The sequence below is a fragment of the Macrotis lagotis genome, chromosome X, assembly GCF_037893015.1.
Source record: "Macrotis lagotis isolate mMagLag1 chromosome X, bilby.v1.9.chrom.fasta, whole genome shotgun sequence".
Lineage (NCBI taxonomy): Eukaryota > Metazoa > Chordata > Mammalia > Peramelemorphia > Peramelidae > Macrotis > Macrotis lagotis.
The window spans coordinates 532,312,901-532,457,079 of record NC_133666.1 but is presented as its reverse complement, the minus strand read 5'-3'; the positions used below and the strand labels follow the sequence as shown (position 1 = coordinate 532,457,079).

Genomic DNA, 144,179 nt, shown 5'->3' with positions numbered 1-144,179 from the left:
ATACTAGGATGATATGATAAGGGCAGACTTCTTGTTACAGTCCATTCTTCCTGATCTATGGGTGATGAGCTAGCCACAAAGAGTAGCATTCAGATTTCCCTTCCAGTGACAAACAAGAATCATAAAAGTATTAGATACTAAGTCCATGCCCTTGTTCTGAAGAACTGAGATGTTGGGTGCAGGATTTCTGATTCTTCATCTAAAGATTGGGCCTACTGGATGTGATGAGTTGAGCATCAATTGTGAACTATTTTTTTTAATCTCCTTTATTTCTTTATTTGATCATTGGAGTGACTTTATATGCTTAGCAAACTGAAGAGTGAATTTCTTAGAGCTCCTAGAGTTAGGTTTATGTACTATGGAGGGTACTGTCTGGGTATACAAACATCTGGTGTTTTATTATGTATTTTGATGCTTTTATTGGCCTTATGCCAAGAGTAAAAATGCTATTTACAAATAAGCATGTTTTGCATCTTCTTGTGAGGATGCAATTTTAATATTCCAAGGCCATGTAACTTGGGGTTTAGGGAATTATAAGTTCTGGGAAGAAGTGGAGATTTTCAATAGCAAAGTGGCCCTGAGATGATTATTATTGAGATCCATACTACACACACTAGCTAGATAGATAGACAGAGCCTAGGGATAGAAATCTTTTTATGATACCACACTGGTCCTCAAGAGAAACAATGTCGCACTATGACCGAGATGCTACACTGTAGGAAACATCTTTGATATTAGTGTGACCCCCCCCCTTCCTTTATAAAGGAAGTAACTTTACACTTCTGGTAAGTAGTGAACATTATAGCTTCCAGAATGAGCATGAGATTTGCCCAACTATGATTTTTCTTGAATATTGATCAGATCAGGGGCTAGTAGTCGCAACACTTGATAGTTAAATGAATCAACAAATGCAATTTGTCTTTGTATCCCTCAACACCTGAGAGAATGTTTTGTATACAGAATTCTCTTAGCAAATGGTTTTTTAATTGAATTGAGCCCCATTTTAACTGAATCATTTCTTTGAACTAGAAAAGGGGATGAAAGAGAAAGCACTGAAATTTATCTGGAATCCAACAATCCCTTAAGTGATTTTTTTTTCCTTTACTGTGATTTTTACATTTTTTTCCACTCTGCATTTATGGTAGCCGAACAAGTAGATTTTGAGGGTTTTTTAACAGAATTATCGAAGCACTGTCAGAAGAGCACTTTTATGTCTGCCTTAATATAATAAAGTCTCATTCTACCTAAATTACTGTAGCTGCCAGGAATGACCATTATCTTGTAGGTCCTTCAAAGCAAAGCAACTATACCTCTCTAGGACTTAGCTCTGTCTGACTATAGAGAAATGCTTCGGAAACATGAACACTAAATGATCAAATGAACCAGTCATGCACTGTTTAAGAAAGAATATAGATGCCACCTTATTGAGATTGACTCCCATTAGGAAAGAGAGAAGACAAATGTAGGAAGTCTCCCTCCCCTCCTTGGCCACTTGCAAGGAAGGACTATAAATATCTGCAGTTCTATGGGGGATGAATACAGGCATTATAACTAGTCAAAGGTTTGTGTCTGTGGTATTGGGATAGTTGAAAGACATTCTCAATCTTGTGACTATCAGTACAGAAGGATAATACTAATAGAAGGTTGTATTGAGTACAGATTTATGGTGTCTTTTTTTTTAACTATGAGAACAAAGTATTAGTAGAAGACCTTGGGATTTAGGTAAGTGTATGTTTTTGTGTGAGAACAAAGAATATGGAACCTGATAGCTCTCTGAGAGGCATGATTAAAGGGATGAAAGTGATTTCAACAGGAGCCCTAAACTGCTGGCCTTGCCAGCAGTGTTCTTTCCCCTAATGGTCAACACAGTCGGAATGCAGGGGTCAGAATGTGCATGACAGTAGAATATGTGATCTGCCTGCTACCACCCTCCATACAAAATATATGAGCAACTAAGGAAATGGGAAGGTAGAGTATTTACCTCATATAACTCAAGAGCATTTTTGAGTCATTTCCAAAGGACAGGTCCAAAGGGTAGAAAAGGAGACTGGATGACCTAACAATACTCTGTATACTCAGTCTCTGCTACCTTTGTCATTTGTTTGCTGTGTAGTGACAGCTAATATATATATATATATATGTATATATATACATATATATATATATTATGAATCATCAAAAGAAGATGAAGTTCAAAGTGTATGTATATATTTATATGTATACATAAAATATATGCATATGTATGGATACATATAATTATTTTTTCATTCTTTATAAGTTATCATAAATAGTATAAATATTTTTTAACTGTCTTCTAATTAACCAGAACAAACCATTCTCTAGTCATTCTAGTTAAGTAAAAATATGCTATCTTTCAAATTTTATAATAAGGATATATATTATACAGCTTTAAAAACAGAGTGATGTGGGAGCCAAGAAAAGCTGGATTGAAGTCCCACATCTGTCATGCTGGCTGTGTTATCTTGGGCAAGTCACTTAACCTCAAAGTGCCCTAGATAGCTCTCTCAAGACTACTGCCTCCAAAATTCTAAAAGCATTGGTGAAGAAAGTTTCTTTAATAGTGTATCATTACGCTATTAAACATATCACTATGGTTATGGTGGCTTACTATTAAATGATGTTCTATACATTGTGGTCATATATTTTTTACACCCCAATTTGTTTATTTATTTGGAATGGATCTGTTTAACCACTCAGCCAGTTTCTGGTTACCATGGCAACTGCTCAGTGCTAAATTTCATGCAAGTACAAGTGCCACAAAAGGAAACAAAATTTAAGATTTAGAACAAAGACTATAAAGACCATCTTCACTTAGCAAAAAAAATGGACTTGTCATCATTTCATAATTATGCTACAGAGGCAGAACAGCTTCAAATAGCAACTTAAAATTAAAATGCATAAGTCAAACCAATATTGAGGAAATCATGTTTCATTTTATGTCTAGGTGAAAAGTGTTCTCATTTATCTGGTCTTATTAGCTGAAGAATATTCTTACTTCATCCAAATTCTAAATAACCCTGAATTTTATGAGAAGGAAATTAGGTGGCCCAGATGCAAAAAAATCAGTCAGTTAGAAGGTAACTTGAGTTTGGTTCCATGCCTCCTTATTGATTTGTGGCTTTGGGCAGGTCAGTCTCTGTCACATCTTGGAGGAGATAAGACCTGACAGCAAGTCTTTTATGAGCAAGATGTTGGACTTTAATGGACTGGAAGTTTTCAACAGGAGTCAAGAAAATGACATGGCAACCAAAGAAATTAGTGGAATCTCAACCTGCATCAATATTTGCACAGTTCAAAGCAAAAGTACACTGTGCCCTGGTCAGCCCACACCTGACTATTGATTTCAAGTTCCTTCCTGGGATCAGTTCCTGAAGGGACATGGACAAACTTGTACATGTTCAGATTAAAGTGATCATTTGGGGAGGGGACTTGATCATTTAATAGAAAAAACTTCAAGTCTCTATTTCACCAATGGTCAAAAGCTGGGAAGGGAGAATTATAAGAAGAAAAAAAAGAAAAGGGACTAGGAGTGTTTAGTCTGGAGAAAATACTAAAAACACATAATAACAGCTAGCTTAAAACTATCCAAAAAGCAGAAAAAGATGCCTCTCTAGGTATTTAATTTTTCATCACTGTAGGTGTTCCGCCTAGCAGGGGTGGTTCAGATGAAATTTAATCATTTACTAAACAAAACTCCTCCTCTCCCCTCCCCCAGGTTCCTTTCAGTTCTAAGGTTCTGCCAGGATGGTCCATAAAAACACACTTGTAATCCTAGTTACAGAGAGGCTGAAATTGTTGGATCACTTGAGTGTGGGAGTTTTGACTTATAATGGGTCAGAATTGATCAGGTGTTCATAATAAGTCCATACCCAACATGCCAAGCTCTCAGGAGAACAAATTATTCCAGTTGTTTAAGGGAAAGGCAAAAAGGCCCAGGATGGAAATAAAAGAGGTTAAAATTTCCCTTAGGAATGGGTCCACTAGTCAGTGTCTGTTACAATTCCAGCCTAGGTGAGATAGGTAGATCTAAACTAAACAAAAACAAACAAAAATTCTATTTGTTAAATATCATAGAAAGAGGATTTTTGCCTCTTCATTGGTTTAACAATGTTTTGTACTATGGAAAATGTCACATGTAATTATGTTTGTGTAGCCAAAATTCAGTGATGATACTGATTGATATATAGCTCCAAGTATTCTTATTTATTGTATAACCTCTTTCCTAGAAACCCACTTGACAGATCCTGGAACCACAGACATCAAGAACCAGATACACACACACACACACACACACACAAGCTCAGAGACATGGACGTTACAATTTCCTTGATGTCATTCCGAAAGGGATAAAAATCATGGAGGAAAAATGGAGAGATATGCAGAGGGATGAAGATCCTTGACTGCTAGGTCTTTGCTCCCAAGTCAGACCTGAAAAATTCTACCTGCATCTTCTCTAATTCTATTTTCACCTTCATACAAACTCACTGGAAAAGCAAAAGGTCAATTCTCCAAAAATAAATGCCCCCTGTTTCCGTGCCTATTTCCCTTATCTATCTGGATGATGGCCATCCAAGGAAGAAAGGTGGTCAGCCAAACTGACAGATTTTATCTGTAGTGAAGACTCCATGACAGCCTCTTCTGGCAGCCGCCTGTTGAGGATGTCTCACCTGATCGCTCTACAGCATGCTAATAAATGTTTAACAATTGGATCTCCAGGAAAACACATATAAACACAGAAACATATGCAAACAAACATCACATTTTTAAGTTTAATTTGCATTATTAACATTTTTTCCATCACTTTCTTAAGTCTAGACAATTAACAAAACAATAGCTCAAACCCTGGTTTGATGGTTTCCAAAATGTGCACACTTAGACTGAAAATTTAGCAATAGAGTTCTCGCATTCTAACTGACTGTGGCACATTCCAGTCTCTCTTCCACCTCTGAGTCCCATTATACTTTTCATTTGCCACTATACTGACATTTCAGGATTCTATAAATATTTTTGTTTACTCTCCCCTCTGCTCGGAGCTGCTCTGAATATTAAATGAGTCTTTTCAGATCCTCAAGTGAAAGATGTTATGCCAGGAGAGGACACTATTATTTCAAGACAAAGCTGAAAGTAGTCTTTCTGTGCCTATCTAATTCATATTAGAAAGAACAGAATGTATAACTATGCTATATATAAAACCAATTCATTTGTAAATATTCTCTTCATCTATAAAAGATCTAAGAACACAGAAGGTTCCTAAAATTCAAGAAATTCTCTCTAAAATCTCTCAAAAGGCCCATCTGCAGCTATTTAAAATCATTTCTCAGTCTTTAGAAATTATTTTGCTAGACTTAGTCCTGGTGACCTCTCAAAGTTCTCTTCAGTTCTAGAATTTCAGAAACTAATGTTCTCCTTCTAGATTTCACATCAGTGTGAAGATATAATTAAAAGTTTAAAAAATCCAAAATTATACAAAAAAGATGTCTAGAATGACAATTGGCTTCAGATATTTTGAAACACAAATTGCCTCTTCTCTGGTCATTTTCTATGCCTCATTACAAATCTACAATTTAGAAACATTAGTACTTAAGGGAAGACTTTCTCCAGAAATGCACCATTGAAGATGAGGACAAAAAACATCCATTACCATCTGGTGTTGCCAAAGTGTCTTTCATTCCAACTGGCCTGAATATCTGAATTTATTTAAATTAAGGACTTAAGCTCTAAGGACTTCTTAACATGTGCCTAATTTTATTCTATCACTTCCATGGAGGTAAAAGCTATTCTGAATCCCCTAGGGTTTGCTTCTTCCTTTCTTGTTGGGAAGAAAGTGGGCTAAAAGAAGAAGGAAGAGAAAAGAGAAAGGGATCAGCATTTTCTTTCATATCATTGAGGCATGCTCTAAAACTGTGACACTAGGATCAAAAAATCTCTAAGAAACCTAGGAAGAGACCATTTCATGCTTATTTTAAAATCTTGTTGTGTCTTTAAAAATGTTTCAAAGATTAAATTCTAATATAGCTTGGTTTCATAACTCTAAACTGGCAAAGAAAGCAGGTGTATGAGTGCAGAGGTATCAATCTTACTGGTGATAGTTGCTAAGTATGTGATTGAATGTAAAATTAATTCCTACATAGCTCACCTAAGCTACTGATCCAGATGAAGAAAAAAGCTTAAGATAAATCTATCTCAAAAAAAAAAAAAAGGAAAATTGGAAAGGTGTTTGCCAGGTTAGAAACCTGGTTCAATTCAATTCAAGAAGCATTCATTAGGCACCTAGTGTATGCAAGATATTGTGTTCTAGTACAAATCTCTGTGGGAAAGGAAAAGGAAGACCAGTTGCTGTTCTTAAGAAGAGATGAGATAAAAAAAAAAGATAATCTGAAAATAGAAAAAATACTAATATTAGGAATCTGGAAAGACTTCAAGAGGAGGAGGCCTCTGAGGCTTGTGTGAAAAGATAATACAGGAAGTTTAGTTGATTAATCTTTTTCTTTAGAGATCCATGGGAATAAGAAAGGCAGTTTCTTCCTTAAATTATGAAAAGAAAGTGTTGCCTGCCTGCCACAGACTAGGGGGGAAAGTCTGAAATTTCTATACTTCTGTTACTCTTTCTCTAGATAAAATCTATTTCAGAATAAAAGTTACTGGGGTTCTGGCAATCACTTAAGTTGCTGAAAGTTCTTCAGACAAGCCTGGGAAAATCTAATTATGGAAAACCAATGCTAGAGTAGGAAGGATTGATTGTACTTAACACTAGCCAGTAAGGTATTTAATTGGGTTAAATGGTCTTTTTAAAAAAAATTTCTTTAGCTCTTACATTTAATTATATATCATCTTTTGAAATCATTTGTTTCATACTATTATTAATCAATAAGTAATTATTAAACACTTACTAAGTGCCAGACCCTGTGATAAATGTTGGCAATAGAAAGACAAAAGTGAAACAATTCTTTATCCATATAGAGACCTCTGGTCCCTTGATCCCTCAATTCTCTCCCAGTCTGTCCCATTTAGATTCACCCTTCTTTCCTCTTTTCCCCATCCTGATCCCTTGATGAAGCAATTCAACTTTACACTATCTTCCTCTACTGAATCCTTGGCTCCCTTATATCACCAATTACATTCAACCATTTTGCCACTTTCACTCTTACTCATGTGCCACTGAACAAAGGAGAAGAAAATCATGCAACCATTCTGACTAGATCCACTAGAAATTTATGTTATATAGTTTCAACCAGTCCTCACTGTTGGTAGGCAATCCCACTATCCTATATGAACTAATCAACTTATCAACTAATCCCTTATCATCTCACTATTATACTCCCCACAGGGGCTCTTCTGAATCTTTTCAGCCTAATTCAAACTTCATTTGGCTCCTTCTCCTCCCACTTTCTTAGAGAACTTTGTCTCCTCTTGAGGCAAATATTGAAGCCATTCATCATGAGCTCCCTTCATCTCATCCTTCATCTCTGTCTCATATGATGAAATGAATTTACTCCTTACCGAGGCTAACCCTTCTACTTGTTCAAGTGATCCCATTTCATCCTCTCCTCCAGCAGATTGTCCCCGTGTCATTCCCACTCCAGCACTTATTTTCTCTATTTCCCTATCTATATGAATTTCCCTACAGTCTACAATGTCTCCCATGTCTCCAATCTCAAAAAACTCTCATATCCCTTCTATAGTACCATATCTCTTTTCTCCTTTGTACCTAAACTCAAAATATTATTGTATTCTCTACAATAAAAACCTCTACTTTCTCTCCTCTCACTCTCTTCTTCACCTCTTATAATTTGACTTCCAACCTGCTTTCTCCAAAATTTCTGTCCAGTTCAATGTCCTTTTCTCAATTCTTACCCTACTTAACCTCTCTACAATCTTTTATATTGTTGATTACCCTCTTCTCCTAATTCTTCTCATATCTCATCAGTCTCCTTTACTGGATCCTTATCCAGATCTCTAACCACTGGACTCTTAACAAGTCCAATCATGTCACTACCCTTCTCAGTAAATTCTAGTGGCTCCCTGTTGAGGCCTAAGATCAGATACAAAATCCAAAGACCTTTATAACCTAGTCCCCTTTTACTTTTGTAGTTTTCTTATACCTTATACCTTACTCACCACCATATTCTTTCTCATCTAGTGACACTGGCTCCCTTGCTGTTCCATAAAGAAAATATTTTATCTTTTGACTCTGGGCATTTTCTCTGACTATCCTCCATGCCTAGAATTCTTTCTTTCCTCATCTCCATCCATTGCCTTCTCTGACTTCCTTTAAGTCCCACCAAAAATCCATCATCCATAGCAGAAGTGTCAAAATTCAAGGCCCTCCAACAGAAAGAAATAAAAATACTATATAACATAGATAAGGTTATTGGTGATCTTCAAAGTCAAAATGCAGTCCATAGGGATTCTTTTTCCTTTGAGTTTGATGTCACTCTTCAACAGGAAACCTTTTCAACTCCTCTTAAGTTTAGTGTCTCTCCTAGTTATTTTTTATTTATCCTGTATCTAGCTTGTTTGTACATATTTGTTTGCTTGTTGTCACCCTCAGTCTACTGAGGACTTTTTGTGGAAAAGTTTTTGAACTTTTTTAGGGAAAGGACTGACTTTTGCTCTTTTTTGGATCCTGCCCCCCCCACAAATTGTAGGTGCTTAATAAATGTTTGTTAACTATTATGTGTGTCTGTATACCCAAACAATTTCTATTGTGTGTGTACATATATATGTGCCTAAAAGATTCCTATGCCTATATGGAGGTATTCTATACCTATATGGAGGTAAAAGATTATCTATATGGAGATAAACAAGTTTGTCAGCTGAATGAAAGTGAACAATTGAAAATGACATTAACATTGTAAAATCCTAGTGATTGAAAGGGGGCTGTTCTCTTTAATATTAGGAAAGTTTAAGAGAGGGGTTGGTTTGGGGAAAGATAATGGATTTTGTTGTGGACATACTGAGTTTTGAGAGGAAATTTGAAATATCTAATAAGAAATTCATAATGTTATATAAAGAAGCTCAGATAGAGTTTAGGGCTAAATACATGTCACAGAAGTCATCTGCATAAAGATGATCAATGACCCTATGATAGTTGATGAGATCTGCTAGAGAATGTGGAAAGATAAGAAAAGAGGGTCCAGGCTCCAGTCTTTGGCACAATCATAGTTAGTAGGTATAGTTTGGGTGATGATCCAGCAAAGGAGAGTGAGAAAGAGTTGGCAGACAAGTAAGAGAGCCAGTAGAGAAAAGAGTCACAGAAAAGCAGAGGTGAGAGAAAATATTCAGAAGCAAAGGAAGTCAACAATGTTAAATGCTACAGAGAAGTCAAGAAGAAAAGCAACTGAGGGCAAGTTTGTTAGATTTGACAATTAAGAGATTCTTGAATGGTGTGACTGGAAACCAGATTGGTGAGGATTATAAGGGACTGAGAGGAGGTGGAGGCACCAAGTAGGTACCATTCTCAAGGAGTGTGAGAAAGTCAAGTATCACAGAACCTTAGAATTTATCAAATCCAACCCCCATCATTGCACAGATAAGGAAACTGAGATACCAAAGTTAGGTAACTTGCCTGGTTACTGTAGCTAGTAAGTATCCAAGATAACACTTGAAATCAGATCTTCCTAACATTGAGTACTGCATTCCACCATCAGTTGCCTAGATGGTCTGATTTTAAAAGGATTTTTGAAGAACTTGGGGGAGAGATCAAAGTAGGTCTATAACTAGGAGGGAAAGAATCAGTATGCTCAAAGAGACTAAAGATAAGTGGGAGTGAAATACAGAAAAAAAATGAGACTAATCCACTTTAAAAGATAAGATGGGATGAGATCAGGGGTACAAGGGTTCGGCTTTGGAAAGAGAAAGAGTCAGCTCTTCATTAGATACTAGAGTAAAGGAAGGAATAGGGTGGTAGGGGATGAAATCAAGGGGTTTTGAGATAAGAGAGAAAAGAGAAGAAGAAGCTCAGAGGAAAAGGCCTCTATTTTTAAAAATAAAGTATGAGACCAGGTCCTTAGCTGAGAGGGTAAGGAAAGGATACTGTAGGAGACTTAAGGAAAAGAGTACTTAGATATTTTTAAGAGTTCTATTTTTATTTGGGGAGCCATAATTGAGTGATGGAGCATGCCACTCTTTCTCAGTTAACCATACCAAGGGGAAACCTAGCAATTGGAATTATGTGGTCATAACCAAAGCAATTTTGTAAGAGGGATCAAAATTAGTAGCTTTCTAGTTGGTTGACCTTACAAAGTCAAATATATAAAATGACAGTAGAAGACAGCCCCAAAACACAACAATTAAAATAAATGCTTAGCCAAAGTATGAAAAATGTCCCATTTTATAATCAACTTTTATTTACAGTTATGGTTGGGGTGATAATAGTAATATAGATAATACAAAATATTTCAAAATTCATTAGTGTGAATATGTCAGACAAGGTGGAGCTTCACCTAGAACTTTCCTGAGCAGAGAACACCCTTTTTTTTATCCAGGGCTCCTGGAAACTAACTCTCCAACTTCCCTGACTTTCTGTTTATGACTTATCCTGTTAAAAAAAAAAAGCTTAGGATAACCTTCTACCTATCCTTTGTGGAAAAGTCATTTCAACTTTCTACATCTTAGTTAAACTCTTAACATGCTATATAATTGTAGATTGTTTTGGTGAGAAATATCCATTTTCCCTGGAGATTTGGGAAGAATGAAAAGCATGCAGTCAGTTATTCAAGTAATCAATGTTTATGTAATGCCTGTTAGGTGCATGCTACTGTTGGAAGGTAGCATGTCTGGTCAGATTAGATAACAGATTAGACAGATTAGAAAACTTCAAAGCTAAATCCCCCTCCAGCTCTAATATTTTATGAGTCTTCAATTCTATGATTCCAATAGAGATATACAAACACCAAGGGGAAATTTAAGAAAATTACCTGATGAATTTCATCCCACCTTCTTCCCTACAAGGAAGCCTTGAATTCCAGTTGGAAAAGAGCTTTTTTTTATTTTGAAGACCCAAATTATCTAAAGCCAAAATTCTTAACCTGGAATCTGTGAATAAATTTCATGGTGTCTTTGAATGTGAAAGGGGAAAAAGGCTGAATCTTTATTTTCAATAATTTAACCAAAATGTACATTTCCTTCAACTAGGAATATAGACAACAAACATCATTTTGAGAAGAGAGCCATAAGCTTCAACAGACTGCCAAAAGGGCCCATTAAAAACACACAAAAAGGTTAAGAACCTTTGATCTAAATGGTCTGTCTATTCAGTATGAATTTTCTTAAGTGTTTTCCACCTCTTCTTGCCCTGAGTAAATAATTGGGTCTATAATTTACTTTGTTGTTGCTCCCTCAAATCCATTAGCTAGGGGCAGTGAAAAGACTGAAAGGGGCCCTAGATCCTACCAAGAGGTCTGAGTTACTCAACTGCTACAACATTTACCCTATTACAAGTCTTTGGAAAATAATCTCATGTCCATTTTATTGAATTGCTCTTTTCCTCCGAAGTTTCCTGTATAGCTTCACCTGGTAACTTTGATTCACTAAATCCTCTCTGACCTGATGGAAAAGTAAAATACATTTTCTGAGTTGGGTCTACCAGTCCAAATCTCAAAGTCTTCATTATGCTCTCCTGGTGTACCATCCTCTAGCATTTATATTGCTTTCTTCCTCCTACATCTGTTTACATTTATTAGAGACGAGTTCTTTTCTTTTTTCACTTAAATATCTAATAGCCCACATCTCTCATCTTTTAACATTTCCCAGACTGTTAAGCATAAGGGAGCCAAAGCTTATTACACATTCTATTTTTGTACCCTTTCCCCTTCAAAGGAAAGATGAGTTCACACTCTTTAAATATAATTGTCAAGTCATCACTCTGCCCCTCTAACCCCCATCCTCTCTGACTAGATTGGGTTGAAGTTGCAATGGTGCTTTTATTGAGGCAATGACCTGAACCCCAGAGGATTTTTAACAGCCTTTCCATAAACCATTTGAATGGCCATTAAAATAATATCCATAAAGTCCTTTAGAGATTTTTTATGGGCATTTACAACTTCCACAGTCTTATTCCAATATACTTTTCCAGATTTCTTTCCCAAGACCACCTTTCAGAGAAGTATCCCTATTCTCCCACTAAATGGGTCTACTTATTTAGTCATAATAATTGCCAACACAGTGGTGTTATATATAGTATAGCCAGACACTAACTAAATAGGTCTACTCCTTTAATAATATTTGCAAAGCACTTATTATGTGCCAGAGATTTAGAGATTTATATACTAAGTGATTTAGAAGTATCTCATTTGATCCACATAACAACACTAAGAGGAAGATAGATGCTACTGTTTTCCCCATCTTACAGTTGTGTAAGTGGTGGTATGGGAGACAGTGTCTGAAGCCAGATTTAAACTAAGGTTTTCCTGGCCTCAAATCCAAAGTTCTATCCACTGGGCTACCGAGTTGTCATTCATCCCTAAAAATTTCTTTGCTCAGGCTTTCTTCTCCATGTAATGCTGTCCTACCTCTTTTCTCCCTGCCTCCCAGTTCAAAATTCATCTGTTCTATGAAGCCTTCCCAACCCTCTTAGACTACTTAGCTTAGTTTCTCTGTCTCTCTCTGTCTCTGTCTCTGTCTCTATCTCTTTCCCATTCTCTCCCTCCTTTTTTAATTCCTACTGTACAATCATTTGACACTTAGCATAGACCAACTTGTTTTGATAGCTATCTTTTCATGACTACTAACCTTGCCTTTATATTGTTAAGAGTTGGAGGGGACAGGGGAATTCATTCTATACAACAGAATGCTTTGGACATGGAGACACCAGAGTCATAACTAAGACAACAACTGTTGAAGATGGAGAAGGAACTTAGTCAAGGTAGTAAGTGGCAAAGCTAGAATTTGAATCTAAATCCTCTGAGTAAAAATCTATCCATTTTCCCACATTGCCTTATTTTACAGATGCAGAGTAACTGGCAGAGTTCAAGATGTCCTCAAGCATTGAAGGACTCTCTTATAAGGAAGAGGGGCTAGATTTACTTGTCCCAAAGAACAATGGAAGGAATATTCAAAGCAGCAGATTCTTTATTTGAGGTAAAGAAAATCTTCTTCACAATTACTACCACTAGTTCTTCAGAATCAGAGGACCATAGTAACCAATCAAGTGATTGGGGACATGAGTTGTGCAATTATGTTTATTATGGTGAGGGGTATGCTGTACAAAGCAACCTTGCCATTTGCCTTTACCAGAATTGTTCCACTCCTTGACCTGATCTATAGGATACCGGATTACAGAGATCGACTGACTGCTTCCAGAATCTCCTGGTCTTAAATTGGTATAGTTGCAAAGCTGTTGTCCACAGCCTAAGGAAAAAGAGTCAGATTCAGATCCCCAAATCCATAGTGATTCAAGGTATCCAGTATAATAATGCCACTGATCCCAGAGAAGCTGGTGGGAGCCCCAAGGAGAGTTCACTTTGTAAATAGTCTGATGAATGGTAAGCTGGCTTTTCCTAGAGTAAAGGAAGGAATAGGGTGGTAAGTGGCTCCAATTGTATCTGAGAAGGTTTGAGAGGAAAGGCCATCCTTGAAGATTAGTCTATCAAAAGACAGGTAGTCGCCTTTTATTGTCAAGTATCACATGCTGGTGATTGCCCAGCATTGAAGAAGTGCTGTTGGTGTCTCACTGATACAGGAGAAAGCAAAACCAATTTTCCTCCCAAAGAGAGTTATTTGGAAGGGTAGTGGACCCATCTCACTAAAAGTCTTCAAGAAAAGGCTGGATGATCAGTTATGGTTAAACAAGTTGTAATATATGATTGTGATGGAATACTACTGTGCTAGAAGAAATGATGAGCAAGACATTTGATTTCAGAAAAACCTGGAAAGTTTTCATGAACTGATGCTCAGTGAAGTAAGCAAAATCAGGAGAACATTGTATACATTAAGGGGGTGGCTAGGTGGTGCAGTGTATAGAGCACCAGCCCTGGAGTCAGGATTACCTGGGTTCAAATCCGATCTCAGACACTTGATAATTACTTAGCTGTGTGACCTTGGGCAAGTCACTTAACCCCATTGCCTTGCAAAAACCTTTTTAAAAAAGAGTAATAGTGTGTGATAAACAACTGTGAGTGGAGTGACTTAACTATTCTCAGCAATACAATGATCTAAGATAATTCAGAAGGACTTGTAATGAAAAAAACTATCTACCTCTAGAGAAAAAACTTAAAGAATCTGAAAGCATATCAAAGCATACTTTTTAAAAATTTATTTTTCTTTTCCCCCCTTGGTCTGTATTTTCTTTTGTAATATGACTTATATGGAAATGTTTTACATGATTACACATGTACGATTTATATCTAATTGCTTGCCATCTTGGGGAGATGAAGGAGAGAGGGAAAGAACTTGGATGTCACAATTTTAAAAAACAAAAGTTTAAAATTATTTTTACAGGTAATTTGAAAAAATAAAATATAAAAATTTTCTCATTAAAAAAAGTTAAATGACTACTATGAGTGATCTCTATTGTAGAAGATCCATTGAGACATTTACAATGATTCTAACACAGAGCTAGGTAAATGCTTATTCTCTTCCCTTTCCTTTCCTTATTAATAGATAGAATCCACATTTTAAAAAAAGCTATTAATGTCGGTGAGAGGGATCCTCTATCATTTTTTAAGAGTTTCAGAACCACTGTTGTAGAAGAATTCTTGTTCAGATATGGATTGAACTAAATGATCTCTGAAATGTCTGCTAAATTCTTTGAGAATTTACACATCACAGTAGGGAATCAGAGTAGGATTTTAATTTTAAAAAGCAAGGCAGCTTAGATAAATGAGGCCAGTTACAAAGTCCAAGTAAGATGGTAACAATGAAGGGACAAGGCAGCAGAGCCAGTCAGACCATGGATGCAATTGCTCCAAGAGAGAAAACAATCTGGTCCTTTTTCCTGTGAGTGTTTTATGGGAAGGTGGTCACACAGAGGAAATGTGACAAAAGGATGCCTGGGAATAGCAATTGTGTCATGAGCTGGGTGGGGGTGATAAGGAAGGTTTCTTCTGAGGAGCAATAACCCCTCAGATATTGGCACTATGGGATTAAAGTCCTTCAAGCCCCTTTCTAGTTATGTCTCTAGGAAGCACTCCAAAAATATTGATAAGTGACTGAAAAGCACAATGTGCTTTACAAATGTAAATATTATAGTTGTTCCTGGTATTCTCATTCTCTGATACTGAAAGGCTCCTGACTAAAGGAAATCCTTGAAAACTCAGAACACTTCCTCTCTCTCTCTCTCTCTCTCTCTCTCTCTCTCTCTCTCTCGTTAAGGAACCAAGATGTCAATTAGCCTGTATATTTGATATATCAGCAGTGCTATAAAGTATAAGAATTCAGGTCAGATGATCCCAAATGCTTTTGAGTGTTGAAGGGATGGTATGTGGATTGGCCTGGGTTTTTTCCACAGGGCCATAGACATGGGAATCAGCAACTAACTACTGAAACCTGCTTCCAATGATATCATTTGGGATACCACCAATCTCTGAAATTACTCTCTCTAGAATCTGATCCCTCAGAAGTTCCCTTCAGTGGCATATATCCAGTCTGTTGGCAGAAAAAAATAGGCCAAATCAGTGGTGGTGGTGGTGGTGGGGTGGATGGTTGATGATGGCGGTAGTATGAAGGACAACCTCCACCCCCTGTATTCAGGTGTCTCTGGTTGCGAAGAATAAAAAAGAAATTGAATCTCTCCACTTTTCCTTGGAGCAAAAGGACTATCACAGTGCAAATGGCCCAGTCTCTTCTGATGACATTGTCATGGATTGAAGTAAGTCCCTTTTGTAAAGTAACATTTGAAGTAAGCCTCTCTGTATCCTGTAAAGATGCTGAGCTTTCAGTCCAAGGATTTTATTCCTGAGAATGTGAGTTTGAGCCTAAATGAGCAGAAGGCCCAGGAAAATCAGACAGGAAAAACCCATACCCTTTAAGTGTCTGTTTCATGAATCTGTGAAATAACAAACACAACCTTCAAATCACCAATTCCTTTTTCTGCCTTTTGGTTTTGTTTTGTTTGTTTTTTTTTTAAATTATGAGAGAGATTAGACATGGTATCTCTTTTAAACCATATTGCTGAGGAAAGAGAGAGAGACAGACAGACAGACAGACAGAGACAGAAGCAGAGGGACAGAGAGACAGACAGACAGACGACAGAGACAGAGTCAGAGAAACAGAGAAGAGTCAGAGGCAAAGAGAAAAAAACAGACAGAAAGACAAAATAGAGAAATAGAAACAGAGAAAAGCACAGACACAGAGAAGGAGATACAGAAACAGAGAGAAATATATGCAAAGGGAGAGAGAGAGAGACAGAGAGAGACAGAGACAGAGACAGAGACAGATATAAATAGAGACCAAGATAGAGAGTAGAAACAGAAACAGAGACAGAGACAAAGACACAGAAAGAGAGACAGAGTTGGGATGGAGATGAAGTGAGATTTGTTTCTTTAAACAGGCATATTTTTCTGCAACTCTTCAAAGGGTTAAGATTTCTAAGGGCTGACAACTTAACAGGAATAAATGGTGTGATAGCATCAGCTCTGTGTGGAAAGAAGGTAAGTTTAGATGGAAATAAATGATTCACTGAAACTCAGTAAAATACAGGGACCATATTACTTTCACCAAAGCTTTCAGATTTTGGATCTTTTCCATTTCCAGTGTTTCTGACTCTTTTTTATCCCAATTTCATTGTTACATAGAGTAAAGCCAATTGGCTTCTCCCATTCAGTGTCACTAATTCATTCTGTAAGGAGAAACCAGAATGAAAACCCTCAAATGATATGAATTGGTTAATTGCCTCAACTTTTCTAGAAATGGAAAGAAAGGTAGTCTAACTATTCTGTACAAGCCATTCATCTAGTCTGCTGTTTTGATTTGGATTTGCAATTATTCCTTTCACCTAGCAATTTTCCCCATCTCAGTTTCAGTGCACCTCAGGTCAGCATAAAAAATTAAATAGGAATTTTGGGAGTAATTTGTGAATGCCATAGATGACACAAGAAGACCAACAGACGACAGAGAGCCTACCAACAAATATTTAACCCAAATGTTACAATAAGTAAGCACCCCATAAAAAAACAAACAATTCAAATTTGTTCTCCAGTAGGAAGGTGGATTTTCCAGATCACAGGTGTGCAGTGCCCCTAACCACCTGATATGGAAGAGATAATTGTAATATATTTTAGTACTTCAAGGACCCATGGCTTCATTGGCATAATAATAAAAAATAGTTAACTTTTGTATAGCACTTACTATATGCCAATCACTGTTCTAAATGCCTTCTTTGATCCTCAGGACAACTCTGAGAGGTAGGTAATATTATTAATCCCATTTTACAGATGAGGAAACTGAGGCAGCTTGCAGTTAAGTGACTCATCAAGGGTTATACAGCTAGTGACTGAGGCAGAGTTTGAACTCAAGTCTTCCTGCCTGAAAACCTGGTGCTCTCTATCCCTTATTCCACCTAGCTGCATGGGTATTTTTTTCAGTTGGTTTTTTTTTTGGGCAAGGCAAATGGGGTTAAGTGGCTTGCCCAAGGCCACACAGCTAGGTAATTATTAAGTGTCTGAGACCAGATTTGAACCCAGGTACTCCTGACTCCAGGGCAGGTGCTTTATCCACTATACCACCTAGCCACTCCTGCATGGGTATTTTCATGTGTAGACTTTAACCCTTCTATTAACTTGGAGTTCATAGACACCAAAAGATCCAGGTATGAATTTCAGAGTATATGAACTGGAATTTTTAAAATAGTTCTTAACAAACTGACCTGAAACCTGACAGGGCTTCTCTCTCAATGACATTTCACAGATCCCTCAGGAATATACGCAGTGAACCATGTCAGTGGTGGAACAAAAAGGATAGGTTCCATCTTTTAAGATAGACTTCACTGTTCTGTTTACTTTGTTGGTTGAATGAAAAAAAGTAAAGGCAAACAGACCTTTTGGTAGTGTTCATATCAAGATGTATCCGCGCCAGAAATTATTATATTTTTAAATTAAATTTTCTTTTCTTTTCACAAAGATACGCCTTCTTCCCTCCCACTTCATTGAGAAAGCTGTTTCATATTTATTCCTGAACTCCATTAACCATAAACTATTCGCATGGATGAAGGAAATAGAAAATCTTGGCAGAGCAACAACAGATTGGAGGCCAAAATAATGTGTCCCCAGAAAGCCAAACCAAGGGTGGCAGAAAATAGCAAGATGTCCACTCTCCTTTCTGCATTTTCAGAACTGACAAATAAACACACCAGCACAAAGCTTCAGGACGCTGGAGACAAGCGCAGGCCATTACCAAATAAACAACCTGTGCCAATATACAAATTAAATCATTAAGGAAACAGCAGCTCTGAGGCAAAGGACCAAGCCTTGTTCACACAAGTCTACATTCCACACCCCTTCTCCCATGCGACTTTATCATCTTAAATAATTAATTCAAGTCACATAAATAATTAAGTCCCAATTATAGTCTAGTAATCCTACAGTTGGCTAAAACTTTCAGCTTCATCTGATAGAAGAAAAAATTATTTCACACAGTGCAACAGGATAACCAAAAGGATAACACCAGGACATTTCAAAATCACTAGAAGCAAGGTATAGCAACAGGATACCTGTTAACTTCTCCATTAAGGAAATAAAAAGGATTTCAAATTCTAATCATCTCACAAACCAGTGCTTCTGAAACTATTTCTAGTTGAGGAGATGTAAAAGATCAGAGATTTATTCTCATTCTTCATATACTTCTCAGAACATAGCTGCCTATGTGAACTGTCTATGAATACAAATATGGGGTATGTGAAACAAATGGGCAAATGGAATTTTAAGATCAACTGTTCCACAGACAACTTCATAGACTTCATTTTCATCTAAAATGGACAAAAGTGTTCTGAATACACACACACACATACACACACATACACACAGAAACTGGCATAGAAATAAATCAAATTCAGATGTTGAAATTATTACGAATGGGGTTTGTAGAAAGAGGAAGGAAATACAGATAAGGGAATGAAGTAGGGAAGAGACTAAAAGAAAATAAGGCAAAGCAACCCCTCCCAAAAAAACTACTAGACCTTAATTTGGTGGGGAATGATTATATAAATTTGTAATATTGGTCTTGACCCATTCTTACAAATGCAATGCAATAATGGTGGGCTATAAGAAATGAATAAAGAGATGATTTCAATGAATCCTGGATAATATGAAATTTATTATGAAATAATAGTGAACTGAACAGAACTAGAACAATTTACATAAGGACCATAGCATTTTAAAGAAAACTTCTTATGTTTGAAAGATAAGTATTCTTATTGATGTAATGCCCAACTGGCAGGATCAGGATTGATTTCTAGCTTTGGAGTCTCTCTTGTGAATTTGATTCACAAGATTCTCTTCTACCCTAGGCAGCTAGGTTGTGCAGTGTATAGGATGCCAAGCCTGGATCCAAGAAGACTCATCTTTTAGCCTCAGACACTTAATAGTTGTGTGACTTTGGTCAAATCACTTACACTGGTTGTCTCAATTTTAGCATCTGTAAAATTAGCTGGTAAAGGAAATGGCAAACCATTTCTGGATCTTTGCCAAGAAAATCCCAAATGGGGTGTTGGACACATCTGAAAAGCAACTGAATAACAACAAAAAGACAGAAGAGAGATGATGTAGTTAAGAAGAACATGGGTTTACATTTGAAAATGTGTACTTGGGGCAGCTAGGTGGCGAAGTAAATAGAGCATTGGCCCTGGAGTCAGGAGTACCTGACTTCAAATCTGACCTCAGACACAATAATTACCTAGCTGTGTGGCCTTGGGCAAGCCACTTAACCCCATTTGCCTTACAAAAAAAAAAAAACCAAAAAATTTAAAAAATTTAAAAAAATGTGTACTCAAGTATTGTACCAGGGTAAATATTATAGAAACTATGATAAACAATTATGTTCAGGTAGAAGATTCTGCTTTTATTCCTTCTATTCCCCCTTCAGAAGTCAATAAATTCTTCAATGTTCTGCTCAACTCTTCCCACAAAAACTCAGTCTGGAGCCTTCCCCTCCTTCAGAAAATGGCACATTGCTTTATTTAAATTGTTTTTGTTCTTTTTTAAAAGAAATTCACTTCTTCTACCCCCGGCCTACAGCATTTTGTCCTACTTGGACAATTTGGGTAAATATATTTGTCTTTCTTAAAAAAAGACTGTCTCATCAACTCATATCCTGATTATTCCACCCTTAAGTGCAGCCAATGTTGCTACTTTGGTTCTCAAGAGTATGGCTCAGGATCATTAAGTAGGTAAAAACAGGCCTCTTGTAGCATCCATTCATCACATGTCCAAGACCATGCTCTTGTTTCTGACATAAATGAATCATTTATATCTGATTTTTCCTCCATTTACCCAAAGCAGTGATGGGCTTTTGACAGTGAAATGCTAGAAGAAAGGAGTAAGTAGCCTAGATGTTATATAGCATATGATCTGCCCCTTAGCATATATTGAGAATCACCATTTGGAGGACCTTTGAATAAGCTGAGAAATTTTCCCCAAAGGAACTATATTTGGAAGCAAAATAGTATGTAAGTTGATATAGTATGGTAGAAAGAATGGTAGACCTGGGGGGAATTTAAGATGTTGGGTTATCTTGAGCAAGTACTTTTATCTTTCTGTGTTTCAGGTTTGTTTGTTTTTGTTGGGTTTTTTTAATCTATAATATAGGGAGAATGACACTTACCTATCTGACAAATTATTTGTAGAAAAAAAAAGTTTTGTAAACCTGAAAGTGCTACATAAAATGTTTGTTATTATTGAGAGCTCCAAAAAGGAACTCTCCCATCAATGATCAATCCTCTAATGCATCGTGCATTGCTCCAGCATAGAGGACCATGGCTTTAGTGCTGAAAGGAAACTGGTTGGCATTTATAAAAAGTTTTAAGGTTTTTAAAGCACTTTACAAACATTATTTCCTTTGATCCTCACAAAAATCCTGGGAGGTTAGTTCCATTATTATTTCCATTTTATATGTGATGAATCTGAGGAAGACATTTAGGTCTTCCTGACTCCAGGTCCAGTACTCTATTTCCTGCCCCATCTAAGTTAGCTCATTCTAGTCCAATGAATCTTTTGGATTTTATCTTGTCCAGCAGTCCATGGATGATAGATTTGGGAAGTCTGTGAACCTGGAAAGGGGAAAAATTACATCTTTATTTCAATATAGTTTCTTTTGTGATTCAATCAATTTTATTTTATGCATTTAAGTATATTATTTATAGATTTCATCAGACTGCCAAAGGGATCAGTGACCCAAAAACAATTAAGAGCCATTGAGCTAATCTAACCCCTTTGTTCTACCACTGAGGAATTGGTATGAACCTTGCCCAAGGCCACTTGGGTAGCCAAAGATTGATCTATGATACAAAACTAGGTCTAATTCCCATTAGAAATTTTTTCAATATACCAAACTATGCTTCTGTAGGTCAGATCAGTTAGAACCCTGGACAAACAAAAACAATGCACATCCTTCATCATTCCTTTTTCTTGTTTTCTTTCTGGTTAACCTGGATGGTTTAACTTCAGTCCCCTTCCTCACTTAGGAAGTATCAAAAGGCTCGATGAACCACACAGAACCTGAGTATTGCTCTGGGAGAGAAGGCGTAATCTGAGGGTGAACCAAGAGGTTTGGAAAACTGTGCTAACTCTTCCAGGCTACAATTATTGTGCTGAAATAGTAAGTGAATATTGTACCCAAGTTACCTTAAAGCAAAAATTCTTATCTTTTTGGTGATGTAGCCCCCTTAGCAGACTATTGAAACCCTAGTCCCCTTCTCAAATTGTTTTTTATTTTATTTTATTTTTAAATTTTATTTATTGAAGGCAATAGGGTTAAGTGACTTGCCCAAGGTCACACAGCTAGGCAATTATTAAGTGTCTCAGTTCCTCCTGACTCCAGGGCTGGTGCTCCATCCACTGTGCCACCTAGCTGCCCCTCAAATTGTTTTTAATGCACAACTAAATGCACAGAATTAAAAAGAAAGCTAATTATATTGAAATATATTAAAATATTTGTAAATCAAATTCATGGACTTCAGCTTAAAAACTCTTATAAGAGCTTAAGGAGCTGATATGTTACAGAACGCCTAGTTTATTACCTGGATCTAGATTGAATGGAAGAGGATTTTGGTTCTGACGAAAGATGATGAGCATATTGACCCTAACCTTCAAAGAACAGCCAACAGGACACCTTCGGAACAGAAATGAGCAATAACAAATGTACATTCTTGCCCATTTTAAGCTAAAATCTAAAGTCTAATGTTTCAAAATGTTGATCACAAGATGTCTAATAGAATTAATGGAGCATACAACAAAGTTAACAACTTGCCTCAGATTAGGGGGTTCAAAATGCAAAGGTCACCTCTCCCTTTAGGAAAATACAGTATATTAATAAGACCTTTTATTTCTGCTCTCCTTCCAACTTACTCCATGCTGAATCTGCTCCCTAGAGGAACTGAGTACCAGGAAGCAGATGCAACCTGAAGGGAATTAGATTATTCTAGACTAAATTCTGACCCATAAGAAGGAACAGGAGGGTGAATTAGAAGTGACAGGAACTTTGGGAGCCAGTGACCATGCTGACGTGAATTAGAGTTAATGATAGCTAAGAAGGGGGATTCTGGAATTGTCTGACATGTATCCTAGGCTTTAAAAGAGCTACTTTCAAATAGCTAAAAGAAAGGATAATGAGATTCCCTTGGTCTGAGATTCTAAAAGAAAAATGGGCACAAGAGAAACAGTAGGACAAAATTCTGAAGGTACAGTAGGAAATGATTCTAGTGAGGATAAAATGAGGGAGTGTTTGAAGATGGTGGTTCTGGAATCTCACCTCACTGATGTTGGGACATTCACTGCTATTCTTCCTCACTCCAGGGTATTCTGCTATAGAAGTAGGAGACAGAAGGTGGAATCAGTTGTCCAGAATTCAAATAGCTGATCTTAGAATTTTCATCACTCATTTTAAGATGTTTTGCAGGAGACTAGCAACCAGACCATAAACCCCATCACTATGCTCACACTCCCATGAGCCCTGGTAAACAACATACAGAGAAAGGAGTTCTCTGACAAACTGTGATGAAAAGCACCACTGGATCCCACAATCTAGTGAATTCACTCTCTTCTTTCACAAGGAAAGACATTTTTATTGTTGAGTGGTTTCATTTGTGTTCAGTTGTGACTGAAGGAGTCAAAGATTTCTAGCCTAGAGAATTTCTATACTGACGACTGAGTAATGATATCAAAAGTTGACATTTATATAGCACTTTAAGACTTACCAAGTGCTTAATACACTATATTCAATTTGATCCTCAAAACATTCCTATGAAGCAGTACTGTTACCATCCTCATATGAGGACACTGGCTAGAAGCTAAATGAATTATTTAGGGTCACACAGTCTGTAAATGTCTGCAGTTTAGATAAGAGTATGATTTGTTGTTATTCAGCTGTTTTTCAGTCCTATCCAACTCTTTGTGACCCCATTAGGAGTTTTCATGGCAGAGATACTGGTATAGCTTGCCATTTCCTTCTCCAGTCATTTTATAGATGAGGAAATTGAGACAAACAGGGTTAAGTAACTTGACCTCACAGCTAGTAAAAGCCTGAGGCTGGATTTGAACTCACAAAATTAAGTCTTCCTGAATTCAGACCTGGCACTCTATTCACTATTGACCCAGCTGTCCTAAATAAAAGGCATACCAGCAACAAATACTTGAACAATAGCCAGACAAAACAAAAGCAAGAGTTTAGTGTTGGGAGTTTAAATCTCCTCTCAGATGCTTACTACCAATGAGTTAAGTGGTTTAACCTCTCTGACACTCAGTTTTCCCATCTGTAAAACAGGAATCCTAATATCACCTTCTTCACTATGATACTATGAGAATAAAATAATAGAACATGTATAGAGTGCTTTGCATATCTTCAAAGAGCTATATAATTATGAACTATATATTGATGGTACTTATCAACACTGCCTCTTTCCACATTCCAGCACTCACCATAACTGGAATGGCTTCACATCACCCTTTATCACATACTCCATCCCTTTGTCTTGATGCCCCTAACAACTTCCCATGGGATTGTCAACACTAGCTTTCTTTTATATCCACTTTTGTAATAGAGAAAAGTAAAATGGGAATTGTCCCACTTAAGAGACAACATCTGGGACTATTTTCCCTTTTCTCATTACCATGACAACACAATCTCTTGATTGTTGCAAAATTGAGACAGAATGACCAATCCAGGACAGAAACTTGAATGTGTCATTTGCTCACCAGAGCCAAAACTAGTTTTGGAGTGACTGGGATTTTACATCAGGATCCTAACACCTTGGGGGGTACATGTTCCTCTAGAAAAACCATACTTCTTCCTCAGGGATGGGAGGTTCATTTCCTCTACCAACCCGACATAGGACAACAATCCCCCCTGACCAGGCTGCTATCCCCAAGATTTCATCCCTGGGGTACATGGAGCAGACTATGGAGCAAAAGAGGTTGCTTCATCTCTCATTACAACTGAAAGCACATTCATACTGTACTGTACCACCATCTGTCTCCCTCAAGCTGAAGTTTGTCATAGGCAAAATAAGTCCTAGTTATGGTTCTGTTGACAGCATACTTCGGTTACAAAAGCTTCTCAGAGCATAGTCTATTCATATAGTCTGTTCTTTGAACATTTCCACCAGCCATTGTTGTAACAGTAATATTGATTGAAAGAGCTGGAGATTACTAGCCTAGAGAATTTCTAGTCTGAAATAATACCAATAGTTAACATTTATATGGTACCTTAAGACTTACAAAGTGCTTTACATACAATATTCAATTTGATCCTCAAAGCAGGTACTGCAATCATCCCCATTTTAAATATGAGGAAAGTACCTTAAGGTTAAGTGACTTGTTTATAATCATATAGCCAGTAAATGTCTGCAGCTTAGATAAGGGATGTTTTGTTGTTGTTTAGTCATTTTCAGTCATATCCAGCTCTATGACCTATTTGGGGAATTCTGTGGAAGAGATACTAGAGTGGTTTGCCATTTCCTTCACCAACTCATTTTACAAATGAGGAAACTGAGGCAAACAGGATTAAGTGACTTATCCAGTGTCATACAGCTGATGAGTATCTGGGCTGGATTTGAATTCAGGAAGATGAGTCTTCCTGGATACAGGGACCATGTGTTTCGACCACTGTGCTACCTAGAGTATGACAGCTGCTTCCTAATTGCCATATGGAAGAGAGATAAGAAGAATTCAGCTTGGCTCCAGATAGCAGAGCTAAAAGAAATGGGTGAAAGTTTAGAAAGATAAGTTTAAGCCCATTTTCTATGAGAATGATTTTGAACAATTAACTCTTTTAGGGGATAATTAAGAACTGTGAGTCAGAAGACTTAAGCTTAAATTCTGGTTCTATTGTATATCTACTTGTATGCAGCAAGTTTCTTAACCTCTCTGGGCCTCAGTAAATGAGGGAGTTGTAATAAATGGCCTCTGAGGTACCTTTTGACTCTAAATCTATGATTCTCTGATTGAAAGAATAATCCTATTTAATAAGCACCTACTCTGTGTCAAGCATATCCTGGGAATACAAACCACAAACAAAAACATCCCTGAGGTGAAAGAGCTTACCTTCTATCAGAGAAAATGGCATGTACACAAATCAATTAATATACAATCTATACAGAGTAGTTTGGGGTGTGTGTATGTGAGGAATTTAGGGATTGCCACTAGTAGCTGAGGAAGCAGGAAAGGCCTCATGCAGAAGGTGGTATTTGAACTGATCTCTGAAGGAAGTTAACAATTCTAGAAGGGAAAGAGGAGAAAAAGCATTCCAGATGTAGTGATGCTTGGAGAGAGGAAGTGAAATGTGTATATGGCAAAGCAAATAAGTCAGTTTGTCTGGAAAGTAGACTTGAGTGGTACATAAAAAATCCAGAAAAATAAGATAAGATGCATCTAGGTGACTCAGTGGAAAGAGCACCAGCCCTGAAATCAGGAGTATCTAAGTTCAACTTTGCAGAGCAATTTCGAACTAGATCTAAAGGGCAAGAGTGTGTGACCATGGGCAAAAGACTCAGATCTTATTGCCTCCAAAAAAAAAAGAAAAGTGAGGTAGGACCAAATTGTGAAGTTCTTTTCATGTCAAGCAGATTTATATTTGATCCCAGAGGGAGCCACTAGAACTTCTTGAACTGGGGAGTAATATGGACAGATCTATGCTTTAGAAATATAAATATTTTTTCTTAATTAAAGATTTTATTTATTTTGAGTTTTACAATTTTCCCCCAATCTTACTTCTCTCCCCCCCACCCCCCCCAGAAAGCAATTTGTCAGTCTTTACATTGTTTCCATGTTGTATATTGATCCAAATTGAGTATGATGAGAGAGAAATCATATCCTTAAAGAAGAAACATAAAGTATAAGAGATAACAAGATCAGACAATAAGATATCAGGTTTTTTCCCTAAATTAAAGGGAATAGTCCTTGAACTTTGTTCAAACTCCAGGGTTCTATATCTGGATACAGATGGTATTCTCCATTGCAGACAGCCCAAAATTGTCCCTGATTGCTGCACTGATGGAATAAGCATGTCCATCAAGGTTAATCATCACCCCCATGTTACTATTAGGGTGTACCATGTTTTTCTGGTTCATCTCACTCAGCATCAGTTCATGCAAATCCCTCCAGGCTTCCCTGAATTCCTATCCCTCCTGGTTTCTAATAGAACAATAGTGTTCCATGACATACATATACCACAGTTTGCTAAGCCATTCCCCAATTGAAGGACATTTACTTGATTTCCAGTTCTTTGCCACCACAAACAGGGCTGCTATGAATATTTTTGTAAAGTGATGTTTTTACCCTTTTTCATCATCTCTTCAGGGTATAGACACAGTAGTGGTATTGCTGGATCAAAGAGTATGCACATTTTTGTTGCCCTTTGGTAGCAATTACAAACTCCTCTCCAGAAAGGTTGGATAAGTTCAGAACTCCACCAACAATGTAATAGTGTCCCAGATTTCCTACAACCCTTCCAATAATGATCATTATCCTTTTTTGGTCATATTGGTCAGTCTGAGAGGTGTGAGGTGGTACTTCAGAGAAGCTTTAATTTGCAAGAAATATCAGTTTTTAAAGAAATATCTGTTGGTGGATGAATTAGAGAGGTCAGAGATTAGAGGCATAGAGACCAATGAGGAGACCATTTGTAACTGTTTAGATAAAAGGTGATGAGGGCTTGGACTAGGGTGGCTATGTAAGTAAAGAGAAATTATGGATATAAAAGGTTTTGTGATGGTACAAAGTTTTGTGATTAATTAACTATAAAGGGTCAGCAAGAATGAGGAGTTATTCAATTCTAAGATTGCAAAACTGACAAGAATATGATGATGCCTTCAGCAGAAATAGTTAGGGAAAGGGGATGGGTTTAGAGAGAAAAGATAATAAATTCTGTCTTGATCATGTTGAGTTTGGATTGTCTATAGGACATAGAGTTGGAAGCATCCAACAGGTACTAGGGATCAGGAGAGAGACCAGAGCTGTCAGTCATCTGCAAAGAGATGATAATTGAGCTTGTGAGAAGTAGAGAACAGAAGAGAGGAGAAGAGAGAAGGGAAAAGATGATCATAGATCTGACTCTTGGTTTCTTCCATATTAGAGAACCTCAAGTAAAGACTGAATGATCACATGCTGAGAATGTCATAGATGGGATTCTTATTTGCATACATGTTTTAGACTCAAAAAGTCTCTGAAATTCCCTTCTAACACCAAAATACTGGGATTTTGGATGAGGTAGAGGGGTTGTGATTTAAGGAGGACAAAGAATATATTCTACTTTTGATAATACACCAGCTGCTATCATGAAGTGGTTGCTTTTGGTGACTCATGTCCCAGAAAACTTTTGGGGTTCAGAAGGGTATGTTTTTATGTATAGTTGGGAGCTCCAAGAGTCTTCCCTAATGTGAACACTCTATGTTTTTCTGATATACCAGTCCTTGGGAAGTTGGCCAGAGAAACAGTTGTCTGCTCTTTGGGTGGGGTCCTGTGCCTGCTTTAGGTATTTCCCAACTAGCTAAGAACTAGTATTTTTGGTGGGAAAGAGTCTGTAATGAGATAGTCTATACTGTCCTGAGGCAGTCCAGGCTATACCCATGGTCTAAGATTCTGCCTCAACAAGCATGAAGTATGTTTGAAAGCCTGAGATATACTAAGGGCATCATGAAACCCACTCCTTTTCTTATCTTGCTGAGTGTTGGCACAAATGATTCATAAACTGAGGTAACAGCTGTATGAACTGGAGAAAATGGGAGGGTAGCCAGGGCAGACTTGTTGCAAAATCAGTCCATTTTAGTCCTCATATCCATCCCTGCAACTCTACCTTTGCTGTTACTTGGTAATGTCAGATACTTTCTATTAAGATTAAGCAACAGTGAGAAGTAGCATTTAAGACACAGTTTCCCACTTTTATGGCAGAAAAATTATTGGATTTGTCAAAGCTCTGCCCCAATCAGGAGATTTGGGAATGAAGGTTGTCTCTGCCACCTACTAACTAGGTGATCCCGGATATTTCATTTAACTTCTGAGCACTCATATGTCAAATGCTTTAACTCTGCATTTAATCCTTAACTAAATGCTTCACTCTTTCAGCTCTAACTCTATAAATGTTTTATGACTGTCTTCCCCTTCTTGGGATCAGTGACCATTTTCATTTTTTCTTTGTATACTCAGTACTAAATAAAATGTCTACAACCCAATAAGCCATTTAATAAATGTTTACTGATTAATTGATTGATGATGGTTCAGATCGTGGAAGCTTTTTTCTTTTTTTCCTTTTTTCTTTTTCTTTATTATTTTTCTCTAATTTTTTTTTGGAATCTTTTTCAGTAAGAAAATTAGGTCAAGCTTCTGTTGAACAAGCAGTTCCTCACAGCAGAGAGGTAACCCCTGAGAAGTGCTTGAAAGACAAACTCTCCCCAATTAGAAATGTGATTTAGGAAAAACAATTCTAAAAGACTTGTGATGGAAAATGCCATCCTTATCCAGAGAAGGAACTGGGGAGTTTAAATGAAACCAAAGATTACTATCTTCAATTTTTTAAATTGTCTTATACATTATATTTTTCTCCCTAATATTTTTTCCTTCCATTTGGATTAGATTCTTCTTTCATAACATGATTAATAGAGATCAATTTTAGCATGGTTATACATGTAGAGCCTATAATAGATGGTTTTCTGTCAGAGGGAGGGGGAAGAAAGGGAGGGAGGAAGAAAAGTGTAAAACTCAAAACTTTGCAAAAAATGACTGGTGAAAACTACTGTTGCATGTAGTTGGAAAATCAAATAAAATAAATTTTTTTAAAAAGAAAGAAATGTGATTTAGAGGTCACAGTGGTTGATTAGAACAAAATTCTAGTCAGTAGTTTCCTATCTTAATGAATTTTAACAATGACAAGCAATTCTGGATTGAAGAAAGTTAGAGTTCAAGGAAACATTTAGTTAAGGATTAAATGCAGAGTTAAAAGATTGATTAAAGGGCCATTTGGTTTCTTAAGACCTGGCCAGAGTAATATATTTTATCATTCATTCATTTCTGTGATGGGCTTGGGTGAGAGGAGTGCATAGCCTTTAATTTAAGAGGAGGGTCAGTTCAAAATGATTAGTTAGCATAGAGAAAAGGTACCTGGGACATCCTGAAGAAAGGGAGTAGAAGGAGGGATCAACAGGGCAACACTGTGGTACCTCCAAACTTCTGGCCTGTAGTGTAGACAAAACCTCCCATCTGAAGCTTTCCCACCAAAGCTTTAGGAAACTAAGCTATTCTGAATGAATATAGAGTATATATATATAGAGAGAGAAGCATAGATAGGAGCAAGAGAAGGATGAGGGTGGGAAGGCCATGTGATGACCCTTTGAATATAAACTGTATGGGAAGTACATAAGAAGAACGTGTCTGGGAGAGTAGAATGGAAGATGACATTTCAGGGGAACTAGGAGCTAGAGTACACAATAAAAAGAGCTCTGGGTTTGGATTCTGATGACCTGCCTCTGCCACTTATTGCCTGTGTGACCTTTGGTAAGTCATGTGCTTTCAGATTCAGTTTTCATCTATAAAGTGAGGGGTCAGGTTAGATAGCTCCTAAAACCCCTCTGACTCTAAATCTATGGCCCAAGTAATCAAAACTATCTGGTCCTAAGAAATAGAAAACTAGATCAGTGAACTAGCTTAGTTACAAAAGGAACAGTATTAAATGACCATGGTGATCTACTGTTGATAAGTCCAAAGACTCCATCTTCTTGGATGGAGTTTGATTTTTTTTTAAAAAAAACTGCTGAGAAAATTGGAAAATAGCATGACAGAAACTGGGCATAGTCCAACATTTCACATCCAATACCAAGATAAAGTTTAAAGGTGTACAGGATTTAGACACAAAGGGTGATACAATAAACCAATTAGGAGAATAAAGAATAGTCTGTCTATGGAATGGGAACTAAAGGAAGAGATAAATTAATAGATTTCAAAATGGATAATTTTGACTACATTAAATTAAAAAATCTTTGCACAAATTAAAACAACTCAACCAAGATAAAAAGGAATGCAGAAAGATGAGAAACTATTTTTCACAGATAGCTGATAAAGGACTCATTTCTAAAATACAGAGAGAGAATGGAGTCAAATTAATAAGAATACAAGTCATTCTCCAATTGATAAATGATCAAGGGATATGAAAAGGCAATTTTCAGGTGAAAAAATTAAAACTACTCTGAGATGCCACCTTACACCTATCAGATTTGTTAAAATGACAAAAAAAAAAGGAAAATGATCAATGTTGGAGAGGATGTGGGAAAACTGGAACACGAATGGGACTGCTGGTGAAATTGTGAACTGATCTAACCATTCTGGGGAGCAATTTGGAACTATATCCAAAGGGCAAGAAAACTACATCCTCTTTAATCCCACAATATCCTATTAGGTCTATATCCCAAAGAGATCGTTAAAAAAAGGGGGAGGAAGAGCCCACATGTACAAAAATATTTATAGCAACTCTTTGTAGTGGCAAAGAGCTGGAAATTGGAGGAATGACCGTCAATTGGGTAATGGTTAAACAAATTATGGTAAATGAATGTTATGGTGTATTATTGTTCTAGAAGAAATCATATGGAACAGGACTTCAGAAAAGCCTTAAAAGACTTGCATGAACTGATGTCAAGTGAAGTGAGCAGAAGCAGGAGAACATTGTACATACTCTCAGCAACATAGTGAGATGATGTTTGTCCTTCATTCTCAAAGAAGACCATGACATCAGGGAGGAAATGTCATGACAAGCACATTAATTAGAGGGGTTGTATGCTAAGTCACCAGCCTCACTTTCTCCTTCAGAACTATCTGGGTTCAGTGACCAGATATGAATCAAGACAACTGGAGATGGCCCTGGATGTGAGACAATTAAGTGACTTGCCCAAAGTCACACAGCTAGTAAAAGTCAAGTGTCTAGGGCAGATTCTAACTTCCATCCTCTCCTCAAAGCAGTTCAATGACAAAGGACAATACTGAGAAATCTGTTAAGTAAAATGCCATCCACATCCAGAGGAAAAAACTATAAATTTTGAATGCAGAGCAAGCATACTATCTTCATTTTTTAAAAACTTCTTTTATGTTTTTACTTTCTCATTTTTCCCCTTAATTCTAATTCTCCTTTCGCATTATGACTAACATGGAAATATGTTAAATACAATTGAACGTGTACAACCTATATCAGATTGTTTACTGCCACAGAGAGGAGGTTTAGAAGGGAGAGTGGTAGAAAATATGGAACTCAAATGCTTGCAAAAGGATAAATGTTGACAACTGTCTAAGCATGTAATTGAGAAAAAATGTTTGGAGTAATTAAAAAATAAATTTAAAAAAGATAAATCTATGACCCAAAGAGCTCTGACACTGCTGAGGTGATAATCAAAAATATGCATTATTGATCAGGCATGGAACATTTGGCATCATATTCAAGGTTCCACTGATTTTATAATTAGTGGACCCCATTGGGAAATGTTATCTTTTGTTTCCAGAGAGATGGTGACTTGAATGACATGGATGGTATAAAAGAGAACATCGAAGTTATATATGACTGGGGTAAGTGAATGACTCTCATAGCAAGCTTCAGTTCATGAAGAAACTCAAATGGAAGCCATTAGTAGGACATCTTCTATAAAGGTTGTCAAATGAAAACTGATTTTAGAACAGAACAGATTTAATGATCTAAATTGGCCACAGTCATATTTTAAAAAGTCACTACCAATTAGGGAAATAGAAATTAAAGCAACCCTGAAGTTCTACCTCACAACCCATTAGATTTGCAAAGTGGTCTAAAAACAAAAAAATGACAAATGTTGGAGTGACTAGGGTGGGGTGAAGGAAGAAACATAAATATATAATAGTTGGTGGTTCGAAATGTCTCAGACATTTCAAAAAGTTACTAAAATTTCTAAAAAAAGTTACTAAAGTAATGTTACTAAATGTTACTAAAGTTACTAAAGTAAAGTTACTAAAGTAAAACTAAAGTTACTAAAGTAAAAAATTATTAAACTTTAAATAAGCTTTGATCCAGGTATACCCCTATTAGGTCTAGCTGAATTCCAAGAAGATCAAAGAGGAAAAGAACCCATGTGTAATTGTAGAAGCTTTTTGGGGATTGGTTGTAAAATAATGGCTTATGAATGTAATTTAATACTATTCTTCTATAAGAAACAATGCAAATAATGGTAACAAAAAACCTGAGAAAGTTTGATCTGATGAAGAATGAAGTGAGTACAAATTAGAGAACAATTTATCCAATAACACCAATATTGTAAAGACAAACAACTTTGAAAGATTTAGCACTGATCAATGCAGTGACCAACCATGGTTCCAGAAGACTAGTGATTAAATCCCAAGAGTCTCAGGATACAACTTAAGATGAATATTTTGGCTATGGCTAATGTTTTGCTTAACTGTACATATTTGTTACAAGGATTTTGCTAATCTTCCTTCAAGGATGGGGGGGAGGCTTTTAATTCATTGAAGAAATTATTCCAAAAAAATTGTCCCAGGATATTGCTGTCATCTTGGTTTATGATCATGTCTCAGGAATGTGACATTTGATCCCATGTTGTCATCTGACCCAAAAAGAATGAGCTATTTTCTAAAAATGTTTTAGCATACTTGGACTTCTGATACAGATTATTTTCAAGGAGTCCCATTCACTGCTAGGTTCTGAAAAAGGTTAACGGTCATTTTACTGCTTACAACTCTATGCTGCCAATAAGCCTTTGCATGCAAAGAGTAATCGACAGTTTGTTACATGCTTTAGAGCACAACTGATTTAATTCCTGCTAATGGGAGAGGGGGTTTTTCCAAGAGCTGGAAACTGGGTTGTGATTTGTTTATTCAAAGAAAAATCCCTCTTATAATTGGAGTTCACCAATACTAAGATGAATATAAAATAAGATTCCAGGAAACAAAATATCTTAATTAGTTTAAAAATAGCTAAGGCTCAGAAATCCCCACATAGAAGGGTTTCAATTGGTGGAATCCATGCTCTTCTCCTGTTTAGAGAATTTCATCAGAGATACCCAGAAACATATCAAAGGTTTTTTTTCCTGGAGCAAGACAAGAAAAAGACCATAGGAAGAAGGTACTGTCAGCACTATGGCTTGGAATAATTACAAAATTTGGAGCAGCAAACTAGGTCAACCCCAGGCAAGGAAGAATCTGAATTCTGAGCTCTATTATGCCACTGGTATATACTCATTGCCTTAATGAACCACAAATTAATTTTTTGAGGCTTTCACTTGGACAAACGAAGTGTAGAATTTATATTGACAGAATATACTAAATAGAAAATAGCATAAAAGCTGTGCTGGTAGTCATAAAACATTGAAAGAGCAAGGGAAAATCAGCTTTTAGGAAAATACTGCCCTCTATTATAAGGTCTTATGACTGAGCTGCTTACAGAGAGCAGCTCAGACCCAAGTGTGACTCTAGGGTTTGGAATGGGTATGGTTATATTTCTAAAATCCATGACAAAGGGATTTCTCTGCTTTTCCCATCCCAGTAATTCTCAGGAAGATTACCAGGCACTGACAATGAGATTTGTCTCTTGTCTCTTGGCTAAAAGATGGAGCACTATGTTAGATATTAAGCCTTCCATGTTCCAGTCAACTTGAAACTATATCTCTCAAGTTGAATTTCTTAGGCCATCCCCCCCTCCTAAAGGATCTCCTAGAGCTTTATAGGATTAGTCTTTATGGGGATGATACTGATGCAAAAGTTTGATCGGCATAATTATTTTTTTTATAATTCCCATTGGGAAATGTCATCTTTTGTTTCCAGAGAGATGGTGACCTGAATGACATGAATGGTATGAAAGAGAATATTGAGACGATATATGACTGGGGAAAATGGACTACTCTTGTAGCAAGAGTGAGAGAGAACAGATGTTCAACTTGAGGGCTGAGCTGGTAGCCATGAAATATTGAAGGAACCACAGAAAAGCCTCCAGTTCAATGGGCAGCTCTTCTGATTTTCAGAAACACATGTACAGAAGCATATAGAATGAGAAACCATGGGTGGGTTACAACCTGCATCTATTGAAGGAGTGTTCATTTTAAGAAGATCATGTATACATCAAATTTTTCAGTAACTCAACTGACCTATAAACTATATCAACAAAAATCCCATAGTGGCATAGATCAATGAAAAAGTGATTGGCATTCATTCATATGCCCCCCCAAATTTTCAGGATAGTCAAAAACCAATTGACAAACCTTGATGCCTGCCTTCAAGCTGAGTAGGATTGCTTGTTTTAATCTTTCCACCCAGTTCCACAAAATTGCATTCTCAAATGGAATTAGCCATTTGTACTTGTAAGAATGTATATCTTGGAGTTTGATTGGTTTACCTTGTTATGTTCCTGCTAGACTAGCTGCTCAAGAAGTGTTAGGTTCCTGTCAGCTAGCCTATCCTTACCCAGGTGAATATTGAAGGGGCGTGAGACAAGGGTGGCAAGTTCTCCAAGTTCTCCTAGTTCTCCAAGTTCTCCATTTATTAAATCAAATACAAGTGCTTAAATATCCTCCCCAGTCCCTGGTCCACTCCCACTCCCAAGGTACTCGCCAATCAGTAAATAATGCTCTGGTGCTAGAGGACACCAGGTGATGAAATTTTACAGTATTCCCACACACAACAGTTCCTTACAATTTTATACTTAAAAGAGTGTCTCTCAGATTTACTTTGTCAGTTTACCTTGGAGGACCACTTTGATCCCAAAGAGACAAAGAAAGAGGGAAAGAATGGGCTTGTACAAAAATATTTATAGCTGTTCATTTTGTTGTGGCAAAGTCCTAGCAGCTAATAAGGGGGTGCCTATCAACTGCTATATGGATGAATGAGCTATGGTCTATGAATGTAACAGAATAATATTGTTTTGTAATGTAATGTTGAAGGGGATGGTTTCAATGAAACTGAGAAGGCTTTCTAAAACTGATATAGAGAGAAGTAAGCAGAACTAAGAGAACAACTGATTACAACAACAATAATGCTAAAGAGAACCCTTAGAGACTTAGGATTTCTGATGAACAAAATGACCAATTGAGACAGACTGAGACATTTTGTGGGGAGAGATTAGGATAATTCTGGCATTTATTTCCTTTAATTATACATATTTGTAAAAGGGGATTTGATTCTCTTACTTTCTCTATGTGGGAGAAGTGGGAAGGAGAGTGGAATCTTCATGAAAATAAAGTACAATCCTATTTTTCAAAAATTATTGAATTAAATTAAATTTGAATTCCATTGAATTGAATTAAATTATTGAATTAAATGATACTGACAAAAGCAAAATGCTTGTTTTGAAGTGAAAACATACTTTGCCCTTCCAATTTTCTTAAAAACTCAATACTGTTGGCAAATTTAATACTTACCTTTTTACCTTCCCTTTCTTCAACACCATTCATACAAGTGCTAACATTCAAACAAGGCCTTTGTTTTCTTAATTGGAAAATCTATCTCAGGATTTTAGGGGTAGAAAGAAAGGCAAGATTAACCTAAGCAAAAATTGTGAAAATAGTAAAGTTTATCTTTGCAGTCTTTAACTTCCCCTTTCGTCTCCTGCCCATTTACCCCAGATCTAGTTACAGTCCCCTAACATTAGTTTATGCTTTACACAAAGGAGATCTTGAAAATCCATTCAGGAGGGAAGTGTTTGTGTCTTAATGTATCATTTACATTTTGGAATGACTCTCTAAAGGTGGAATTTCAGGCAAAGGACACTGGGTAGAGAAGATATTTTCAGACTAGCAGCCTCTCCAAATAGCTGTACATCATAGAAATGGACAACAGAGGTACTTTATTCCATGTAAAACTGATGGGGAGGTCCAAGGAAAATAACCACAAAGATTTGGAGCTAGAGAACCCAAATTTTTATCAAATTCTCTTCTCTGCTGTAGTGAAATCTTTGTGACCTGAACAAGTCACTGGGCCTCAGTTTCCTCATCTGTAAAATGGGAGTGAACTACATAGCCTCTAAGAATCCTTTTAGTTCTCAATCTGTGGCCAGTTCTGAGATTGTTTTTGTCATATATTCTCAAGATAATTGTCATTTAATTTATACAAATCCTTACTCCAGATTTAAATTTTGGATTACAGAATTCCTAGAGCTGGAATGGATTTAGGGATTTATCTATTCCAATCCTTCATTTTAAGGATGAGTAAACAAACTCAAGGAAAATAAATCCAATGTCACACAGTTATTAAATGACAAACTGAAGATCTAACCCAAGAGTCTGATTCTTGCCTTTGGTCTGAAGAGGAAATAATAAAAATCATTTATATAGCACTTTCAAGATTCACAAAAATAAATCCTTTGTTATTTCATTTAGTCTTCACACAGTCCTGTGAGATAAGGTGCCATTATTTTCTCCATTTTACAAATGGAGTGATTGAGACAGAGTAAGGAATTTGCCCAGGATGACATAAGTAGTAAGTGAATAGGTCAGGATTTGAACTTGGGTTTTCTTGATTTTGATTCTAACATTCTATCCAGGACCCCCCACCCCCCAGTTGCCTCTCTGGTATATAGATGGCAATATGTAGATGACAGATCACCTCCCAATGGGGCAAAATATAAACTGTACCCTCAAGTCCCTCCAACAACTCTCTACAATGTTCAGAAAAAGCAGTTTTGCTTCTAGGAGCTCCGAGTCATGTCCATCCCCAATGCTTTCCCTACATTGCCCCCTGCTGTCCTACTCTAGAACTCCCTTCCTGAATGAGGGTAAAAAGTCAAAAAAAAGGACTAGCTTGGGATGCCCAGCAGAGACTCTTGATACTACTTTTTTATAAATGTACATATTGTGAATTCTAGAAAATGTATCCCTTCATTGTTTATAGGTATTTATTTTGTGATGTCAAATTACTTGTATTTCAGTGACAATTCAAAGTCTCTGTTGAATAATATAGATATACAAGGGGCATAATTTTTAAACCTAGCCCAAGTTAAAAGCACTCATCACACTTTGTACCAATGTATACTGAGAAGTGATATAGGATCAGTACATGTCAGACCAACATTGATTCACCCCAACTGGATGGGGAAGAAATGGGAAAGAATGACTTTCAAAGTCTGGTCTGCCCAGTGAGGTGAACCTTGGGAGGAAGTGCTACTCAACATAGCTGTTATTTAAGAAACCTAAATTTAAAGGGAGAGAAATATAAGTTTTAAAATGAGCCAGGATGACAACACCCTTGAGTATAATCACTGCTGAGTGGTTTTTAAGGATGATCAAATCATCTAGTCTTTCATTAAGGATGTTTCAGGAAGCTTTGATTTCAAGGTCTACGATTTCCATTTCTATTTAAATTCAACTGAAATTTTTTTTAAAAAATCAAACCCATCCTGCCAGGATGAGAGTTATCTCATCTATGGGAATGCCTAATCAGGAAGTTCTCTTTCAACTGAAAGAAGATATTATAGTGCAAGGTGTTTGATAGTAAAAAAAAAAAAAAACAAAGCAAAACAAAACAAGGAAAAATAACAAGAAACCCTTTTAGATTGGTCTTCGAGAACTAAAAAGACCAGGAATCTTGGTCCATTAAAAAAAAATCTATATCTTGTTCATCCACAGACCTCCCATCATCAATTTTGTGTCTTCTCAGCAAAAATAAACTTCCTAGGAAGGAGGTGAGATCAACAAGTCACAACACCAAGTTGAGGATCTGGTTAAAACTTGCTATGTTCATAATACACTTATTGACAAAAGTTGAGAATCCACCAATAGGCATGACTTATTAGGGTACTTAGAGGTCCATTGTATAGCTAAGGAACTAGAGTCTTGGAGAACTTGCCCAAGGTCACATAGTTAAGAAGTAAGAGACAGGACTTACCACATGTAGTCCTTTTCCCTCTGCACCACATAGTCTTTCTTAGAATCCTAAGTCTCCCTTCCAGGACCATTCATTCACTTGAAGAGTCAAATCCTCAAATAGCACACTGTCTTGACAGAGATACTTACTAGTAATGTCATCCTGTGGATAGCAAAAGGCATCACATCTATGCTCTATCTGTAGGAACAGGTTAATTGGTTTTCATTTACTCTCTGAGTTGGAAATGAGTTAGGGGTGATACTGACCTTATAGAAAAATCAGAGTGACTCAGTGTTTTGGCTTCATCTCATTAAGTCGCACTATAATAATAATAATAATAATAGTAATAATAACAATAATGTTTGTCCTTCATTTTTAGGGGGTTTTTGCAAGGTAAATGGGGTTAAATGGCTTGCCCAAGGCCACACAGCTAGGTAATTATTAAGTGTCTGAGGCCAGATTTGAACCCAGGTACCCTGACTCCAAGGCCAGTGCTTTATCCACTATGCCACCTAGCCTCCCCCTAACCTTCATTTTTAAAGAAGACAATGACATCAGGGGAGATGCCATGACAAGCACATGAATTGGATTTGAGAGAGGGGGGTGCTGTGTCAAGTCACCAGCCACACTTCCTTCTCCAGAGCCATCTGGGTCCAGTGGCCAGATATGATCAGGATGACTGGAGATGGTCTTGGCAATCAGGGCTAAGTGACTTGCCCAAGATCACACAACTTAGAGAGAGTCAAGTGTCTGAGACTGGATTCAAACTCCTGTCCTCCTGACTCCAAGGCCAGTGCTCTATATACTGCACCACCTAATAAAATGTTCATGATGCAGATAGAAGTATCCTGGTACAATTTGGGGGTATAGGAGATAGTTATTTCTTTGACATCACAACTTTCCCCTTTGTGGTTTCAATATATTATTAAGAAATTAATGAGAATTTGAGGGGAGTTTTGCAGAAGATGCAGAACACACAAAGGCACAGAAAGTTTAGAAACTCAAAAATGCATGAAATACATGTATAGTATTATATAACATCCATGTATTTTAACTTTTAATACCATAAGTATACCCAAATTTTACAGTAAGGTAAACACCCCCTAAAAGAAAAAAAAAATTCAGGCTTCTTCTCTGGTACAAAGGGAGGGCCAAAAAATTTTACATGGATTTTCCAGATCACAGTGTAACTGTGCCTGCTAACCCACTCAATACGAAAGGGATAATTATAATGTTCAACCTATAACCCCAGAGTCTACCAACGAGGAGTCAGGAATAGGACTCAGCAAGAGAGAAAGAAAAGGGACCACTAGGTAAGAAGAGAACCAGGAGAGCCCCAAGTCACTAAAAGTCAAAAGTGCTATCAATAACCAAAGGGAGGGAGAGGTCATTTGGATCAAATGCTGAAGAAAGTCGAAGAGGATGTGGAATGGAAAAAAAATACTGTGTATTTAGTGATCAGTGAGTCACTAGTGACTTTTGAAAGGGCAGTTTCAATAGAATGGTAAGGATGAAAGCCAGATTATAAGGGGCTGAGAGAGGGGATGATAAAGTATTGAATTTAAACAGCTATTCTTTCTGTGCTGATTATTCCCAAAGGCCATACATTTTCTTATCCATCCTGGCTTCCAAGGTTCTACTTCATTTTTCCGAACTTTTTTTCACCTCTGAGGATTTTCACCTCATGAGGATTCTAGGACTGTCTCCTTTGTTATTGTTAAGCCATTTCCATCTTGTCTGATTCTTTGTGACCCTATTTGGGTTTTTTTTTGGCAAAGACACTGGAGTGGCTGTCCATTTCCCTCTTTAGCTCATTTTACAGATGAGGCAACTGAGGCAAATGAGATTAAGTGACTTGCTCAGGGTCACACTGCTAGTAGATGTCTGAGGCCAGATTTGAACTCAGAAAAAGTTTTCCTGATTCCAGGATCAGTGTTTTGTTCATAATGGATCCAACTAACCACCCCTTACTGTCTCTTTATTATCCCTGAAACCTATATCCATTCTACCTCCATCATACCTTTAAACATGCTCTTCTCCAGGTGTGGGATGCTCTTAACTCTTTCTCATGCCCAGCAAATTCTTTAGGCTCAGAAGAAAACAGTCTCCTACTTTTTAGACTACTTATGGCAATCATTATTTTACTTCATTATTAAGCACCAACTGGGACAGCTAGGTGGCACAGTGGATAGAGCACAAGCCCTGAAGTCAGGAGGACTTGAGTTCAAATCCAGCCCCAGATACTTATTAGCTGTGTGACCCTGGTCAAGTCACTTAACCCTGATTGTCTCCAGGGCTGTCTTTCTGATATCATGAGAATGAAGAACAAACATCACATCATCACAAGCACCGACTACATGAAACACTATTAGGAGTGCTACATAGATAAGTAAGAAATTGCCTCCACCTCAAAGCTGTCTTTACATCTATATGTGTGCATATATAACATTTATGTACAGATAATAGTACCTATAAATACACATACAAGTGTGCATACACATACACACACATATGTATATGGAGAGAGAGAGAGAGAGAGAGAGAGAGAGAGAAACAAAGAGTGCTGAGCCTAGAGTTAGAACCTCATCTTCCTGATTTCAAATGGGATCACTAAGAATTGGATAATGATGTTTGTCCTTCGTTCTCAAAGAAGACCATGACATCAGGGAGGAGATGCTATGACAAGCACATGAATTGGATTGGGGGGGGGGGGTGCTGTTACTAAGTCACCAGCCTCACTTTCTCCTCCAGAGCTATCTGGGTCCAGTAGTCACATATGAATCAGAAAAAACTGGAGATAGATGATAGATGATAGATAGATAGATAGATAGATAGATAGATAGATAGATAGATAGATAGATGATAGTAGATGGATGATAGATAATTGATAGATGATAGATACATACATAAATACAGACACACAAATGAAAATGACTTAAATATCTAACTCAAATACAAGGACAGATAACAGATATTACTTTCTAACCAGGAGACCAAGAAAGTTTTCACAGAGGAAATACTTTGAGAATTCAAAATGATGTGTACCACAAAACCTAGCACTTACTTATCTAAAACTTTCATTGATTTTTTGGCTCTTAGGTCCAGATTTAAGTCATCTGAGAAGCCATCTAGCATGGTCCCTTCATTTTATGTCTAAGGCAACCAAAACTCGATGGGGTTAAGAGATTTGCATAGGGTCACACATAGTCAATAAGATGTCTGAGATGGGGTTCAAATCTCTTTCTGATGCCAAATCAAAATACTGTAGTTTTATCCATAGCATCATTGCTTCTTGCTACCACAAGAGGTAATGAGGTGGTACAGTGGATAGAGTTCCAGGCCTGGGGTCAGGAAGACCTGATTTAAAATCTAGCTTCTGATACTTGCTAACTGTGTGACCCTGGGCTAGTCACTTAACCTCTCCCTCAGTTTCCTCAACCATGAAAGAGGGATAATAATAAAATTATGTCCCAGGGTTGTTGTGAAGATCAAACAAAATCATATTTGTATAGTGCTTAATACAGGCCCTGACAGGTAGTTTTAATAAATGTTTATTTCCTATCACAACTACAATTTGTAAAATCCTAGATTACAGTAACACTTCTCTTATACCTCACAGCACACCTGGCACACCAGTAGTCAGAATCTTCATATTTGTGGTGGAATCAGTAAATGGTAGCAAAGATTATATATGGACTAGGCTGTATCAGGCATCATTGACATTTTGGGCCACCCCCTTTGTTTAGCTTCCTAGGAGAGGAGACCATAAACTCATCAATAATTTATCTGATTAATTTTGCTCATGATATTCTATTAGTAAAAGAAAAATCCAAGGAGAGTTTCTCAACAAGATTATCAGGTTGACCTTGTTAAATAAGCCTCATCCACCCATACTTAATGTTGCTCAAGCAATACAGACCAGGTGGAAGCTGATGGCCTTATTTGAAAGAATCACACTATTATGTTAATGTTAATATTAAAGTGATGTCTTTTTTGAAAAACTTTTCTGTGTGCAAGGTAGTCATTGGGAGCACAGGACTGGAGAAATGTACTTGATTTTCTTTTAAATGCCCATAGGAGATTAAAAAGTCATACATATTGGATGACCTACTAAACCAGCCAAAATAGATTAAAGGGACCCAATCAATATGGATGGAATAGAATTCTGAGGAACTGGTGGCAGAGCAAAGTAACCTGATCTAGAAAAGTCAGCCAAGATTTATAGTTATTGGCAGATGTATCAGTTTTTGTTAACTAGTTTTTGTAGTTGTTATTATGAGATCATTAGAGTGACAGTGATACCAAAAAAACCACAAAGCATCAATAAAAAACATTTTTTAAAAGATTTATAGACAAGATTTCCTTCTAAAACAAAAGACATAAAAAGATTCTTAAGCTACATTATGAATTCAGAATGAGAAAACGGAGGTCACATTCATGGGTTTAGTTGATAATATTCAATTACTTTTTAGTCAGGTCCAATTCTTAGTGACCCCATTTTTTTTATAATAGTTTCGATAATAGTTATCCCTTCCACACCCATAGTGCTCCTACAATCTGTAAAAATCTATGCAAGTTTTTTGGCCCTCCTTTCTGGGGTTTTTTCCCCTCTTTTATGGAGTATTTACAATACCCTATTTGGTTAAATTTGGGCTGAGTATTTGTCATAGGCTCTGTATTGCCTATTTGCCTTTGAGTGTCACTTTAGGTTTTTGCAAGGCAATAGGGTTAAGTGACTTGCCCAAGGTCACAGAGCTAGGTAATTATTAAGTGTCTGAGGCTGCATTTGAACTCAGATCCTCCTGACTCCAGGGCTAATGTTCTATTCACTGTGCCACCTAACGTGTCAATTTTGGATATATCAAGACTAATGGGAAAAATTAGGTGTGAAAGGGATAACTATCTCTGTGCTATTTAGCAGAGTTGCTGAAAAAGTAGGCACTTAATAAATGCTTGTTTCATGATTAGAGTACATGAGTAGAAACAAATTGAACATAATTTCAAAACTGTATGCTTAGCCCAATAAAAAGGCTAATTATAACAGCTTTCACCTCACTGATTAGCCTCAAAGAGAATAGGGGAGTAGGAGGCTTAGCCAAGGGGCTGGTGGTTACCACGTTATATATTAATTAGAAAAGCTGCCCTAGTTTATAACTCACAAATGGATCCTAATATAGAAAACCTTTTTAAAAAGATAAATAAGCAACAATTATTTAATTCACAAAAAGATTCTTTGTTTTACAAAAGTAAAGGTTCTTTTAAATCAGAGGAGTCAATCATTGACCCAACCAGATAAAAATGTATTATTTAACAAAATAAATTAAAAATGTATATAGAGCATATGTAATGTAAATTTGTGATTTTCTACATCAATATTCAGCCTGCAGGTAACCTTATGTACAATTTAATGGCCCAGTTTCTATTACTAGTTAGTAGTTTGACACTACTACTTTAAATTAGTTTCCTTCAGTGCATTAAAATCATGTAATTTGCCATCTACTGTGTAAAGTGTTATCTAGTGAGGTATTCCTATTCAAAATCAAGTCATCAAGACTCAGCTGTCCTCTTCTGGACTATATGATCCCATCAAACCAGGAACTCATACCACTTACATCTGTTTAGATTTCCTCCCTCCCTCCCTCTGATTGGAGAAGATGGAGGGTGAAAACCAGAATTGCCATTTTAGGCAGGATCTCAGACCATCCATCTCTTATTTCCCTCCTGGCTGTACTCCTCTGGACTGCAGTTCCTCAAGTTCTGGTTCTATCTCATCCCCAATCCTCCCTCTCCAATGTCCCTTCCCTTCCTCTCTTGTGTTATAGTTTGTTTTTAATTGTCATTCTAAGTCAATCTAAGACTACCTTTGAATTCAAAAGCCTGGCAGTAAACAGAGAGGTGCTCGACTATACATATGAAATGAGGGTAGGGAAAGAAGTGACAATCATTAGAGGATTTTCCTATTCTCCAATGAGGAAGGACCTTGTTAAGATGGAGAGGACCCCAGTATGGAAGGGAAATACAGTTCAGGAGGATATAGGGAGGAAGTCCTACTAGAAGATATGACAAGGTCACAGGATGAAAACTATCGGCAATTTTTTCCAGGGGTTCTCCCTTACTGGCTTGATAAATTCAGTAAGATCCTTTTCAGAGGGAAATGTTTCCCCCTTGCTCTGCCTTAGAAAAGATGAGCTGCCCATTGATCTTGATCCAGAAGGTTCTAGTGCTCCTAAGATACAACTTTATCTCAATGCCAAAGTCTTTTTTTTTTTTTCAGAGTTCTGGCCAACTCCAACAGTTGGTAATCTCTGGACTAAAATGTCAAGCCAAAAACCTTTCTAATGCTCATAGTTTGAGTTTTCTTCTTTTAGAGAAGAATAAGGAGCAATCAACTCCCTATAGAATCTAAAATGGGGAAGGGGAACCAAATATCCAAAATACATTCTATTCTGTTTATTGGTTTTGTAAAATTCACAGATCACACACCTGAGGGACATGAATTTCTGAGAACATATAGATTTCCTTCAAAACAAAGAAAGAAGGACACACATTGGGATCCAGAAGGTGTAGGTAGGCCCATCCTCACTCCAGCCACTGATTCTCTCACAAATAAATTCATAAAGGGGGAAAAAAGAAGCATCTTGAAAACCGAGCCATCGTAAATAGACTTAGAGAGTAATATATTTTATTTCATTAAAATAGATTTTAAAACAGACTGTGTAAAAGAATTAGGATTCTCAATAATTTATTATTATTATTATTTATATTAGCAAACGTTTGTGGTTAGTAGACACTTAGCATTGGAAAAGTTCGTCAGGAGAATGTAAGGCAAAGCACCCAGGTGTGCTCCCAGGTGAAGGAAGCCACCACCAGAGAGGTAACCAACTCAGAAATAGCTTTCTTCCTTTTACCCATCCTTTCAGATTAAGCATGGTGATTATTTCATTAAATACTTGACAACAGTTGAGTGAGGTCAAACCTCTGACTGCTGGGTGGTAATAAAGAGACTCATTACTCCTACATTGAAGAGCTGTTAGCCCAGAACAGATTCTTTTCCTTTTGGCCTGATTGCCCAAAGCTTATCTTTAAATCAGCCTGAGCTTATCCAAGGAGAAGCCTGATCCTCAATGTTCTCTCCCTTTGCCCTGCAGACAATATTACCCATTGGTGATTATCCTTCCGTTAAAAACAATGAGAGTAAGCTTTAGCAGAATCCTACTTGTCCAGATGTGAGCTGAAAACATCAACCACAATACATCCTGGTTCCCAAGGAAATCCTGGAGCTACTCAGTCCAGTTTAGCTGACTCACTTTCCCTTCCTGTCCCCAAAACTTGGCAATGATTCACAATCTCATTCCAAGTATTTTCTGACTTGACATTAGTCGTGTGTGTGTGTGTGTGTGTGTGTGTGTGTGTGTGTGTGTGTGTTTGTGTGTGTGTGTGTGTGTGTGTGTGAAAGTGGAGGAGAGCAGGGTGGGAAAGGGGATGCCCAATTCATTTAAAAGAAAGAAGAGAATGTGGGACACTACTCTTAAGGAAACAATATTGACCTGTTAAGAGCTAAATGGAGTTGCTGCCCTCACAGTAAGTCTCCTCTGTAGGCACTGGGTGGTTATCCATCGCACCAGATATGACATTTGGGCTTCACAGAAAATGAAGAAACAGACTGGTTTTACTGAAAGGAAAAAGAATTTCCATGGGGATGCTTTGACTAAAATCAAAGTCATCACATAGGTGGTCCTGAGGCTTTCACCGCTGCTGCAAACTTTGCTCTACCTTTTCCTGATACCGGAATCCACCTGTATGTGAGTTCTCTTCCCCTATTTCCACTGTCTTCCAAAAACTTGTACCTTAGGAAGTATGTGGGGACCCACTAACAACTTGAGCCACAGCACACTGATTTCATTTTTAGGCATCATCTCATATGTGGGTTAGATGACCACCTTTTGATTTAAGTGGTGGAGGGCTATGGAACAGCAGCATAAGTCAGTAATAAAAGGCCAGAGAGTGGATGAACAGGTTCCTGGAAGGTCAATCCAAAATATCCGTCTCAAAAGGGACCAGGTGATAGTAGGAAAGGTTGGTGACATAGGCTGCTGGGTCTTCACTGTCCTCCAGTTCTGAGGTAAACTCACTGCCATTCTCAAACCTGAAACCAAAACACAAAACAAAACAAAACCCCAGACATGAGAACCTATTCATAGAAACCCATGCAGCAAGAAGGAAAGTGACAGATACAAAGTTAAATGGATGAAATCCAAAGAACTCTATGGAAAGACACCCGTAAATGATACTCATCCCCTCAGCTAGAATCCTTGGGCAATAGTCCTTTCAAGGAAATATATTCCAGGAAAACAGTTCTAGTCCGTGCCCATGTTTATAAAAAGTAATAAGAGCTACTTAAATGTACACCTTGGTGAAATGTATCCTTCTAGCCTTAGTAACAGTTCTTAAGGAGTCATAACACCAATTCCTCTTCCAACCTAAAAATGATCTTTTAAACACCAGAAATAACTAGGAGCATAGTTTTAGATCTGGAAGAGACTTTAGAGGTCATGTAGTTTAACTGTCTCATTTTTTATGCTCATAAATAAACTTTGATCCAGATAGGATATAAGGCTTACCCAAAGACACAGAGGAGGTAAGTCCTGAGGCAAGGATATGAACTCAGATTTTCTTACTTCACATAAAGTATTATTTCTATCTACATTGATCTACAACCAATCCAGATTTTTTTAAAAGCCTACAACTTATTCTAAGCCTGGCTAAATAAAAGTTGGCATGGAGAACAAATGAGGGTAATAGATATCAGATACATTGGAAAGAGAGAATTAGAGATCTGATCACAATAATTAGTGTCAAATCTTTTTTTTTTTTGAGTAGGCCCTTGATCAAAATTCTAATAGGCAGGATAAAAGCTATTCATTAGAAGAATTAGAATTAGAATTAAAATTAGAAAATAGCTCTAAAAATGTTTTGAAAGGAAGAAGCAAGACTAAATGAAACACACCATAGCAGACAGGAATAACTGGAAATGCCTGCTGAGCTTCCTTAAACTTGTTGGCAAATGACTTAACTAATGCAATAGAAAAGATTTCAGATGTTTAGGTGGAAAAGATGTATGTCACCATTTCTTAGATTAAGTCAGTGAATCCCCAACTTGTGGGCAGAGACATCCTAGGAGGAGTAGAGTGTTATTGCAAAGGATTCATAAATTCACAGACAGTTCAAATGGTCAGTCTAGAATTTATATAACTTCCACAGGATAAAAAACATGACTCAGTACAGTAATTAAGCAAGCATATCTCCTGTATACTGAATAAACAATACATTAAGCCTAAATATGTTATTATTTTGTCTGTATACATTTGTTAAGCTAAATAAGACTTGAGTTCACAATCCCCACTCATACACTTATCTTAGGCAAGTCACTTAATCTCTGTCTGTCTCAATTTATTTATAAAATGTTAATAAGAAGAATAGCACCTATTTCTCAAGGTTGTGGTCAGAATAAAATGAGATAATATTTATAAAACACTTTCTAAACCTGGTAAGTATTATCATTTATTGAGGAAAAATTAAATAAATCAAAGAACCAGTTTGCTTTTGCCTTTATGAAAACATGTTATGTTCACAGTGACTTGGAACAAACCCGTGAACTTGAAAATGACATAGATAAAGCATCTGCCAAGGTACAAAATCTCCTGCTGAATATTTTCCTATTCATGTGCTGTACCTCCCTCATTCCACAGGATGAATTAATCCTGTCTAGGAGTGATAGAGATGGAAGGAAGGCAGGAAACCCTGGGAAAATGAGTCAGGATGTTAGGGTCTTGACTTTTACTACTGAATTCACATGACCTCCTGCAAAGAACTCTGCTCTTGAAACTTGTTTGAAGAGGCTAGAATGACCTGTTCGGTCTTTGCCCTGAAGTTGGGATATGGTGTCTCTTTCAGCCAAACAAGGCAAAGAGAGGAACAGCCAGGGCTTTTTTTTTTTTCTGTTCTTTCACAAGCTCATGTGTAGACAAAGTAGATATAGTACATTTCCTTCAAAATACAATCATTTCATGTTGGGTTATTGTTAGTTAAAGTCTCAGGCACCCACTCTTTATGCTGTAACACCACAGAAACTACACCGCCAGAAATAAGCTCAGTCTCATGTCCTAGCAATGTGCCTTCTATCATCTGATTCCTAGGCACAAGGCCAAGTGGTTAAACCTTAGTGGAGTTGAGGACAAACTTCAATGTAGAGAGACAGCCTGAGGGGCAAAACCTCCAATAAATCAAAACATCATCTCTCTCCATCTCCACCCTTCGCTCCCTGACTGGCAACTTGTCTGATATTAATAAACAGACTTCCCCAAGGTCAGAACAGCAATTTTTTCCTGGATTCTATATATCAGGGAAATGTTTCTATTGAAAGGGCAGGCAGGAGTTTATAGACAATATTCTCTTTAAATGTTCACTGGAATTATTAATATTCAAACTTTAGGGAGAGGACTATTCAGATAAGAACCATAAAGGCTGACTTTCTACCTCCCTCTCCCCAAGAGGTTTTCTGTAGTTTTTAAAATAAGTCTTATATTAATAGTTTGTTTTTCATATAATCTAAATTTCTCTTAGAATCTCTCAAGCTTTCCCTTTCCAGAAAACCATTCCCAGATATCACTTTTTTAATTAAAAAAAAAGAAAAATTATCAAAACTATCAATATATTTAAAAATTCTGAAAATAAATGACACTTCACCCCAAACACACACATAACCCTGCAAGATAGTAGAGGAAAACGTCTTCTAATCTTTAGGGTCAAGTTTATTCTTTATAATTTTGCAATATTCAGTTTCAATTGATTTGTGGTCAGTGTCCTTTTTATTTACATTGTCAACATCATTGCTTAATTGGCTTGGTATACTTTCTTTGAATTAGTGCATTTAAGTCTTTTCATGCTTTATCAAAATTGTTGTTTCTTTTGGCAAAGTCATATTCCATTATGTTCATGTATCACAATTATCTTAGCCATTCCCTTAACAATAGGTCTCTACTTTTGTCTACTTAAATCTTTGCTGAGACAAAAAAATTCTGCTATAAATATTTGGCACATACAGGGAAATTGTATTTTTAACATCCAGTATTCCCCTTCCCCACAACAAACAAAGACTTGATCTATCACATAATACCAAAGTCTTTGCCTTCTCTTTTTTATAACAAAGTTCTTAAGTTCCTGAATTCACACAATTTTGAACAGTCATATCAAATACTTCTGCTCTCAAATTGTTGAGGAAGAAACTTTAATAAGTTTAAGGTTTGAATGTTGAGAGAAATTTTGGTGCTCAAAACATGGATAGGAAAGGACGTCTTTGATAACTATAGAAGTCCTCATGTGTATGGAAAACCCTGCAGGGCCAATGTTTGAATATTATGAGAGTTTCTAGGACCTCTTAGTTAGTAATTGAAGGTAGAGACAGACAACCATCATGATAAAAAGATTCCAAAATATGCCATTGGATCAACTATAGGCTCCCTAGTATGGAGAAGAGAAAAGTTGGCTGGGGTTAGGAGTGGGGGGAAGTTGGAAAAATGCTTGGGATATGATCTGTTTTCACATATTTGAAGAACCATTCTATGCAAGGAAGATAAGGCTTATTCTACTTGGGTCCAAAGGAAAAACCAGGCTGAATGAGCAAGAGCTAAAGGAAAGCAGATTTGGGCTTAATAGAAAATTTTCCTAATAACAAGCTCTATGCAAAAAATAAAATGGGCTGTTTCAAAGGATGATGAGTTCCCTGTACTGAAGGTTTACAGCAAAGTTCAAATAATTATTTATTAAGGATGCTATCCAAAGATATCAAGCTTTAAGCAAGAATTAGACCACACTATGCTCTTAGATCCTTCCAGATTCTGGAAGTTTTGGTCTTCCTCATCCTCCAGTGTAGTGAATGAACTCAAATTTTCCTGTGGGGACAATGAAAAATCCATCCTTACATATTAATTACTGTTCTGTAAGACACTATAAATACAAATCATGAAAAGACTTACACAAACTGATGCAAAAAGAAGTAAGCAGGGTCAGATAAAGATAAATGTATTGATTGAAAACAATGTAAATGTAAAGAACCAACACAATAAAAAATAAGTGCTACAAAATTATAAAGAACCAGCTTAGTCCCAAAGAAATATGTGAAGATACCTCCCCCTCTTTCTTTGCACAAATAGAATCCATGGATATGGAACACTGTACACAACAAATTTCTTTTTCAATGTTGATTGATTTTGAATTTTTTTCTTTTCTTTAAAGTGGAATACAGGAAGAAATATGATGATGTAAAAACAAAAGACAGCAATAAAAATGTAGCCCCTAAAAGAAAAAAATCATCCTTATAAACTTCTTTAGAGTGTGGATTATGTAATTTTTTTAATCACCTATTAAATTTAACAAACAGAATGAAAATTAAATGCCTACTGTGATCAAATCATTATTCTAGATGTTGGAGGAGATACAGAGTTGATGGTAAATAGTTCCTACCCTTAAGATTATAACTTAGTAGGATAAGAAGATATAAAGAAAGGTAGCTTGATATGACCACATTAAAGAAGTGTATCACAAAAGGAATGTTGTTTGACCACAGGAGAACTTGGAGAAGGGTATGACTATGTTGATGATGACAATAATTACAATTTTTATGATACTTTATCTCATTTGATCCTCAAAACAATTCTGAGAGGTAGATATTACTGTATCCCCCTTTTGCAGGAGGAAATTGAGGTAGGCAGAGGTTAAGTGAGCCCAGGGCCACATTGCTAAAGAGTCTGAGTCTAGATTTGAACTCAAGTCTTCCTGAATCCAGGTTCAGTTCTTTAACCATTGTACCAACCTGGGTAGGTTTTTAAATGATGGGAAGGGATTTAACAGAAGAGAGAGAGAGCATGGAAGAGCACACCCTGCTCTAGGTAACTTACTTTCCAACCCTAGCACTATGATGCCTATGTTTGCTGAACTGAATCACCCTAAAGTCAATCAAGAATTATAATTGCTTCTACACAACCAAAATTCAGAACAAAATACTTACAAATGTTCTGTTGAATCCACATCCAAGTGATTATCTTTTCCGTTTGGTATACTGTGGTCAATAACTATTGTCTCAGTATTTGCTAAACAAAATCCATTAGACCTCATGATTTCTGAAAAGAAAAGACAATAGAGTTAATAACACAGAATTCATTGCAAAATGTATGCCTTGTGGCTGAAATCAAAGCCAAGGAGATGACTTCTCTATGGAGAAATATTGGGGGTATTAAACAGGTTCAGTAACTATTAGACTCAATTTTCTCCTCAAAGCCCAAGAAGACACTAGCAAGATGTAGATGTCCATCAACCTGCCAGCTTCCCCTAATCCAAAGTTTCTTTACTTTGTGTCATGGACTTTGCCTTTAAGTCTGGTAAACCCTTTGGTTTATCCCTCTCAGATAAAAGCACAAAATAAAATATATTGAATCACAAAGGAAACCATTTATATTGAATTATAGGCATCTAGGTGGTGCAGTATCAGGGCCTGAAGTAGAGATGATTCATCATGAGTTCAAATCTGGTTTTAGACAATGACTTGCTGTATGAGCCTGGGCAAGTCATTTAACTGTTGGCCTCAATTTCCTCATTTGAAAAATGAGCATAAGGAAATGATATCACTCAGTATCTCTGCCAAGAAAAACCCCAAATGGGGACACAGTCAGACACAACTGAAAAACAACTGAACAACAATAGTTATAAAAATATTTTTTTTTATAAAAAGGCAGACTTCAAGAACCTTTTCATGTAAGATGTAGAGTCCTAGGCTCATGACTGGTAGAACTTCCCCACAATGAGAGGTGGGAGAGGGGACCAGGGAGAGGGGTGACTGAGAAGGGAGGAGGATACCTAAGGCAAAGACATGCAAAGCATTTGGAAGACCACTGAGAAAATAGTGTCATGGACTATTTTATAGAAGCATCTACTCCTGGAATGGCTAGGCTACCCCCATCTACCCTGCCACCTCCTATATAAACAACCACTTCATTTTTCTCATGGAAAATCATGCTAATTTAACCAGTTCTTCCCAATATCAGGTAAGGACTGAGTTCAAGTATTAGCTAATAGTGTTCTTATTTGCCTCCATGTTTCAGTTTGTAAAAGCAGGTCCCTTAAAGCTTGGTTTTCTAGTCTTTCAAAAGACTATGTGGTCTATGTGGTACAATGAAAGGCTTAACAGGGCCTAAGCATCAGAAGACAGTTTCTAGTTCTAAATCCAGTTATAACTGGCTGTGTTCTCTGAACTGTAGCTTTCTCAATGCAACATGAGAAAATCAGATACAATCTCTAATTCTCTCTAGACTTTGAAATTTTTTTCTGATTCCATGTCATCTATCTATCTAAGGGACAATGGTGGCTTCTTGTGTCACAGTATACTTTCTCAGATCTGGTTCAGTCAAATTTATCTTTTCCAAGTGAAGATGTTTTCCCTCACTTCCCTTGCAAGGTCACACCACAATCTAACAATAGATCTGATGGACATTAATAGCTCTCTCTCCTCCTTGGTGTTTATACACATGATTCAATTATCTGTAAACCTTGGCATATCTCCTAATCCCTAATTGTCCTTTAGCTGAAGCCCCGGCTCCCTCAACAATATTTTTTTTCTCTCTTACCAATCTTAAAAGGATGCTACAAAATAAACTCCAAATTCCTGGCATATTCTTAACAATTCTATACTGGAGAACTCTCACTTCCTTAATCAAGATCTAATCTAAAGCATGAAAGAAGACAGCTTAAAATAACCTTTGTTGGGACGTAGGCAACTCACAGGACAAATGAGAACCTAGTTAGTTGTTCATAATCAAAATGAGTCTCTATAGGCTCTAGCATTAAAAAAGGTTTTTTTTTCCCCTATTGCCTTTCTAAGATTTGTTTTATTTCCCCCAACTCAGCTTTTGCTTTTATAGTCTAGATTGACTTTTTTTTTGGGGGGGGGGGTGGAGGTCAAACAATAAACTATTAGTTAAGCCCTTACTAAGCATGTTCTTACTACAATGCTTAATTCTAAGGATACAAAACAAAGGCAATAACAGTCTGTGCCCTCAGGGATTTCACAATTTAATGGAGTAGATAATATGTGAACAATTGTGTACATATATGTGTGTATGTATAAATACACACAAAAAAATGCATATATGTGTGTTGTACAGGATGGAAGGGGGGATAAAAGGCAGGAGGATCAGTGGAGACCTACTTCAAAGGCATGCAGAACATATATTTGTGTGTGTGTGTGTGTGTGTGTGTGTGTGTGTACATAAACACATGTATAGTATGAATAGAAGGTACTAAGGAAAGGATAAGGATGGAGGACAGGAAAAACCTCTTATAGAAAGTAGGATTTGAGCCAAGGTTTGAAGGAAACCCAGGAAGCTAAGAAGTGGAGGTAAAGAAAGACCTATTCAACCAGTGCAAGAGTGTAGATTCAGAAGATGGGTCGCTGTGTTTGAACAGAAAGAAGGTCAATGTCTCCATAAAACTTCATATTTGTTGATCCAACAATACCACTACTAGATCTGTATCCTAAGAGATTTTTAAAAAGGGAAAAGGACCTATTCGTACAAAAAATATTTATAGTAGTTCTTTTTGTGGTGGCAAAGAATTGAAAGTTAAGGGGATGTCCATCAATTGGGGAATGGCTAAACAAGATATGGTATATGAATACTATGGAATACTATTGTACTATAAGAAATAATGAGCAGATTGATTTCAGAAAAACCTGGAAAGACTTACACAAATTGATTCAAAGTAAAGTGAGCAGAACTAGAACATTGTACACAGTAACACCAATATGGACACTGATGTTTGTCCTTGTTCTCAAAGAAGACCATGACATCAGGGAGGTGACATAACAAGCAAGTAAAGCAGATTTGAGTGAGGAGGTGCTGTACTAAGTCACCAACCTCACTTTCTCCTTGGAAGCCATCTGGGTTTAGTGTCCAGATATGAATCAGGATGACTGGAGATGGCACTGGATGTGAAGCAGTCAGGATTAAGTGACTTGCCCAAAGTCATTCAGCTAGTAGTATCAAGTCTCTGAGGTCAAATTTGAAGCCAGGTCCTCCTGACTCCAAGGGCAACTATGTGGTGCAGTGAATAAAGCACCAGCCCATGGACACAATAACAACAAGGATGACCAAATGTGAATGACTGCTATTTTCAGCAATAAAATGATGCAAGACAATTCCCAGTCTGAATGTAGATCGAAGTATATTATTCTTCACTTTTTTTCATGTTTTTTGGGGGGAAGGGGCATAAATCATCAGCATTTCTAATTATTACTAACAAGGTTTAGCAGTAAGAGATAGAGAAATTCCATTCAAAGTATAGCATAATGTTGGATACAATTATAATTATATATGTTATTTTATATTTTTACATTTTATAATTGTTGAGTTTTTTTTAATTCTAGCTTATCTGCAGTCACATCAAAAGAACAAAGGAAGCAGGATCAAGTTTCAATCCAGAAAGTATCTCTTAATCAACTAAGTGTCAGGCTCCATGCTTCCTTCAGAGGAGACAAAGACAAATCTGAAACAGTTAAGTCATGGAGCTGCACTGGTCTGGATGATATAAGCAGAACCCTCACCCAATCACACTTCCCAGACAACTGCTTAATTCTCTTCTACTACTGTCCTGTGAAGCTACAGGTCGCATTTCCCAGGTCTCTGGCCAGCCAGAAACACTGACACCCTATACTCCTACAAAGCCGGCTCCTCTCCTTCCAGTCACCAGAAACAACACGTCCTGTATTTGATGTTGGAGTTTTTCATGTCATACCAAAGGGCACAGGAGGTAAACTGAAACTTGAGAGTTTTTTTAAAACTCAGGGGTCAATTCCACTCCTGGGTGTAAAAAAAAGGAACCAGTGTGTGGTTTTCCAAGGCCAAAAACAATCAAGGTTTCTGGCCCTCTCCTTTGAACTTGGTTCTATGAAAATGATTAAATCTTAACCTTAATAGTTTAAATTCACTTACTGGCCAAAAAAAGGATTCTATATGAAAACAAAGTTCTTTCCTTTTTTGATAAACACATACTTTTAGCAACCATAATGTGCATATTGACATTTTCTCCCTTTACCCAGGGATTATTTTTAACTGATAAATAACAAAGATCATCACTGCTAAATGTTGAGTAAGCATCTGAAAAGGTTTTTCTTAAAAGGACTCTAGAAAAATGTAATCTTTTCCATAGATGTAGAGGTAAATTTTCTGAATCTTAGCTCTAAAAATAAAAATAATATATGAACAAAAGTATACTAAATAATTCCTAATGCTTCACTGAAATGTCAAATTAAAAAAAAATACTATGCTGCCTAGCTATGTGACCCTGGGGAAGTCACTCTCATTCTCAGTTTCCTCATCTGTAAAATAAGGAAAATGATTACACATCCCTCTCAGGACTGTTGTAAGAATAAAATGAGATAGCATATTAAGCTCTTTGAAAATCTTTGAAGAATTACACCAATTTCAGCTATTTTGATTTAAGGACACGTCTGGAACTATGCCCAAAGAACAATAAAAATGATGACCCAGCAGTACCAATAGTAGACTTACCACCAAAAAAAAAAAAATCATTAAAAATAGGGAAAATCTCACATGTTCAAAAATATTTATAACAGTTCTTTTTTGTAGTGACAAAGAACTGAAACTGACAGAATGCCATCAGTTGGGGAAAATGGATAAACAAGTTATGGATTATTAATGTTATGGAGTAATATTGTTCTATTAGAAACCATGAATGGTTGGACATAAAGAAGCATGGAAACCGATGCTGAGTGAAGGGAGCAGAACCAACAACAATTAACAACAATATTGAGATGATCAATGCAACTCCTCTCAGCAATTGAAAGATCAAGGATAGCCATGAAAGACTAGCTGTGGATGATGCCATCCATCTTCAGGGAAAAAAGCATGGAATCTGAATGCATATTATGTTCACTTTTTTAAAAACTTCTCTTATGTTTTTCCCTCCTTTTTCATGTTTTTTTCTTTCCCCTTTGTTCAAATTCCTCTTTCACAAATGACTAATATATAAATATGTGAAACACAAATGTACATGTATAACTTTTACCAAATTGTTCCTGCCATAGAAAAGAAGGAGGGAAGGGAAGGGTGGTAGAAAAATGTGTTGAATTCAGAAATTTGCAAATGGATGAATGTTGAAAAACTACCATTGCATATAACTAGAAAAAAAAAATAAGGGCGGCTAGGTGGCGTAGTGGATAAAGCACTGGATAGAGCACTGGCCCTGGAGTCAGGAGTACCTGAGTTCAAATCTGGCCTCAGACACTTAATAATTACCTAGCTGTGTGGCCTTGGGCAAGCCACTTAACCCCATTTGCCCTGCAAAATCCTAAAAAATAAAATAAAATAAAAAATAAAACTTTGATTAAAAAAATAAAATAAAGATATAGAAGACTTCACATCTTGTTTTTTTTTTCAGGGATGTCTACATAAGCCTAACTAAAATGAAAATGAGGCCCAGTCAAAGGATGGGGATGTTTTGGAACTCATTAAAATAGGTCCCAAAGAAATTGGGCCAAGCTCTGGTTCATCTTTTCCTTCTTGTCCTCTTAGTGAAGATGTTCCCCAAAGCTCTATCTTCAGCTTTCTTTTCCCTCCAATGATCAAAATAATATGCCAAATGAGTCTCATATTTCTCCCTAGTCCAGATCTCTGCCCCCTCAAATTTCCCTTTCATTTTCCACTTCCTATTTGATCTCTCATCTTAACTCACCCTTTGCCATTGCCACTTCCAACTCAATAGGTCCAAAACTAAGCTGATCATTGTCTTTCCTAAACCTAACTCTCTGGAAAACTTCTTTATTTATGCTGAAGATAGCACAAGCCTCCCAGACATGAAGACACAAAAACTTCAAAGTCATCTTTGATCTTTCCTTCTCTCAGACACATAACTAACTCATCAGTGGCCAAATTCTATTGATTGTCTTCCCTTGCCATCCCTTCCAGTCCACTGCCTTCCCTGCTATCCCTTCCATTTCAACCCAATCTCTAATTCAAGCTCTAATACTTCTCACCAGGACTATTTTAATGGGTTTCTAATTTATCTTGCCTTTAGGCTCTCCCCTCACCAATTCATCCTTCTCATTGGTGCCTAAATTATCTTCTGAGTACATCCCTCCTATCCTCTCACCAGGACCATTTTAATGGACTTCTAATTGGTTCATCCAGCCTGGAGCCTTTCCCCAACTATGCCATCCTTCCCACCGGAGCTACCTAAATTGTCTTCTCAGACCATGCCTTAGATCCTTCAGTCTCCTGCTCTCAAGCCTCCAGGGCTTCCTAACTGTATACACAACAAAATCAAACTCTGAAAACCTGGTGTTCAGGTCTACAATCTTTTTTCAACTTCCTTTTCCAAGCTTATTTCATATTCTTCTTTCATCTAGTCTTCATCCCAACCTCTCTAACCCATGATCTCATCCTTTCCCAATCTGCACACTCACAGGCTGGCCTGGAAAAATGCTCCTTCCACACCCTCACTTTTTGAAATTGTTCTCTCTGATACCCCCAGGGTGAAAGCATTCTCTTCCCTCCTCCAGTTTCTCACAATACTTCATTTAGTCCTCTCCATTGTACCGATTGCATTTTGTCCTGAGGCATTTGTGATTCTGTGTATGTTTTAACCCCATAATTAGATTGTAAATGCTTCAAGAGTCCAGATGGAGACATTTCTCATCTTTGTGCTCCCAACACAGGACCTCACACATAACAGTAACTTAATAAATGTTTGCTAAACTGAACTGAATTAAATTAACCTTATTTTCAAGATTAGCCCTAGACATAAGAGTCAGAAGGCCTGTGTTCATATGCTGGCTCTCAGATGTTTGTTGTGTGATTCTAAGCAGATTCTGATTGTACTTGAGCCTCAGTGTCTTCATCTGTAAAATGGGGATACTTGGACTACTTCCTTGTGAGTCTTTATAGCAAATAAGATTTTAGATTCTCTAGCTTCAGAGGACTCCTGTCCTTCTTTTAAAGACATAGGAGAATGGTCCCTCCATGCTACCTGAATTTGTCCATATTGATATTTGTCTTTCTTGAGTCAGTTTATTTTTTTAAGAAGACATTTTTATTGATAACTAGTCTTTACAGTCATTTTCTACCCCCTTCAAAGTGAAACCTCCTTTGTGACAAAGACAAAAAAAAATGAAGCAAAATCACACAATAAACTTAATTATGCAAACAATATTCTTTTCTATGGTTTTTCAGTTTCTCAGATTCGTCTTTTAGCTTAAAATATGGTTGATTGATTGGGACTAAAAATCAGTCAAATCAAGTTGTTTGCTAAACTGAGAAGTAACCTCAATCAAAGCATTTGCTCTCAAAAACAATCTGAAGAGGAAAAGTACAAACTTCATTTTAAAAAAAATAATAGTTGTGATTTTTCTGAGTCAGAAAAAAAGAATTTTTAGTAATGAGTCATTACATACAAACACGTTAGCACATCAGCCTGGAATGCTATTAGTACTTATCCCACCTGACTTTGATATTGTCCTAAATATCATTAACATACACTTGAATTTTCGAATTTTCAAGCTACTGACACACGTACATTTTTATTTTCTCACAAACACATAGAAAAGTTTTGTTTTGTGATCTACCTTTTCAGACTGCTCCCTACCACATTCCAGGCAAACTGAATTACTTGAACACAGCACTACATCTCTGACTTTTCCTAGGCACCAATCACCTTCATCTCAGTTCACTTGCCACTTCCTTCAGGCAGCCTTTCTGGAACTCTTCAGATATAAGCCCTTCTTTCCCCTCTCAAATTATTTTGTATTTACTTGTCTATTGAATGTTATAACTTTTTTCCCTATTCCCCTAAATGAAGGAGGCAGAGATTATTTTTCTGCTTTTTGTATTTCTATTTCCAGGAATTTGTGAATTGAACTGAAATCATTTTGCTTAAAAATCATCTTTTCCAGATTCTCATTTTACATCTCCAGTCTTACATATGCACTTCAATTTAGAATTACTTTTATAATATAAACCAAGATATAAAATATTTTTAATTTATGATTAAAATATAGGACAAATGAATATGATTATCTGCTTAATTTAACAAAAGTACATATATATGCATATAATATATATATATGGAAAAAACCTCCAATGGGTCCTAAATGATCAGCTTTTGGAGTCTGCCTTGATCAAATTAGCCAGGTAAATGGTTATCTTCTTTCCCTTTGAATTTGCAAGTATAACCACAATGCTAGCAACTGGGCAGTCTTCTGGTTGTTATAGGATCATTTATCTAAAACAGGGAAGGACTTACATGAAATCCATTCCTTTCATTTACAGAAGGGGGACCAGGGGTATAGAGAGATAAGTGATTTAGCCAAAGTCACACAGATTTTTGTCAAAGGGGGAGTTTGAACCCAGGTTCTCTGGCTCCACGACTTTTTCCAAGCTTACATGATGGGTTTTCTTTTCTCAGATTGGATGAACTTTTTTTTTTAGTAATGAGTCACTATATACAAACATGTTAAGACATCAATCTGGGATGCTGTTAGTACTTATCCCATTTGACCTTGATATTGTCCTAAAATGTCCTAAGATTTTATAACAATTTTCCCAGTGTGAGCTATTTTTCACAGGTTAGCACTTAGCACCACCTAGTGGACCTCCTGATCACTCTCAAAAGCCTTTGAAAATAATCCTGAATTACCACATTACACCCATTCAGCTCAGGAGAAAATTCTTTGTGCAGCTATGCTAATCATGGGAAGCCAGAAGATAGATGACAAATCTGGTCAAAGTAAACTTGGCTGCTTAATGTAGAAAAGCCACACAACATAGAACCCTCCCTAAATATTTATCTCAATTCAGTAAAATTAATCAAAACGTAGGTACTATATAAATGATTTTCTTCTCCCCTCATAATAATCATAATTTACTGAATTATCAGATCAATTTCCTGAGATTTATAGGTGAATAATATAATCATTTCTGAAATTCAGAAGCTCTTCATGGTCACATTTCTGACATCATTTCATAACTGCTAATTGTCTCCCACTCCAATATTAACTAATATTTTCTACAACACTTTAAGATTCACAAAGTGAAACTTGAGCAACTTGTTTCTAAAGTCATTGCTCTTGCCTGTACTCACTTCTGAGTCTGAACATTAGTGGAATAAATAATTAAAGAAACCAAGAGGAAGGCAACTAAATGTTTCACGGAATAGTGGAGGACCCAGGGTCAGGAAGAACTGAGTTCAAACCCAATCTTTTACTTACTAGCTTTGTGATCCTAGATACTTAACCTCTGTCTGCCTCAATTCTGTAAAATGTATATTATTAGCAGCACTTATTTCCCAGGGTTGTTGTGAGGCTCAAATGAGATAATATTTGTAAAAAGCTTTGCAAACCTTTAGGCACTAGATTTGTACTGGATTGAACTGGATTATGTAAATAAAGAATGGTGGCCAGAAGGTAGAATTTGTAATAACCTGAAGTGATTATCTGGACACAAAGTATTGTACTATGGAAGATATAAAGGCACAGACAGGGCGATACAAGACTGTATTCCCTAGGCTACAGTAGTTTAAAATCAAGGAAGAAAAAAATGAATACAAATACTTAAATAACAATGAAAAGTAGTAAATCTAAAATAAATTGCGCTGCCATTAAATGCAATAGGGGTTTAAATGAAATAATGTACATAAAATCCCTTTCAAAGAAAAGTAATTCTGGAATCTGAGAATCTGGGTTCAAATACTCTCTATCACTTACCATCTTTGAGACTTTCACACCTAATTTTTCCCATTAGTCTTGATATATCCAAAATTGACACGTTAGGTGGCACAGTGAATAGAACATTAGCCCTGGAGTCAGGAGGATCTGAGTTCAAATGCAGCCTTAGACACTTAATAATTACCTAGCTCTGTGACCTTGGGCAAGTCACTTAACCCTATTGCCTTGCAAAAACCTAAAGTGACACTCAAAGGCAAATAGGCAATACAGAGCCTATGACAAATACTCAACCCAAATTTAACCAAATAGGGTATTGTAAATACTCCATAAAAGGGGAAAAAAAAACCCCAGAAAGGAGGGCCAAAAAACTTGCATAGATTTTTACAGATTGTAGGAGCACTATGGGTATGGAAGGGATAACTATTATCAAAACTATTATAAAAAAAATGGGGTCACTAAGAATTGAACCTGACTAAAAAGTAATTGAATATTATCAACTAAACCCATGAATGTGACCTCCGTTTTCTCATTCTGAGTTCATAATGTAGCTTAAGAATCTTTTTATGTCTTTTGTTTTAGAAGGAAATCTTGTCTATAAATCTTTTAAAAAATGTTTTTTATTGATGCGTTGTGGTTTTTTTGGTATCACTGTCACTCTAATGATCTCATAATAACAACTACAAAAACTAGTTAACAAAAACTGATCACAACTTCACTGAGTCTCAGTTTCCCCAGCTGTAAAATGAAGGGGTTGGACTAGATGAACTTTGTGATCTCTTCTAGCTCTAGATCCATCATTCTACTCATCCAAGGGACATGGAAAGGGATGGGACCTGCTATTTCAATGGTCTAGAAAATTCCCAACTACTCTGAAATTTAGAGTCTTAAGAGCTGCCTAGAGCACTGAGAGGTTATATAACTTGCCCAGGGTCACACAGCCAGTAGGTGTCAGAGGCAGGATTGAACCCAGGTCTTCCTGGCTCCAGCATCATTTCTCCATCCACTTCTTCAGGCTGCTTTTTACCTATTCAATATGCTAAATAAACATTAGGTACCATTATTTTAAAAGAAGGAGAAATAACCATGGGTTAGTTGGTTAGTTGACAAGGGACCTGGCTTTGTCATGCATCACTGAGGATGGATATAACTAGCTAATTAGTTTCCAATTCTAGGCAGCCAACCCAGTCTGAGCAAAGATAAGGAAAAAACAAAATGGAGAGAAAGAAATAAGCCAAGAGTTATCAGACTGCTTGCCTTCTCAAGAGGTGGAAAAGAGAGAAGGAATGTGCAGTCAAAATTTTAAAAACAAATATTAAATTTCTCTTCACTTGGGAGATAGTAAAATAAATAAAAATATTTTTAAAAAATAAAAATAAATAAGACAGAATGGTAAGAAAGGACCTGGAAGTAGAGGTGAATGAGAGAATGTAGAGGGGCTACATAAGCTTGCTGAATAAAGTTTGACAGAGTTCTCTTCTATTTGTTCAAATATTTTACAAATATATAATGTGGTTGTATGGTCAGTCATTTCTAGTAGGTCCACCTTTAAGTTTCCTTGGAATTCTCTTCAGCTGGATCACTTTAGATGCTGCCCTAACTGATCTCTGTGACAACCACCAAGACTAATTATATACATTTCTCTAAACAAGTTATCAATTTTTCCTCTAACTCTAGATTGAAATAGACCTAGACCTATATATACTTAGGTAATACGGAAAGCTGTCTAGGTGTTCTGTAATGGCATTTCTTGTTATCTATTTGTTTCTTAGAGAAGAACCTGGGAGCCATGTTTCCTTTTGAATGAAATGTCTTTGATATAATATCATTACAGTACTGTTCTATTATTCTGGTAGCATTATCAGTTCATTGGTAACCAAGAAGTGGGCAAAGATTGCCCATTTATAAAGCTAAGAATTAAATTAATGTTTGAAGACTAAGACTTGTATGATTTGCAGCCTTCTTCATATCCTTTTCTGCTATAACTATAGCAGTCTAAGTATACAGAGGCCTGAGAGAGATTTTGTATATTTGTCCATTGCATGTTTTCATTCTGGAGAGGATCATGTTATCAGGAAGGTGATATCATGGCTTGCAAGTGAATTGGATTTAAGTGAGAGGGGGCTGTGCAAAGTTGCCAGCATCACTCTCTCCTCTGGAGCCATCTGGGTTCAATGACAACGTAGAGATCAGAACCATTAGATGCCCAGGATGTAGTGGAAGGTTTTTTAAACACTGGAAGGTCAGTGTTTCGGTGAAGAGCCTCTCCATACCTATCTAGACTAGGAGACACTGACAGCTTTATGTTACAATTCTATAACCTTCAAGGCCCCAACAGGAGTGTCACACCCCAAGAAGGCATCAGAATAAGGTTGTTATGGAGGAATTGCAGCCTTAAAAAGTTGTGTCCTAGTTCCCCTTCTTTATAATTAATCATACACATGCCAATAGAGGCCACACTTTCCTCCAAAATCTGGCTTACAGAAAACTTGCATGTGATCAGTACTCAGTTATTTCTTCATCATTTAATTTCTCACAAAGACTTATTATTTTAATGGTGTGGTCTGCATCAGAAACAATATCATTATCTTAAGTCGCACCTTTAAGCAAACTGGATTTATGCAAAAAAGGAAGACAATTCTTCTTAGTGCTGATATCACTGAGTCATGGAGAAGTGGTTGGACATGGAGACTTGATTATTACCAAACCAGCTTAGCATCAATTATATTAGGACTAAAAAAAATGTTGTATTTAGTAGTCATTAAACAGCATTTAAATGATGACTATTCAATGACTCCATCCAAGTCAAATTCATTCAGTGGCTCAGAGAAGTACAATTGGTAGTCAACTCATCCTGGTGAGAGTGAGAGATAGTGTGGTGCATTGGGGAAAATGTTGAATTTAAAGAATGATTTATTTTTAATCCTGGTCTCTTAATTTCTGTGCACAATTGGGCAAGGATCTTAGTTTCCCTGTGCAAAATGGCTGGGGGGGCGGGGGCAGGGTGAGGGCTGGGAAGGATGTCCCAGGTGACCTCATAGGCTTCTTCTAGTGTTAACTATTCTCCTTACGAGAATCTAGGCTTTAAAATGAGATAGAGGAGTACTTAATGGACAAAGTGATCAGTTGGTCATATCTGCCCCTAAACATTTTTCTGGAAAAAATAACCTCTCTGATACTATGAAGCTACAAGAGGTAAAGAGAAGTATTTATTAAGTACCATTTATTAAGAACAGCTAAGTACATGGGGGTGATGATCAACCCTGATGGACTTGCTCATCCCTTCAGTGCAAAAAAACAGGGACAATTTTGAGCTATCTGCAATGGAGAATACCATCTGTATCTAGAGAAAGACTATCAAAGACTATTACCATCAAATTAGGGGGAAAAAGTGTTATATTATTATTATGTAATTTTACTATCTCATACTTTATTTTTCTTCCTTAAGGATATGATTTCTCTGGCATCACATTCAACTGAGATCAATGTATACCATGGAACCAATGTGGGGGGTGGGGGAGAAGAAAGCAAGAATGGGGGGAAAATTGTAAAACTCAAATAAATAGAATCTTTCTTTAAAAGAAGTCACAATTTTAACAAGTGCACTGAATAAAGATAATGACTACAAAAAAAAAGAGTAGCTAAGTAGGGCTGTAGTGTGCAGAATATAGGGCCTGAAAACAGGAAAACTCATCTTTCTGAGTTTAAACTTGGCCTCAGACTAGCTTGTGTGACCCTGGACAAGTCACTTAACCCTGCTTACCTCAGTTTCCTCATCTGTAAAATGAACTGATGGGATCACAAGGAAGTGGATATGACTAAAAAAAAGCACCTATTATGTGTCACTTTTTTTTCTACACATAAGATCTCATTTGACCTTTGAAATTTAGTATCTGAAAAAAATCACTTGCCTAAGTTTAAATTTAAAAATATACAAAACTCTTTTGGGAGAAAAACATTGACTACACCCACCCAAGATCCATGCCCACACAATAGTATGCTGGCCTTCTCTCTGGGCAAAACTGCAATCTGATTCCTAAAACTTCTACTGCAAAAAGAGGCTGATAGTTAAAGTATGTGATCTTCATTTTTACCAGTGACAAAGACTTTATTCATTAATTGACTATGATCCAATTTTTTTCCTAGAGGTTCTTAAATTTAAGATACCTAATAAGTGAAAGCAACTCAGTGGGAAAAAGCTTTCCTCTGTCCTGAATTTTCCAGGTCCTATTCCAAGTTTATTAGAAAGTAAAGCATTAGAACCACATTAACCCAGCCCCTGAAGAAATAGCCTCACTGCCTAACAAGCCAGTATTGTGCCCTTAGGCTTTTAAGAGACTCACTGCAGAAGGAGTTGTCTGACTGTTCCTAGAGCTTCTCCCAAATCATAAGAGCGTGAAGCTTTCCCACTGCCATTTATACACCAACCAGTTCAATAATTAAACTGAAAAGCACTGAATTTTTTTATTTTTTCGGTTTTGATCTCTATAGAGTAAAAATGATCTCTATAGAAACAAATACTTTCTTTGATTAGCTAACATGATTAAAACTATGTGACCCAGTGTAATCTTTCTGAGGCTTCATTTCTGGGCAATTTAAAGGTGAATTAAGAACAGGGAAGATCTCAAGCAGGCACTTAAAAATGGAGCTATCTTCTTGATAGTATCTCCTTTCTGTGCTCCTTTTAAAAGGAACCAGTTCAATCTCCATTGTTTTCTTTTGCATTATGGTCAGATTTATTAGCTGCCTCAAAAACTCTAGAAATAGGGAAAATCCCAAATCCAAAATCAATCTTTAATAAAAATAAGATTTTACTTGTACCATTCTTTCCAATTATTCCAATATTTTTTTCCTCTGGTCTAAGTGAGAGTGACCAGAAAAAGTGACCACCCCAAAATTCTTTCTTTCCTCACTGTAATGATTCACAAACTAAAATGTTTATGAGAACCAAAGAAAGCAACAAGAACATGTTTTTTCTTACCTGATATTTTGACTGGACTCTGAAAACTCGGTTGAATTTTATGTACATTATCATTCTTTAATACTTGATCTAAAGGGGATCTTTCAAAGAAGGTAAGCACCACTTCTGACCTAGAATACTGGAAAAAAAGAATGATTACTTAGAATTCAGGCTTATTTTAATTTTCTTTAATTTCTCCAGTTTTTTAAATTTCAGATCTTCACAGAGTTTTGGACTGGAAAAAGGACCTCAGGATTGCAGAACAGTTAGTACTAAAAGGTACCTTAGAGATTATCAAGTTCAACTTTTAAATTTATAGCAAATTTATAGCAAAGCCCAGAGAGGCTAATCTAGTGTGGAATGATGGAAGTAGGACCTGGATTCAAATCCCAAGCCTAACACTTCATAGTTGCATGATCACAAACAAATCACTTTACATCTGTGCCTTGGGTTTTCTCATCTGCAAAATGAAGATAATAATCCTAATACTATGCACCTCGAAGGGTTGTTTTGTTTTGGGGTTTTTTTGGAGACAATCAGGTTATGACTTGTCCAAGACCAACACAGTGTTTCAATCTGGATTTGAACTTAGATCATTTTGACTCCAGGGTCCTTTATCCACTTACCTCCTAGGTGTCCCCCCCAAAGGCTTATTGTGACAATCTTTGAAAGCTCTCATGATTGTGAGTCATTACTAGGATACTAGTCCAATGTCACACCTAGTTAGCGGCAGGCAGATGGTCCAGAACTCAGATCTCTTCATTAAAAGGAAACAAAGATACGTAGCTAATAGGTTTGTGATATGATTGTAAACTAGTTTAATCCATCAAGGACCTGAGTTCAAATTCTGACTCTTTCTCTTGCTTATCTGTGAGATCTTGGAGAAGTACACTTCATCCAAGTGCCCATTTCCTTCTGGGTCCACATCTATGATTTTTTTTTTAAGTTTTTGCAAGGCAATGGGGTTAAGTGACTTACCCAAGGCCTCACAGCTAGGTAATTAGTAAGTGTCTGAGGCCAGATTTGAACTCAGGTACTCCTGACTCCAGGGCCATTGCTCTATCTGCTGAGCCACCTAGCTGTCCCTCACATCTATGATTCTAAAGGAAGTTATGGATAACTCAAGGAATTAAAAAAAACAAGACTAGCCTCTGACAAATCGTCTTTATTCATCTGAACTAAATCATCTAGGGATTACCCAAAATGAAGGTGTTATTCCACAAAAACTAATTTTTTTGTTTTGGAAAGGCAGTCAGATTTAAATGACTTACCTAGGATCACATAGCTACTGTTAAATGTCTGAGACCAAATTTGAATTCAGGGCCAAGTAAAAAGCTAATTTAACTAATCAATTTTCAGACTCCTTTGACCCCAGGGCACTTTTCACACTGAGAGTTGATGTGACTGTTTTTGTTTAGCTTTATTATTATTATTCCCCAGTCATCCCCCTCAATCTACTTATTATAAAATCCCTCTCTTTCTCTTCCTTCCTCTCTCTTTTCTTCTCCTTCCTTCTCTAGCTCCCAACCATGGTCTCTCCTTTCTTCTCCTCCTTCCCATCAACCATAATTCAAACATGATAATACTTACTTTGCATGGCATGCTAATGATAGTTTTTAGAAGTTTCTCCACTTCATTAAGTCTGGCTTCTATATCATGAGCATCCTTTATTGCAATTAGCCCTAGAAATTAAGATAGAAAATCCCATCAAAATAAAAATCCCCAAAACATGAACTTTTTAAACAAACACAATGATCACCTCATTGAAATTTGTAGCATTGTCCTGACATGGACAGAATGGGTATATTCTAATATTTCTATTGTTTATATTGAATACCCAGTTAATCCTAGAAGGGAGTAGTAATAGCATTCCAGAAACTTCTGATCTCAACTTCCACTATTTCCACAGATGACATAATGAATTACTTTGAGTGGCTTATTTACCTTTGGGAAGAAAAGCTATTAATAATAGGGAAAAGTGAAGTCACATAATGAGAAGACAGGACTAATTGGAAAAGATCCAGATATTGGGAAAGATTGAAGGCAAAAGGAAAGGGGACAACAGAAGATAGGACGTATAGACAGTGTCATGGAAACAAAGTACAGATTTCTAGGGAAGGACAAAAGGACCTAATATGTTATGGTCAATGAAGTCATGAAGAATCAGAAAAAATGAATGACTGAACAACAACAAAAATAAATAAATAAAGCAAGAAGGAGGGTTAATAACTGAAAGCAGGAGAACATCTTCCTTATTTCTAAGAAAGTCTAGATTAGAACATTTAGAAGAAGGGGAAGAAGAAGCCAAAGCCACAAGACTCAACGCTGGAGTATCACAAACTGTGCTTCATTATCCCTCAGCTGAAGTGGACTGCAGGGGAAGATGAGAAGCCCGAAATCTAATTTACCCACAGAATTTTCTTCCTAATTATGGAGTTACAATGACTTGGCACTAGAGGGCCTCAGTGACCATCAATTCACAGAGCCAATGGAAAATTGCTAGCTTACATTATTTAGAGGAGAAAACGATTATCTCTTTGTCATAAGAAAACCAAATTGGCTATGAGTCATAGGTCTTTCCAAGAACCATATGAAGGATCCTACTGTGGCTGTGATGAGAAATTCTAAAATTCCTGTGTAAGGAAATAGAATTACAATGAATTCAACTCAAACTTCTGTTGGTGAATTTGTGTGGAGTAACTTTACTTAAATAATGATTACAGGCACAAAATCTGTGACTTCACTGGTATTATATAAGAAACTTCCAGTGAGTAGCTTCCTTGAACAAAGCAGGGCTCCACAACTTATTAGCATCATCTCTCAATTTAGGCTCCTAAGAGAGCTGCCAAGGGAAGAGGTGACTGTCAAACAAAAAGCAGCCAAATGCAGGTCCACAATACTTCTACCTCTGAACCAGATAAAAATGGAATTGAAAATATTTAAACAAAGTAAAGAAAAATACAATAAAAGAGATGATGTTAATATATGATTTCCTTATCTATGGAGTAGTATTCTTTATATATGAGTTTGACACTACTACTCTATGGCTTCTAGAAGTCAGTTTTCTAGAGTTGGGAAAAGAAGACTGCTAAGTATATTAGAAACTTCCCCACAACTCATTTAACCCAGGAACTATTGTCTGTACTATGAGCAAACCACAGAAACTACATAACAATTTTTTTGCTGTTCAGTCATTTTTCAGTCATGTCCAACTCTTCGTGACCCAGTTGGGGTTTTCTCAGCAAAGAAACTGAAGTGGTTTGCCATTTCCTTCTCCAGCTGAGGAAACAGAGGCAGTGCTAAGTGACTTGCCCGGGGTCACACAGCTAAAGTGCATGAGGCTAGATTAGAACTCAGGAATATGAGTCTTCCTGACTTCAAGCCTGGAACTCTACTGTAACAACAGGCTTGAAAAGGATTACTGTTGTCCAGTCCTGTCAGACTCTAAGTGAGTCCATTTTCTTACGAAGCAAAATTTGTTGTTTTCTTCTTCAGGGTGTCCCCATTGTTCGGATGAGGTTCTGAAGAAAATAAAGGTTAAGAGACTTGCTCAGGGTCACACAGCTAGTGTCTGAGGCTGCATTTGAACTCAGAACTTCCTGGTTCCAGGCCCTGACCTCCATCTACTGTGTCACCTAGATTGTTAGAATGGTAGCATTCACTGATTAGGACAAGTTTGGAAGTTTAAAACACTGGGCCCACAGGCATAGAGAGAACCTCCATAATCCTACAATACTTAGGGGGCATCAAAAAGAAGAGAGGAATTTTGTGTAGTTCAGTGCTTCTGTGGAAAGATTAACTTGCATGGAGGAAGTGAAGAAAAGAAAACTGGATAAAAGGTTTCTAAACTTTTTCAAAATATATAGAGCTGAACCACTGGCTAGGAAAATTGCTTATTAATCCCGTATATTTCTCCTTCCCCTCCTAAATTTCTATGGCATCTATGTACCCTTCCTGGGGTGTGTACACATGCACACACCTTTACCTGTGCCACGTTTATTTGAAGGTTTCAGGAGCCCAGACCTTGAAAGTGGGCAGTGGCTCAAGCTGGCAGCAAGGGAGGGGGGTAGGAAATGGGAGGGGGGGTGATAGGTAACCTTGGAAGGTGTTATTTAAAAGTCCAAAGTCCTCGGCCACACGAGCAGCCCATAAAAACAGCTGTGCCATGATTAGGGAAAGAAAAACAAGCATCCCTCCCACCCAAATCCACCTTCCTTTCTGCCCCCCCCACCTTGTGTTGCCTTAAAGGAAATGCCAAGAGAACAAATAGATGTAACAGAACATCTCTCCAAAGGATCCCCACCAAAAGCCTTGAGCACTGTCCTCTATTATTTAGAGTCTCTAACAACTGCTTTTCAAAATAATCACTCTGACTGTAAGGCCAGTCCCATACAATCCCTTTGAAGACCTTTGCTTAACACAGAAAAAAAGCACAGATTCAGATTTTTTTGACGGGGGGGGGGGGAGGGGACGGGACGGGACGACAGACCTGTGGATTTCTTCTTCCACTAATGGCAGATCAATAACTATCTTACCTTTATAGACTTAGACAGTAAGTAGCCTGGGACACTGAGAGATTAATTGAGCTACCCATGGTCAGAGAAAGCCCTGTGTTGGATTAATGTTTTAATCCAAGTCAATCTCAATCCCTTATACGCACTGCCTTTCTGGCCATCTAAATATGCTCCCTAACCCCCCCCCTCACAAAAATGCCTCTAAATCCAAAGGAGGCAAATAAAATCACTGTATTTAAAATTTAATTGGTTGGTAGAGTTGTGAATTGGGTCAAACAATTCTGAAAGGTAAAGAAAGTGGCCATGTGACTAAAATTTCCATAACCCTTCAGTTCAGAGATCCCACTGGCATTTTTGTCCTTTGCTATAAGGGCTAACTCTGAGATCAGGGAAATATAATTAATGTAGTGTAATTTAATAAATATAATTCAATATAATATATAATTTAACACACTATAATACAATATAATAATTGGAAAATATAGGTGACATAGGGAGAGGGAATAAACTGCCTACTATACCAAGAACTTTACAAATACTTTTACATTTGTAAAATAGGATACCAATAATATGTATTTTTAAAATAATGAATGCATGCTTACTATAGCTGGTATATTAGTTTCAGACAGGCCAATATAGTGTCTACCCCAAGGGTTATTGATTAAAACTCTCAGAACTTTATTTTTATGTATTCTGAGACTGTACTGTTTTACAGAGAGTTCTATAGAGCCTACTTTGTGCCAGACACTGTTGATTCTCTCAGTCATCTTGAGAGGTAGGTGCTATTCTTGTTCCCATTTGCAGATAAAGACTGTGGCAGTCAAGTGACTTGCCCAAGATCATACAGCTTAGTAACTATCTGAGGTGGGATTTGAACTCAGGTCTTCTTGATTCCAGGCCCAGAGCTCTAAAGACTTTGCCACCTGGCTACCTATATTGAGGAATGAGGATGAATAAAGTGAGGCCCAGAGAGAGGCAGAGACTCGCTTCAATCCAGTATAAGTAAGAAGAGCCTTCATCTGGCGTTTGATTTCAACCCCACTGGCTGTTCTTTGCATGCAACATTATCTCTGTAGCATGCAGAGATTTTAAAACGACTAGAAAGCCATGTACTCATTACAGGTAGAGAGATTTAGTTATTTTATCAACTATTTAGTGTACTCTTGGTTCTGTCTATGATTTATTTAATTGTTCCTATGGAGAAACAGAATGTGTTAGAATGACATTTTTTCAATAACAACTGCTTTAGAAGTCAGAAGGCAGTTAGGTGGCTCAGTAGACCCTGGAGTCAGGAGGACCTAAATTCAAATCCAGACTCAAGACACTTAATAATTGCCTAGCTGTGTGACCTTGGGCAAATCACTTAAACCCCATTGAATAAAATAAATTTTGTTTTAAAAAGAAGTCAGTTAAAGTGTTGCTGGATGCAGCTCCTCTCAGCAAATCAAAGAGCTAGGATAATCCTGGGAGACCTGGGAGACCTGGGAGACCTGGGAGACACTATCTATATCCATGAAGAAAACAAAACAAAATCAAAAAACAAACTACAGAATCTGAATGAACTTCTCTTATGTTTTTCCTTCCTATCCCATGATTTTCTTTCTTTTTTCTTAGTCCTAATTCCCCATACAGAAAATGACTAATATGTAATCACGTTAAACAAAAATGTACATGTACAACATTCACTAGAAGAGAAGAATGGTAGAAAAGTGTCTAACTTATAAGTATGCAAGTAGATGAATGCTGAAAAACTTTCATATTATGTAAGTGGAAAAAGAAAATAAAATATCAATAAGAAAAAAAAAAAGAAGTCAGAGTTTACAGCTGGGTGTCTTAGTGGATAGTGGGTCTGGATCTAAGAAGACCTGAGTTTGAATCTGGCTTCAGACACTTACTAATTGTGTGACCCTGAGCAAGTCTTGCCTTGATCCCCTGGAAAAGGAAATGGAAAACCACTCTAGTATCTTTGCAAGAAAAGCCCATGTATGCTCTAAGTAATTACAAAGAGTTAGACACAAATGAATGATAATAACAAAAGCTAGAAGGGTACCTAAGGCAAGTATTTATGATCTCTCTTTTATAGTTTAGGAAAGTAGGGACCAGGGAGGTTGACTTATCCAGGATCATTCAGCTGCAGAATGGGAGAACTGGGAATGGAACCTGGATCTATCCAGAAGTCCTGTGCTCCTTCCACTACACTACACTGTACTGTATTAGAAAAACCACAGCCCTGGGTTTCAATGCTAGGCTATAGCAAATAACTCTTTGCCTTAGCTCCCCCCCCCCATGGAAAATAAGGGAGCTGGACTAGAACAGAGATCCAGAAAATTCTGCTTTGTTTTGTTTGAGGTTTTTCAGGGGCTGCTTAAGATGCAACCATCAAAGAACATTGTTTCTGCTCATCTCATTAACTCAAGGAGACACTCACAGTTCCCAATAAGGTCATAGCCTCAGACACTTAATAATTACCTAGCTGTGTGACCTTGAGCAAGTCACTTAACCCCATTGCCTTAGCAAAACCCCCCCCAAAAAAACATTAAATCTACTCCCCCCCAAATCCCTGATCCTTCCACTGATTTCACAAGTAACTCTATCTTCTCTAGCATCTTCCCATATACACTACTAGGTGGTGGTGGGTTCCTCCTCATTCAATGTCTTCTAACAGAAGACAGAACATCCCAGAATTAAAACTAGTTATTTCTATACCTAGGACAAGTAGCATCCTTAGAAGAAGGGGGATGGGTTCACTGGGGTGAGGTTACTATTGGAAAGAAGAGAGTATTGTTATTATTCTGGGATGAACATTTACTTATCATGTATTTAGGGAAGAAACTTTGGGTTGGCATTGTCCACACCCTAAAGTTGCTTCTTGGCTCCAAGGATTCTGTGATTGAGCTCCACGCCCTCACTTTCCGGATGAGGCCCGGAACCAGAAGGGGTAGAGTGACTCAGGTCAGAACACAGCTGACAAATGTCAGAGCTAGTACTGCCTCCAAGCCTAATGCTGTTTCCTCTTTTCCTCACAATGCTCACAATGTCACCATCATATTTGTTTTTCTTTTTTAATGTGTTTATGTCTTGTCTGAAAACAGTCACCTGTGCTTGCCTTTTGAGCTTCATACTTCATCCCGTTCAGTGTCCGGCTGACCATTGTGAGCACTCCTCAGTAAATATTAGTTGATTGGTTCAGATCACAGGGAGACATCTGGTCTGAGAGTGAACCAGCGTGGAATCCACTGAGTCATTATTATGGTTGATAACAAGAGCTGACAATCTTAATGCACTTCACTATTAGGAAGTGTTGAAGCTCATCACTGTCTCACATGATCCTCAGGATAAATACATAAGCCACTCAGGCACCAAAATTGCTATTATCATCATCACCTTTTAATAGATGGGAAAACAGAAGGTCAGGGTAATGACATAGCCTGTCCAAAATCAGACAGTTAAACATCAAAGCCAGGGGTTTAATCTAGCTTGTCTGCCAACAAGTCCAGAGTTCTATTAATTAATGACACATTTTTCACTTATTGATTCTTGTGTCTTCCTTTTTGTGTTAGGGTCAGTCAGTTGACTAGCATTTATTAAAGATCTACTGGATGCCAGACACTGTTCTACATACTGGGGATTCAAAAGGGGGAAAAGGTCCCTGCCCTCAGGGAGCTTACATTCTACCAGATGAGACAACGTGCAAACAATTAGGTACAAACTAGCTCCGTTACAGGATATACTGAGGCTAGTCTCAGAGCGAAGGCATGAAGATTCAGAAGCACTGGGAGGGACCTCTTGCAGAAGCTGATACTTGAAGGAACTCAGGGAAGCCAGGAAGTAGAGATAAAGGGGGACAACATTACAGGCATGGAGACCACTGGTGAAAATACCAGAACTGAAAGATGAGTGTCATGTGTGGGGAGCATCATCCACTTTCACTGGCTGACTAGGGTATAAGAAAATTGAAAAGGTAGAAGGAGGAGGCCAGATTATAAAAGGATTTAGAATTCAAACAGAGGGTTTTATATTTGATCCTTAGGTTAACTGAGATTTGTGAGAATTTAGTGAAAGAAGGATGACAGCATCAGACCTGCATTTTAGGGAGATAAATTCAATAGCTGAGTAAAGGAGAGAATGGAGAGGGGAAGAGATTTAAGGCAGGGAGCCCAGCCAGTTGGCTAAAAGCTCTGTGTATTGTGTTTATGTGGAAATGTCTAGAATCTCAATCTATTTCTCCATTTTAATGTTTCTAGTTGGCTGAGTAGAAGCCAAGAAACTCATCAAAGACTGTGATGCAATGGGAAAAGCTCTGGAATCAGAAGACCTAGTTTCAAATCCTACCTCTGACACTACCTGTACAAATAAGGCTTTTAATCTCCCTGGTTCCCAGTTTCCTCAACTGTAAAATGAAGGGATTGACCTGGATGACCTTTGAAGTCCCTTCCAACTCTAAACAAATGATCCTGCCAACAAAAGAATGCTTTCTGGACAGTCATTCACTCTATAAGTAAGTAACTGCTATGTTCAAGCCAATGGGCCTCCTTCTTATGTTCTTCACTGTATTCTAAGAAAAAAATAAAGGGAAGTAGGATCAAACTTAACAGAAGAAGAAAGGATCTGTTAAGTCTCTAGCCCTGAAAGAAAAGAAAGGACAGATAATTGTTTCTAATAAAACTCTGTGCTCCAGCCGGGATTGGATATTCCCTGAATGTACTTTCAAACTATTGATGAAAAAAAAAAGTACTGAATATGGAGTGAGAGGATATGACTTTTTTTGGCAAGGCAATGGGGTTAAGTAGCCCAAGGCCACATAGCTAGGTAATTATTAAGTGTCTGAGGCCAAATTTGAATTCAGATCCTCCTGACTCCAGAGCCAGTGCTCTATCCACTTCACCACCTAGCTGCCCCAGAAGATATGACTTCAAAACCTAAACTACCAGAGTAATAGGGGAATCTTTTAGGTCTTTGTTTCTTCATATGTAAAATAAGGAGAATAAAGGGTTAGACTAGATAATCCCTGAGGTCCCTTCCAGCAAGTAGTAGTAATAATAATAATAATAATAATAATAATAATAATAATAATAATATAAAAAATACATAAATATACACATGGATTTTATATATACCTATATATTATATATAATATATATACATATTTACATATAGTGTTATAAGTTTTGCAAAGTATTTTGCATTATCTCATTAGACACTCACCACATGGGAGACTGTTTCACTCTTGCTATTAATCTCATTTTATAATTGAGGATACTGAGGCAGAGGCTGCATGACTACCCAACATCATAGAACTAGTGACTGAGGTCACATTTGAGCTCAGAACTTTCTGATTTCGAATTCAGAATCCTAGGCACTACTAGAACTTAAATGAATGATTCTTTGGCTGCACATTCAGCCTCAGGCTAAGGATTGAGTTTTCTATCATACTGATAACTAAGAAGTTGTACTCTACTGGGGAGATAGATAGCTAAAGGCTCCAGATGTGAATCTCCATTTATCAGCAGAATTCTAGTTACTTACTTTAGAACTTATTTTTAAAATGCCTAGTCCAAGACTTAAGAAGCTTAAGGCTTAGAGACCTGCCCATGTTTCATCTAATTCAATATTCATTACATGTCTAATGGCATTATTTATTATTATTATTATTATTATTATTATTATTATTATTATTATTGGCATCTAGTCTCCTAAATTCAGAAAAAGAATCTTTGCCCTAATTCTATGCTGCCTCTCTTAGATGGAAAAAACAGCATTTTAGATGTACATGGATGTCTTAGGAAATAGAACTTGGGCTCTATTTAATCAATTTGTCACCTCTTTTGATTCTGCCATTACACTTGAGACTATATCCTAAGGTACTTAATTAAATGCAGTAAGAAAAGAATGAAAAAAAGCCAAGCATGGTGAAACATGCCTGTAATCACTGCTCTTAGGAAGTTGAGTTTGGTTACATGAGCTCAGGAGTTCTGAGTTGCAGTGACCCAAAGTGGATCCAGTGTCCCCATTAAAACTGGTACCAATATGGTAAGCCCCCAGGAACAGAGCTCACAAACTACTTTCCTAATACTAAAATATCATTAACTTATTAAAATGTGAATATCCAGCTATTTTGCAAGCCAGATAAGACATTAAAGAGATTTACAAAAATTGCCAAAATCATGTCCTCTCAATAATTTTTTTTGTTTTGGAAAATATTTTTTCTTTTATAAAATGTTATTTCTGTTAACTTTTTTTTTTAGGTTTTATTTCTGTTAACTTATAATGGATTATTGTCATTTTATTGAGCATTTTAAATGTATCCATTTTCCTTTTTAATATGATAACTATTGATAGATATAACCTATATAAAACAAAAGGTCATCAATAACTTTTAGGAATGTCAAGACACTGAAATCACAAAGTTTACTGATCCTTAGAGAAGAGGATTCACAAAAGATGGGCTGCCACTCTAAAGACTGAACAGAAGGGGGCGCATAAATTCCATGTGTTCACCAAGGCTTCTTTTTTTATTAGAAGGCAAAGAGCTCTCTTGGAAAGAAGTCCACTGGCCTCATTAAAGAATTGCTCTCAGGAAACTGATACAGAAAAACGATGTATGTCTTGGAAATTTCCCTGATTTGTGCCAAAATACAATCACTTAACATCTGATTTTCAATTTTAAATTCCAATTATGGACAACAAAGGGGTGGCATTCAGCTTTGCTCCAAGCATCTGGAAGCTGGAAATAGGAACCTGGTGATAATATCCTCTTCACAGCCAGTTGCCAATTCCACACTCATATGGGGAATGAACTGCTATGAGCAGGGGGTGTTCTTGTCTCCCAAACTGGCTCTGTCCCTGAACTCTACTAGCAAGGAATCCGTTTCACCATTCATTTCTTTATGGACATGAAAATACTGGATTTATTTCTGTGCAGCAAAAGAAATCGCTTTAGGAAAACTCAAGAATCAGTGAAGATGAGTTCATTGAAAATGATCTTGAAGATTTAGAGCTGGACTGGACTTTCAGGTCCACCTCTTCCAGCTCCCTCATTTGCCGGGACACCCAATTTCACTGTTTGTGGACTTCGATTCCTGCTGTGGTGGGGGAAAAAACTGTCCTTGGTATGGTATTCAGTTGTGTCTGTTCTTCATGACCCTATTTCAGGTTTTCTTGGCAAGGATACTGAAATGGTTTGCCATTTCCTTCTCCAGCTCACTTTACAGATGAGGAAACTGAGGCAAATGAGATCAAGTGACTTGCCCAAAATCATACAACCTGTTAGTATCAGAAGTCAGATTTGAACCCAGGAAGATAAGTCTTCTTGACTTCAGGCCTGGCACTCTCCTATGAGCTACCTTAACTTTGCCCCTGCACCCTTACTTCCTTTGGGAGATGAGCTTCACTGAAATGAGCCCTACCAGATGATAGATAATCCAGGATTAAAGATACACCTGTACTTGAAGCTTTACTAGTTTCACAGACCAGACAGAACTTGTACATGGGGAATAAAGCCTTTGAAAAATCTAGGCTGTCACCTCTAATCAATGATAAAGCTCCTGAACAGGGATTTAGAAGAGATTTGAGGCATAAAGAAAGCAGATAATTACCTCAACCTCCCATATTCAGAAACCTAACTGTAATTTGTATGACTTAGTTCCAACACTGAAAATATAATGAAATGATATCTTTAGTGAATTGCTAAAGAATTACTTTCAGAGAGCTAACCAGCGATAGCTGAGATGTCAAGCAGGTGGCCTGCATGTGGCTCACAATACTCTTAAATCAGATTAAAATGCAATTGTGAAAATAGTTTACAAAATAAATTTAAAAAAGTAGTATTCCATTATGTCTGTCTCTTCAAGACTCTGTTTAGGACTTCCTTGGCACAGGTACTGAAGAGATTTGCCATCTCCTTCTCCAGCTCACTTTACAGGATGAGGAAACTGAGACAAGGATCACACAACTAATTAGTTAAGTTTATAACTAAATCTATATGCAACCCTCAGAGATCTTTATGTAGGAATTAGTGGTCCACAGACACAAATATCTGAATTTAAGATCAATGAGCTAAAGAATCAGGAAGAACTCCTATCTCTTTGCATTCTGGCTATTGGATCCTATAAGTCACTTCATCAGAGTCAATTCTTTAAAATTATAATTTGTCTGTATTCATAATGGTAGCAGATTAGGTTTCCTCTTAAGATCTGGTAAATAAAAATTCACCAGTTACATTTTCTTTACTCTTCCTACTCTTGTTCCTTTTACACTGTTACATCTCATTCTAACATTCTCTTCAATTAGCTGTTCCCTGTGCCTTGAATGTTGTCCCTCCTTAATTTTGTGTCTGGGCTTCCCAGGTTTCCTTCAAGTCTCAGCTAAAATCTTACCTGGGATAAGAGGCCTCCCCCCCACCCACCCCAAGGGTGGTTTCTCTCTAAGGTTACCTCTACTTTGCTCCAGTTATATCTTGTACATCCAGAGGGGCATGTTGCATAGAGGCAAATGGTCTCCCCTTTAGAATATAATTCCCTTGTGGACAGGGGCTGGGGTTCTTTTTGCCTCTCTTTGAATTCCTAAGTGCTTAGCATGCTATCTAATTTTTGTCTTATTATCTCCGTTTTGAATTTTATATTACAGATATACTTTTCAGTCACAGAAAGGTGAAGGGAGCAATAATAATAGCAAACATTTATACAGAACTTATTATGTACCAGTCACTATGCTAAAATAATTACTATCTCATCTGATCCTCACATCAACCCTGGGAGACAGGTACTATTATTATATACATTTATAGATGAAGAAACTGAGATTGGTGCAGAATCATACAGAAATTAAGGATCAGAGGCTGGATTTGAACTCAGCTTGTCCTGACTCCAGGCCTAGTACTCCATCCACTATGCTACCTAGTTGCATTTGTTCATGACTCTATTTGGGGCTTTCTTGGCAAAGATACCAGAGAGGTTTGCCATTTCCTTCTCCAGTTCATTTTACAGATGAGGAAACTAAGGGAAACAGGTTAAGAAACTTGCCCAGAGTCCCCAGCTAGTATCTGAGGTTGGATTTGAACTTAGGAAGACTTCAGGTCCAGATGCTAAATGCAACAGAATACAGTTAATATTATATTTACACATTGTTATCATGTCCTACTCTTTGTACCATCTTGTGGGAATTTCTTGGCAATGATATTGAAGTCATTCACCCATTCCTTCTCCAGCTCATTTTGCTGATGAGAAAACAGAGGGAAATAGGGTTAAAGTGGCTTGCCTGGAGGCACATAGCTAATAATTTGAATTTAGTCAGATTTGAATTTAGGAAGGTGAGTCTTCTTGACTCTAGGCTCGAACCCAGTGCTCTGTCCACTGCACCAGTTAGCTGCCCATTAATTAAGCACCAAACACTCCAGAGCCAAGAGCTTTACAAATATTATTTCATTTGGTCCTCACAACAAACTTGGGAGGTTGATACAATTATTATTCCCACTTTACAGTTAAGGAAAATAAGGTAAACGGTTAGGGTCAGAGTTAATAAAGTGTCTGAGACAGGATTTCATCTGAGATCTTCTTGGCTCCAGAACCAGTGATACACCTAAATTGAACATAGTAAGTACTTTAAAAATGTTTGTTGATTTGATTTGTATTAATTTGGATATATCAAAGAAAACGTGAAGGCCAGAAAAAGAAGAAAGGGGAAATTATAAGATAAAAGATAATAATTATATTAAATTATCTCATAAGATATAAGGCAATGGATTTATATCCAAAGCAGAGTAATAATAGCAATAAAAAAAACTTATATGTACAAAAATCTCCAAAGAAAGAGTATATCTCATAATAAAAAGTTGGAAGCAAACTTTATACCCAATACTATGGAACTGCTGGACCAAATGTTTGTTGGTGTTGAGTGGTATTGTCTTTGTGATCTCATTTGTTTTTTTGTTTTTGGCAAAGATATCATTTCCTTTTCTAGCTCATTTTATAGATGAGGAAACAGGTAAAGTGACTTGCCCAGGGTCACACAGCTAGTGTGTCTCAGTCTGGACTTGAACTCAAGAAGATGAATCTTTCTGGTTTCGAGCCCATTGTGCTATCTGCTGGACCACCTCACTGCTTTTCCTCTAGTGGTATTGAAGGCAATGAAATGAACCCTAGTTCTACTTTGCTGTTTTTTTGGATCTGGGGGTCATGATTAAGAGGGACTTATAAGGCTATTTGTATTCCACCTTTAAAGGTGAAATTCTTGGACTGAGAGCATAAGCATTTGCCAAGAATGCTTTCATTAATCAAAAACAAAAAGTTGAAGATTCAAAGACAATTAGATACCACCGTAGTTCTAACCCTAAACAATTCCAACTAAACAATCTGGCTGCATTATTTCCAGGACCCACCAGGCTGCTTCCAGAAAATCAAAATCTTTGGGTCGGGGCGGGGGAATGGTTGCAGACCTGAAAGGAAAAAGTCATGCTGATGATTAGACCATCAAGACTCAGACTTGGATCTACCATGTTGTCATTGCTCAGTGTAGCTTCAGTGCTATGATATGGGAGGGAAGCCAAATTCAAAAGGCCAAGAAATCCCACAGCATTCAGTCATTACCAGAATTCCTGTTTCCTATCAAATCAATCCATGGGATGAGACAGTTATGGAAAAGGCAGTAAGAAGGAAGTCTTTTGCCCAACATTCTATTCATTATAAGATGCAGGTCATGCCATCATATATATGATGACATGGTCCTCTTTGATTGCAAAGGACAACTACTACTAACTAACTGAACATAAAGACAATGAAAACCCCAGAGCAACATAGTAGACTGGCATAAAGAGATGTAGGGCAAAGAAAGACCAAAAAAAAAAATAATAATTCTGATAATCTTAATAAAAATATATCATACTCAATGGACAACTCTAATATTAAACTACCAAACAGCCTTCCTTTCTATTAATAATGAGTAAATTATAGAAATATAAAGTGTCATGACCATTCTGTCCCAATTGTTCTTTTAAAGTGTTTTTTTTTCCACAGATATCTGGTAATAGTTGAATGGAATAGGAGGGGGAATTTCTTTGGATAAAATTTACATGGTACGGAATTAATGGGCAAGCATATGATATTTTAAATTCATGATGATTACAGCCTAATTTGTCTGTTTATAAACGCAGGCTACAGCTACTTATATTGTTCGGGTTTTAGGAAGTGAAGGGAATAATTGATGGGTTTGGAGCAAGTAGTATTACAACCTGGAAACTAATGCATTGCAACAAAATCCATCTGAGCTCTTATAGAGCACCTGGGTAACAAATTCCCACAGTCAGGTCCTTTGGCATTGCTTCTGCATCACTTATAGTCAAATTGCCCACTGAAGGTCCGAGCTAACTCCTCAGGGTGGCCGAATCCACGCTGGCACAATTAGGTGGTTTTTTCACAGGGGTGGAAGAAGAACTGGGAACACTCCCCACATGCAAGAGAATAGACATATAATAGCCAAATGAAGAAACTCCTTTCAGCATACATTAACACCTTTTCTCTTGCTTGGAGCAGAGATACTCTGATTTGCCCATGTTCTTGTAGTTAGTATGTGTCAGAGGCAATATTTATAGTAAAATATGTTTATTATTTATTTCCTAAGAAATTGTAAATGCTTTGTAAATAAGATTATAATATCTGCCAGTTATGCCAGTTTCATTCTTGCACGTGAAAGGAAGTGGTCCTCTTCCCTCGAGGAAACAGTTTTAGAGATGAAAAGAACATCTGCATTATATCTCTCTAAAGAATAATTGGATATCTTACCAAAAATTATTTTATTACAACTTCCCCTCCTATTTCTTTTTGATGGATAGATGTAGCCTATGTTTGAGTCTATTGTGTGCTGTTCTCAGTTCAATTCAAGAACACTTATCAATCTTTGTCTCTTGTATATAACCTGTCTCTTCTCCCAAGACTGTTTTCTTTCACCAAATTTTGCCTACTGTGCAAGGCTTATCTTGTTTCCTTGGGTTCCTTAGTAGGACAGACAATACCAATCATGCCTGGAGGGGATAGAACATCAGTCCTGGAAACAAGAGGTCCTGAGTTCACATATGGCCCTGGGCAAGTCACTTAACCCCCACTGCCTCCAAAAAAAGGTAGGAAATAATGCAGTAAGAATGAGGGGGCAGGGGCGACTAAGTGGTGCAGTAGATAAACCACTGGCCCTGGAGTCAGGAGTACCTGGGTTCAAATCCGGTTGCAGACACTTAATAATTACCTAGCTGTGTGGCCTTGGGCAAGCCACTTAACCCCATTTGCCTTGCAAAAATCCTTAAAAAAAAAAAAAAGAATGAGGGGGCAAGTGCTGGTTTTCTCCTCTGGAATTTACACAATAAAGTGATTTAGAAGGTCTCCTCAGAACACTGAGGGAATCCCCTGGGACTTTCTGATTTACAGGAAGACATAGACAAAAGGATAGGCAAGAACAGCAGGTGCTGTGGATAGAGCACCAGCCCTGGAATCAGGAGGACCTGAGTTCAAATCTACCCTCAGTCACTTAATAATTGCCTAGCTGCCTGAACTTGGACAAGTCACATAACTCCATTGCCTTAAACTAAAAAAAAAAAAAGAACAGATAGCTTGCCATCTGCAATTATTATCGATGAAATCGGGGATCTATAAAGTACCCAAAGGTATATTGTGTATTTTTTTTGTTTGAAGATAATTTGAATTTCTTTTCCATGGGGTAGGTAGGTTGCCCAGTTGATAGAGCACCAAGTCTAGAGTCAGGAAGAGCTGAGTTCAATCTGGGCTCAGACAGTAACTAGCCTGGGTGATCTCCGGCAACTCGCTTAACCCCGTATGCTTCAGTTTCCTCATGTGTAAAAGAGCTGGAGAAGGAAATGGCAAACCACTCAAGTATGTTTGCTAAGAAAATCCGAAATGGGGTCATGAAGCATTAAGACACGCTGAAACTAAGGAAATCAAAGCAATCCATAGACATATGAAAAATTGATCCAAATAATTACTTATTAGAAAAATGCAAATTAAAGCATCTCTGAGATACCACCTCACACCTCTCTGACTGGCCAATATGTCCAAAAAGAACAATGATCAATGTTGGAAGGGATGCAGGAAATCTGAGACACTAATACATTGTTGGTGGAGTTGTGAACTCATCCAACCTTTCTGGAGAGCAATTTGAGATTATTGCCCAAAGGGCAACAAAAATGTGCATACCCTTTGACCCAACAATACCACTACTGGGTCTATACCCTGAAGAGATCATGGAAAAGAGTAAAAACATTATTTGTACAAAAATATTTATAGCAACCCTGTTTGTAGTGGCAAAAATTTGGAAATTAAGTAAATGTCCTTCAATTGGAGAATGGCTTAACAAACTGTGATATATGTATGTCATGGAACACTATTGTTCTATTAGAAACCAGGAGGGATGGGAATTCAGGGAATCCTGGAAGGATTTGCATGAACTGATGCTGAGTGAGATGAGAAGAACCAGAAAAACATTGTGCAACCTAACAGCAACATGGGGGCGATGATCAACCTTGATGGACTTGCCCAATTACATCAGTGCAACAATCAGGGACAATTTTGGGCTATCTTCAGTGGAGAATTCCATCTGTATCCAGAGAAAGAATTATGGACTTTAAACAAACACCAAAGACTATTACCATCAAATTAGAAAAAAAAGTTATATTATTAAGTAATTTTACTATCTCATACTTTATTTTTCTTCCTTAAGGATATGATTTCTCTGTCATCACATTCAACTGAGATCAATGTATAACATGAAACCAATGTAAACACTAACAGAATGCCTTCTGTGGGGATGGGGGAAGGGAAGCAAGAATGGGGGAAAATTTGTAAAACTCAAAAATAAATAAAATCTTTCTTAAAAAAAAGACACACTGAAAAAGACTGAACAACAAACCAATAAAAAATCACAGGGCTAGTCCTTCTGTTACATATGAGAAAAGTTTGAAATACGAAAAAGTTAACTTCTCAGGATTCAGGGCTAGAAGATATCTAGTTCAATGCTTTTGTTTTATAGATGAAAAAATAGGCAATCTTAGTGGACTTGAAGTAAAATATTCCCCCTCCAAGTCAAATCTCTTACCCTATTTTCACTTCACTGATTGTTTTCCCTACAGTATCCCCTATTAAATGTCTCATTTCTCATTTTTTAATTCTCTATAAAACAAGAGAACTGAAGTTAAGAGTTAAACACTTGTAAATATCATTAAAATAAGCCAGTCTTCATTTTTAAAATAATGCTAGGTCTTCATTGGGCACTTGACACCCTGTTCTCAGTTCCCCCTTGGATTCTGTCAAAATATTATGAGTCTTTGCTTCTTTCAAAAGATGCCTGATTACTAAAAATATATATCTTACTAAATAGCTTCAATATTTTTATTCAACCTAGAGAAAATTAATTAAACAAAGATAGGTTTAAGCAAAAGTCTTAACTGGAAAGGATTATGCGATAAGTGCTAAGGAAATTAAGAATACTTCTACTATTTATATTCAGTGTCTTCTGCTTCTAAGAAAAATCAAGGAAAATTTGATCTAACAATCTTTGGATAATTTTTAAAAACAGTACAAGATTATTAGCACAAGCAGTAGATAAATATTTATTAAGCATCTATTATGTGGTCATTAGTAACTGTGCTAAGAACTAGGGCTAGAAAAAAGAGGTAAAAGGCAGTCCCTGCCTTTAAGGAACTCACAATGTGATGTTGAAAACAAGAAGCAAATAAATTTGTACAGACAAGTTATATGCAGGAAAAGATAAGAAATAATTAAGAGAAAGAAGGTTACTAGTATTATAAGGGATTGGGAAATGCTTCCTGTAGAAGACAGAGAATTTTAGTTTGGACTTAAAAAAATTAAAGCAGTAAATGTAGATGAGAAGGGAAAACATTCCACATTTGAAGGGTGGTCAGAAAAAATTCCCAGAGTTGAGAAATGGAGAATTTTGTTCATGGAACAGCCAAGAGACTAGTGTCATTGAACTGAAGTAAGGTATCAAAAGAAAGGAAAGGTAGGAAGAAGGTTAGGTTGCAAAAGGCTTTGAATGTCAAACAGAATTTTACACTTGATCCTGAAGGGGGATAGAAGCCACTGGAGTTTATTGAGTCAGAGGGTAACTTGGTCAAGTCTGTGTTTTAGGAAAATCTCTTTAGTAGCTGAATGAAGGGTGGACTGGAGTGGGGAGAGACTTGCAACAGACAGACCCACCAACAGGCTGTGGAAAAATACAGTTATGAGGTGATGAGGGCTTGTGGAGGTAGGAAAAGAAAAGGGTTCTTACTCAAGAGATTCAAGAATCTAAAGAGGGTTTCACTTAAAGATGGAAGACCTAGATTCATTAGATCCAAAGAATCTTGCTGGTGAATATTCCCAGGCCAAAATGGGTTTCCCTATTTTCAATTTCTTGTAGAACTTTATTTTGACATCCAACATTTACACTTTGCCTTATAGTATAGTGTCTAGTCATGTCATTTCACATGGGAAAGATTGAAATATGTTGAAGGATCCTCTTAAAGCATTCAAATCTTGCCTCAGACACCTACTAGTAATGTGGCCCTTGGGAAATTCTCTTAACCCTGTTTCCCTCAGTTTCTTCATCCATTATTTAAATGGATTATTTAAATGGATGAAGAAGAAGAAATGACAAACCATTCCAGTATCTTTGCCAAGAAAACTCCAAAATGGAGTCACAAAGAATCAAACTCAACTCAGACAACCAAATAACACCAGCAACAGAAGTATTAGGGATTCAGAGATACATGCATTCTAGGGTAGACAGACAACTAAAACTATTCTTAAATTATCACCTTCCTCTTGCTCTATACTGCCCACAGCCAAGCTATTTCTTTAGTGATAGGGATCTCTCAGACTACATTTACCATCTCTGTTTCAGAGAATAGGTGTCTATTCTCACAAGTACCTAAGAATCACTTTAGAAAAGGAAGATCTGCTAAAATTATCTGCTAAAGCATCAGTCCTCATTGACTAAGAATTACAGTGAAATAGACTAGGTGCAATAGCAGGAAACAATTATAGTAATGTGCTGTTTGATAAATCCAAAGAGTCCAGCTTTTGGGATAAAAACTCTCTCTCTTCGATAAAAACTATTAGAAATTTGGAAGTTAGTATTGCAAAAACTTGAATTAGACCAACATCTCACATCCTATACCAAGATAAGATCAAAATGGGTACAGGATTAGACATAAAAGACAATATTATAAGCAAACTAGGAGATCAAGGAAAAGTTTACTTGTCAGATCTATGGAAAGAGAAACAGTTTATGACCAAGGAAAAGATGGAGAACATCATTAAAAACAAATTAGATAATTTTGATTACATTAAATTAAAAAGGGTTTGCACAAACAAAACTACTGCAAACAAGATCAAAAGAAATATAGTAATTCAGGAAACAATTTTTACAACTAGTATTTCTGACAAAGGACTCATTTCTAAAATATATAGAGAATTGAGTCAAATTTATAAAAAAAGAAAAAAACCAAGCCATTCCTCAATTGACAAATGGTTAAAGGATATGCAAAGGCAATTTACAGATGAGGAAATCAAAGCTATCCATTGTAATACCAAAAAAACTACTCTAAATCATTACAGCTTAGAGAAATACAAATTAAAGCAGCCCTGAAGTACCACCTCACACCTATCAGATTTGGTCAATATGACCAGAAAGGACAATGTTGAGTGTGAGAAATCTGGGGCACTGATACATTGTTGATGGAGCTGTGAACTCATCCAACCTTTCTGGAGAGCAATCTGGAATTAAGCCCAAAAGGCAATAAAAATGTGCATACCCTTTGATCTAGCAATACCACTACTGGGTCTATACCCTGAAAGATCATGAAAAAGGGTAAACACATCACTTGTACAAAAATATTCATAGCAGCTCTGTTTATGGTGGCAAAGAATTAGAAATCAAGTGAATGTCCATTAATTGGGGAATGGCTGGGCAAATTGTGATGTATGTACATTATGGAACACTATTGTTCTATTAGAAATCAGGAGGGATGGGAATTCAGGGAAGTCTGGAGGGATTTACATGAACTGATGTTGAGCGAGATGAGCAGAACCAGAAAAACACTGTATACCCTAACGGCAACATGGCAGTGATGATCAACCTTGATGGACTTGCTCATTCCATCAGTGCAATAATCAGGGACAATTTTAAGACCTGTGATGGAGAATACCATCTGTATCCAGAGAAAGAACTATGGAGTTTAAACAAAGACCAAAGTCTATTACCTTCTATTTCTTAAAAAAATCTCTTATGTACTACATAATTTTGCTGTCTCTAATATTTTATTTTCTCCTCAAGGAGATGATTTCTCTCCCAATACATCAATTTCGATCAATGTGTAGCATGGAAACAATGTAAAAATTATCAGACTGCCTTCTATGGGAGCATGGGGGAGAAGAAGGGAGGGTGGGGAAAAAATTGTAAAATTAAAAACCTTGCAGAAAATGATAGGTAGAAACTACGATTGCATATAATTGGTAAAGAAATAAAATATTAATAAAATAAAAAAAAGGAAGATGTGTCCCTTGTTATGTTATTCAGTCAAGCCTTCCCTGAGGTTAGAGTCATAGATCTAGAGACCTTAAGGACCTTTAGGAGCCATAATCCAATCCTCTCAGTCTACAGATGAGAAAAGTGAGGCTCAGAGGTAAGAATCCAAAGTCACACAGTTAATGTAGATGAGAGGCTGAATTTCAACCCAGATCTTTCTGACTTTAACACTCTTAACTTCTCTACTATTCTGTCTCTAATTCTAGAATGGGCTCATTTAGAAAGAAATCTTTGTGTCCTTACTACAAGACTTTTTTACTTTTCTGATGCCAGAACCTTAATGTCTTAGGCTGATGTCCTGAATCTAGAAATTATATCACTGATACATAATGAGAATTTACCATTATATTACCATTATATTTTAAAGGACCTTATGGAAGGAGGGGGTAAGGCATATTAAGAGACTATGGGGGAGGCTAGGTGGTGCAGCAGATAGAGTACTGGCCCTGGAGTCAGGAGTATCTGAGTTCAAATCCAGCCTTGCCTAGCTGTGTGACCTTAGGCAAGCCACTTAACCCCATTGCCTTGCAAAAAAAAAAAAAAACTAAAAAAAAGAGAGACTATGGGGGAGAGGCAGAGCCAAGATGGTGGTGTAAAGGCAGCATTTTCCTGCAATTCCTTCCCCCTAAAACTCCAAAAGCCAACAAATTATGACTCTAGCCAAAATTTTGAGGGGCATAACCCACAGAAAGATTGAGTGAGGGGCGGCTAGGTGGCGTAGTGGATAAAGCACCGGCCCTCCGGTCTCAGACACTTAATAATTACCTAGCCGTGTGGCCTTGGGCAAGCCACTTAACCCTGTTTGCCTTGCAAAAACCTAAAAAAAAAACAAATTGAGTGATATATTTTCCCAGTCCAGGATAACTTAGAAGTTGCCCTGGAAAGGTGTGTTTCACCAGGACCTGGAGTTGGAAAAAGCCCCGGAAGCACAGCCCCAGAACAGCTTGAAGGGGCAGGGAAAGAACTCTACTACACCAGAATAAGTGTTAAGTGAGAGAGCACCTGCCACAGAATCTGCAGAGAGAATCTGGAGAAAGCAGCCTGCACCTCCAGAGCACAGCCCACAGACAGTAAGAGGGTCAGGGGAGACTGCAGAAATTTCTCTGCTCTCCCTTGGGGTAGGACTCTGCTGTTTGCCCACACTCAAATCCAGGTTGCAGTTTGGGCTTCCACAGTAAAATAGCCAAGCAGGACCCCTCCTTACAGCTCCAGGGAAGAGGGAAGTGCTGTGGTAATCTTCATATCAAAGCACAAGCAAGAGAGCATAAGACCTTGGAGGAATAAAGTTCCCAGTGGGGTGTCCCCCCCAAAAAAACCCCAAAGTCTTGGAAGTGCTGTAAATTAGTCTTGGGCTGAGGAAATGAGTAAACAACAGAAAAAGAAGAATCTGACCATAGAGAATTACTTTAGTCCCTTGGAAGATCAAAACACATACTCAGATAATGACAAAATCAAAGCTACCATATCCAAAATTTCCAAGAGAAATAGAAAATGAGCTCAGACTATGGATGAGCTCAAAAAAGACTTTGAAAAGCAATTAAGGGAGGTGGAGGAAAAATTGGGAGGAGAAATGAGAGCAATGCAGAAAAATCATGAAAACCAAATCAACAGCTTGGTGAAAGAAATACAAAAAAATACTGAAGAAAATAATATGTTAAAAACCAGTTTAGGCCTAATGGAAAAAAAAGCAAAACAAAAGGCAAATGAGGAGAAGAATGCCTTAAAAAGCAGAATTGGCCAGCTGGAAAAGGAGATAAAAAAGCTCTCTGAAGAAAATAATTCCTTCAAATGCAGAATAAAACCAAAGGAAACTGATGACTTTGCAAGAAATCAGGAAAAGAGGCAGAGCCAAGATGATGACAGGAGAGGACCTTCTCTCAGTTGCTCTGGAGCAAAACTTATAAACTAAGGACTCTACATTTTTGAGAAGAACCCACAGAGGGATCTAGTGAGGCAATTCTCCAACCCAAGGTAACCTAGAAAAAAGTAGAAAGGCTCGGCTCCACAGGATCGGAGGGGTGGCCCACCAGAGGGGTGGCCCACCAGAGCAAAGGAATTTCAGCCTCACAGAGTAAGCCTCAGGATGCTGGGAGCTGACCTACACCCCAGGGAGCACCAAACACAACTTGGGGGAACAGCTGGAGAGCTCTGCCAGAGCAAGCACATGAAGCCCAGCCCTCAGGGCACACAGCAAGCAGCATGGTCACAAAAGCCCAGACCCAGGAACCAGAAGCAGGCTGAGCGGGTAAGCAGGAGCCCCCAGGGAATGAGTGCAGAGCATAGGGAGGGAGCAGAGAAAGAGAGACTGCTGAGCTCTGTCCTCTGCCCCTGGAACAGGACTCAGGGGCTCTGACCACATTCAGATCCTGATCACAGTCTAGGCCCCCCAATAGAACAGCAGCTGTCCTCACCTCAGCCCCGTGGCAGAGGGGGGTGCTTATGGTCATTCACAAACCAGGAGGAAGGACAGAGCCTCACACACTGAGATCCCTGTGGGGGTATCCCAAAAGTTCAGGAAGCACCCCAAAACCAGGCTCAGGCTGGAAAAATGAGTAAGCAGAGAAAAAAGAGGAACACCATTGGGAAATACTTTGCCTGTGACCCCAAGATGAGGAAGTACAAGCTCCTGCATCTAAAGACTCCAAGAAAAACAAAAATTGGGCTCAGTCCATGACAGAGCTCAAAAAAGACTTTTAAAATCAAGTGAGGGAGATATAGGAAAAATTGGGAAAAGAAATGAGAGAGATGCAGGAAAAACATGAAAATGAAGTCAGTAGCTTAGTCAAGGAGATCCAAAAAAATGCTGAAGAAAATAACATGTTAAAACCAGTGTCAAATAAATAAAACAGTTCAAAAAGTTATTGAGGAGAAGAATGCTTTTAAAAAGCAGAATTGCTTGTCCAAATGGAAAAGGAGATAACAAACCTCTCTGAGGAAAACAAATCCTTCAGACAAAGAATAAAACTCAGGGAGAATGCTGATTTTACAAGAAATCAGGACTCAATGCTTCAAAACCAAAAGAATGAAAAATTAAGAGGAAAATGTGAAACATCTCATTGAAAAAAACAACTGATATGGAAAACAGATTTAGGAAAGATAATTTTAAAATTATTGGAATACCTGAAAGTTATGACCAGGAAAAGAGCTTTGACATCATTTTCAAAGAATTATTACAGGAAAATTGCCCTGATATCCTAGAAGCAGAGGGCAAAATAGAAATGGAGAGAATCCACCGATCCCCCTGAGAAAGAGATCCCAAAAAACCAACCCCTAGGCATATTATAGCCAAGTTCCAGAACTCCCAAGTCAAAGAGAAAATATTACAAGCAGCCAGAAGGACACAACTCAAATATCGTGGAGCTGCAGTCAGGATCACACAGGACTTAGCAGCAACTACATTAAAATCTCATAGGCCTTGGAATATAATATTCCAGAAGGTAAAAGAGCTTAGGGGCAGCTAGGTGGAGTAGTGGATAAAGCACCGGCCCTGGAGTCAGGAGTACCTGGGTTCAAATCTGGTCTCAGACACTTAATAATTACCTAGCTGTGTGGACTTGGACAAGCCACTTAACCCCATTTGCCTTGCAAAAACCTAAAAAAAAAAAAAAAGCTTAGAATGTTAGAATGCAACTGAGAATCAACTACCCAGCAAAACTGAACGTCCTCTTCCAGGGAAAAAAGATGGACTTTCAGTGAACCAAGGGAATTTCAAATGTTCCTGTTGGAATGGCCAGAGCTGAACAGAAGGTTTTATCTTCAAATACAGGACTCAGGTGAAGCATGGAGATTGGAGAAGGGGAAAATATGAGGGACTTAATGATGATGAACTACATGTATTCCTGTATAGAAAAATGACATTGATAATACTCATATGAACCTTCTCCTTTAATAGAGCAGGTAGAAGTAGCTTTTATAGGTGAAGCACAGGAGAAAACTGAATTTGAAGATACATTGTGGTATAAAAATGGAGTCAATAGATAAAAGGGAAATGTAATGGGAAAAAGAAAAAGGAGAGGAGGAATAGGCTAAGATATTTCATATAAGATTTTTCTTTATTACAATGAGCTATTGCAATGATATGGAAGGGGGAAAGGTGAGGGGAAATAAGGGGATCTTTGCCCTTATCAGAGGTAGCTGGGAGAGGAAACAGCATATATACTCAATGGGGTATAGACATCTATAGTAAGAAGGAGTGGGGAGCAGGGGGAAGTGGGGTATGTGAGTGATGGAGGAGAGGATGGACCATGAGGGGAGAGTGGTCAGATATAACACATTTTCTTTTTTTAATTCTTTCAAGGGGCTGGGATTGGATGGCCTGTCTGGGACCATAGGGCCAGGTGGATGTTGGATAAGGGGTGGTATGTGGGTTCGGGGCCTCTTGGCCCCAGGGCTCAGGATCTGTCTGCTGCACCACTCAGCTACCCTACACCAGAGACACAGTGAAAAGAGAGAGAAAATATAGTTCATGGTAGTAGAGAAGTATGAATGGAGGAAGTTGCAATCAGCAATGGCAATGGTGCAAAAATATGGAAGTAACTTTTGTGATGGACTTATCCTAAAGAATGAGATCCACCTGCAACAGAGCTGGTGGTGTTGGAGCACAGACTGAAGCACATTTATATTTATTATTATTATTATTATTATTATTATTATTATTATTATTATTATTATTATTATTATTATTATTATTTTCTGGGGGGTGTTGCAGGGCAAATGGGGCTGGGTGGCCTGCCTGGGACCGCATAACTGGGTGATTGTTGGGTGTCTGAGGCCGGATTTGGACCTGGATGCTCCTGGCTCAAGGACCAGTGATCTGTCTGCCACCCAGCCGCCTCTACTATTATTATTATTACTACTATTTGATTTTAATTTGAGTCTTTTTTTTTTTGGTTTTTGTAGGGCAATGGGGTTGGGGTGGCTTGCATGGAGTCACACAGCTGGGTGATTGTTGGGTGTCTGGGGCTGGATTTGGGCTCAGGTGCTCCTAGTTCCAGAGCCAGTGCTGTGTCCACTGCGCCACCTGGCCATACCTACAATTATTATTATTATTATTACTATTATTATTATTATTTAATTTTAATTTTTTCTTTCACCTTTACTTTATCATTTATGTGGGTCTATATTTTCTTGGGAGGAGGGGGTATTATGTTTACGATTAAACAAGAATATTTTAGTAATGTATAAAAAACATTATCTGTACAAAATAAGAATAAATAAATTAATTAAAATTTTAAAAAAAGAAATCAGGAAGAAATAAAACTCTTCCCAAAAAAAGCCAAAAATTAAAAGAAAACATGAAATATCTCATTGGAAAAACAACCGACCTCGAAAACAGATCCAGAAGAAATAATTTAAAAATTAATGGGCTATCTGAAAGCCATGAACAGGAAAAGAGCCTAGACTTCATTTTTCAAGAAATAATACAGCAAAATTTCCCTGAGATCCTAGAAACAGAGGATAAAATATAAATTGAGGGAATTCACTGGTCACCTCCTGAAAGAGATCCCAAAAGAAAAACTTCCAGGAATATTATAACCAAACTCCAAAACTCCCAAATCAAAGAGAAAATTCCAAAAGCTGCCAGAAAAAAACAATTCAACTACCGAGGCTCTATAGTCAGGATTACACAGGATCTGGCAGCATCTACATTAAGGGCTTGTAGGGAATTGGAATATGATATTCCGGAAGGCAAAAGGTCTTGTTTTACAACAGAGAATCAACTACCCAGCAAAACTGAACATCCTCTTTCAGGGAAAAAGATGGATTTTCAGTGAAACGGGACTTTCAAACTTTCCTATTGAAACAACCAGAGCTGAACAGAAAGTTTGATCTCCAAGTACAGGACTCTGGTGAACCATAGAGGAGGTGGATGAGAAGGACTAACTATCAGGAACTTAATGATATCGAACTGTTTGTATTACTGCATGGGAAGAAAATATTGATAACTCATATGAACTTTCTCATTTATAAGAGCTGTTAGGAGCATATATAGACAGGACACAGGAAGGAGCGGAATATAATGGAGTAAAAAGATGGAGTCAATGGGTGATAAAGGAAAGTACTGGGAGGAAGGGAAAGGAGATGAAGAAGCAGCTAAGAAATTTCACATAAGAGTCAAGGAAAAAGCTTTTTCAATGGAGTGGAAAGGGGGAAGGCAAGGAGGAATGAGTGAGCCTTCATTCTCATCAGAAATGGCTCACAGAGGAAATAACAGACACACTTAATAGGGTGAGGAAATCTATCTCACCCTAGAGAAAAATAAGAAAGGGATGGAATAAGGGAGAATGAAGGGAGGGAAGGGGGGAATAGGTGATAGAAGAGAGGGAAAATCGAGGGAGAGGGTACTCAGATACAACACACTTTTGGACAGGGCCAGGGTGAAAGAAGAGAGAGAATAGAATAAATGAGAGTGGGAAGGAATAGAGTGGATGTACAGCTAGTAATAGCAACTGTGGGGAAAATATTGAAGCAACTTCTCTGGTGGACTTATGATAAAGAAAGCAACTCACCCCCAGAGACAGAGCCATTAGAATCTGAACATAGTCAGAAGTACATTTTTTTTCCTCTCTCTCACTATTCTTGAGTTTTCTCATCTTCTTGGGGTGGTTTTGTTTACTATTATAACAAAATTATTGTAATAATAGTAATAATAAATTAAAATAAATTTTTAAAAGAGTAGATTGGTCTCCCAAAGGGAGACAGCCTTGAAGGACTTTTAAGCACCAAACAGAAGATTTCGTATTTGAACTTGGGGGTGATAGAGAGCCAGTGGAGTTCATTGAGTAGATTAGACTTGCCACTTTCGATTATTTTATGAAATTTTACATGTACATACTCTATCAGATTGTTTGCTACCTTGGGGAATGGGGTGGGAAGGGAGGGTGGGGGAGGGGGAAATGTGGACTTCAACAGTTTACAAAAGAATGAATGTTGAAGACTATCTTTACATTTAATTGGAAAATAAATAAATGGGAGAAAAAGACACTATGATAGGGATGCTAGAACTTCAATGTCAGGTAGATCCCCTCAATTTAAGGGAACACATCAATGACATATAATGAGAGCTTAGTATATACAAAAGTAATTTTTAGGCGGGGGGGGAAACAAGACATTAAGACACCATGCTGTCTTCATGCAAATTAATCCAATTATTCCAGAAATCAGTCTGGAAGTAATGTAGGATAAGCTCAGCTATTAAACTATGAAAACATACCAGGTCAAGGATGTCAGAAACAGAAAGTTTCAATAAATAACAGAAATGTCCACAGCACCTCTTTCTGTAGTAGCAAAGAAATGGAAATAAAAGTGGGAACCAAAAGAACAGACTGACAGAATAAACTGCATACAAATGTAATGATATCATGGTACATTAGGAAATGATGAATTTAAGGAATTCAAAGAAACATGAGAAGATTTGTATGAAATGATGCCCAAAATAATAAGTGAAATATACAGAATCTACAACATGAATGAAATGAAAAGATTATCAAAAGGAATCAGCTATTAAAAAAAGCAGTAAGGGTCAGAAGGGCAGGCAAATAATGAAGCCTCTCTGGCCACTGTACCTTGGTTATAAGGGAGAGATTAATGGTTGGGGATGGGGGGGGGGGGTCAATATAGGTAATATATCCAGAAATAACTATTATACCAAAAAAAAAAAAAAGACTTCAAGAGCACTTATTTTGTTAAAGGGAAATCCTAAATTGGAATAGAAATGGGTAGCCCAAACTCAGTATAATTGATATGGAAGTTGTGTCAGCAATCATCTATTTGAAAGGAGGGGGATGAAAAATGAAGGGATGGGAGGGAAGCTGTCTATTCTAGAGAAAATTATAACAGGCACATGGTTCATTTGCTTGGAAGTGACATTTCCGCTCAATCTAAACTGACATTGTGATTAATGCAGCCTCCAGCCAGTAGAGAAAAGAATGGATGGAAGTAAGAATCTCTTTGACTCAGTTTGTTTCACAGACTAGCAATACTTTCCATGAAAGAGCTTGGCTAAAAGGGGCTGATAATTGGGGGAGTGGGAAGAGGGAGAGTGTTATCTTTTCAGCAGTACCAACTCTGAAATGAAAAAGGGGATTCCCTGTAGGAAGTCAAAGATAATACAAAAACAAATAAAAATTGTGATTTCAGTTAGATAACTGGGCTGAATGACTGATAATGAAGAGCTGTGCTCATTGTCTCCCAGATGCACAGGCAAGCTCCCAATAATGAACTGTTGACATTGTCAACAATGAGAAGAGGCACAAAGGAAGCAGTGTATTTATGGGTGTCTTCCCTGCACAGGGACAGCTGCTGCTCCCACAGAATACCCTGAACAAAACCAGCTCCCTTCTGGCTTTAGGAAGAGAATACAGGGATGTGGATTATTGATAATAGCATGCAAGCCAAGAGACTGTAGCCTACCGCCTGCCTCTCTCCATAGATCTCAAGTAATTTTTTTATATTCACTTACTAAGCTCTAAGATGAAATCCACTGAGAAGTTATGAAATCTCTTAAGTTTTATTTGTTTTAATTGCTACCATTAGTTTAAAATCTAGAGTTTTTGATGCTTTGCTATTTTTTAATTAATTTTTATTATTTTTAATATTTTATTTTTAACTACATTTAATAGTAGTTTTTAACAATCTTTTTTTTGCAAGATTTTGAATTTTGTATTACTATTTAGCTAGCAAAGCAAGCCTCCAAAATTTCAAATTATACTCCTATTCAATAAACTCTAAAGGCTCCTATTCTATCACCTCTAGGACCAAATATAAAATCCTGGCTGGCTTTTAAAATTCTTCAAAATTTGGCTTCCCTTTCTATTTATCCAGTCTTTGTACACCTCATTTATCACTTCACTCTTCATCATGTACTCTGATCCAGTGACACTGGCCTCCATCTCCCATGCCTTCCTCCTCTTCATCTCCACTTCCTGGTTTCCTTTTACTTTCTTCAAGTCTTAAGCTTCTGCAAGAAATTTCTCCCTCTAGAACAATAATCAAAGACAATTTTTTTTTTGGTTTTTGCAAGTCAATGGGGAGTTAAGTGACTTGTGCAAGGTCGTGCAACTAGATAATAAGTATCTGAAAACAGGTTTGGTTTTTTTTGTAAGGCAGATAGGGTTAAGTGGCTTGCCCAAGGCCACACAACTAGGTAATTAAGTGTCTGAGGCCAGATTTGAACTCAGGTACTCCTGGCTCCAGGGCCGGTGCTCTGCCCAGTGAGCCACCTAGCCACCCCCTGAGGCCAGATTTTAACTCAAGTCCTGACTCCAGGGCTGGTGCTCTTTCTACTGAGCCAACTAGCTGGCCCTAAAAGACAATTTTAAAAGTCTTTTGAGGAAAATACATCAATATCCAGAGAAAGAACTATGGAGTTTAAATGAAGATCAAAGCTCATTACCTTCGATTTTTAAAAGTTGTCCTCTGTATTGTCATTTTTCTCTCTCTAATATTCTTTTCTTCCATTTGGATTTGATTCTTTTCTCATAATATGATCAATATGGATGTATTGTTTAGCATGATTATAAATGTAGAGCCTATAACAGGTTGCTTTCTGTCAGGGGGAGGGAAGTAGAAAAATGCAAAACTCAAAACCTTACCAAGAAAAAATGATTGGTAAAAGTACCATTGCATGTAGTTGGAAAAACAAATATATAAAATATTAAAAAAATTATAAAAATTTTAAGTAGTAAAACAGCAAAAGTAAAGTCTTTCCCTCTCTCCCTCAGTGCTAAGGTCTTCTCTCTGAGATTATCTCCAACTTATCCTATATGTAAAGCGATTTAAAAGTTGTTTTTTCCCATGAGACTGTGACCTTGAGGGCAGAAATTGTTTTTTTACCTTATATAGATCCAGGACTTAGCAAATTGCCTGGTATACAGATGGTACTTAATAAATGTTTGGTGATTTGACTTTGACTTCCATCTGCTCACAAAGGTGGTTAAATAAAGCATAAACAAAAAAGAAATGAATACCTCTGACTTTAGTCCTAGTTATAGCCAAAGCCCAGTCCGAGTTAATCACATAATAAATAACAGTGGTTATAACAGATGGCATTTATGAGCTTCTTTAAGGTATTCAGAGAACTTTACAAACAACTCATCTGATCCTCATGACAATGTTATGAAGTAAGTAGTATTATTAACTCCGTTTTATAGATATATAATTACTTGTCTAGTCCTGAACCCTTCAGGGCAGCCTTATATAAATTTCTGAATCCACTCCCTCTTTGGACATGAAATTTATCTGAAATGAAAATTTACATTTTTATATAAAAAGTAACCTGGTATATCTGATAGGCCAGTGTTGGTTAATCACAAATGCAGGAACGTGCTTCAGGAATTCAAAAAAGAAAAAATTCACTACTTATTAAATATCTATTATGTGAAAGCTCTCTGCTAGGCCTAGGGGCTACAAAGATTAGGAGGATGGAAAGTCACTGCCCAGTGCCAAGGAGATTACAATCTAATGTGGGGATATGACTGGAAGAAAGATATGATACAATGGAATATATGAAGGGCAATTTAAGAAGAATGCTCTCTGAGAAACAGAGAAAGGACAGATCAGTTCCAGTTGAAGAAAGTATAGGAGAAATAAGAAATAAATTTAATATAGAGGGGAACACAATACAGCAAAGATATATGAGAAATGACAAGAGGAAGATCAAAAGGAAGAGAAAAGAGGACAAAGAAAAAGGGGAAAAAGGAGTTATAGGTAGTTATACTGGTGACAAGGATTCAGAGCAGGTTATTTCTCAAGATATAAAACCTGTTGATTCTGCAAAGGTAATCCTAGACCAAAGGCATCAAACTATTTCATCTGGGGAAAAAGTTTTAGTTGTTGGCTTAGCCACAGGCAAAGAACTTTTGTAGAAATATGGAATAGATTAAACAACCAGAAAAACTATAAAATGAATAGGTAACCACAGTTAAATCATAATAAGCCCTACTCAGAATTGGTGAACTGTTATTAATTGAACTGAATCTGCTTTTCAAGTGTTTACAATCCAAAGAATAGTGGATAGAGTGACTTGGAGTCAGGAAAATATGAGTTCAAATCCCAACTCTGGACACTTACTGACTCTGTGACCCTAGGTGAGTGACCTCAGTTTCTTCACTTGGAAAATGAAGATATTAGTGCTTTACAAGGCTATCTGAGGATTAAATATGTACAATATATTTGCTGTATGTAAAACATCTTGCAAAGTTTTGTAGATGTTGGCTATTGGTTCAGAGTTATAAGGGGGCAGCTAGGTGGCACAATGGATAGAGCACTGGCCCTGGAGTCAGGAGGACTTGAGTTCAAATCCAACCTCAGACATTTAATAATTACCTAGCTGTGTGATCTTGGGCAAGTCACTTAACTCCACTGACTTGCAAAAAGAAAAAAAAAACAAAGAGTTTATATATATATATATATATATATATATATATATATATATATATATATATATATATATATATATATACACACACACACACACCCTAAAAGTTAGGGGCAGGATGGGAAGGGAAGAGAAGAGCAGAAGGCAGCATTACTATGCCCTCAGACTTCCTCTGAATATTAGAACATGAAGCTGCTCTGAGAGACTCTGATATAATGGAACACACTGATTCTGGAGGAAAGTGAGACCTGGATTAAAATCCCATTTCTGATACATATTAACTATATGTCCATAGGCACCAAAGGAACTAGTTATTAACTTCATTGAGTCTCAGTTTTCCTATCTGTAAGACTATACCAGGGATACTGTGAAAAGTCAAGAAAATCCATCTATGTAAAAAAGTTTGTAAATCTTAAAACATTTCACAGTTGTTGATTTTTATTGTAAACTGATGGGGCTGACTAAAGAATGGTTTTGATAAGTCATTTGGACTATAACTGGCAGCTACAAAGAGCAGTTAAATATGACTTTGCCCCCTTTTTACTGTTTGTACTAAGAAGGAACAAACTAATATAGCTAGGAATCTGCTGTCTTGGCCAAGATTTTTTTTTTCCTTTTCAGTGAGGAAGCAGCAAAAAACATTCCATTTCCTCTACAAACACACACACACACACACACACACACACACACACACACACACACACACACACACACCCTCTTTCCCCTCATTAGCATAAATGAGATATAGTCCCATTATTATCTTTGTGTGCTTATTCACAGACACATACACACACTTATCAATGTACATGAGGTATTCTAGACAAATGTAAGACCTTTGAGGTTAGGACTATATCATTTTTGAAATGGTATTCCCTAGTTCATGGCAAAGAGTACATGATTAATAAATTCTTGATTGGCTACCTAGCCTATACTTGTAATCTAACTTTGGGGAATACTTGGTATAGAAACCAATGCAAAATCTGTGACATACTCTCAGAGAATTGCCTCAGGCACCAATGTGTTAAGTAATTTGCCCAATGTCATACAAGTGATGTCATGACATGCACTTGAACTAGTTTTGAGTGAGGGAGTGCTGAATTATACTGTATTAGCCAGGAATTGAGGGTCTCCCCACATGGCAGGTGAGAATTCTACCACTGAACCACCATTACAGACAGAAATAGCTTATTTGGAAAGTGTTAGACTGAAATTCTGAAGGTCCCTGGATCAATTCCAGGTGTCAAAAAAGCTGGTAATACTCACCTTCAAATGCCATAAAACTAGAACCTATCTATATAAAGGAGGGATCTGTATTTCCTGATTACAAGGTTGGGTCTCATGAATTCAGAATAGTGATTTCACTGATTTTGGCAATAGGTTAATTCCTATCAAGTGATAAATGGTATGAGATTGAAGCTATTCTCATCCCCATTTTACAGATAAGGAAACTGAAGCAGAAGGAAATTAATTGACTTCTCTATAAATGGATATGCTTGTCCACATTCTCATAGCCACATGGGTAGTGCTTGGGAGATGACAACTGTCTTTTTGACTCCAAGGACAGGACACTTTCCAATACACAACCTAGCTGTCATGAAAATTGAAAATTGTTGTATTGTCTAAAGAAAAACAATATATGTTCTATAAGTAGGGGCTGGGGAGAAAATGTTCATAGACTGTTAGGAAATCAAGAGCCAAGGCTATTCTATTTAATACAGTTAAATCATAGCCAAGGTCTCAATCCATCAGGCAATGACAAGGATGACTGAGAATATAGAGGAGGTTTATAAGAAAGGGAAAAAATGATCTCTGAAGAGAGACTATTTGAATATTTTATCAAAGTGGAGACTGGGCAAGGGAAAGTTACTACAGAGTCAAATTGTCAAAGTTTCCGAGGTTAAATAACAGAGATGAGTTAGGAGGGATATCTAAAACATCAGAATAAGACACCAGTACAAAAAAGGGAGGAAAAGAGAATACCAATAGTCCTCAGAAAGAGGTCATGAGGTCAGAGAGGCGTCATTTTGTTCAGTAATTACACCCCCCCCCAAAAGAAGTTCCCAAGTCTTCTATCAATGGATGTAGACATCCACGGCCACCCTGGGCCCTGTGAATTGCTATGTCCTCATACTCTACCAGACATAAGGAATAGGATGACAGCCAAGAATAACTCCATAGAGTGTAGACAAGGGGATAGAAGCATTATCTTGAAAACATTCTCTCCCATGGGACTGAATTAGACTCCATAGCTCTTTAATTATATGTAAATTTTAAAATGTGAAGAGGAGCCAAGGTGATCACACTGCTCTGAGGGTGTTCAATCACACATCTCTATGAATTTACAGACTGCTGCCAGTTTCAGTTCTGAAACCAACCAGTATTTTTCTTTTAAAGCTTTGAAGATTTTTCATTATACTAGAGGGCAAATATAACAGAGAACAGAAATTATTTCAATAAATTCAAGCCAGTGCAACCTGATGAAAAACAGTCCTGAAAACAAATAATGTATTTTTTTATTACACATATATCTTTTGTATGTCATAGTTTGGATAGACAATGATATATAGGACAAAGAGCCCTGAAACAGGAATCTTAACTCTCATCAACTAGCTTTGTGACCTAGCATGGCTTCTCTGTGCCTCAGTTTCCTCATTTTTGAAATTGGGGGCCAGTTTCCTTTGAGTTGTCTATATTTAGACAACATTGTTAGATACAAATTAAGTTATATAGAAATGGAGAAAAATTTTTCTTTTCAGATATTATTTTTATTCCCTTACTCTGCTGCCTTGTTTGTAGTGTTGAGGTGATCTTGGGCTTTCTGGAAAAGCACAGCTGAGAAGGATTCTATCAAACTTGAAAAGCTTCCCAGAAATGAATTCAATATATGTATGCTGGGGTGGCTAGGTGGCACAGTGAATAGAGCACCAGCCTTGGAGTCAGGAGTACCTGGGTTCAAATTCAACCTCAGACACTTAATAATTACCTAGCCATGTGGCCTTGGGCAAGCCACTTAACCCCATTGCCTTGAAAAATCTAAAACAAACAAACAAAACAACATATGTATGTTTGTCAGCTAAGGATCAGCCTAGGCAAGGCTGGCAGAGGCTTAACAAAAACCAGATTGTCTGCTAAGTCCCTATGACAGCAAGGGTACCTGTCTGTGCTGATGATATGAAAATTCTTGAAGTATTGAATTAAAGAAAGAAAATAAAATATTTTTCTGATATTTTGATATTATTCCTCATTAATTTAAAGGGTTATGATAGAAGTAAATATCTTTCTCCTTCTTTATGAAGCAGAGTTAAATGACCTGCCCAGGGTCACACAGCTAATCAGGCCAAATTTGATTTCAGGTCTTTCTGACATCCATTATGCATCTAAGTGCTTCTTTTCTTTATTTTACAACTAGGATCAGAATTCTTTCGGGGACATGGAATAAAGATTTATCATTTAATAATAATATTATAATAATAATAATAACAGCTAGTACATATAGAGAGAGATTTTATAAATACATAGGTTATAGAGATTATGTATTTATTATCTCATGTGATCTATATACTGGACAGTATGTTGGGAGTCAGATATATAAGAAGAAATAAAAAAGAGTCTTCCCTCAAGAAGATTATTACTAGTTTGCTTTTCCTTAAGTCTCCATGAAAAGGACTGTGACCATAACCCAGGGAAACATTGGCAGTAGCACTTCTTGAAGGAAGGAGGGTTAAGGGCATATGATGACAAATTTGACATCTTTCCACCATCGCTCATGTTCTGGAAAAGGGCATGCAGCTAGTTGGTGCAGTGATACAGTGTCAGACCTGGAGTCAGGAAGAACTGAATTCAAACCCAACTTTAGATAAAAGTTCCAAGGTATCAGTTTCCTCATCTGTAAAACCTATCTCCAGAAGGTGGTTGTGAAGCTTAAAGGAGATATTATTATAAAGCACCTACCAGGGTTTGGCCTCAGACACTTAATAATTACCTAGCTGTGTGACCTTGGGCAAGTCACTTAACTCCATTGCCTTGCAAATATATATATATATATATATATATATATATATATATATATATATATATATATATATATATATATACATAAAGCACCTAACACATATATAAATGCAAGTTAGGATGAGTAATTTTATCTTTCAGACATGGTTCTTGATCACTGTCCTGAAATAAAAAATCAGAAGTAGGTTCAAAAATTCTATTCTCTTGGAGTTCTTCTCTACTGTGATTTGCTGTAATCTGATTTTTCCTTCATCTGAAATTTCCTCACATTGACATTAATTTATTAAGTTAAAAGAGGAAATAGACCCCAAAAGTAAATCCATGAAAAATTATCAAGATATAATCTTGAAACCATCCTCAGAACTTTCACAAATAGATGGGGGTAGATCAGAGTGCCAGGCTTAGACAATCAAGGCAACTGAAGCTTGCTGGGGTGATTTTGAAGTCCATCCCAAATAATTTCATTTGTCAAAATGTGTCTATAAAGTTGGAGTAAATATCTGAATTAATAATAATAGTTTTGTATAATTTTAGTTGCTTTACAAATATTGTCTCATTTGATCATAACTGTCCTGGGATGTAGATGCTCCTAGTCTTCCCATTTTAGAGATGAAGAAACTGAGGCAGAGGTTAGGTGACGTGCCCAAGGTGGAAAGCTGGTCTGCCATGTTCAATCCATTATACCACTAGACTGCCTCAATTATCTGAAAAACTTTAACCAAGCAAACAAAACCCTTTCATATCAAGAAGAAAAAATTAGAATTTGTTCCGAGACTGACTTTCTGTATCAAATTCACTTTGCCTTGTCACATGCCTGCATCCTCAAATATTAATCAGAATATTGTTTTAAGATAAAAATGTCATAGTATTTGTAAAATGTTTAGGATAATGCCTAGAACATAGTTGGCCTATATAAATGTGGTCTGCTGCACTGTTCTCTCTTGAAGGGAAAGCAGAAAAGTGGGAGTGCCCCCCCAATTCTATTGCTTGCAAGTTAACATGAGCTTCCCATTCCTTAAGCCATAAAAAGCCATGCCCTTTGGCTATCTTAGGGTTGTTTTCTGGTTCTGCTTCACAGCTTTCTCTTTTCTTTCATATCCCTTCTTCATTCTCTCATTGCCTTTTCTCTAGTGTCCCTTCTCTTTCCTTTTTTCTCTTCCTTCCATTCAAGCATTCTCCCCACTCTCTCTTCATTTTTCTGTTTCCTTCCTCCTTTTCCACTCCCAAGATTCCTCCTTTTCTCCTTCCTATCTCTTTCACTTCTTTCTCCTGTCCTTTTATATTCGTCTTCTGTTCCTTCCTTCTCTTCTACTTTCTCTCTCCTAACCTCAATAAATAGTATGGGAAGGGGAGCACAATTAGGTGGGTTAAGAAGAAAAAGAACTATTTTTCTAAGAACAAGAAAGCTTCCTAGGGAGCCAGGATCATCAGTCACGGGTTCAAGAGAAAGAGGTGGCAGTAGTTAATAAAATCCACATGTTTCCTCAAGGAGTTGGGGCCAGGACATATGCAACTAACACAGTACTTGGGAAGAAAGTCCAAGCCAATCCTGCTCCCTCTACCCCCGCTGGGCTGAATGACTAAAGGACAGCGTGGCATCTTGCATCACGAGTTGTCATCGATTGATCCAGAAAAGCCAAAGTCCGCTGCCAATAAACCCGGGCTCTCCGGGGAATTATTCCGAATAAGATAGCAGAAGAAATGACAGATTCCTCCAGACAACTTTACAATATTTATCTTGTCCTCCTTATCTCCGGCGGGAGTCTGGAGCAGCTCCAGGCCACCTCACCTCCATCCCTGCCCAAGGTTGATCCGCTGTTTCTTAAACAATGTACTGTTTTCTACAAGACCGATTCCCTCTTCCTCCTTCCTCTGAGAGAGAGAGAGAGAGAGAGAGAGAGAGAGAATCTATGTTTGTGTGTGTGTGTGTGTGTGTGTGTGTGTGTGGCTCGGGACAGTAAACGGCAGCGTGAATAAACGCATCTACTATGGGTTGGATACTGCTTTTAATACATATCAGTCGAATCTGTGGCTTCTTGCCTTTGGGGTAAGCATGGTGCAAATGTCTTCTGTTGCCCTCATCCTCTTAAAACAAGCCAATCTCCAACCTCTCTCACGAAGTAACCAACAAATGGAATCATATGACAGCTAATCTTTCTGCTCTTTTCTCTTGGACAAATCTCAACTTTTCCTTATCATTTAAAACTGTCAACTTTCTTCTTCTGCCAGGCCTTACCTTAATTCCCTTTCCAGACTCTAATCTTGCTTAACAATCTGAGACCCTTAGGCAAGTCGCTACCTCCGGGGCTCAGTTTCCTTATTTGTAAAATGAAGGGCCTGGATTTCCTGGCTTCTAAGGACTCTTCCAGACTTACATCTATTCTCCTAAAATCCCAGGGGTTAAGACCACGCGAAGCCAAATTCATTTCCAAATTCTAACAAATAACAATAGGTAGCCTTAATTTGTCCCCCTACCCCACCCGCCTCCCCTTATCTGCATAAGGCCAGCCCCTATAGATGCAGGGGAGCAAGAACCAGTTGCTTTTTTTTCTTGACTCCTTAAGGGAGGAAGAGAGGCAATATTTACGACTTCAGTAACTCCCTCAACCACTTCTCTTCCCCCCCGACCCCCTACTTCAGGCAACAGTCAGGAAGCATTTATGAGGTGCTTTCAAGGTTCCGAGCATTTCGATACGTTTTCCAAAATGATCTTCCCTCAACCGTGCCCTTCACTCAATCATCACTCCTTCCACCTCCCTCTTCCTTCTCCTCCCTCCTCCTCCTCCCAAATAGGCCAAGTGGACAAGCCACGGCCGGGCCCAGGAGGGCAGAAATGGGGAGGGAGGGAGGCGGCCCCCACCAACCTTGCAGGAGCGGGGACCGTGCCAGCTCGGGCCGGTCCTCGGGGAAGGAGTCCCGGAGGCGCTGGAAGAGGCGGCCCAGGTCCGAGTAGCTCCTGTGCAAATACAGGACGTTGCGGTCCGACCACTCCGTGCGGATCTCGAAGAACTCCTCCTCGTCGCCCCGTCGGTTGATGATCAGTCTCCGGATGCCGTTCACCCAGCAGCCCCGCACGAACATGTTCACCAGCGACGTGCCCTCAAACACCGCAGATGCCATGCCCGCGGTGCCCGCACATGCCCCGGACGCGGGGGGGGGGCGCCCCGTGTAGCCGCGCCCCGGGAGCAGGAGAAACCGAAGGGGATGAGGAGGGGGCTCGCTTGAGCACTGGCTCCCGGGCTCCCAAAAGGCGGTGCAGCCCGGCTTCCTCCTGCGCTCTCTCAAAGAGGCTGGCTTTTAAGGGAACTTTTCATCACGGGGTTGCCGTGGTGGACGTGGGCGCTGCCGGGTGTGAGGGCAGCCCTTCCCCCTCTTCTGGGCTGGCAGCCCCGGCCCCGGCCCCCGGGCCCCAGAGGAAGTGGCTTTCGGGAGGCTAGACAGCCTGCAAGCCCCCGCAAACCGGCTGCTGGCCCTCGGATGGCCGGGGGTGCCAGGGTCGCCCCTGGTCCCAGACTCGCGGCGGCCGTAGGCGCCCCCTTGCCCAGCCCCCCCAATGCCGAGGGGCACGAGCCGGGGTGCGGGGATTCCCTGTAGCCCCCGCCTCCGCTAAGGGGGAGGAGTTCCCCCAGGTAAATCCCTGGGCTCCGAGAAGCCGCAGCCGCCGCAGTCACCCCCGCCCCTGCGCCCCGCGACTGCTGGGGAGGGTCCGCCCCGCCGCCCACCCCCGCGCCCTCCCAGAGGCGAGTTGGAGCCACAGAACAAGTCCAGTCCAACTCCTCGCTCTGGCTCCCCCCGGCCTGGGGGGTGGGAGGGTGGGGAGGAGGGAGAGAAGCCCATGCAATAGCTGGAGTCCCCCCGTCTGCCTCGACTCCGCGGGAAGTGCCAAACTGGGGGTGCAGCAAGAACACACTCCTCCTTTTCCTTTTCCTCCTCCTCCTCCTCTGGGCTAGTGGGCTGAGGCTGCTACCGCCCTCCCAGCTGATGCACGCACTGGCTCAGCCACAGCCTCCCCCTAAGACCACCTCCCTCCCCCGCCTGTCCGGTGCCTTCCCCTCCGGGCCCGGTCCCTCCTAGCCTACATGGTGATTGGGCCACCAAGCTAGGAAGAAGAGGCCGAGGTCGGAGACACCCCCACCCCTGAATAAACCGCTTCTCTTTTTTTTTTTTTTGAAATCTCGGAAGTAACCCGGGCTTGGGTGGGAGGTGCGCCTGCCACCCGCCCGGCTGCACAAAAAATTACAAATCTTCCCTTTTTTCTTTCTACCCTCTTTAGAGCCCCTAGGAGAGGGCTCCGGGATCAACCCATTCCCTAGGCTCCCGCTGGGACGGGCTTGGCGTCGTTTAGGGGTGGAGTAAGGGTGGGCGGGAGCCCCGGGAGGGAGGGGAACGATATAGTTTTTTTCCCCCCTTTGGAAAAAAACTCTGCTGCTTGGAGTGCCAGGAATTCCTCCCGATCCTCCGGGGGAGGCGGAGTTTGGAACATATTGCAAACGCCCGCAGGGTTTGTTTTGTATTCCTTCGCTTCTCCCTTCCACCCGGCTGCAAGTTTCAAAGCTGAAAGCGCAGCCTTAGACTGATAAGGTGGAGCGCGAAGGAAATAAGACCCGGAGGAAAGGGGGTGCCAGGTAGGGTCAGCCTGGTCCAGCGCCCGGAACGGGGAAGATGAGAAGCGCCAAGGAAGCGAGGGAGCGGCAGCAACCTGTCACCCCTCCCGACCCGCGGAGACGAATGGGCCGCGTGCGTCTTGTCTCTGACCGGGGCCTTGGAAATGATGCCTCCCAGTGTCTCCTGGCTTCTCCTTGTGGCACATTCCGATCATGCTTTACTGGAAGGGAGAAAGCCACCGGGACTGGCAGACTGGGCTACAGGAACCAAAATAATAACAATGACCGGGGCGTGTGGGTGTGACCGAGATAGTTTCTGCATCTGGGACAAGCTTCCCAGTTTATATGATTCAGTAAGTCCAAACAAGTTTTTTGGCAGATCAAGAGAAGTCATATTTCAAGGGCTATAAATTGGGGGAGAGGGAAAAATAAATTGCTCAGTCTACTTTTTTTTTTAAAGCTTTCTACAATCTGGCTCCAAGTAATCTTCCAACCTTCTTCACACTTAGTAATTTCCAAGCTGACCTGGGAATCTGCTCAAGCTCATATAGTACCACTGCCTCCCTGGTAGCACTTGTCTTCCTCTAGGCCCAGGGGACTTCCCCTAGGAATTAGTCCCCTTCACTTTTCACAATCCTGGGCTTAGCTCAAATGTCACTTCTCAAATGAAGTTTACCCTCATTCTGGCAGGCAGATGCCTAACGACTCTTCCTCAAGAGACTTCCTGCCTGCCTCTCTTCTTTCTTTTCCTTCTTTCCTTGCTTTTTTTTTACTTCCTTCATCCCTCGCTTTCATTCTTCTTTCCTCATCTTTTCTTCCTTCTTTTTTCCTTCAACCCTTCCTTTCTCTTCATTTTTCTTCTTTTCTTCCATTTATCTATTTATCTACCTATCTGTCTCTAGACATGTATTCCCTAGCAGTCAAAAATTACTTGGAGGCAAGGGACTATGTTTTTGCCCTTCTGTGCTCAGGATGTAATTAATAAAAGTTTGATTTAAAAATCAATTTTTCTGACTTTAAGTAAATATGTATATACATATAAAAACATGTATATATTCGTATATATAAAACATGTATATATTCACATAAAACATATATATTCATATATACATATGAGTTGGGTAGGAATTGTGGTATTCAATTCAATAAGCAGTTATTAAGGGCTTCATATATATTAGACTGAGGAAGGGGAGAACAAAAATGAAATGATCACTTGCCTTCAAGGAGCTTGGGAAAACAACCTACTCACTTGAAAAAGGCCTTGAGTAATCCAGGCCCAGTGAATAGATTCTTGGGCCTAGAATCCAGAGAACCTGAGTTCTAATCCAAACATATATTAGCAGCTGGGTAAACCTGGGCAAGTCACTTAAATGTCATTTATCTTAGTTTCCTCATCTGTAGGTGTTCAACAATTACTCTTTGGGACTCCATTTAGAGTTTTCTTGGCAAAGATGTTGGAGGGATTTGTCACTTCCTTCTCCAATTCATTTTACAGATGAGAAAACTGTCAAATAAGACTAAGTGATTGTCCAAGGACCCACAGCTAGTAAGAGTCCAAAACCAAAAATTGAACTCAGGTATTCCTGACTCCACTTCAAATCTAGCTTCCCTCAGAATATTATATATAATAAGTACTATCTAAATCTTATTTATAAAAATTTAGCTTTTTAAGGTTTGCAGAGTTTACAGATATTTCCTTCTCATAGCAACTCTGAAAGGTAGGTTTTATTATCACATTTTTAGAGTTGAGGAAACTGAAGTAATTGAATTAAATTAAATGATTTTTCCAGCCTCACAAAACTACTAAATTGATTTGAACTCTTGTTTTCTTGACTCCAGTTCCAGTATGCCAGTCTTCTGTCACTCACCTAGCTGATATGGGTGACAAACTTTCAACAGAGACTGGAAAGAAGAAATCAACTGCGGAGTAAAAGAATCAGGAGATTAGTAATAATGAAGAAAATTGTCCCAACTGATGAATCACAGTAACTTGTGGTATTTGTTTCTCCTTTCCTACTTCTCCCCTCCCTTCAAAACTCCATACTACACCATCTTCATCTTTTTAATTTTGCTTTTTGCTTTTTCCTTCTCACTTTTTATTCTGATTCTTCTTTCACAGTATTACTAATATAGAAATATGTGTAATATGATTGTACAGCATAACTTATATTGGGGTCAGGGGAGGGGGAGAGTGTATGGGAGAAAACTTTACAAAAATGAATGTTGGAAAATAATCACTACATTTAATTGGACAAATTAATTTTTTAAAAACTCAGTTCCATGCTGAAAGCAATTGGAAAATAATCCTAGGTGATTACTTAATAATTTGGGAATTGATCCCAGAAATACCATGATACCCACTTAACATACTTTACAACTTAGTGCTTTACAGAAATGTGGGCAGAAGGAGGAAGAGATGGCAGGAATGAACCATCCATAGTAACCAAAAATGAATAATGGATATCACAATGGTACTGAAATATGGGGATCATGAAGGAATTCTGATGTTTGACTCCATATAAATGTATAACCTAGCCTCTAGCTAAGGATAAAAGTGCTAGGGGTAAGAAAGGGGATGACAGGCAGTCCCTGCCCTTAAAGAGTTTACAGCTTAATGAGGGAAATAGCAAGCAAGTAAATATGAATAAGAAAGTATTTTATAAATATAGATATAGATAAATATAAAGATCTTTCCTTTTTTCATTTCCTACCTCCCTCATTAGTAAGAGTTGAGGGAAGGAGCATGCCTCATATACCCCAGAATTGAAAAAATACTTAGAGATCTGCTGGTGCAATACCCTAATTTTAGACCTAAAGAAATTGAAAAATTCAAGGTCACATAATCTATACTAGTGATGATTTGGAGAAAATTTGTATTTGTTTTCTTTTTGAGAGTATTTTCCTCTTGTAATATCTTATTGAGGGATTAAGCTATAATCAGCATGGGGATAAATATGGATGAATCAATGAAGCTCATGATTATAGTTTAAATTGACAAATTTTCATTAAACAGGAGGCACTATGCTAGACATAATCTGCAAATTAAAAAGTGATTATCTTTTAACCTGTACAGAAGAGTGAATTCAAGGACATTTGAGGCCAAAAGATGGGTCCACTGGGAAAGGGTGGGGTAAGAAACTAGAAAAGGCCTCTTGGTGTGATAGCATTTGAATTGACTTGAAGAAAGCATAAAAGAACAGTTATGTGACTGAAGGAATAACTGTGCTAGGAAAAGAGCTGTGTGACTGTGGGCAAGTCATTTAATCCTGTTTGCCTCATTGTTTTTAAAATGAACTGGAGAAAGAAATGGCAAACCACTCCTATATCTTAGTCAAGAAAACTACAAATGGATCCCCAAGAGTCAGAGTGAAATGACAATGAAAAGTGCATTTTCCCTTTTACTATCACATTCTGATTCTTTTGCACCAAAGCTATTCTGCTTTCAAACTTGAACCAGACAAGACCCATCCCTTTTCCCCTCAAATCCACTCCCCCCCCCAATCTCTTCTGTTTTTGCTGAGGATACCAAGTCACCTAAATTTGTAAACAAAGAGCTACTCTGTGAGATTTCACTTTCTTAAATATCATTTAAATTTTTTTCTTGTGATATTTCAGAGATGAAGGTGTCAGAAGTATAGTTGTGGTAGCTCCATTGTCCCTGCAGAATAGATCTTTGTAGAAACATCGACCTTTGTTTCATCTGATATCTACAGGGGCAACTTGACATGGTTATAAGGATTCTGGGAAGTGAGAAGGGCAGTAAATTTTTACTGGGGACTTGTCAATCTTTGTAAAAGAATTGAAGATATCTCCTGGGCTTTTCAATCCAATCATTCTTCCTCTTATTATAGATTTAAAGATCTAGAATTCAAGCCCAACCTTAGAGTATGGCCAGGGGGTCTCACAGCACTTATTTGAGACAGAATTTAAACCAAGGTCCTTCTGACTTCAAGTCTACTACTACACCATGTTGCTCTAATTATTCAATCATTCACTCATTTCAGTTGTGACCAACTGTTTGTGACTTCATTTGGGATTTTCTTATTAAAGATATTGGAGTGGTTTGCCATATCCTTCCTCAACTCATTTTCAAAATTAGCTGGCTAGGTGGTTTTCTGAGCTCTTTGGGCCTCCTTACTACTTTCTATTGGTGAAATTTCCATGGAATATTATAATAATCAAGTCTCATAGCACAATTCCTAGCACATAATAAATGCTAACTAAATGGTTTTAAATTTATTCAATATCTTTACTTTTTTCCATTGTCATTTTGTGGGATCAGCACCTTGTTTGAATAGATCATATTGATGCTGTCACCATAATAGCCCACTATTTACTCACAAAGTCAGTGATTCCTATTCCTTTTCAGAATTTTCACAAACTCTTCCACCTGACATTTAAGACCATGACAATCTGGCTCCAGTCTACCTTTAGAGCCTTATTTCATGTCTCCTTGATGCACTCCCTATTACAGCTAAGTCTAGCTGGTCAGCAAACTGAACACTCCAAAATGCTACTTCCAAGTCTGAAGCATCTTCCTTACTTGCAACTTTCAAAATCTTATCTTTCCAAAGCTCAAGTAGTTCCTCTTTGGTAAAGCCTCCCCTTAGTTTTTGGGAGAAGGGTAAAGGAGTAGATTAGGAACCAGTATTTTTTAAGTACATACTAATGCTTGATGGGACAGCTAGTTGGCCCAGAAAAGACAGTATCAGTCAGGAGTTAGGAAGATTGATTTTCTTGAGTTCAACTCTGGCCTCAGACACTAGCTGTATGACCCTGGGCAAGTTGCTTAACTCTGTTTTACTCATTTGTAAAATGGGCTGGAGAAGGAAATGGTGAAACATTCCAATATTTTTACTAAAGAAAATCCAAATGGGTTCTTGAAGAGTGAAACTACCAAACATCAACAAATCAATACTAGAGGCTATTTTCTCTCATTTGATCTCTTAGAATTCTTCACATTACCCTGCATTTGCTTATCTGTACCACTCAGAGTTGGAATCTCCCAGTAAAAGGTGAGCAACTTGAGGACAGGCATCATATCCACTTTATCTTCCTTGTGCCATTCCTTGGTGCCTAGTTGGAGTCTTGTTGGTGCTTAAAGCATGCTCATTGATTGAATTGAAATCATATTTCTTTCCTTTCCCATGACCCACCTCCTTTCTTTCTAACACAAGGAACATTTCTGTGCTAGTCAAAGAGGTAAAGCTATAGTTTTATTGACCCAGTTTTCCAGAGAGATGACTCTAAGTTTCCTTTTCTGTGTAAGGTCATCTTGAGAATAGCCAGCTCATTCATTACCTTATTCCTTTCTATATAACACTATGAGATCTTTTCTCCTAGTCAGGCTTTCTCTTCTGTGTAAGACAATGGTCCCCCATGTGTAAGAAGACATTAAACTTTTTCCAAAGTAGCTACAAGGTTGAAATATAACTATCAAATGAAGGAGATGAAAGAAACTCTCAATTAGAAATTAGGAAGCCTAGATGTCTTTTATGGCTCCGCAATTCACTGGCTAGTTAATCTCAGACAAATCCTTTATTCTCTTTGTGCCTCAGTTTTTCTTTTCTGTAGAATAGGGTTAAAAAGAGCTAGGGCTATTAGGATAAATCACATGTTATGTGTGCTAGAGATGGCATAGTAAAGCACTAAGAAGGGAAGCATGCTATATAAACTATTATCATCCTAAACACTATGGATTCAGGATAGGGATGTGTGGACAGGTATATTCATGTAAAATTGGGTTTATTAGTGAAATGCCCAAGGCTGCATAATAGAAAGTGAAAACAGAGAACAAAGGGGAGCTCTCCTGGTCACATGTTTATCATTCAAGCCGTGGTTTAGAATTTCAAAGGTGTACCTAAGGAATAGCTTTTGAAACCTAACCCATCCTGTAAATGAACAAGTAAAGGGCTTAGAAAACCAGGGCCTCTTTGTGGTTTGGTTTTGTTTGGAGGGAAGATCCAATAGAAATAATTTCCTACCCACCTCCCCCAACCCTCAGGAAGTCTGAGGATAAAGGAAAAGAGAATTATTAATAGTTACCCCCCCAGCCATGTTTCCTCTTGTTCACCATTTCCCATATCTGATTCCACATAAGTGGATCAGGATTGGGGGTGGGGGACTAGAGGGAAGGAGTGTCATTCTATATTTTCCAACTCTTCATTGAGGGGAGAGAACACAGGCTTTTAAAAAAAAACAAACATTGTTCATATTGCCCTAGAGGGCATTTGTCATCTTGGTCATGTCCCATTATCTGTGATCCCATTTGGGGATTTCTTGGCAAATGTACTGAAAAGGTTTGCCATTTCCTCCTCCAGCTCATTTTATACATGAGGAAACTGAAGTAAACAGGAGTAAGTGACTTGCCCAGGGTCACATAGCTGATAAGTGTCTGAGGTCATATTTGAACTCACAAAGATGAGTCTTCCTAACTCTGGGGCCAGCATTCTTTCTACTGTGCCATATGGCAGAACTTCTGTAATAGAGGGGAGTAGAAATTGTCCTTCCGTTTACTATACTGCCTTTAGGGGCATCAAAATAAGGGTTTCACTTACCTGGAATTCCAATAAAGGTAATTCTTTAAATATCATTTTTTTCTTTAATAATTTCTTCCATTTAGTTAGAACTCCTTTGGACTGAGAGTCTAGCTCTATGTTTCCACCCTAGAATTTCAAGGTTTTAAAAACTGTATTGAAATCTGAGGACTGGGGACAATATGACCTCAGCCAAAGTTACTTAAAACTCTGGGTTACTGTTTTCTCATCGATGGATCAGATTGATCAGGGTGCCTTGAAGACATTAAAGGGAAACTCTTGTTTTAAGATTTGAGATTCTCTGAATTTTTAAAAAATTTTTTTTAATTTTTGGAAGCAATCAGGGCAATTTTTCTAGGATGGCACAGATAGTAAATAACTGAAGCAGAATTCAAACTCAGGTCCTCCTGACTCCAGGATCAGTGCTCTGTCTAAGTGAGCTTTCAACATAGTGAGCATCCAGGTTCTTAATTTTAATTTTGCAAATGTTATCTTGCAGGGAAACATTAAACATCATAAAGTGTTTTTTTAAACATCTTTTTTTCTTTCTTTTGTATGTTTTTACTTCCTCTCTTAGATTCCAAATAAGTATTTTTTGGATAAAACTGGGTAAAATTGAGAGGTAGCTTGGCAAATAGAAAGTTGACCTGGAGACATGAAAACCTAGAGATCAAGTCCTGTCCCTGTTACATATTGTGATTTGTATGACCCAAAACAAGCTGTTCAACCTCTAGTCTCTAGGCAACTCTGTATAACAATAAATTGCAGTGCTGGTACAATCTTGTATTGGTAGAATGAATTTCCTTCTCTGGGAGTTACTTAGGTTGATTAAAATCAATCCAGTCCTTATTTCTATAGTTAAAGGAATGTATTTATGGAAAGGGCAACTGGGTTGTATAATGGATAGAGTGCCAGTCCTAGAATTAAGAAGACTTCTTGAATTCAAAATTGGCTTCAGACACTTACTAGCTGGGTGTCCCTGGGCAAATTCAGTTTCCTTATCTGTAAAATGAATTGAAGAAGAAAATGATAAACATTCTAGTATCTGCCAAGCAAACCTTGAAAACTGCATCAAAAAGAGACGTGACTGAGCAACAACAACCCTCATGGAAAATCAATCTTGAAATCAGAAGCCCTCATTCTGGGCCTCTGTTTTGAGCTTCTGCTACTAGTTTATACTACTGGACTAGCTAGTACTATGGGAGCAAGTCATTTGTCATTTAACTTTAAGGAGGCTCAGTTTCTTATCAGATAGAGATAATACTACTATTACCATCTGCTTTACCCAGTTATTGTGAGGAAAGCTTTTTACCATTCTTCAAGTGCAATATAAATCTGTATTTTTATTATTAATTTTATTCTTATTGTTCTAGGTCAGGGACAACCTTTGTGTCAGTAAAGGGCAACAAGTAGGCTTGTTCTTCATGTTGAAAGACTATATGAGAAGTGTAGTCAGGGAAACAATGAGAAAGAGTAGAGCAGTGCACAATGTAGTACGGTAGTATATAGTCTAGACAAATGTATCACATATGAAAATATGTAATACTATAAATAGTATAGTTTAGGATAGGATGACATGGCCTAACATGACTTGATATGACATATAGTGTACAGCGCAATATTTTTGTTGTTATTCAGTTGTATCTGATTTTATGGTACCATTTGGAGTTTTTCCAACAAAGATACTAGAGTTGTTTGCCATTTCCTTCTCCAACTCATTTTATAGATGGAAAAGACTGAGGCAATCAGATTAACTATCTGAGGTCAAACTTGGGACTCCTGGCTTCAGATCTGGTCCTCTATCCACTATACTGTCTAACTACCCATAGGATTTATATGAATATATAGAAAAGCCAATAAAATATGACTGAGGTCATATTTGAACTCACAAAGATGAGTCTTATGTGATTTTTTTTCCTCATTCAGATTGAGGTTTTCAAGACCCTAGGTTAAAATAAAACTTGCTGTCTTTGTGTAGACCACAGTATTTCCTGGTATCTCCCCAACCAGAAGAAAATATATTTGGAAAATTTAACAAAATAAATAAAAATGCAACAAAACATAGATGACATTACATTTTAAAGCCAAGGCAATCGTCTCAGGCCTCCTTCTTTATAGATTAGTGGCCCTGTTTCTATTTGAGTTTGTTACCACGGGTCAACAGGATAGAGGGTTGACTCAGAATCAGTAATACCTGGATTCTAAATAAACACTAAATAAACAAAAGTAAAATTGAGATTTCCATAGAAATAGTAGAATAGTTGGAGGATTAGGTATTAAATATTAGATCTGTATGTAAAACTTTCTTTTCTTTTTTTAGGTTTTTTTAGCAAGGCAATGGGGTTAAGTGGCTTGCCCAAGGCCACACAGCTAGGTAATTATTAAGTGTCTGAGGATGGATTTGAACTCAGGTACTCCTGACTCCAGGGCCAGTGCTCTATCCACTGAGCCACCTAGCTGCCCCAACACTGTGCCACCTAGCCTCCCCTTTTCTTTTTAAATACTTAATAAAATCAAGCTGTATCTTTTTTATGACAGCTTCTGTGTTCTTTCTGGTCTTTTATTCTCTTTTCCGCATTTAAAAATAAGTCCCAGAGACCTTTTTTTCTTCCCTTTTTTCTTTCTTTCTCTCTAGCCTTCTCTTTTTCCTTTTTTCTTCCTTGACTTTTTTCCTTCCTTCTTTATTTTCTTTCTTCCTCCCTCCCTCCCTTCCTTCTTTCTTTCCCTCCTTCCTTCCTTTTCTTTCTTTCACCCTCCTTTTTTTCTTTCCCCTTCTTTCTTTCCCTCTTTCCTTCCTTCCTTCCTTCCTTCCTTTCTTTCTTTCTTTCTTTCTTTCTTTCTTTCTTTCTTTCTTTCTTTCTTTCTTTCTTTCTTTCTTTTCCATCTTATTCTTTCCCATTCCTGTTTGGAAAAAAAAGAGAGAAGACTGTAGTAAATATGTTTAGTTAAAACAAAATTTCCAATATGTGTGTTTTAGGGTTCCACTAATTCCAAGACAGGGAATAATATAAATGTGCATTTTAATCATCGCTTTTATTCTCCTTCTAAGTCAAGAGACAATATTTGTATCACAAAAGGGCAAGAAGGGGGAATTAGAGAAGCAATAAAGGACAGAGCCAAAAGGAGTAAAAACCTTGACTTTGACTCCATTACAATTACCTGGAATCCTTCCACTGGTGGGCTATGCCCACATTTAATTCCTTTCCATGGGGAAGTTAAACGACTATAGACCTGCCTAACTAATTTCCTGAGGTAAAGCTAGAGACTCACAGAACATCAGGGTTAGACTGGGAATTGTATCAAATGTTTATGTATATTGTGTCTGTTTTGCATTTTTCTATTTTCTGTGTTGTAAAAAATACAAGTGATCCCAGAACCAATATTGGGAGTTTTTTTCCCCCCACATAGAGATCTAAAGTATATTCTGAAGTTCTTACTAAACTCTAAGTGGGAGATGAACCCAAGAAATATTGAAGCAGAGCACAGGGAAATGACCGTGTTGAACTTGAAGATCACATCCTTTGGGACATAAAGGACTAATATGTAAATCATCATCCAAATGCAATGAGTACTATATTAGCCACTTCTTGGTGGGGCAGCTCCTGCGGCATATGTATAGACTACCTAGAGCCAGGTGCTAAACCACTCCCCAAGAACCACCCTTGTCCAGCCCCCTATAGAAATGTCTTTAAGCAAAGTCCTCTGGAGTGGAGCTCTTTTTCTCTCTTTTCTTCTTTGCAGAATGGCCACTTTCTCTAAGCTAGAACCATGTACTCCCTGCCTGGGTGGTTGTTGAGATAAGCTTTTCTTCTCTTCTGGGCTCCGTACCATTTCTTTCTCTTTTCTTTCCTCTAAGTTCTTTCCTGTATTGCTTCCAAACTTGCTACTAAATTCTTTCATAGGTCTATGTTGTTTCTGTGAACTTTGTAGCTTGTGAAATAAAAATCCTGGACTCTACAACTCCAGAGTTCTTAAGAACTTTCACCTTTATGCCAGCACCACCAATTTCCCCATCATCAATATGATTTGTAGGGTAACCCTCCAAAATTTTCATTGAGAACTTAGGGTTCTGGACCACAAGGTATATTTTGGGCTTTTTTTAAAACAAGTTTTGTTTTTTTAGTTTCTATCATTCATTTTTTTTTTGCAAGGTTTTGAGTTTAACAATTTTTCTCCCTCTCTCCCTTCCCTCCCACCAATAGAAGGTAATCTGATATAGGTTTCACATTTGCATCCATGATAAGCATTTATCAAAATTGAGCATGTTGTGAGATAAGAATCTGATTCAAAAGGAAGAAAGAAAACATTAGAAATAGCAAAATTACATAATATGTAAGACATTTAAAAATTGAAGATAATAAGCTTTGGTCTTTGTTTAAATTCCATAGTTCCTTCTCTGGATACAGATGGTATTCTCCATCACAAATCCTTCTAAAATTGTCCCTGATTACTGTACTGATGGAATGAACAAGTCCATCATGGTTGATTATCACCCCATGTTGTTAGCATGTATAATGTTCTGGTTCTATTCATCTCACTCAGCATCAATTCATGCAAGTCTTTCCAGACTTTTTCTGAAATCCATTCCCACATGATTTCTTATAGAACAATAGTATTTCATCACATACATATACTATAATTTATTCAGTCATTCCTTAATTGATGAGAAATCCCTCAATTTCCAGTTCTTTGCCAATATAAACAGCTGTTATAAATATTTTTGTACATGTGGGATTTTTATCCTTTTCATGATCTCTTTAAGATAAAAATCCAGTAGTGGTATTGATGGATTAAAGGGTATACACATTTTTATTGCCATTTGGACATAATTCCATATTCTCTAGAAAGGCTAGATCAGTTTACAACTCCACCAACAATGCATTAGTGTCCTAGATTTCCCACATTCCCCTCCAACATTGATCATTATTCTTTCTGGCCATATTGTTCGATCTGAGAGGTGTGAAGTGATACTTCAAAGATGCTTTAATTTGCATTTCTCTAATCAATAATGATTTAGAGCAATTTTTCATATGACTATGGATAGCATTGATTTCTTCAGCTGAGAATTGCCTTTGCATATCCTTTGATGATTTGATAATTGGGGAAGGACTAAAACAAGTTTTTATTGATACTTTCTGTTTCTTACATTGCCACAGTATCCCACTTTTTCTTCCCAAGGAATAGTCTTGCATTATTTGGATATCTTTTCTTTTGTAGTTAGGGATCTTTCTCTTGATGTCCTGCAGAATTCATTGAGATTTCATCAGTATAAGAAGTTCTGAGTGAAGAAAGTCCCTCTACCAATGCAAATCATCAACTTTTTTAATAATTTGTAGTGCTAGAGAATCAGTGTGAATCAGAGAAGGGTCTTGAACCTCACTCCAAAGTCAGCTCTCCAACCCTATGCTGCACTGCCTGTCCTGTTACCCTGTCAATAAAATCATCATCATCATTCTCACACTGCTCTAGTTCTGTACACTTTGTAAAGTACTGAAGAAGAATCCTGGGGGGGTAGATAAAACAAAAATTTTATACTCATTTTACAGCCAGGTTACTGAACCTCAGAGAAGTCAAATGACTTATCCTTGGTCAGTTGGATAGTGGCTGTAAATATGTATGTATGTATGTATATATGTATATATGTATATAAGAAGGGTAGCTGGGACTCAGATCTTTTCAGTCCAATACTTATTTGGCTACACACAGCATGGCCTCTTGAATTTTTTCCATATGCTATCACTTCACTTATTTTACCTAGCAGAAAAAGTCAAGAACCTACAGCATTTCTTAGATTAACTACTGAATAAACTGGAACAGAACCAGAACTCAGACATGAAGAGTCTGTGATTTCTTGGTTGAAAGGAAGAATGCCCTTGTGGATGAAATGTTGGAATAAATTAATTGTATGTTCCTATGTACACCTTGCAAATTCCTACTCATACCCTGTACCCCTAAAGTCCCCTCTCCTAATTGGATATTGGGGGTGGGTTCTCCCATAACCTCCATTTAAGGAGGGTGTCCAGGTCACCTATCTCTCTTCCTTTTGCACCAAACTTCATACCTCTACACTTCTCCATCATTTCCCCACTGAGTCCCTCTTCTACTTTCCCTCTTCAACTTTCTTTTAATTTCTTCTCTTTCCCTTAGAATGTAAACTCCTTGAGGGCAAAACCCTTTTCTTATTCCTTGCATTTGTATCATACTTAGCTTTGGACTTGACTCAGAGTAAATATTAAGTAAATATTTGTAGACAGATTATTTTATGTCCCAGAAGGTCAGGACAATGTCTTTTACATTATATGCTTCCAGTGTTTCCTAACTTAGTTGAAAATATATCATAGACCTGTGATGTTTGATTAATAAATTAGACGAATGGATAAACAAATGCATGGAATACTTGATGCACATCTTCCCATGGCTAACAAGTTGGAAGACTTAAACAATTTCTTACATTTTCAAGTATTTTCAGGTAATTTTCTTTTATCTTCCCATCTCATATTAACTGATTTGATCACAAATTTAAATCAAAGAATTAGAAAGTTTTGTTTTCAAATTTGCTGAAAATATGGTATAAATTAATGAGAGGAAACATCATAGTAGAAAAAGACCTAGTTCAGGAATCAGAGGGCCTTCTTTCAAGTCTTGCTTATAACCCTTGCTATATGAAGGTCTATAGGCAAAACACTTAACCTCTTGGTGCCTCAGTTTCTCATCTGTGGGGACTTTAAGACTAAACTGTCCTGGCTGGCTTTGTGGTCTCATGCTACTGAGAATCTAGGATCCCATAAATTCATAAAGGCTTCCTTACTTTCAGAACCTTTTTCTTTCATCCTGGCTAGTCTAAAAATGCATTTCTGCCTAGCAAGATACTAGAATTATTCCAGTTGTTTCCAATTAGTCAAAATTTGAGAGATGTGCAGACAGACAAAAACCTCAGTTTTGCTTTCTGGTTGGGTGGGCCTAACCTGAGAACCTCAAATCTACCCAAACATCATTTGTTTGTTCATCCTAAAGTAAAAAGCTCAGGGCGATATACCAGGTAACTGTCAGAGTCTATACAGATGGCTTTTGTAGTGTGGTAAACACCTTAGCCTTCAGTATCAGGATGAATTGTTCTGAAAGTCTTCCTAAAGGGGAAAGGAATTGGACTTTGGAAGATTGGAAAATGTTTTCTGCCTGGGTCTCAAAAGGATTGGTGAACTAAAGTTTGGCAGGAAGATCATCTTATTTGGAATTCTGAAAAAAATCAGAGAGACAGCATGGATTTCAAACAACCTTCAATTTGGACTATGAATTAAAGAGAAATTGAAGGGTTGTCAAGAGAGTAGATTCACTCCCCCCCCCCAACTAAGGGGAGATTGCTAGCCATTTGGGGCTTTACAGTAGAGAAGAGAGAAGATATTGGACATTATTGATACTTGAATATATTTAGGGAAAGTCTATATCTTTCTGTTTTCACACCAGAATTCCTTACTTCCTTGAGTCCAGCCAACAGTAGCTGTTGCCCATTACCCAGGTGAGGCTAGGAATCTAGATCAGAAGCTAAGAAAAGCAGGCTGCTCTGACAGGTTTTCTTTTTTTTTTTAATCTTTTGTTAATAACTTGTTTTAAATTTCAGTGACCTGCGATAGCCTTTGTACATGATATCGTATTTGGTTTAAGAGTTTGGGACAGGACTCAATCAGCAAAGGCCCTTGCCAGATGGTGAGTTAAAAACCTTCCCTTTGTTCAACGTTCTTCTAGGGACAGCACAGGATCAGAGAGAGGGCTGGTAGTAGAGCTCATTTTAAGCTCCATTTAAAACCACATCACAAAATTCTTCTTTTTACCATTATTCCCTGTGAAATAGAAGGTATGCCAAGGGAGATTATGGGTATGTTTTGGACAACACAGACTTCCGCAAAATTTTATTTGTGTGTGTGTGTGTGTGTGTGTGTGTGTGTGTGTACTGAAAACTATGAATACAATATAACCAGCATCTTATCCATGGGATCATTTTTGCCTTTGTGCCTTCTTTAAAAGTAATTTGAAAAGATTTTTTTTCAAATTGTTTGAAATCTAAAATAGTCTTTTCACTATTCTCCTGCCATTAAAAAAAGGTGATTTTTCTTTAGAGTATGACTTCACACAGTGCATTTTTTAAAAATGACTTGGTTTCTCTATCAAAGTTTGACATATAAAGTAAAAGTAGAAGTAACAAATTGTAATGATGTTAGAGGAATTATCACCTCTCTGAAAATGTCTTTATCTGAACCATAGAGAGCTATACAGGGAAACAGCCTTGAGCATGTTGTCTTAGGCTCAATGCTCTCAAAATTATTCATGATGTGACATCCCAGTGAAAAAAAAAATGGAAAAAACTTGACAAAGTGACATAGTATATTAAAAATTGTATATGCTACAATCCAAGCATGTGCATTTGGTACCCTCCATCCTCATCCTTTCTACCTCTACTACACAAGTGTTATTTTACAGTTGTGTGGCTAGATTTTTCCTCCTTGTTAGTTATTCCCTGTGAGGAATGTTCAATGTGTTTTCAAGAAAAAGGGATTGACAAGAACCTTTGAATCAAAGGAAGAACTTAACAGAGTTCTTTTTGTTCTTAAAAAAAAAAGGAGGGGGGCAGGGCAAAGCTTTTGTAGTTCCAGTACATGGTGGTCTCCCAACTTCTCCAATGTGACAACAAAACCCTAAGAAGATGAGTAGGATGCTTTTTTTATGCCAGTTTCTATGACAACATCCATCCCAAGGAAGTGAAGTCTCAGAATGCCACTGTTAGTTTCATGGTTATTTTTAGGGGGTTGGCATATTTTGTTTTTTATTTAATTGAAGATTATAAATCCAGGTGCCTGAACTTTTATTTTTTCCCAATTAAATGTTTTTATTCCTTCGGTCCTTCCTTTGTGTGCAAATTTATTTTATAATATTTAGCTATCTAGTTCCTATTTTTATTCTTGACCTACCATCCCAAAGAAGGCACAGCAAGTGAGAATAAGATCAGTTATGGGCTAACAAATCTTATATAACTTGGGGGGTTTTTTGTTTTGTTTTTTACTTTTTAAAATTGGGAACAATTAATTATTTTGTACATTCAAGAATGAGTAAGTCATCACTGTTTATTTTTACACTTACCCTTTTCAATTTAGACTCCTTGGCCTAATGGGAATGAATGCTATCCCTGAAGGCTGATAGTCTATAGGGAAAAATGTAAGACTAGAAATCTATTATTTTGGTAGTCTGTATATTAATTTTGAATTGTTTTTTTAAAATAGAAGAGAAATTTAGTGAGTAACATATAGAGGTTTTGGTATTTATAAGTTTCTGTGTCTACAGGTGCCCTGATTGCTGAGTTTTTCTAGGAACCTAACTAAATCTAGCACTGTGTATATATTCAGGTGATCACAAGCTACCTGCTAAAGACAAATCTATGGGATAATTTTTAAAAATACAAAGTTTTCTAAACATGATGACATTTAAGAATGTGTGCAGGTAGATGCAATTGTTGATGGAATGGATAGACCTTTGGGACTAAAGGCAGGAGGATCTCATTTTAAATCTGGCCTCAGATGCTCAGTAGCTGTGTGATCCTGGGCAAGCCACTTAATCTCTCTTTGTCTCAGTTTCTTCAACTATACAAACTTTAAATCTTATTTCTGCCTAAAAAAGAAACAATGATGTGTCAGATTTCCAATTTAGACATTTTTTCTGAAATATATTAATGAAATGCAAAAAAAAATTAAGCTGCTATTACAAAAAGAATATTTTATCTAAAAGAAAGATATCATGGTACAGTCAATTCTGGCAATGAGCTTCAAATAATCCTGTTAATCCTAAAGGATATAGATGGCATAATAGTTTCATCCTTTCTCCCTCAATTTCCCTTGTTGCTACAACTGTATTTTCAAGTGATGGGAAAGGGGATGTTTGTATTTTCTTGGCAACAATTTATATTAAAAGACTAGCCAAAGATTTAGGAAAGAAGTTTTCTCCTCAGTAGCAATCAAAGACCTGCAATTCCTTTTTCTTTTAAAAACAAAAAAGAAGAGAGCAGCTAGGTGGCACAGTGGATAGAGCATGGGCCCTAGAGTCAGGAGTACCTGAGTTCAAATCCTTTCTCAGCCACTTAATAATTACCTAGTTGTGTGGCCTTGGGCAAGCCATTTAACCCCATTTGTCTTGCAAAAACCTAAAAAAAAAAAAGGAAGCCTGTATTAAATACCCTTCCAATTTTTATTTCTTTCCTGAAAAAATATATGTAAAATATATTTATATAAATGAGAACTGGTAAGGCATTCCCCTTTTGAAAATGGGGAAATAGGTTTATTCCCAACACCAGCTCTATAATGGATAAGTGACATTTGAATATGTATTTGATTCTGTATAAAATCTGAAAGTTTCCCAACTTGACAAAAGAAAAAGAACTGCTCTAACAAATATGCAAATGATACATAGAGGTATCATTCCAATGTTAGCTATTATTATTAATCTCATTGATTCGTTCCACAGTCTTTTGGGCTTCCAATATGAAAGGCAGGCTAACAATTACATCTGCATTGCTGTCTGATGTTAAAAGAGTCCTTTGCCACAAGGATTAAATAAAAATTTAAATTTAGGTATAATAGACATGCATCAGTAGGCATTATAGCAGTCCCTTTCCCCTCCCTGTCAGAGATGAGTGGATGTGCACAACAAACCTCCCACAGGAGCCTCGGGGTCCATGACCATGCAGGAGGGAAGCAGCTGGGCAGGCCACACAAGAGAGTTGGGGCACCTGCAAAACAGATGGAAAACTGGGCTGAGAAAGAGTCCAGGAGGGAGACCAGGTGTGTATCAGAGGAAGAGGGTTTTTGTGTGTCAATGTCGTTCTATAAGACTGTGACCCCCAGAGAAGGGACCTCTCCCTGGAGCCTCCTCACCAGCAGAGGTGAAGGAGAGGTACTGAATATGTTCTTAAAACAGGGTCACAAATATATTTTCTTCCTTAAAAAAAAAGATTTTTTTTCATATAACAAGAATTTATTTTATCCCCTTCATACTTCTTCAACTTGTAAAAAGAAAAAGAATTCTTGTAACAAATATGCATGGTTAAAGCAAAGCAAATTCCTGCATTGACCATGTTTAAAAATGTACAATTCTACTTTCAAAGCAGAGAATTCACTATTTGGTGCTAAAAATGTAAGCTTAATATCTGGAGAGGAAATGAAACTCACCAATAGGGACTTTCCTGAGAGCTTTACTAAAGGTCTGATACATAAGACAGTGTTCATTGTCTTTCTTAAAAGAATCTGCTCTATATTAATGCCTTTGTTAACTGGGTTCAGATCCTGACTCTGTGCTTCTGTGGAAGTTAAGGACCTTTTGAGATACAAATCAAATGCTCATGCTCCTATTACTAAAGCTCCTTTTGTCACAGGACTTGATATTCATGATGAAACACTACCAAGAATCTAAAACCTGATCATGCTATAATTTAACGCATGCCTGCTCAACGGTGACATGGGTTGCAACTTCTTTTTTTATCCTCATTCTGTTTGGTTCCTTTCCATGTCCTTTTGTAAACCTTTCACAGAGAGCCCACTGGTTCTTTTAATATTTCATAAATACCATTTAGAACTATGCATTGATCATTCCTCAGTTTTGCTATAGCATTGGACCATTTACTTTTCTAGTCATACATGTCTTTGATGATATCACATTCTACTTTTCTTGTGCAAGACAGTCTATTTACACATGCCCCATGTCTTTTTTTTTAAGGTTTTTGCAAGGCAAATGGGGTTAAGTGGCTTGCCCAAGGCCACACTGCTAGGTAATTATTAAGTGTCTGAGACTGGATTTGAACCCAGGTACTCCTGACTCCAGGGCTGGTGCTTTATCCACTACACCACCTAGCCACCCCTCCCCATGTCTTTCAACTAACATTTTGATCCCTTAAGTAGCAGAGTAGATAAGTGGCCTTGGAGTCAGGAAGACCTGAGTTCAAATTTGACCTCAGATAACTGGGCAAATCATTTAACTTCTGATCTCTCTTTGTCTCCATTTCCCCATCTATAAAATGTGCCTGATAATATTAATATCACTTAATTTCCAAGACTGTTATTAAGAGCAAATATAATAATTTTATACCATTCAACACAGACTGAGTTTTAGATAGCTAGGTATATAGAGATATGTAGAAATTTTAGTTAATTTTGTCATTTTGTTTGTTTAGATAATAATAACTAGTATTTATATGGTGCTTTATAAATACTATCTAATTTGATCCTCATAACAAACCTAATAAATATGTCAAAAAGACAAAAAAAAGTTAACTGTGGCTTATGTGTCAATGTCTGTTGCAAAAAATGAGGAGCCAAAGAAATTTGATGAAATATTTAAAAGACTCTCTAAATTAAACCAATATATATTTCATACATTGGGAAAGATGACAAAATTGCTGGAAAATAAGGTCCAAGAATAAAAAACTAGAGAACCATAAAATGTATAGGATTCAGCAGAAGTCTCACATCTATATATCAAGAATGTTGTATTGGAAGAGAATTGAGATATTAACATGCAAACACTAAATTCAATTCAATTCAATAAATATTTATTAAGTGCTATTAGGATACAAAAAAAAAGGTAAAAAGATAGTCCTTGTCCTCAAGGAACTTACAGTCCAAAGAGGGACATGGTCAGGAAGAAGTACATGACATCAAGGAAGTAATTCCATGACACATGTGAATTGGATTTGAGTGAGGAGAGTGCTGTGCTACTTTACCAACTAAGACACCAACAAGCTATATATCAGAATAAATAGGAAATAATTAACAGAGGGAAAGCACTTTATCCCAATCCCACCTTATTGGACACATAAAAGAGAAATGATTATGAGACACAAAACAATTGTCAACCAATGTACAAATCAACTAAGATCAAAATCAAAACTAAATCAGAAGGAACAATAACAATGAGAAGATAAAGTTCACACATTTGAAGCAACTGCAACCTGTTTTATTTTTAAAACTTGTTTTGCTGAAAAATGAGGAAATAGTAAAACAACATGTATCAAGGCAGAAAAGTGGTGAAATAAGGTCCCATCAGAGAGATTTATAACTGGGAAAGGACCAGTCCTGGAATGAAAGTGAGCAATGGTAGACAGCTGAGATCTCTATTTGAATCCAGGCAATATAAATAATATCTTAGATACAGGTAAGCCTCACCTGCCTCCCACCCCACCCCTGTCCCACCAGAACACTGAGTGCATAATTTGTGGAATATTTATGGGCAGGCATAAAGAATATGAGAAGACAAGATAAGAAGGCAAGGCAGGTTACAATGCAATCTTTACAATTAAGATGCCATGGCATGGTAAAAAGATTTGGAGTGAGAAGACCTGGATTCAAAACTGATCCCACTCATTAACCCTGGGAAATTCTATTAGTCATATACCTTTTTGGACTCCAGTGCCAAGGGGGTATCCTGGGGCATTGCCAGTGCATCCTGGAGCATTGCCAGTCATCTTGACATGTTTCGCTATTGAACACCAAAGACTCTGAAAAAGAGAGTGAGTTTGATGACTTTGCCCCACCCTACTTCATTTAAATCCAATTCACATGCAAGTCAAGACATAACCCTTGTGAAGTCATTGGACTTCTTCCAGAACAAAGGATGAACCACAACAAGAAGTTAGGGTTGAATTAGATGATGACCTCTAGGAGAGCCAAATTCCTAAAGAAACAGGGGATATGAGCTCAGAGACAGGAGTGACTTACCTACAGTGAATTTTAAGGCTAGATGTTGAACTCAAGTCTCTTCACTACATGTTCAGTGGTCTATTTAATGCACGAAACTGCCTTCTTGAGGACAGTTACAAAAATGAAAGAAAAAATATTAATGTGAAAAACATTATTTCAATATTTCATATTGGAGGGAGGATGGAAGGAAGGAAAGAAAGAGGAAAGAAGAAAGGGTGGAAGGAAGAATGGAGGGAAAGAAAATATGCATTTATCATAATTATGGAGACTTATCATGACTCCCCCTCCTTCTACCTATCATCAACTACAGTTTATTTCCGTCTATCACATAGTGAATTGTTTTCATATTGGACTTGGAGGCAGAAAAACTACTGTCAATAAGGCTCACCATTCCTTAAGACCATCCAGTCACTAGCCTAAATGCCATTCAGTGAGCAGAGGAACAAGGGAAGTCTTTGTCCTGTAGTATTTTAGGCAGGTCAGACCATCCCTACGGCATTGCAGTTCTAGGCACTTCATTTTATGAAGTCCTTAGATAAGTCCAAATGAGGACAACAACAGTGGTAAGGGAACCAGACATCTTATTATATAAGGAGTTGTTAAAGGAATGAAGGATGTTTAACTTAAAAAAGATAGGTGGCATTAATGAAGGAATAAAGATACGATAACTACTTTCAAGAATTTGGATCTATTTACTATTCATATCTTTATAAGCTTTGGGAGCTTATTTCATTTTTATGTTACCATTATTATTTAAATATATCACCCCTCTTCCTCCACCCAACCTTTATAAGAATATTTTTTTAAAAGAAAGTATAAAGCAAGTCAGCAAAGCTAACCAAGACATTAGCAGAGTCTGACAGCATATGTAGCTACACCCAGGGAGGGGCATTTACTCCTCTCTTTTTTGGGAACAGATTACCTTCAAATATTTGAAGAGAATGTAATAAAGAAAAAAGAATTCGATTTGATCTGACTGATCCATGAAAGTAGAACTAGCACTAATGAGTGGAAGATGCAGAGAGGCAGATTTTAGTCAAAGTTAAATATAAACTTCCTAATAATTAGAGCTGTCACAGTGTAAAATAGGCTATCTCTGGATATAGTGAACTCCCTATCCACTTATTCACTCTCAATGTGTATTTACTAGCTCCACAAAAAAGGGGAAGATAATCACTTTTTAGTGATGTAAAGAAGATTCTATGATCTTTGAAATCTCTTTTATCTGCAAGGTTCTATGACTTAGACTAAGGTTCTGTAATCTCAAAGTTTTGAAGAAAAACAAAGTAACACACACACACACACACACACACACGCACACACACGCACATGCACACACAAATGTTGGGGACCTATCCAGTGTGACAGATCCTATCCATTGAGATAGCTTCATATAATCACTAAGATATTTAAAAGAACTCAGACTTATTCTGCAATTCCAAATAACAAAGAAAGAGAATTTCAAAAATTGTCCATTCCTCTCATCTCCTTTCCTTATCACATCACCTCAGATCCCCATCCTTCTTCCCTGATAAATAGACTCCTTCTGTAACCCAGGCAAGAAACATCATCTCTCTCTAAGTGCTCAGATCCTCATCTTTAAAATTTAAGAACTAAAGCTGAACCTAAACAAGAAATGTAAGCATGCTTGTTTCTCCTTCACTGTAGAAGTGAGGAACCACAGAGGTGGAATATAGACTTGACTGATGTGTTAGTTGGTTTTATAGAACTGGTTTTTGAATTTTTTTAACTCAAGTTTTTTATTCTTTGCTATAGGGGACAGTTCTTGGATTGAGTACATATCAATCCCTGGAACAGGAATTTGTTTTAAAATGAAGCAGTAAAAAACAAAAATAGTTCTATTTATGTGTGTGAATATATATATATATGCATATATATGTTGTTTTTCAGTCATGTTTGACTCTTCTTGATCTCATTTGAGGGTTTCTTAGCAAAGAAGCTAAGTGGTTTGTCATTTCCTTTTCTAGTTCATTTTACAGATGAGGAAAGTGAGGCAAACAAGGTTAGTGACTTGTCCATGGTCACACAATTAGTAAGTATCTAAGACTGGATTTGAACTCAAGAAGAGGATTGAACTCAAGAAGTTCTTAACATGACTGCAGACCTAGCACTCTATCAGCTCCATGACTGAGTTACTCTAAATTATATATTTATATAAAAATATCTCAATCTATTAATTCTATATGTACATATACAAATAAAATATACATATTAAACATATATTTTTATAAAATTAGATATATATATATATATATAAATGGAGATATTTTAAAGAATATATATTGATATGCTAAGAGGACCTGTAAATAAAACAAAGAATCTAAAGTCAGGAATATCTGAGTTCAAATATGATCTCAGATACTTAGCAAACCGGTGAGTCATTTAACCCTGTTCATCTCAGTTTCCTCTTTTGTAAAATGAGCTGGGAAAGGAAATGGAAAAACATTCCAGTTTCTTGCCTAAGAAACCCTCAAATGGGGTCATGGAGAATTAGACATGACTGAATAACGACAACATTAATACATGCCATGATATGATTTTATATTTAATTTATATAACAAATATGCATATAGAAGTTTGTATATACTATATAATGGTATGGTGTAGTAATTATATATGGTGTGTAATATATACATATGTATGCATATATATGTTTATATACAAGTAAGATACATATATCAATATACACCCATTTTAAAGAGGATACTGTATATCCCTTCAATAAGAGGCAACTCTATTCCTTTTTGAAGCCTCAGACCCAGGCTGTAGGGGGTACTGGAAGGGGAGAGGCATTACATTCATTTGAGATTTAATTGCCAACCCCCATTTTCCCCAGTTGTGCTCATTAACAGTGTGGGATTGAGGAGAAGGAAGGGGGGAGGGAAACAGAAAGCTTTGCATAGTCTTCTCCCCTAGCAATCAAATACCTTTATCATATATTAGACTATGCTTGAGTGCAAGATTTTTCACCCATAAGAAGTCGTAAAGAGAAAATAATGAGTTTCACCCTAAACCTTGAGTTCCTGAGAACACCTGCAAGCAGCAATGCCTTCCTAGAACAGTTGAACATTGTAAGCTTCCTACTGGTACATATGCAAATGATGGCTGCGGGGCACTGAGTTTAGGCCAGGCTGAATTGTGCCTATGACAAGGTCTTCCTTTTGCTGCCCTGGATTAAAGAACTTGGCAGTTGGAATTTTATTTCATGTGCCTGTAGGGTGGTCGGTCTGAATGGACCCGAATGGCCTGGCATTCTCTCAATGGAATTTTGCCTCTTGCTGGGAGGGTGCTTCTATCCCAGAAGAAGCTGAAGGAAATCGGCCAGTCCTTTTCACCTCAAAATAAAGAGATCAATAAGTGACTATGGCCAACACAGAAGGCAGCACTGGTTGTCAGGCTCCCACAGGAGAGCTCTCCTGTGATGGGTTGCCAGTCAGCTTTTTTTTTTTAGTGTGTGTTTTGTTTTTCCATTGCTGGAGTGTATCTCATGCAGCAGCTTCCTGGTCTTGCCAGGAGAATTAAACCTCAATCTGCAGAGAGCTGCAGCTACATGCATGGCTAAAAGTTGGCCAACGTCGAAGCACAGCCCAGCTGAGGGAGCACATTTTGAAGGAAAATATGCAAGACCTTTTTTCTTTCTTTTTAAATCAGAAAAAAAAAATCAGACTTCTGTCAACCCAGCTTTTCCTATATTCAAGTAGTTTTCATTCTCACCCTCTTATTCCTGGATAGATGCTGCAACCTCCCTTGGATCTGTAGACAGCCACGTCTTTGGTATTTTTCTAAATGTGCCTTTATTAATAAAGTTCATCAGCAGAGTTTTTGGCCAGATCTTTCTCTTTTTTCTTCCTGCTATTTCTGCTGTTTCTGGTAGCTAGCAAAGTCCTCCTATTAAATAGAAGGAAAGTTAGTTGGTCATGTAGACATTGCCAGTATGGGATGTTTTTGCTTGTCTCATTTTGCCACAATCAGAAATTGGATGATATTAAGGAGAAAAAAGCATTCACAGACTCAGACCAAATCTGGGGAAAATTGATCCTAAACTCAAGTATGAATCCTTCTGTAGTATGTGGCCATGACCCCTGAGCTATGTGGATATTATCTCCTCATCCTTATAGCAATGGGATGCAAAAATCTGACCCCTGGCCCCTTGCTTCTCTCTCCCATTAAAAATTAGCTCCAAAGTCAATATTGCAGCATCTGACAAATTGCTGTGACTCATGTCTTAACATCCCTTCTAGATGCTCTCTAATATTTGCTGTTGGGAGCCTGGCATGTCAAAACCAGCCCTAGCAACTTATGGTGTCTGCACAGTGTAATTGTAGAGGGAGCCCATGTCTAACCCCATGGTGGAGCATAAGCAAAAGGCCTATTCCATTTCTGCTTTGCCTGGAACATATGCATTTATTATAATTATAGGGATTCAACATGGGCCTCTCCTCCCCCTTCTACTGGTCTGGTTATTAACTACAGTTTACTGCCTCTATCACACAGTGAAGTGTTTTAATGTTGGACTTGGAGGCAGAAAGATCTAGACTCACATCCCACATCAGGTCATTTGAACTCAAAGACTATTTCTTAAGTGCCTGCTCTACACCAAGCTGCTGGGATTATGGGTTGAAGATACAAAGACAAAGACAGAATGGTTCCTGATAGGAGACTTGTAAAATACAAAAATAAATAAAAGGCATTCCATCAGGAGCTTATAATTCACAAAATAAAATTTTAAAGTATTTCCAGGGGAGGGAGTAGCACTAACAGGGATCTTTTGGAGCCATATGGTACAATGGCTAGAGAGCAGGGATGTCAGGATAGAGTCAGGATGATCTGAGTTCAAATTTGACCTCAGACACTTACTATGGGACCCTGGGCAAATCACCTCTGTTTGCCTCAGTTTCCTTATCTGTAAAATGAACTGGAGAAGGAAATGGCAAACTACTCCAGTATCTCTGCCAAGAAAACTTCAAATGGAGCCATAAAGAGTCAGAGGTGGGATTGAAAGGACTGAACAACAAGCCATCAATCTCTTCCCACAAATGGACCTCAGAGAAAAGGTTTGGTATAAGAAATAGACTAGGCAAAGATAGAGAGGCAATGAATGTGTGGAACTTTATATACTACCTTGGACACATCATTTCACCTCCGTGAACCTTAGTTTCCTCTTCTTTAAAACAGACACAACAATAACTGAGACACTTCTTCATGGGGCTATTATGAGCATTACAATGAGAAATTATATCAACTTAAAGAACTTTGCATACCTAAACATGGTGCTAATGCCAATTATTATTTTATTTGCTATGGTATTGGCTGCATTTGTTGAAATTTTCAGGTATGTTTGATATCATTTTAAATACATGTGTGACTTCATATACTGAAGGAACATTTAAGGGGAAGAAGTCCAGAAACCTACTCTCCAATCCTACCTCCATCTAGTACAGCAGAAAGAATATAGGGTTTGGAGGCAGAGGACCTAGGACTGAATTCAGATTCTGTTACTTTTCATCTGGATGACTGGACAAGTTGTTGAGCTTTCGGGGCTCTGTTTCCTTGTTTATAAAATGAGGGTGCTGGGCTACATGAATTCCAGTTTTAAGTTTATAAATTATAACTTAGTGCCAATCCCTAATTCATAAATTCCTTCCATCCTTCTCTTCAGGATGGACTAAGCTTTAAAGTCAGAATGCTCACATCCTGGAGTAGGGATCATGGTGGAAGAGCAATGATAAGCTCAGGATGGAATATTGGCTCTGTGCTTTAAAGGGAGAGAACTGGATTTGGGATCAGAGGATCTGAGTTTGAATCTTGACAGTAGTTGCCCTCCATTCCCCCACCCCAACACCCCCAAACCACTGTAAATGAAGACAATCCTGAAATGATATGGGAATGGCAGGAAAAGAACATAACCAGAAGCTAAGGATTCTGCTGTGGTGGCTAGAGAAGGAAGAAGTCCTTTGATAACACAAGCTTAGTGCATTCTTATAGCAGACCCTTCTCATGTCTTTTTTTTTAACTTAAAGATTTTATTTATTTTTAGTTTTACAATATTTCCCCTAATCTTACTTCCCTCCCCCATCCCCCACAGAAGGCAATTTGCCAGTCTTTACATTGTTTCCATGATATATACACTGATCCAAATTGAATATGATGAGAGAGAAATCATATCCTTAAGGAGTATGAAAGATAGCAAGATCAGACAATAAGATATCAGGTTTTTTTTTTCCTAAATTAAAGATAATAGTCTTTGGTCTTTGTTTAAACTCCACAATTCTTTCTCTGGATACAGATGGTATTCTCCATTGTAGACAGCCCCAAATCGTCCCTGATTGCTACACTGATGGAATGAGCCAATCATCCCCTTCTCATGTCTTAAAGTTTAGTGAGTGATCCTGTGTTAATGCTGGAGTCACAAACTGGAGATACAAGAAAAAGGAAAAATACAGTCTTCTGTCTTTCATGTTAATGGGAGAGACGTTGGTTCTTGTTCTTTGTTATTGAAGAAGACCAAAACAACATCACTATGTTAGAGAGAAATTACAATGTGTCTGACTGTTGCTGCTCAGACCAACATGAACTCGGAATGCTCTATCACAGGTTGGGCACAAATAGTCCTTGGGAACACCTGGGATTGTTCATCTAAACTTGCACATCTCACATTTCCTTTGAGCTGCTTCAATTCTGCCTTGCTTATAGAGCATATCACTCTCTCTGAGGAGAGCACAGCATGCTGAGTGGCCCTGCGCCAATGTCTCCTATGATGCACAATCAATTCAAAAGATCTTAAAAATTACGTTCAGGGTGTCCCCTTCTTTTGAACTCCCCTGTGAATGCTTGCCCTGTGTGAGTTCTTCATACAATAGTCATTTTGGCATGTGTACTTTTGGTATTTGAACAAGGTAGCTAGTCCATCCAAGTAGTGATTTCTGTAGTAACATTTAAATATTGGGCAGTTTAGTTTGAGAAAGGACCTCAGTGTGTCTGGTATCTTCTCCTGCCAGATGATCTTCAGAATCTTCCTAATTTAAATGGAAGAGAATCACTTTCCTAGCATGGTGCTGGTAGAGTGTCTAGGCAATACAACAATGAGGTCAGCACAATGGCTCTGTAGATCTTCTAATATCTCTTCTCCCCCACACTTTCTGGGAGAGATAATGTGAAAATAATTATAAATACATAATAGGTAGAAGGTCTTACTGGGAATTAACTAGAAATGTTTAACAATTGGCTCTCAGGGTGGGCAGAATGTATTCACAACATACTTTTAGGTTTAATCTCCATTATTAATATTTTTTCTCTGACACTTTCTTAAATCTAGACAAGCAACAAAACAAAACATTACTCCCAGAAGTGTAGCGTTTGCTGATTTTCTAAATTGTAAGCACTCACGCTGAAAATTTAACAATTGGATCTCTTGCGTCAGTCGGAGTCAGTTACAGTCCAGCCTCACCCTGTGTATCCGGGCAGCACAAGGATGATGAAAAGGGATAGGGGATATATAAAGAGTGCTGAATTTGGGAATTTTGAGAACTGGGTGAATCACACTTACTCCATCTTGTGACTCAATTCGGGAGCAAGCTCAGATCCTTTTTTTATTCAATTATGCGTCTAGTATAATTTCTGTCTTGTGAGAAAACTATTCAATTATGGGAATTGTGAAAAAAACTTAATTTCATTGTTTGAACCTAGCCCTGCGTGACTGGGAAGCTGGACCACCCCTACTTGTTGCTTAGAGATGTAACTAAGAACACAGATTGCTGAACAGAAAACAAGTCAGATCCAAAGATTGCTGCAAGGAGTTTTCTCACAATTATACATCTAAAGCAACCTATATGCTTCATCTGAAAACTGGCCATGTATTAGTCAAATGGTTATTGGTTCCTTGTTCCTTTGTTTGAATTCAGATACTTGGGGGAGTAGAACACCTCTTTTTCTGATTTCAGGGAATTGCATCTATTTGCTCTACCCCATCCAACTCAGAAAACCCCTAATATTTCCTTCAGTTAGAAATAAGATTTTCTAACTACATATATATATATATATATATATATATATATATATATATATATATATCCTGTTTTGTGTCCTGCTTATTCTTACCTTTTAATGCATAAAAATCTGTCTTCCTTGGTATTTGGGACCTGAAAGTTGAGGAGACTTGGCCCCAATTTGTTCTGCAATTGACATGCTTTGCTTAATAAATCAATATGCTCAGAACCTTAAAGTTATTTCATATTTCACTTATCACAGGAAGTTCTGCCTCATTAGTCTCTCATCTATGATATATGGTAAGGTGATACCCTCCAATGAGGAGAGGGAAGTTTCTATCATGGAAAGTTCAGGACATGGAAGAAGATTTCAGTAAAGGGAGAGGGTGTGGGAAAAACAGAAGAGGGGCATGTCTAGAACTGAGATAGTCTGTAATAAGAAAAGTAAGGCACCCCCTCCCATTTTTTTATACTATCATAGCTTTTGATAACTATTTTCTTTTTTTTCTTTTTCTTCTATTTACAACTAACAAGTAAACTACTTTCAACTGTACCTTCTGCTTCTCCAACCACTTTCCAAAGACTCTAGGTCATAGTAACACAGACAGAGAGATTCATTATCTATCCCCGGTGCTCTTCTCATGTGCTGCAGGTCAATGGTGATCCTCAGAAGGAATGCTACCCCAGAGAGGAAAATAAACTCTGAAAACTAAAGGAGAATCTATCAGTTAGGGAGTGAATCAGCAAATTATGATGGTATATGAATGTAATGGAATACCATTGTACTGTAAGAAATGAGGAAAAAAATCTAATTCAAAGAGAATCAAAAGGATTTGAATGAACTGATACAGAGTAAAATGAGCAGAACCAGTAGAACATTTTATATTATTATATAGTATATAATATAAGATGTATCTTATATATTATTGACATTAATGTTATTTTTAAAAAGAACCTTTTGGAATTAATTTTGATCAGTTAAATAACCAACCGTGATTTCTGTCTGCCTTCCCTCCCTCCCTTTCTTTCTTTCTTTCTTTCTTTCTTTCTTTCTTTCTTTCTTTCTTTCTTTCTTTCTTTCTTTCTTTCTTCCTTCCTTCCTTCCTTCCTTCCTTGCTTTCCTGCTTTCCTGCTTTCTTCCTTTTAGCAATTAGGATTAAGTGTCTTACCCAGGGTCACACAGCTAGTAAGTATCTGAGGCCAAATTTGAACTCAGATTCACCAGCTTTCAGGGTTGATGCTCTATCCTAATTGTCCTTATCAGCCAGGGGTAGCTAGGTGGCACACTGGATAGAGTTTTGGCCTTGTAGTCAAGAGGATAGGAGTTGTAATCCAGCTTCAGACACACACACACACACACACACACACACACACACACACACACACACACACACACACCCCTTCTAGTTGTGTGACCTTGGTCAAACTACTTAACCCTCATTGTCTCTTTCTGGGGCCATCTCCAATCATCCTGATTCATATATGGCCACTGGACTCAGTTGGCTCTGGAGGAGACAGTTGAAGCTAGTGACTTAGCACAGCACAATTCAGATGCATATCATGGGATCACCTTCCTGATGTCATGGTCTTCTTCAATAACTAAGGAAAGCATCATCATCCTGTAAGTCATCATTTTTAAGGACTGATGAAGAATATTGACCACCTCCTAAGAGAGAGGGGTGGGGGAATAGATTAAGATAAAGAATAAAAAAAAATGAGTTTTTGGACATGACTAATAGGGAAGAAAAACACATTTTACTTGGCTATGCTTCTGTAATATATAAGTTCTGCCTTTCTTTTTTCTTTTTTGTGGGTTGGAGGAAGTGGAAGGGGGGGGAATGAATATTTGCACAGTTAGGGAAACAATTTTTTTTTTTAGGATTTTGCAAGGCAAATGAGGTTAAGTGGCTTGCCCAAGGCCACACAGCTAGGTAATTATTAAGTGTCTGAGACCGGATTTGAACCCAGGTACTCCTGACTCCAAGGCCGGTGCTTTATCCACTACACCACCTAGCCACCCCCAGGGAAACAATTTCTAAGGGAAAAATAGAGAAGGAATACTCCCTTAGAGGTCTAAAGGCAGACCCAAAGGAAAATGTGAGACCAATCATAGGCCAACATGCTGCTGAGTTTCATCTGTTAGAACTAAAATTTTTCAGTAAGAATTCATAGAAGGGGTGGCTAGGTGGCGTAGTGAATAAAACATGGGCTCTGGAGTCAGGAGTACCTGGGTTCAAATCCGACCTCAGACACTTAATAATTACCTAGCTGTGTGGCCTTGGGCAAGCCACTTAACCCCATTTGCCTTGCAAAAACCTAAAAAAAAAATTTCATATAGTACTTCATACACAACAGAGATTTTGAGCTATAGAGGACCTCAGAAGCCATTGAGTACAGTACAGTTCCCTTATTTTATGAATGAGGAACTTTTATGGATGATCCAGAGATGATACCATACTTCCAAAATTTATTCCACTTTCTCTTTTTTCTATAAGATATATCAATTACCCCATTTGACTTTCAGGAAGAATTGCCTACTACAGAAATACTGGGTATACCTCTTGGTTATTTAATTTTGCAATTACTCTTGAACCTGGCAATCTCCTTGCCTGTCTGCAAACTGCTCATTTCCCCAGCTGGTCCTAAGATTTGACCTAAGAAATCCCCAAATAGCTTAGCAGACTGCTAAAAAACTTGTTCCTCATTTAATTGCCCCAACTCAGCATTTTGTCCATCATGTGGTAGGCTAGGCCACTGGCCGTGTTTGTGAACACTAGAAAAGGACATTTTTAATACGTCTCAAAAACTCCCAAATTCAGACTTGTCTCAGCACAAAAAGAAATCCAACAGAACAGCAAATACTGAGTATAAGCACTTAATTGTGCTTTATCTCCTGAGTTTTCCATTAGTTATTTTCCCTCAGTCTTGAAAGATAGTCACTTTGGATGAGTGGAAAATAAAGTTGGCACCAAGTGAGTTATTTCCCAACAAAGGTAGGGAAAAACACTGTGTTATAATGGAAAGCATGCTTGATCTGGAATCAGGTAAAATTTAGGTTCGAATGCTGTCCTTGACATGTGCTAGATATCATAGCATGGGCAAGTCATGTAGAACTTTACAATTTGCAAAGCCCTTTCCTCATACAAAGTTCAAGTGACTTGCCCATGCTCTTCTAGCACCTGAGTCTGACCTCAGTTTTCCTTATCTTTAAAAAGGATGTTGTATCTCTAATAGCTACCTCTTAGAGTTGATCTGAGTTCAAATGGTGCACTGAAGGTAGAGCACTTTATTAACCTTTAAAGCAAATGCCAGTTGCTATTAAGAAAAGTCTAATATGTTCTTCACCTTTATTTCTACTTGCTATTCAATCATGTTTGATTTTTTGTGGCCCCATGGACATTAGCTTACTAATAATGTCCATAGGTTTTTCTTGGGAGTGGTTTGCAGTTTCCTACTCCAGCAGATTGAAGCAAACAGAGATTAAATGATTTGCCAATGGTCATACAACTAATGAATGCTTGATATCAGATTGTATTTAGGTCTTTCTGACTCCTGACCCAGTGCTCTATCCACTAGGCCACCTAGCTGCCTCCTTATTCCAACTGCTACTCTACTAATACTATTGTGAAGTCATTTTGGACTCTTGGTGACTCCATTTGAGGGTTTTCTTGGCAAAGATTATTGAAGTGGTTGATCATTTCCTTCTCCAGGTCATTTTATAGATGAAGAAAGTGAGGCAAAGAGGGTTAAGTGCCTTGCCCAGGGCTTTGCAAGTTATAAAGTCCTTTTTGACTATGAAATATTATAACATGATTTAATTGGGTCAAATTCCCATTTTCTGCATATAGAAATCATGATCGCTACAACCTGACATCAGTCTTTGACAAATCTTTCCAGCTTTATCTCATCTTGCTCCCCTCTATCCATTTTATGCCCCAGTCACACCAGACAAATTCCAGCCCTTCCCTCCCACTCTAAATGCAACCCTGCTTCATGTCTCCCTCCCTTGGTCCTTTCCTTTCCACTTTGCTCAGTTACCTCCTTTATGCTTTCACACTCTCTGACCTGGGCAATTACAATGGCCTCCTATCTGATTTCCTTTCTTTTTAGCTTTACCCCCTCTAATCTAGCCATCCCATAGCTGACAAATTGATATTTATAAAGCATAGGTTTGAGAATATCACTCTCTTATTCAAGAAACCTTAATGGCTCCCTATTGCCCCTAAGATAAAAGATAAATTCCTCTCCTCAATATTTAAAGACCATCACAACTTGACTGGTTTACCTTTCCAGACATTTTTTCACTTTCCCTTATGCACTTAATTTTCTATTTAAACCCATCTACTTTCTGTCACTATTACAAAACATTTCATTCCTCCCTCTTGTACCTTTGCACAGATTATTTCCCATACTTTAAAGGTCACATGATAAATTGGATAGATAGAGCACTGGACTTGGAGTCAGGAAGATCTGTGTTCAAATTCTTCCTTGGACATTTACTAGCTATGTGACCTTAGGTAAGTCCTTAGTCTTTTTATGCTTCAGTTTCTTCAACTATTAAATGGGGAAAAGGGGGGAAGGGAAGAGGAGAGGAGGGAGATTTACTGATCTTTAAGGTACCTTCCAGATCTCAATCAATATTTCTATAATCTGGACTATTCTTCTTCATCAGCTCCCTCTGCAGATCTTATATAGAATTTGTTTGTATATAGTTTGCATTTTTCTAAGCCATTAAGCTGTGAGCTTCTTGAGAATAGACACTGTCTCTTACCTTCTTTTCCTGCTTAATACAAGTGCTTAGCACAAGTTTATTGACTGATTAACCTCTGACTCTCTGAGATTATTTTCTTTAAAGCTCAACTCATGGACCCCTTCCTAATCAGACTTTTCCTGATTTGTCCAATTGTTTATGCTCTGCCATCACATATTTTGTATTAACTTTTGTTGGATTCCTTTCTTCCCTGTCCCCATTCAGAATAAAGTTCCTTGAGGCACTATCTATCTACACAAACTTTTGAATTTCTTCCCATCCTTTAAAATCTAACTGAAATTCCCTATCCTCCAGAAACACCAACTAATTCCTCCTTGGAAAGCTCTTTCCCCTCTGACTTCACATAGAACTTTGTTTTATATCTCAAATTAACATATAAATATTACATAATAGAGTTATCTGTCATGTACTACTATTTGATTGTAAATTTCTCTAAGATCATGCCTTAACTAACTTCCCTTCTGCCTCATCATACAGAGAGAACACACTACTTATTCACTAGTTGTAGGGGATGTAGTTTAAGTTAGGTTTTTTGGATTTTTGTTTTTTGTTTTTTGTTTTTGCAAGGGAGTGGGGTTAAGCATCACACAGCTAGGTAATTATTAAAGTGTCTGAGGTCACATTTGAACTCAGGTTCCCTCCTGACTCCAGGGCCTGTGCTCTATCCACTGTCCCACCTAGTTGCCCCTTAAGTTAGTTTTCTAAAGGACATGAGAGGTTTTCACAAATTTGCCTATATTGTTTCCTCAGTCTTCCCTTAACCAGACACTTGTAAGATAATGGCTGATGGAGATTAGGAGATTACATATGTATGTACCAGAGGCCTGCCTTTTCTCTACTTGGTCAACTTTGCCTCAAGGCTCATTCAAGTTTGAATAGATTACCACAAAGGAGGACAAAGGCCACTGGCTCAATAATGGGATCAAGTGCTGAATTCGGTGGCCTCATTAGTCCCCTTACTCAACTGCATCAATTGACCAAGACATAGGACTTATCCTAGCATTTAAATATTTCTTATCCAGAACATCTTTCCTTTGGTTCTCTGTTCCTTCCTCCACAGAGCTTAACATCTGGACCTAATGAGAGCAGAAAATCAGAAAATTGTTCTAATTTAACCCCAAACCCTTTTAACTCACTTCCTGAAATGTATTCATCCCTGGTTCAGAGGAAGTAGCGTTTGTTAGCTGGTTGCCTGTGAGTGTTGACTTACATGGATATCTTAAAAGAGACTGGAAGTGTTTGGAGGAGGTAAGGTACAGGAGCACCAGTGCTATGTTCCAGGAAACCCTGAGGGTGTGCATCACCCCATCCCCACCTCCCACCCCACTATTTCTGTCTCCTTTTTGTGGTCGTTTGTGAAATTACTGTCTCTCTTCTCTCTGTCATGATGTGCTGCTAGTCATATCATTTTGCAGTCTGAAATTCCTAATTTCTAATAAAATGGGAATAACAACCAGTACTGCACCATTGGTGGTCCACCCCACAAACTTATTGCTGAGACACATGCTGTCAGGCTTTTTATTTTCCTGGAGATTTCAAAATTCTACTCCATCTGGTATTAAATCTCTTTATGTTTATTCTTCTTTTAAATGTGCTCTGTGACGAAATCAGGGCTTAGGTTTTCTGAGCATGTGGTTATTTCTGGCTTCCCACTTATATATCATCCCTGTGATTTATGAGATTTAAGTGTTTCCATATTCTACAGAAAACTAACCCACAGTCTGTCATCATGGAGTTCTGCCTAGCACCAAAAACTCAGCCAATGTGGATGCCCAGGGTACAGCTGTAATGGCTAAGGGAATGGGCTATGAAGTGAATTATAGTCAGTCAACTGCAAATTTCCTTTGGACGATATTTTCATAGCCTTCTTTCAATATTTGTAAATTAAGGCATATAGACTTAAAGTACTGAATCTCATGGAATAACTGAGCAAAGAATTTCTCAGTGTTTTATTAATTTCCATTAAAAGTCATTTTGGAAAGAGTTGGTCCCAGGATCAGAAAAAGTAGGTTCTAATCTCAAATTTTACCCTACTTCTGTCAGTATGGAAAAGGGCTCACTGGCTCTTCAAATTCACTTTCATTCATACTGTATCCTCTGCCAGTAGAATGTAAACTTTGGGGTAATATGATATAATGGAAACAACCTTGATTTCACAGTCAGAGGACATGGATTCAAATTCTATCTTTTACCTGTGTAACTTTAGACAAGACACTTAACTTCCCTTGGACTCAGTTTCCTCAATTTCCATTTGTAAAATGAGGGAGATGGATTAGATGGTCTCAATGGTCCTTTATAGCACTAGGTCCTTTGTTGTTTGGTCATTTCAGTCATGCCCAAACTCTTCTTGATGTTGTTTGGAGTTTTCTCTGCAAAGATACTGGAATGGTTTACTCTTTCCTTCTCCATTTACTTTACAGAGTCACATAACTAGTAATAAGTAGCTGAGGCTAAATTGAAACTCATTATAGTGATCCTTCCTGATTCCAAATGCAGTGTTCTATTCAGAGCACCAGCTTGTTTAGGTCTATGTCCTTTTTTTTTTTGCAAGGCAATGGGGTTAAGTGGCTTGCCCAAGGCCACACAGCTAGGTAATTATTAAATGTCTGAGGCCAATTTGAACTCTGGTACTCCTGACTCCAGGGCCGCTGCTCTATCCACTGCACCATCCAGCTGCCCCAGGTTTATGTTCTTTTAATGAATGATGATGCCTGATCAAATGATTCTATGATACTACCACTTAATCTCTTTGGGTCTCAATGCCTACCTCTGTAAAATGGGGTTAATATCACTATGGATCACTGTGGGAAAGCTTTATAAACCTCAGTTT

General features: G+C 37.7%; 1 protein-coding gene and 1 long non-coding RNA gene across 2 annotated transcripts; both read right to left on the bottom strand.

The window, feature by feature from the left end:
* Positions 1 to 18,820: 18,820 nt before the first annotated feature.
* Positions 18,821 to 24,940, bottom strand: LOC141503482 (uncharacterized). Its single transcript, XR_012472858.1, has 3 exons — positions 24,087 to 24,940; positions 22,921 to 22,973; positions 18,821 to 21,220 (listed from the first exon to the last, which is right to left on the bottom strand). It is a non-coding gene; the product is annotated as an uncharacterized LOC141503482 (long non-coding RNA).
* Positions 24,941 to 45,852: 20,912 nt separating this feature from the next.
* On the bottom strand, positions 45,853 to 106,917 carry PXDC1 (PX domain containing 1). Its single transcript, XM_074208712.1, has 5 exons — positions 106,564 to 106,917; positions 67,805 to 67,896; positions 66,236 to 66,353; positions 51,538 to 51,649; positions 45,853 to 46,617 (listed from the first exon to the last, which is right to left on the bottom strand). The coding sequence occupies exons 1-5, from the start codon at positions 106,817 to 106,819 to the stop codon at positions 46,500 to 46,502; spliced, it is 696 nt and encodes a 231-aa protein (XP_074064813.1). The 5' UTR covers positions 106,820 to 106,917; the 3' UTR covers positions 45,853 to 46,499.
* Between the last annotated feature and the right edge of the window lie 37,262 nt (positions 106,918 to 144,179).

What these genes read in the sequence shown, in the direction of transcription:
- PXDC1 (XM_074208712.1), bottom strand. Translation starts at nt 106,819, where the DNA reads ATGGCATCTGCGGTGTTTGAGGGCACGTCGCTGGTGAACATGTTCGTG. An exon ending in GAGTCCAGTCAAAATATCAG is followed by an intron (nt 51,650 to 66,235) that starts GTAAGAAAAAAC and finishes TTTTCTTTTCAG; the next exon opens with AAATCATGAGGTCTAATGGA. An exon ending in GTGGATTCAACAGAACATTT is followed by an intron (nt 46,618 to 51,537) that starts GTAAGTATTTTG and finishes TTTTGGTTTCAG; the next exon opens with GTTTGAGAATGGCAGTGAGT.